Source organism: Pleurodeles waltl, chromosome 8, assembly GCF_031143425.1.
Source record: "Pleurodeles waltl isolate 20211129_DDA chromosome 8, aPleWal1.hap1.20221129, whole genome shotgun sequence".
Taxonomy (NCBI): Eukaryota; Metazoa; Chordata; class Amphibia; order Caudata; family Salamandridae; genus Pleurodeles; species Pleurodeles waltl.
Genome location: NC_090447.1, coordinates 212492905 through 212637083, shown reverse-complemented (window position 1 = coordinate 212637083; position 144179 = coordinate 212492905).

Genomic DNA, 144179 nt, shown 5'->3' with positions numbered 1-144179 from the left:
ATCGAGGTGGGAGCGCAAGACTTAAGTGCATGGATAAGGAAGTGAAACAGACTAATGAAGAACGGTGATAATGAATTGATGCATTATCTGCAAAGTCTTTCTCTCGATGGTAAAGCTTTGGGAACGTTACATCTGGTTAATCTGTTTTGTCTGTTCATTGAAATCATCTTTTGCCCAAGACTCATCAACCAAAACATGATATGAAGACAGGGTCGTGACTTTTTAATGGAAAGCTTCCTCAGTATATTTAGTTATTTGTTTTTATATCTTATAACTCGTGATTACACTGTTTTATGGGGAAGACATAAACAAAATAAATTAAATTCATCAGCAGTTTTTTTTATACAAATGTGTTTTTGCTGTTAGGCAGACTGTTGATGCAGTACTTGGCAGAATATCTTCCGCATACGCCCACTGTTAGTAGATCTCTGGCAAGGAAATTGTCGCTTAAAATTTAGAAGGAAACACACTGAACTACTGTATATCCCTGCTTTCTGAACAATTTGGGAAATATTACCAGGGAGAAATAAAAATACAATGCTTCGAAACTTAAAGTATCGAGACATAATTGTTAATGTGTACTCTTTTTGCACTGATGCACTTCATTCTTTACATTTTGTTAACTTTTGACCACTTATTTTGAAAAAGTAGAATAAAGCGAATTACAAATGGAATGGGAATCGAGTGTCCTAAACAGTATAGAACATGTTGTGAAAAGAGCATCAGTTTTCAGAGTATCAGGCAAAATAGTTTGTTTACTTCTATACCCTGCAAAAAGTCAATTTCTCTGCATCTGTTCGGTAATTTGGTGTTTGTTTGCTTCTTGAGGAGGCTGCCGTTTTACCTCACATTAAGGAAGACATAGCCCAGAGATATATCCAATAAAGTTTTCCATAATAAGGGCCAGATTTACTAAAAAGTGGCGCAGCGCGGGGCTGAGCCAAAATTGGCAGCATCGCACTCCATCACTTCAGAATCACAGGGATGCGCCGTATTTACTAGAATATGGCACACTCCTGAGTTTCCCCCTTTACCGGCGCTAAATTGAGCTGCCTAGCGCCAACATGGGCATCCTTGCACCATCGTGCAAGGATGTCTGCATTGAGGGGTTTGTTTGTGTGCGGGAAGATGTCCCTTCCTGCACATAAACAATCACTTATGGCGATTTGGCACTTCTGTGTGTGCTGCAGAATGCAACACACATAGAAAAAGCAACAAACGAGGAGAAATAAAAATATTCCTCGCTGTTGCGCCTTGCTAACGCCACCCCAGGGGTGGTGTTAGATTTTGGTGCTGCCTCAGGTTTACGAAAACTCGTAAATCTGAGGCAGCGTCAAATATGCCCCTATGTGCCTGCATTGGTAGGGTAAAAACATATTTTGAATGGGAGCATTCATAAAAGGAATTTGTGCATGTTTGGTATACACTGTGGGGCCTTTTCACAAGGGTAAATTCTCAGGTGCAGATTTACTCAAGTGCAAATTTACCCCTCCACCTAGGAGTAACTTTACTACTTTTTGCTACTCACCATTTCTGGGGGTAAATTGTTGCCAAAAACGGATCAAGAAGACCTTTTGGATTAGTTATGTTCCAAAATGCGAACCCAAGGGTGGTTTTAGGGCCAGATGTATCAACCGTTTTTGTCATTCGCAAACGGTGCGAATGTCCGTTTGCGAATGCATAAAATCGTTTTACGATGTATGAAAGGTATTTGCAGTGGGAAAATAAGAAATCGCAAAAATAGCGATTTTTTTGCGAATGAGAGACAAATTAGTGTGTCGCAAACAGCAATAAGATTTACAGAATCTCTTTTTGCGAAACGCTAACTGCAATACAGAATAGTGAATCGCATATAGAGATCTCCTAAATTGTGCCGCTATTTGCAAGATGCAGATTGCGACATGCAAAAACGGATTCGCAATGCGATGTGGCAAAAAATCGCTAATAGCGATTATTCACCGTTTGCACATGCAATTTACCACAAACTGAAACCAGGTGGTAACCAGGTGCAACCTATATAGAGCGGCCCCTAAAGACTCAGCCCCTCTTCCACAATGGCTGCACTCTGCGTCATGGCGAGGAGAATTAGGATCTTGGCAGGTTTGAGGAGAGAGAGGAGGAGACAGGAGCGCATTTTCAGAGTGCACATAACCCTTTTTGAGCAGACTGAGGAGCAAATTTATGATAAGTACAGGTTAAGCTCAGCCATGATACTTGACCTGATAGCTGAGCTACAACCCATGCTGCAGCGCACAACACACAGGACCAATAGCATACCCACACATGTGCAGGTGTTATGCTCTCTGCACCTACTAGCCTCAGGGAGCTATCAAGGGGACATAGCAGCTGCTGGAGGGGTATCACAGTGCCCTCTTTAGATTTTTCAACGCATATCTCAATGCCATACTGAGCAGAATACAACTGTACATAAAATTCTCCAACACCCCACTGGCATTACAACAAACTAAAGTTAATTTTTACCATAGCACAGTTCCCACATGTGCTAGGTGCCATTGATGGGACACATGTAGCAATCTGTCTACCATCGGCCACAGAGTATGTGTATCGCAACTGTAAAAACCATCATTATATGAACATACAGGTGATATGCAATGCCTCCTACATCATTACCGATCTCGTGGCCAGATACCCAGGGAGCACACATGACTCCTACATCTTTCGCCACAGCGGGATACACACAAGACTGCTAGCTAGAGATTTTGGGGAAGGAAATCTACTAGGTAATTTGATAGTTCACAATAATGCATTGATGTAAGCATGACGTCAGACAGCAAATGTACTCATTTTACTCTCTGTGCATTCAGGAGACAGCGCCTATGCAGTGCGCACCTATATGCTAATGCCCTACCTGAGCCCTGCCACTCCAGCAGAGAGGAGGTACAATGCTGCATATAGGGCTACCCGCAATGTGGTGGAGCGCACTTTTTGGTTGCTGAAGAGCCGTTTCAGGTGCATCCATAGGAGCAGAGGTGCACTACAGTACAGCCCTGAGACAACCTGCAAAATTGTGGCCACATGTGCTATCCTGCAGAACATAGCACCCACCAGGGGCATACCAGTGGAACTCACGGAGCCAGACTCAGATGAGGATGATGATCCCTTACCACCCCTTCTACCAGCAGACAGGACCAGTGCAGCAGAAGGCAGGCAAAGATGTGCTGACATCACGCACAGCCATTTTTGATGTAAGTAATTCAAAATCCATTTCAATAATATGTATTTCAGTAGTTAGCATCTTTATTACCTTGACTTCAGGTAAACAATGTGTCATTAGGACTTAGCTATTCACAATGGGCAGACATGATCTATTAACAGTGTCACACTATTAGCATCATAGCATGATGTTATTTCTACATGTTGAGGTGGTCCCCTGTAGCCCTCGACATCACTTCTTCCGTCCACGCACTCCACTTGAGTACTCAGTGCCATTGCTGGCACCTCTAGTAGAAGGTTTACCTGCAGTACTGTGTCTGGCACTGCGACACCTTGGATCAATCACAGGGACTGTTGGACTTCTGAGGCTAGAGGACTCCTCACTGTCACCAACACCCAGTTTGCTGGTTGTGGCACTGCGTGCTGTTTGGATGGCCTCCACTATGTTGGTAATTTGCACCAGTCCTTGTGCAATGTCCGGACTGCAATGTGCCATCTCCACCTGTGTGGTAACGGCATGCCGTGATATCTGGGCTGTTGAACTTGCAAGCCGATTGACTGATCTACAGAAGCTATCAAACTTTCCCAAATATTGGTGATGGTGCCTGCGCTGGCTGACTCGCTCCTGCTGTATCTCAGTGCATAGTTCCCCAATGGCCTGTGTTAACTCCATGGTGTTTTCAGGAACTCTTTGCTGTCCCTTAAACAGGGTCTCCAAGTGCTTGTTTTGTAACCCCATATTGCTATTGTGAGACGCAAACTGTCTGTGCAGTGACTTCAAATGTTTGCATTGCAGGTGCTGCACCTTCAGTATGGAAGCTTCCAGGCCGCCAAAGATTGATCGGCCCACTCCTTCTTCTGTCCCCTGTCTGCCTGCATCGTGGCACCTCCTGAGGGGAGTTGACTGACGCTGGCGTTGGTGCACGGACTGCTGTCTTCCTGTGGGCCTCGCCTCTGGTGGCTGTGTGGGTTCGTGTTCTGGCATCTCATCTGAATCCAGGTTGTACTCAGGCAGTGGTAACACCCTTTCCCTAGTCAGAACAATACTGCAGGACTCACTGGTATTTTAGTCTGACCGTGGCTGTGTTTCTGCTTTCCCCACTTTTTCAGATCCTGCAGCACAAGGGACCGAGTCCTCTGCAAGGACAATGTGCAGCATGTCAGTTCTAGCATTTGTCACAGATTTCTACAGTGTTGCTTTAAATGTACAATTAAACTGTGTCACCCTGAGTCGTTTGTGGTGTTTCTCTATGTGGCTGCCCACTATCTTGCTATTTATGTTGTGTATTCACCTTAGGGTTGTGTACTACCACTCCCACAAGGCACTGTTGTGTTGTATGTAAGATGTGACATGGACTACTTTTCATTGTGCATCAAGCTATGTTCTATTTCCTAAGGGGCATGTGTACATGCACATGTGGGGATACACATAATCACTGGCCTTACCTTTGCTGGTGCTGGGTGTCCCTGAGGTGTCAGTCAGTTACACCACTGACAGCTTCTGGCAGCAATGTGGACTCCACCAGGTCTTCCATAGGGGTGGACGGTGTGTGGGTGGATGGTCCTCCTCCGGTGCTCCTTGCTTCCCTAAGCCTGCTGGCCACCCTCTCCTTGGCACGGGATCGCAAGTCGTACCATCGCTTGCGTATCTCCTACACAGAGCGCTGCGCAAGACCCACTGCGCATATTTTTGTCTGGATGTCAGACCAGAGTTCCCGCTTCACACTCTCAGGTACTTGGAATGAGGTCTTGCCAAAGAGTCTGTCATGGTTCCCAACAACTTCCTCAATGAGCACCTCCAATTCTTTCTCACTGAATTTCAGCTTCCTCTTCCTGTCTCCCTTCTCCTTCCCATTACCAGCATTGGCCATGTTGCAGTTTGATCCTGGCTTCCTCACAATGCTGACTCCCTGGTGCTGGGCTGTGTCTCTCTCACTGCTCCTATGGGTGTGGCATCTGGAAACAGCATGGGCTGACTCACTTCCTGCTTGTGATGTCATCAGGCTGTTCCGGTTTGCCGTTTTCGCCATTTGCGATTTTCAGTTACCGAATCGCAAATTTTTTGGCAATTCGGTATTTGCATCTCGCAAATAGCATTTGTGAATTTTAAGAAATCGCTGTTAGTGTTTTTCAAATTTGATACATCGTGTTTTGCATTTCTTATATTGCGATTTCTTATAATTCACAATTTGGAAATCGCTACCTGGAATCTTGATACATCTGGCCCTTAATCTCTGACAGTCTGCGAGAAACTGACAGAATATGGAATCCCACCACTCAAGCATAAACACCATACAACTTGCATCGGTAACATTCCACAATTAGATCTCAAGAGAATATTACAACATTTTTCCTTACCTTTTTTAATGCAAGCTTTAAGAATGTGACAAATATAAATAACAGGTATAACAGGTATATTTACACAGACCTGAAGACCAAATTAAGAAAAAAACACAAATATAACATTTCATCCCATGAAATCTTGTATATACCTTGGTGTTGTCCTTACTATTTAATTTTCTTTTCCATTCTAGTATAGGAATTCCCACCATCCGAGCTGTCACAAACATTAACATTGTTGTCACCAGAACCAAAATTATACAGAAATGGAACACTTGGGAGAGATATATGAGTGCTTTCCCTTCTGTGTCTACTCACTACTTCTTCATCCAACATAAAACCGTTACACCCTTCATCTCTCTCTTCACTTTTGACACCATTTTTTTTTCCAATTATTTTTATGGAGCAGGTGATACTTACATTACATATATGTAACTTCAACTTACATCGTTGCCGTATACATTGATGTTAAGACATTTCTACCTAACGCATCAAACTTAAATTTTATCCAATTTGCTCGAACTAAAATTGACTAAATAAGTCTGCTTCCTCTACTTCCACTTCCCTCCCCTAATCTTCCACCACATTGCTCATTTTGGCCCAGATCTGACTATATCTTCGCATGGCTCCTATCCGCTTAGAGTACAATTTTTCTCTAACCCTTGTAGACTCCATTTTTGCCTCCCATAATGCATAAGTCGGAGGGATGGCTGATTTCGATGCTTGCAGGATAAGCGATAAAGCTATCACTGAGCCCACGAAAAATCAATTGTCTGGATGTGGTAGTAAGATTTGTGATCTGCGTAATACCCCAAAGTGCCACCACAGGATTGGGGGTGATCACATAGGTGGTCATTCCGACCTAGGCGGGCGGCGGTTGCCGCCCGCCCGTCAGAAGCCGCCTGAATACCGCCCCGCGGTCAATAGACCGCAAGGGGTATTCTGACTTTCCCGCTGGGCCGGCGGGCGATCTGATTCAGATCGCCCGCCGGCCCAGCGGGAAAGCGCCTTCCACAAGGAAGCCGGCTCGGAATCGAGCCGGCGGAGTGGAAGGCGTGCGACGGGTGCAGCAGCACCCGTCGCGCTTTTCAGTGTCTGCATCGCAGACACTGAAAAGCCTAGTTGGGCCCTGTTAGGGGGCCCCTGCCGTTCCCATGCCATGGGCATGGGCACGGCAGGGGCCCCCAGGGGCCCCGCGACCCCCCCTACCGCCATCCTGTTCATGGCGGCTTTCCCGCCATGAACAGGATGGCGGTAGGGGGGGTCAGAATCCCCTCGGCGGCGCAGCGAGCTGCGCCGCCTTGGAGGATTCAAAGGGGCAGTGGAAAACCGGCGGGAGACCGCCGGTTTTCCCGTTCTGACCGCGGCCAAAGCGCCGCGGTCAGAATGACCAAGGGAGCACCGCCGGCCTGTCGGCGGTGCTCCCGCCCCCGTTGGCCCTGGCGGTAGAGAACCGCCAGGGTCAGAATGAGGGCCATAGTCTATCCAAGAGCTTAGCCTCTGAAAAATCTGCTCCCAGTACCTAACCAAAAATATACAAGAAAAACACATATGCATCCAATCTCCCTTAAAGTTTTGGCAGCGTGGACAGGAGCCTGATGACTCAGGATGCATGTCTCGTACAACAGCCACTTAGAAAATAAAGTAATCCTTTTAAAATTGGCCCCTCTAAGTACTTTGTACGACACCTCATTGTGTTTTCTCCACTGCTGTACTTCAATCTTGCATCCTGTCATGTTAGCTATCCGGGCCAAAAGTTGGGTAGTTAACTTGGTTGCCCCTGCATCCTGAAGTACCACTCTCCAATGCCAAAAAGGCCTGGGCAATAAGTTTACTCATACAGTTCGAGGATCTTTGCGCTAGACGCAGGGAGTGTTGATTTTGACAATATGAAAGTTTTAAGCTGTCTGGAGCATCGCTTATACCTACTACACACTGTGCTCATGTTTTAAAACGATCCCCTAAAAATAAATTCTCTGTAGTCGTAAAGCCCAGTGCTTCCCATTGCAGAATATTGCCTTGACATTTCCACTCCTAAACACCCAATATCTCTTAGTCGTAAGAATGAAAAAGCCTCATCAATTTGATATTTACGCTTTAACTGTAATATAATTACTTGAATCATAACCCGTAGTTTATATTTAACCCTTTTTGGTAGACAAGGGAATTAAAAAAAACGCAAAGGATGTACATTACTTTCTAGCATCATCTGATTAAGGTGGAAAATTACATTTTAACTTTAACCCTGCTCTCGACACCCAATCAAATATCGCTGCTTCATTGTAAACTGCATTATTAGGGAGAGGTAATCCTCCATCTTCAACTGCCAAAGACAGCTTAGCCAGTTGGAGTCAAGGCTTCTTATGATTCCAGATGAATTGTCTAAATACTACATCAAGATTCACAAAACGTTTTTTCGGGACTCGCAAAATTACACTTGAAAAAACAAATAGTAGTAGAGGAAGGATTGACATTTGAACCAATGCGGCCCTTCCTATAATAGTCATGGAAGACTCCTGCCATTTGCGTAGCAACCCTTGAATTTTTTAAAATACATTCATGTAATTCAGCTGAAACAAATCTGCCGGACTCGGAGATACATATATATCAAGATATCTAACAGGATGGGAGGCTGAAGATGCAACACGAACACCCTGCAGCAAGACCGAAAGCTCAGCATTGTACAGCAAGGCCTCTGATTTGGACTGATTAATTTTATAGCCCCCTAACTCGGAGAATGCCCTAATCTTTGCAAACGCTCTATCGATATTCTGTTGTTCCGACCTAAGATACAATATCATATCGTCCGCAAAAAGTTTTACTTTGGGCGCTGTTGGTAGAGGAGGTTTAATATTTGAATCTTGTCTAATCGCTGCAGCTAAAGGCTCAATAAACAGTGCAAATAAAACTGGAGAGAGGGGACAGCCCTGTCTCGTGCCTCGTGTAATTTGTACTGATCCTACTACCCGAGCATTAACTAAAATGTTTGCTTGAGCCCCTTTATACAGAGTCTGTATAATCTGAATAAATTTCCTCGGAAAACCAAACTTTCAAGCACCGAAAATAACACTTGCTACTGAACCAGATTGAACGCCTTTTCTGCATCGAGCATCATAATAGCTGCCGGATGAAAGCTATGCGACAGATAATATATGGCCTGTATTAGGAAATTCGTATTGGTGGATAGTAGCCTACCTGGTAGAAATCCACACTGATCCTCGTGTATCAATATTTGGGCTACCTGCGTTACACGAGCTGCCAGAATCTTAGTAAAACATTTATAGTCCTGATTTAACAAGCTGCTTGGACGATATGAGCCAGGATATTCCGGTGGTTTGTCTTTCTTAATAAAACTAACCACCCTTGCACATGAAAATTCGGAAGGAATCTCTGCTCCCTCCAGTAGTGCATAAAATAGCTTTGTTAATATATCTACTATTTGATCTTCCAGAATTGTATAAACTTCTGCCGGAAGGCCATCTTCACCTGACGTTTTACCATTAGAAGCATTCCTTATTGCTTTAATAAGTTTCTGGGAAGTAATAGGGGACAATAATAAATTCTGTGCCTCGACGTCGAGCCTTGGTAGAGAAACTGTATCTAGATAATGATGGATTTGTAACTCATTCGCTTGTGATGACTCTGTATACAATTTATCATAATGTGAAAAGAATACTTTTTCGATCTGTTCTGAGTGTGTAACCATCTTAGCCTGGGCTTTGATTAGACTACTCCTAGCACGCTTTTTAATTGACCAGGCTAAAAATCTTCCGGCATGCTCACTTTCTTCGTATTGACGTTGATAAGTTGTATGGCTATTGACTATTTCCTTAGATATAAAAAAATATTTTAGATTAGCCTGGGCCCTTGCTAATCCTAGTAATGTATCCGGACTAGGAGACAGTTGCTTTTGTCTTAGTGCCTGCTCTAGTTCCTGTTGCAACTTTTCTCACTAACTGGTTTCCTAAATGAGCTTTGAAAGAAATAGCCTCCCCTAGTATGAAGACCTTAGTGGCCCCCCAAATATAAAAAACAGGGACGGATCCCTTATTTATCTTCAACAATTCTACCCTTATAGAGTACTTTCAAATTTGCCTGTTGCACTATACCAGCGGGGGACACCGGGAAAGGAAGTGCCAGTATCCAAACCTTGCCATCTAACAAGAAGATATATTGCTCACTTTTGCAACATTTCAAAAGTTTTAGAGCATTGGTAACAAATGTATCAATTGAAATAATTATAAAAGGCATCCGAGAGTGAGGGGAAGCGACAGAAGAAGAGCGACTGATAGACTGAGGGGTAAGAGCATTGATACAACACAGTTTGTGGGCAGAGGACGAGAGAGGACCACTGTGCCCTCTACCCTAAGCCACTAGTTCTTGTCACTGCTGCTGTTGGAGCTGAGAGCTACGGGTGACCAGGGATTATTATATGAATTACAGAGACTGAGGTGAGACTTTAGGGAGACTACATTGATTATATTAACCTAGGGAAATAAGATTGATTGTTAAAAACATTGTGAGAACTGTCCAACTACACAGTTAATAGATACAACAGAGGCATTCATTCCCCTGTGGAGATTGTATTAGGTGTTATAGAGAGTTGATAAATTGTTTCAGAATAGTATGATAGCTCTAAGCACATGAGACAGAGAATCGTGAGAATCTTGGTTAATGTAACAGATTGAATGTAGAGACAGTATTAAACCAATGTACTACACTTTGTGGAACAGAAACAAATAGATTAGGGACAGATTCAAGACACTCTTCATGTGTGTTTCTGTAACTTGATGCTTTGATTAATAAAACTATATCAATTCCTTTAAAAATATTTTTTCAAAACTATTTAAATCTCTCTCTATTGAGTCTAAGGAAACTGAATTATTGCATCTTGAAATTATTGTTGCAGCTTATAACATTTTCAGCCACTCTCAGATAAAGATCTATATTAAGGGTCTAGCGAAAGTGAGTGAGATATTGGAAGAGGGATAGTGCACCCAGCAATCTTATCCCTCAAAACATTCTGTAAAGTACTGTTAGCACGCCTGGTCCTTAGTAAGTAAACTTACAAGGGGACACGTGCAGGTTGATGAACCTTTTGGATCGCATAGAGTATCCTAGTCCTGTAGTGATTACCGGCATCAATAATCAGCATAAACAGCCATTAATAAAACATCTTCTCATGAATAACCACAACTCTTTGAAGAGTTAAACACATTTTATTCCCTATTGATTACAATTCTAAATCATCTACTAGATCAATCTTTATTCAATCAAATCAATTATTAGCTCATTAATGTATGTATGTATGTATGTATGCCGTATTTGTAAAGCGCATTCCGACTCACGAAGAGCATCGAAGCGCTAATGTAGGAGGAGAGGAGCAGAGGAAAGTGGCAAAAATCCAGAGAACCCAACCCAAAAACGACTAATAATGAAAAAAAGAAAAAAGGGAAATTACTTGAAGATACAAACCGGGGTACTAAGTGGATACTATTGAGGGAAGAGCCATGTTTTAACCAGTTTCCTGAACCTTAGGTAACAAGATTCTTGCCGAATATTCAAGAGGAGCGAGTTCCAACTTTTGGCAGCAGCAGCATAACTTGAAGAAAACATATGTGTGAATACACCTTCATACTCCAAAAGAATACCAGCATTAATAGAAGAGTTCAGCAAATAGCTTGTCAGTCATTTGTCACTGTCACCGTCACCCCTAACAGCCTACCTACCCAATATTAGCATCAGCATGTGGGGCTTCATGCAAAACAATTTAGAAAAAAACTTTAATTTGGAAAAGATCTAAATAAATATTCTATAATCAGCACAGTTGGTACCTAGAAGAAAAGGCACAATTGATCAGTCACATTTTCATAGTTCCCAATCCACTGAATGGATCAGCAACAAAGTCAATCTTCATCTTCAGGTCGTCAATTAGTCAGCCACGCATAAGGCTCTCAGATCATGAGCTCAACGACAGAACCTCGGACAGCGTCTCCTGACGTCATAAATTCTCTGCTCGCATCTCTAGTTTTAGCCCCTTGTCATGACTTTTTATTAGGGTCTCCCAGTCCATCTCCCTAATTCCTAATTGGTCAGTCAGTCAGCAGATATGACTTTCACCCATAGTATTTGTTTACCAAATCTACCATTTTCCATATTAGTCCTTTCACAAGATGTGGATTGGTCCGCTATATGATGTCCTCATCATCTGGCTCTTCAGGTATCGAAATTGTTGCATGTTCCTCTTCAGTTAGTGCCTTCATTGTTCAAGTCCTGGGAAAGTACATTTAGCCTACTCTACACATAATTGTATCAAATTGTCTTCATCATCTCCTGTCTGCTGGTACATTGCAGAAAATTCTAGCTAAGCAACTTTAACATTGGGTGAGTCAAGGACAGGTCGTAGCAGCTTCCTGCAAATGCGGTTATTGTTTCTGCTCTTTGTGTGCGAGGCCTAGGAAGACTAGGTCTTAAGAGACAGCTGTTAACACTATAAATTGAAGTAAAACATAGGTTATACATTTCAATATGACATATTACTACAATTTTCTCTTATATTATTCATTATTTCATACAGTTTCAGTTATATTAGTACAATCTCGTACACATGGCATCATGACCGAGGGCACATTTTCAAACGTGCACATCATATTCTCTACAACTAATTCTTCTATGAGATTTTCATTATTTAGGCACATAAACATCATTAATAATTTTCTAATTAGCATATCTGCTTCAACACTCCCTCCTCTGATGACTAAATATGTCATCACACCTTTCTTTACCAACATCTTTACAATTCCGTCTCTGCTGTATTTTGTCTTATTCTTAAATTTTCCCTATGGATTCTTCCTCTAGGTTGTTCTTCCCTCCTCTGATTATTTTTAGATCTCCTTAATTATATTCTCTGCCATAATTTGCATATGCCCCAAAATCCTAATATACAAGCAATCACAATTAATATTCCCTGTACTGTTTTCAATAATATCCCATTCCAAATTAGACTAAACCAATTGCCCACTGAAGCAAATCCCTTTCCAACTTTCTCCCAAACCCCTGGTTCCCTCAACCCTTCAAATCCTTAATTGAATTAGTCAAATTAGTTAGTAAGTCTCTTATCTTTTTATCATTATTGGGAATATATGAACAGCAATGTCTCGCATTAATCATCCTACAGACTCCACGTCTTTTGGTAAAAGTATGTCCAAAGCAAGTCTATTTTGAAGCGTCATAGCTCTATCCGCAGCTAATTCAGTATCTAACAGGAGTATTGCCCCTGTAAAATTTGCCAGCATGTTATCCACAATAGTAGACAACTTCTGTATCTTAATTGCATTCAAAATAACTCCTACAGAAGGAATTACTGCACCAAAAATATCTCCCACAATTGCAGAAGAGGTTTCCCTCCTCTGTCGCTTATAATGTAATTCAGTCACTTTCAGAAACTTCTTTAGATCATCTATCTGATAAATTTTAGGGAAAACTATCCCCAAATAACATGTCCCATACCATCCTCTAGGAAGACGGTAATAAGCATTAAGTCCACAAATATAGTAAATCCCAGGAATTGCAGGGTCCTGACCATTCAGCATAAAAGTCAATTCACTCTGAAACAAAAACACATGCCTACATTTACTCGTACCTACAAATAAAGTGTCTGTGCATGATTTTGGCCTATATATACAAAGCTTTCCTACATGTAATGCATCCAAAGCTAACTTCCCTTGTGTTTTAATAGCAGTGTAAGCATAATCATTCTTATATATCCTTTTCTCTAGTCCCTTTTCTAACTTCTCTTTCAATGCTTTTCTCCTGTCAGTATGTTCTATAAAGCTTTTCTCTAAAGGTGTAAACAAGCATGTTAAGTTATTCCTGTGCACGTGCGCAGTGCCAAACATTAAGGTTGGTTCAAAGAAGCCTCTAACTAATACTATATCATGTTCTTTAGCTATTTTACTCAAATATCTAATAATAGGAACTAATGAAAACACTAAATCATAATTGGAATAAAAGTATTGTATATACTCTTGGTTATAGAATCTTGTTAGTAGCAAACTGCAGCTTATGCCATATGTTAATGGCAGACTATGGTGCGTAACCCCTTCTTCCACTGAGGAAGGAATTTGCATACACACTAGACAATCCCTTGCATCCATCGTCTCAACATACTCACTCAACAAGCGATAGAATACATAAGAGGAAAGCTCTCCTTGAGCATTAGTAGAATGATGCAAATATTTCTCATCTAACTTGAACCTTTCTAAAGCTGTTAGTGTAGAAGTGTCAGTAACAGAAATTATAGTAGCCTCTTTCATATCATGAATAGACATTCCCACAATTATTATTATAAACATGATTCCGCACATAACTGCCACTCCAACACTCAATGTCTACAATACCTAACATTCTTAACTTGGTTATTTTTACTCAGCCATGATCTGTAAAGAATCAGAAAGTAGAAGCAACGCTTAGATAAAGTGAAACAGAAAAAATAATTCTGAAAGGAAAACAATATTTTTTCTTTTCACAGTTCAGTTTCACATCCAGGAACCCTTTTCCTTTTGTCAGAATCGATTAGCAGCTTGTCACCTCCGGTTTTCAATTGTCATATCAGGTTATCAATGTCTCTTCCAATTTATTTCAACAGTCTTTTCTTAGGTTTTTCTTTAGATGAGCTCAACACCTCAGTCCTTTTGATCGCCTTCAGGTTACATCAAAGTACTGACGCAGAACTTCTCTGTCAAAACAAAAGGACATAAACTCGTGTTGCCATTCATTTGTAGCTGCATGTGCCCACTCAGGACCTGCGTCTCTTTGACTCGCTAGTCTCTTTCTTTTCAACCTACATTCACCGCCCAATTCTCCTTCACTCAATTCTTCCTTTCTCGTAGTATCCACTTCCTCTTCTATTGTTTCATTTATGACCAATTCCTTCTTCTATCCGATATGTGATTCAGGCCAATTATCTCCTTTTCTCTTTCATTCTGTCAATATTCTCCTCAGGATTGGACTTTTTTCCTTTTCTTTCTCTATGGTGTTTTCTCTTTATGGACTTGCAATGGGTTCAGGAGGAGTCAAATCACTTTGGCTTTGATCCGTCTCAAATCTTTCAGCCTCTTGATCTGGCACGCTCTTGTTTGCTTTTCAGCACTGTCTGCTTCTGGGAGAACCTCTGCTGTGCTCGGTTCTCCTGCTGTATCAATTGAGTTAGGCTCTGGCTCACCCTCCTGTAATTTTTCACTCTCGTCTCCTACATGGGTGATAGACCCATCTTCCACAAGTTCAGACTCAACCTCATGTTCAGTATGCTCTTGTTTTGGTTCAAGTGTAACTACTTGTTTCGCTGTTGTTGGTGCTCTCAACAACACTTCTTCATGTTCTTGCAGACTCACCACTCTCTTTGTATGACTTGCATGTATCTAGTTCGGCAGACCTGCACACTTTACAGCTGGCGTAGTTGTTAGCACTACCTGGTAAGGACCTTTCCAACGTGGTTCCAAACAGGTCTTGTGAACATGTTTTTGGATGACGACCCAATCTCCAGCTCTCAGATTGTGACCTGGGTCATGGATGGGTGGCAGGGTAGTGGCCTGCACCTGCTGAGACAAAGAGCGAACCACATCAGCCAGACCTTTGCAGTAGTCCAACACCATATCATCTGTAATATTGACAAGTGCATCAGCTGGAATTGCTGGCAATCTCATTGCTCTCCCAATGAGGATCTCATGGTGCGACAGCCCTGTCTTCCTGTCAGGTATGTTTGGCATTGACATCAACACCAAAGCTAATGCATCTGGACATTTCAGATTTGTAGCAGCACACATCTTGGCAGTTCTTCATTTCAAGGTACCTTTCATTTGTTCCGCTAGTCCTGATGCTTTAGGGCGATAGCTACAATGCAACTTCTGCTCAATATTCAGTGCTGCACATAAGAGTTTAATCACCTCATTATTGAAGTGAGTTCTCCTATCTGATTCTAAAGAGATCGGAAATCCAAAATGTTGTATTAACTCTCTAAGTAACAGCTTTGCTACTGTGAGGCTGTCATTCCTTTGTGTGGGATATGCTTCAATCCAATGACTAAAGACACACGCAATCACCAACACGTACTTCAAACCACCACATGCAGGCATCTCAATGAAATCCAATTGCATTCTGCTGAATGGACCTCTTGCTCTTCCAATATGGCTCAAATTTACCACTGTCCCTTTTCCCACGTTTTGTTGCTGACGAATTATACATCGATGACACACTGCCTCTGCTGCTTGCCTGAATTTAGGATTGAACCAGTCAATTTTAAACAACCTGGCCATGGCATCCCTTCCAATATGTGCCTGCCCATGATAATAGCGGGCCATCTGAGACAATAAACTATTGGGCAACACCATCTGACCCTCCTCAGAAATCCAAATTTCATCAGGTCTTTGGACACACTTTAACTTAACCCAGAGTTGTTTTTCTTCTTTGTCAACATTATCCTGCAATGTTTTCAATTCTTCCAGAGTATCAATTACTTTTAATGCAAAACTTGTGTAAATACTGTCTTCTTCGAGCAGCAGTTACCACTTGTCTTTAAACAATATACAGTTCAATGCGCAAAACCTTGCAACTTGATCTGCATATCCACTTCTCAATGAAATGTAATCCTGCGTCTTTTGGTGTGCACTGCATTTTACCACTGCAATTTCTTCAGGTAACTGTATTGCATACAACAACTCTTTTATCTTGTAGCCATTTCTCACTGGTGTACCAGTAGAGGTTAGAAAACCTCTTTGAGACCACAATTGACCACAATCATGAACAATTCCAAATCCATATTGAGTGTCTGTATAGATTGTGACTCTTAGCCTCGCAGAGGCATGGCATGCCTAGTAAGAGCTACCAACTCTGCCACATGTGCAGAATATACACCTCGAAGCCAAGAAGCTTCTAATGTGCCTGTGATTGTGCATATCGCATATCCTGCTCTCAATGTTCCTGTTCCATCTCTGAGACATGAACCGTCAACAAAGATAATTTGGTCATTTTCCTCCAATTGTGTGTCCCTAATATCAGGCCTTGGTTTTGTACACAGCTCAGTTACCTCAAGACAATCATGCTCAATGACTTCCTCTTTTTCAATTTTGACAGTATCACTTGGAAGTAATGTCGCTGGATTTAACATATTTTCAATATCACATTTGGAGCACCCAATATGCTTGTCTCATACCTTGTCAGTCTTGCACCAGTCAAGTATTTAGTTTTCGTCCTTGTCAGTAAGATTTCAACAGAGTGTGGTACCATTACCGTCAAAGGGTATCCCATGACTACCCCCTCACATTGAGAAAGACTTTGACCAACTGCGGCTACTGCACACAGACAACGCTGCTGCGACTGGGTCCAAGGTAGCTGAAAAAAAGGCTACTGGGTGGTAAGCATCTCCATGGACCTGTGTCAAAACAGAAAAAGAACAAGCATCACGTTCATGGCAAAACAATGTCAATGGCTTTGTGTAATCAGGCATTCCCAAAGCTGGAGCTCTACACAAACTCTCTCTCAGTTCAGTGAATGCTTTCATCTGATCCTCATCTAACGTAATGGGGTCTGTGACATCCTTGTGTGTCAGCTGCTGCAATGGTTTGGCAATCTCAGCAAAATTTGGAATCCACTGTCTACCATGCCCCACCATCCCCAGAAACATTCTGACATCTCTCTGTGAAGTTGGAGGACTTCTCTGTAATATCATAGTAATTCTTTCCCTGGAAATTCTTCTTAACCCCTTCTCAATCTGATGTCCAAGGTATTTCATTGATTTCTGACAATACTGCAGTTTTACAGGTGACACCTTATGTCCAAAATTTCCCAAATGATTCAACAGGGTAATCGAGTCATACTTACACTCGTCCCTTGTTCTGGATGCAAACAGCAAATCATCAATGTATTGCACTAGAGTCGATTGGTATGGTAATTCCACCGACTCCAGATTCTTTTTCAGGATCAGATTAAACAGTGATGGTGACTCCGTATACCCTTGTGGAAGCCTGCACCAGCTGTAGACTCTGTCTAGGAATTTGAAACTATAAAGAAACTGACTATCCTCATGAAGAGGCACAGAAAAGAAAGCTTGTGAACCACTCTGCATCACAAGGAATCTGAAACAGTATTACTGCTGGAATTGGCACCACTGGACAACACTTGACCACCAAATCATTCACTTTTCGCAAGTCCGGCACACGCCTGACTTTCCCACACGGCTTCTTTAAGCCCATTATCGGTGAATTACATGGACTGCTCAATACTTCCTTCAAGACCCCTTGTTTTAGGAAATCTCCAATTATTTGTGCCACTTTCATCAGGACATCCTGTGCCATGTAATACTGTGGAAGTTGCGGAAATACTGCGTTTGGCTTTAAAGTGATCTTAATCAGTTCCACTCCCTTAATCAATCCCACTTCTTTATCTGTCAGATCCCAAACATCTTCCTTCACTATTCCCTGCAAGTCTGCATGCTATTCTCTCACAGTAAACATTGGGAAAAACTCAATCAATAGGTATTCTTCATTAGCATTGTTGATCACCGTTTCAGCCACCTGTTCTTCTTCATCATCACTATTAGTTTATACTTCGATTCCAGTGTCTGAACAGTTAATGGAGCACTTTATCTTACACAGTAAGTCTCTTCCCAGTAGTGACACTGGACTCGAGTCACAGACTACAAACCTATGCAGTCCCTGATAATTACCAATTTCAACCTGCACTAGATCTGTTATTGGATTTCTCAACTGTCTATTTTCCACTCCCACAACTTGAACTGTTCTGCCTGAAAGAGGTAAATTTGGGACTTCCACACTTCTTACTGTTGAGCGTTTAGCTCCTGTGTCCAGTAAAAATGAGACCTTATAACCCATCACTTTCCCCTTCACAAAGGGTCCTCTCTGATCTATTTCTAGGGACGCTGCAAGCATGCATGGTCCTTCATACAAACTGTCACTCATCCATTCTTCGTTTATTTCATCCTCACTATAAAATTGGATTTGGTGTACTGTGTCATTACTCCTGTCTTGTTTCTGACCTGGGGCCTGCTGAGTAAGCATCATCTGTTGCTGTTCCGTCGGGGCTTGAAGTATCTGCATTTGCTGTGTAGGTACCATGAGAACCTGCTGCTGTATTGGTTGCAACTGTGTTAGTTGTGCACGCAGCACTTGCACCTGCTGCATGGGTTGGAAATTCTGCACTCAGTTCTGAACATATGGAATAAATCCTTTCATTCTTGGGACTTTCACAGTTTGAAATGTACTGACATCACCACCTTGCTGAATGACACCCTCCTGCACCATCAACGGACACTCTTGCTTCCAGTGTCCCACGTTTCTGCACAAATGACACAGTAAAATCTTTTTCATCCCCTGCATGTCATTCAGAACCACTACAGTACCCAAATCCGGACCGCCCCTCATGTTGATTCCATGACCTCTACCTCTCATTTGAGGCTGGAACATAATTGTTCCGCTGATGCTGCATTGGTTGCACCAAGGCTCCTTCTACTCCTGTTTGAGCTGCCTTTATCTGCATCACCATTGCTTTCTCCTTCAGCTTTTTATGCTTCAATTCAATCTCATCACTACAGTATTTTGCAAACTGCAACACCTCATCAATCGGCTTTGCCTGCTAGCAAATCAAATGACTCTTAATCAACTGTCTTACTTCTGGTCTCAACCCTTCAACGAACCTGAACACCAAATGCAAAATGTCCTTCAGCTCAATTACTTCCTTACCACTGTACTCTTTAAATGCTTTCAATAATCTCTCATAATAGGTATGTATTGACTCCTTAGTTTCTTGCACTGTTCTGTCAATTCTCTGCCAATCAATATTTTTTGGGGGAAATTCTTGTCTTCAGAAACTCAATCACCTTATAGTAATGTTTCATTACCTCAGGTGAGGGTGCACCCGTTACTCTATCCCTTTCTGGTTCACTTGTTGGCCAATCCACTGCTCTCTTACATTCGACCCACAAATCAGCTGGAACCACTAGCTCCAATAATGTATTTAAGTCTTCCCACAGACATTTAGAGAGTTTGACAAATCTGTCTGTCTGTTGATACCACTCAACTGGTTTCTCTCTCACTTTTGGATAATCATTTGTGAACGACAATATATCGCTTTTATGCCATGGGACATGAACAAACTGCCCTCCTGGAATTTCTCTCATCGGAAGCATCTTTACTGATTCCCTTTCTTTCTGAACATCTTCAGACCCTTCTTGAGAATTTCGTTTTCGCTTATCCTTCTTCTTTGCCCATCTTCCTTTCCACTTCTCTAATGCCCCCCAAATCTGAGCACTCTGCAACAATTCTTTTAAATGAGCCTTCATTCCTGCTGACCTCATGTGCTCAAAATCCTTTGCCTCAAAATCTAACCTATAGCTTTGTTTGAAATGTTTTGTTTTCTCAATCTCAATATCATGTTTCTCCGCCAGCTCTGCCAATTTCTGATGTACTTTACTCACTTCCTTTGTAATTCTTGGGCACAAGTACCTCAGCTCTTCTTCAGTGTAGGATTCTAACCTGTTCACTCCCATTGTTCCCTCAACTAGCTCTGTTGCTTCTGTAGTTAACCTCACACAATTTTTCTGCTCTTTAGCCTTGGATGTATTTTGAGGTGTGTTTAGACTGTCTAACCATTCATTCAATTGCTGGGCTGACAATCCCTGTAATGAGATGTTACTTTCATTCAGCACTGGTATATTTTGCATCGCTGCACCTCGAGTTTGCGGCGTCAAAAGTTTCAACCCTTGACTCGCACTCTGGCCATTTCCTGTATTTGGAGTGCTACAAGTGGACTAATATCCATCAACGGTCTAGAGCCATTAAAAGTCTGACTCACAGATGACACCATCTGTACAGATTCACTCAGTCCCCTCCTCACGAGACCCTACGACATTTCATGCTGATCTCCTGCACTCATTTTCTTTTGTGCAAATAGAAGTACCGCTGGACCAACAGTAATCAGTAGCGATATTGCATCTCGGGCTGCTCTTACACTTGCACCTTGTGACAACTTTACCCCCATAGCCTGATTCATCACTGGTGTGACATTTGATTGTGCACCTGTTATTGGCGTAAACATTGGCAAACCCTGTGGCTGTGCCGGAGGCAATAACATTGGAGTAGGCTCAGTCTGAACTAGCATTGGCCTCAGAAGCACTTGTTCCGTAGGCACCACTTAATTCGAACTTGTCTCAAGAACTGGTATGTCTGGATAAATTCTCTGTATCGAGGGCGGATGCACCTGTGCTTGGACCACAGAAGTAGTCCCTTCATTAGGAGTACTCTGTGCTACCCCTTGTGCCTGTCCATTATCAGTCTGCCCTGGTCCCACTATCCCCGATGCCTGTGCTGGAACAGTTGGGGCAGAACTAGTACTTGGGCCCCCTAGATGGGTCACACATGGTGGAGGTTGGTCCCTCAACAACTGTGTAATAAGGTCCTCGACATCTGAGTCCTCATCATCTACATATGATTTTTTCTTTTTCTTTGTCTCTGCACTCTCACTCCCTTTAGCAGTATCTTCTTTCTCTGTCTCGTCTTCCTCTGTGATTGCAGGAAACAATTTAATTCCCTGTATCGCCTCTGTTCTCCACCTTTTCTGTTCCCAATCCCACCTAGCTTCAGCTAAGGATTTCTCCACTCTCTTTATTCTCCTCTTGAATTTCATCTCTTGTTGCTGTCTAGCCACCAGCTCCCAAACCCCTAAAGCCTCAAACTGTGCTGGTCTTGGTAATGGCTTCATCTCATATAATGTCATCCACAATTCATCCAAAATTCTCAAATTAAATGTTCCATGCTTTGGAAATGCTAAAGCTTCTAACTTCTTTGTTAGCTTGCACCACTGCTTTAACCAAAGACATGGTGCGACACATCGCTCCTCCATCACAATATAAGCCAGAGAATTTCCGTTGGGGTTGGCTCCCCCACTGACGCCTTAATGTAAGTCTCACCCTTCATGGCACTTCAGAATGCCTTAAAAAACTTCCTTTTCTCTACTGTATTTATTTTGATTCAATAATGAAATTACTTTTATCCCCAAGATTCCCTTCACCCACTTACTCAACCAATTGCCTCTTACGGACGGCTGCCAATCCGCTCGCAACTCTTCTTACTGACCAACCTATCCCAGCGCGGCACACTCTGATGTCACACTCATACACTGCGGCTGACAAAGTCTTGAGGCTTGTCCTCCTAAACTCCAATCCACACAAAACTAATGCAAATATTGCGAGCACTTTAACCAAACCCAATAACTAAAACAAACCTGCTGGTCTACTACAGGAAGGGAAACAATTGCTTCAGAGACCTTACGTATTTTCACTAATGGCCCTTTCGCTCATATAGCTATTCCTCTTTCTCAGTCTCCCACATTCGCAAGCAAAATTCGACCTGCGAATTTCACTCTCAATTGATCAATGGGTCTGTCCTGGTGCACATAGGACTCGCCAAATTCCAGTCGAAGAATTCTCTTACTCACTTACCTCACACACCGACTTGTTGGCCACGCCCGATCAACCTACTAAACCAGGCAGATTACAACATATAACCAAGTGGCTCCTACACTTGTCAATATACTCCGGAGTCTTAGACCATGCAGGGTCCGTCCATCACTAACAACCATGTGGATAATTTTTGAGAACAAAGCGCCACACACATGTGAAGTTCGACGACTTCCCTACTCTCATACTGCAAAGTACACACACTCCTACTAACCTTAACTGGAATATGCAAACTCCCTACTTTACCTTACATACATCCCAATTCACCTGCGATTTGCTTAAGCCTTTTGCAAACGCAACCTACCACTTTCACACTATCACAATAATGCCGGGAAAGTCATTCCTGGGCTTAAGGGGGCATCATCTTTGCTACAATTGCCATTTCAGAAAACCAAAATTCAAACCTCATAAAAATACAAGCAACTAACCCTAACTTAAACTACCGCCATAACCAGTATTCACCACATAACTAGTTCTCCAAGGAAACTAACCATCAAGCTGCTACCAAAAACTGTTAGCACGCCTGGTCCTTAGTAAGTAAACTTACAAGGGGGCGCGTACAGGTCAATGAACCTTTTGGACTGCATGGAGTATCCTAGTCCTGTGGTGACTACCAGCATCAATAATCACCATAAACAACCATTAATAAAACATCTTCTCATGAATAACCACAAATCTGTGAAGAGTTAAACAATTTTTATTTCTCTATTGATTACAATTCTAAATCATCTGCTAGATCAATCAAATCAATTATTAGTTTGTTAATGAAAAAGTCATAACATAACTTGAAGAAAACATATGCGTAAATACACCTTCATATGCCAAAAGAATACCAGCATTAATAGCAGAGTTCAGCAATTAGCTCATCAGTCATTTGTCACTGTCAACGTCACCCCTAAAAGCCTACCTACCCAAGATTCGCATCAGCATGTGGGGCTTTATGCAAAACAATTTAGAGAAAAACATGAATTTGGAAAAGATCTATCTAACTGAAAATTTTATAATCAGCACAGTTGGTACCTAGAAGAAAAGGCACACTTAGTCAGTCACATTTTCATAGCTACCTATCCACTGCATGGATCAGAACAAAGTCAGTCTTCGTCTTCAGGTCATCAATTAGACAGCCACGCATTAGGCTCTCAGATCATGAGCCCAACGACAGAACCTCGGACAGCGTCTCCTGGCGTCATTAATTCTCTGCTCGCATCTCTAGTTTTAGCCCTTTGTCATGACTTTTTATTAGGGTCTCCCAGTCCATCTCCCTAATTCCTAATTGGTCAGTCGGTCAGCAGATATGACTTTAACCTATAATATTTGTTTACCAAATCTACCATTTTCCATATTCGTCTTTTCAAAAGATGAGGATTGGTCCGCTATACGATGTCCTCATCGCTCTTCAGGTCGAAATTGTTGCATGTTGCTCTTCAGTTAGGGCCTTCGTTGTTCAAGTCCTGGGAAAGTACATTTAGCCTACTCTACACATAATTGTATCAAATTGTCTTCATCACCTCCTGTCCGCCAGTACATTGCAGAAAATTCTAGCTAAGCAACTTTAACATCGGGGGAGTCAAGGATGGGTCGTGGCAGCTTCTTGCAAACACGGCCATTGTTTCTGCTCTTCGTGTGCGAGGTGTACGAAGACTAGACCTTAAGATTCAGCTAAGTTAACACTAAAAATTGAAGTGAAACATAGGTTACACATTTCAATATGACATATTTACTACAATTTTCTCATATATTTTTCATTATTTCAAACAGTTTCAGTTATATTAGTACAATCTGGTACACATGGCAATCATGCCCGAGGGCATATTTTCAAACGTGCACATCCTTTTCTCTACGACTAATTCTTCTACAGGCTTTCATTATTTAGGCACATAAACATCATTAATAATTTTCTAATTAGCATATCTGCTTCAACAGTACTTATCATAGACCTGGTAGAAGTTTCCAAACAAAAACTTCACCGCTAACGATCTGGAGTGCTAACCTCAACTGCAAATCCCCTTTCACGTTTAACACCAAACATGCCGAGCTGTCGCTGGTGTTGCAGGGTGCTCCTTACTAGAGCTGCTCTCCACCTAAACTTGGGAACTGCCCAGAGTTCTCTATTCTCTTTTTTGCATAATTTATGCGTCACTCTAACCCTGAAAGGGATTTGTTTTGATTTATACTGGGTGCTCCCTTGTGTCTGGACAAAGCTAAACCTCTCTGATGAGCTCTAATGAGAGCGAAACACGTGTCAGGGGTTGCTTTTACTCATTTCAGGTTGGCTTGGATGGTATTTTATCAGTCCAAAGCTGTAATACTGTGCCTGGAGTGGTAAATGGCTTTTGTCATTTTACAGCTCAGCAAGGTTGATACTGTGTCAAACCTACGCTTAAAGACTTTGCTGTATAAATGGCAAAAGACTTTGTCACTATCTAGCTCGGCGTGGATAGCACTGTGCTGATCCAATGCTTAAATACTTTGCTAGATAAACAGACATTTGAGGTGAGCAAATCTAGAGTGTCGCTGGTGTTGCAGGGTGCTCCTTACTAGAGCTGCTCTCCACCTAAACTTGGGAACTACCCAGAGTTCTCTATTCTCTTTTTTGCATAATTTATGCGTCACTCTAACCCTGAAAGGGATTTGTTTTGATTTATACTGGGTGCTCCCTTGTGTCTGGACAAAGCTAAACCTCTCTGATGAGCTCTAATGAGAGCGAAACACGTGTCAGGGGTTGCTTTTACTCATTTTAGGTTGGCTTGGATGGTATTTTATCAGTCCAAAGCTGTAATACTGTGCCTGGAGTGGTAAATGGCTTTTGTCATTTTACAGCTCGGCAAGGTTGATACTGTGTCAAACCTACGCTTAAAGACTTTGCTGTATAAATGGCAAAAGACTTTGTCACTATCTAGCTTGGCGTGGATAGCACTGTGCTGATCCAATGCTTAAATACTTTGCTAGATAAACAGACATTTGAGGTGAGCAAATCTAGAGTGTCGCTGGTGTTGCAGGGTGCTCCTTACTAGAGCTGCTCTCCACCTAAACTTGGGAACTACCCAGAGTTCTCTATTCTCTTTTTTGCATAATTTATGCGTCACTCTAACCCTGAAAGGGATTTGTTTTGATTTATACTGGGTGCTCCCTTGTGTCTGGACAAAGCTAAACCTCTCTGATGAGCTCTAATGAGAGCGAAACACGTGTCAGGGGTTGCTTTTACTCATTTCAGGTTGGCTTGGATGGTATTTTATCAGTCCAAAGCTGTAATACTGTGCCTGGAGTGGTAAATGGCTTTTGTCATTTTACAGCTCGGCAAGGTTGATACTGTGTCAAACCTACGCTTAAAGAGTTTGCTGTATAAATGGCAAAAAACTTTGTCACTATCTAGCTCGGCGTGGATAGCACTGTGCTGATCCAATGCTTAAATACTTTGCTAGATAAACAGACATTTGAGGTGAGCAAATCTAGAGTGTCGCTAGTGTTGCAGGGTGCTCCTTACTAGAGCTGCTCTCCACCTAAACTTGGGAACTACCCAGAGTTCTCTATTCTCTTTTTTGCATAATTTATGCGTCACTCTAACCCTGAAAGGGATTTGTTTTGATTTATACTGGGTGCTCCCTTGTGTCTGGACAAAGCTAAACCTCTCTGATGAGCTCTAATGAGAGCGAAACACGTGTCAGGGGTTGCTTTTACTCATTTCAGGTTGGCTTGGATGGTATTTTATCAGTCCAAAGCTGTAATACTGTGCCTGGAGTGGTAAATGGCTTTTGTCATTTTACAGCTCGGCAAGGTTGATACTGTGTCAAACCTACGCTTAAAGACTTTGCTGTATAAATGGCAAAAGACTTTGTCACTATCTAGCTCGGCGTGGATAGCACTGTGCTGATCCAATGCTTAAATACTTTGCTAGATAAACAGACATTTGAGGTGAGCAAATCTAGAGTGTCGCTGGTGTTGCAGGGTGCTCCTTACTAGAGCTGCTCTCCACCTAAACTTGGGAACTACCCAGAGTTCTCTATTCTCTTTTTTGCATAATTTATGTGTCACTCTAACCCTGAAAGGGATTTGTTTTGACATATATACAGTATATATATATTATATATATATAATAATATATATATATATACATACATATATATATATATATATACATACGAATATATACATATACATATACATATATATATATATATATATATATTCAACAGCAGAGGGCACGTATCTCCTCCAAAGTTTTACTGATGCTCTGGCAATGGCCCACTTTCCTAGGCAGCAATGGACCTAGTCACATGTTATGGACATTTCACACCAGCTATATACCCCATAATCATACCCAATTACCTGACTTTAAGTACTGTAGCAAACTCCATACTTAGCTCAAGCATGCCGAATTACTTCATCCTCCTTTCCATCAGGGAAGTATGTTAGTGCTTCCTCCTGACCTCTCTATAGTCGATTGACCCTTGGCTTTCAAAACCTGTTCACCCACTGAAGGGATGCCAGGCCTACACTTGCAGCCTGCAGGCACTTCATAATTGTTGCTGTACAGATTGTTTAAATTCTATTGATTGCCTGCATTGCACTTACCAATGCAGGAACAGTTAGTCTTGCACAAGGGAAGGAGCTACAGGTGGTCTAAGATTCATGATGCATCCCTTTATGAATGAGGTATGTGCAAGCTTCTGCACATACTACATCCTAAGACCCAATCCAAGACTGCAACTTTTCAACTTAAGCTACAAACGTGGGTGAAACTGAATGTGAGGAGACAGTGGGGCCTGTTCATAAAGTGCACTTTGTACTACATTTAGGCCCGTATTTATACTCCGTTTGCGCCGAATTAGCGTCGTTTTTTTTTACGCAAATTCGGCGCAAAACTAACGCCATATTTATACTTTGGCGTTAGACGCGTCTAGCGCCAAAGTATGGGCAAATAGCGTCATATTTTTGCGTGAACGCCTTCCTTGCGTTAATGAGATGCAAGGAAGGCGTTCCCGTCTAAAAAAATGCGTCGTATTTATACTCCCGGGCAAAAATCACGCCCGGGAGGTGGCGGGTCAAAAAACCCCGCATTTGCGCCACTATATAACGCCTGGGTCAGGGTAGGCGTTAAGGGGCCTGTGGGCTCAAAATGAGCCCACAGGTGCCCTCCCATGCCCCCAGGGACCCCCCTGCCACCCTTGCCCACCCCAGGAGGACACCCAAGGATGGAGGGACCCACCCCAGGGACATTCAGGTAAGTTCAGGTAAGTATAATTTTTAATTTTTTTAAAAAAAAATTGGTGGCATAGGGGGGCCTTATTTGTGCCCCCCTACATGCCACTCTGCCCAATGACCATGCCCAGGGGACATAAGTCCCCTGGGCATGGCCATTGGGCAAGGGGGCATGACTCCTGTCTTTACTAAGACAGGAGTCATTTAAATGGCGTCTGGGCGTCGAAAAAAATGGCGCAAATCGGGTTCAGGCGATTTTTTTGCCTCAACCTGACTTGCCCCATTTTAAGACGCCCTAACGCCATTTTCCCCCTACGCCGGCGCTGCCTGGTCTACGTGGTTTTTTTCCACACACACCAGGCAGCGCCGGTCTGCTAGCGCAGGCTAACGCCATTCCATAAATACGGCGCCCGCATGGCGCTTCAGAATGGCGTTAGACGGCGCTAAATTTTTTGACGCTAAACTGCGTTAGCGCAGTTTAGCGTCAAAAAGTATAAATATGGGCCTTAATATTACTATTCTAGTACTCCTCATGTACTCCTAAATGCTATTCACAATTTTATCTGAGGAGATCTATATGCTGGGTCTCTGGCCTGCTTGTAGATATCTCCACATATGTAGGTTTACATATGGCAGGAACCTTGGGCAGTGGAAAATTAGTATGACTAGCATTTTTCGATCAATCTTTTCTTGACGGTATGACAAGGGACATGTAACTTAGCCATCTTGTAAAGGGCATAGAGAAAAGTGAACACAAGAGGCTAGTGGTGACATGCAAAACAGATACCTTGATAAGTATGGTGTTTTTCATCAAGTGAATTGAGCAGATGTCACCATAATAGGTGATGGCAGCTCTTATCACTTGTAATGTCTATTGTAATGCCCATTTGTATTTGATAACTTTCACTTTTTAAACAATGCCTGTGGAAGTATGATAAGCTGCTTTATTGTTTTTGGATGTGTTGTAATGCCTCAACATTTTATTGTTTTGTATTTTTTGTGTTAAATGTAAATTAAGCTTATTGTGACTGACTGCCATGTCCTATCCCCACTTCTAATTCGTTGTGACATATTTATTATGAAAAACATATGTTTAAGCCAAAGGCCTTTGAGGGGGTATTGATCATACACTTTGTTAAAGCCTGTATGCAGATATTTTGTATCATGAAATATGTATAATCATAGAGCAGTGCATTATGCAAGGATTTTGTTGTTGATTACCCCCTCTGAAAATCCATGGAGTACAATAATTGCACTGTAATAGCCCTTGTTTGCCTCCCTAAGGAGGGGTTCTAAACTGATTTGCCAAATGTAATTTTGTACAAATGTTATTTTATGACTGTATGCATGATGCTACTCAGTAGAATAGGCCTGAGTTGATTACTGTGACAAGCTAATGGTAACAATTATCCGCCTAATTGCTTCACAGGGAAAAGTTGTGACTGATGCCGTAGTCTGATATATATTATTGTGAAAAGTTATAACACATAAAGTAGACCTGACTTATTTATATTGAAAACCAATAAGGTTTAAGGAGTAATGTTTATTTAACTGCATGTACACTATGCACAATACCATTCAAAGATGGCAGCTTGATGCTACATTTACTTTTTTAGTTATTTTTTATTGTATGCATATGGCTGCCACATTTAGGAACAGCATTTATTTTTCTATAATACATTTTAGTGCTTTTAATTCATTTTTTATATACTTCTTGGGTTTGTGTGTTCATGTGTTATTGTGGGTGTCTGAGTGAGTGAATGAAATAATGAGTGAATGAATGCGTGGTTAAATTACAGTGCATGTATAATGACTTACTGAATGCCTAAACTCAACTTAAACTTAACATCAAAGGTTTATTGTAAGAAATTGGGTCATTAGTTGAGGGTGGGCTAGTAGCCTCACTAAAGTAATAAACACAATTTTTTTCAGGGTAAGCTATAACAGTCCCTAAATAAACATGGGCTTAACCCTCTCACAGCTTGGCGCAAAAGCAATCAGGCTTAACTAAACGGTAATGTGTAAAGTATTTATACACCTTTCAAACAGCAATAAAGTGAAAATACACCAGGAAAATACCAAACCGTTTAGCTAAATAGAATAAATGTTAACGTATAAGAAGACACCAATGAAACAAAAATCCAATAAGTAGAACCAGAGTTGTCAATTTGTCAAATTTTAGCTAAAAATAGCTCTAAGAAGCACAAAGATCCGATTGTGGTTATCTGGTCGCATTGGACCTGATTAAAGCCAAAAATGCAGGCTGACTGCGATGATGAGTTTACCTTCTCACTCAGTCCAGTTCCAGCTGGGGATCCTCAGCCAGAGTCTCATGTTTGCAGGGGCTAGGAGATCATTGTTGATGTTAAGAGCACTACACCGTCAGAAACTTGCGTGTGTAGTAGTTGATGATTAGAAGAGCAGGGCACTGTTAGATCTTCACATTGGCAGAAGATTCAGGCATTCCTTGCTAATGCAAAGAGTCCAGACTTTTCAGTTTGCACGTTGGAGGAGTACATTGTAAGGGTCGAAGACCTGGGGAGGCACCTCTCAGAGGTCAGGACTAACACCAGCAGAGTCCAGCAGCAAGGTCCAGGTAGGCCTAGTTGGTGCTGATCAGCTGGGCAGCTGCAGGAAAGGCCTCTGCAAACTTGTTGTGCTCATGTGACTAAAATATTAGGTCAGCCAAGTGAGCCACTTATGGCAGTGGTTCCCAACCTGTGGTCCTAGGACTCCTGGGGGCCTGTGAATCCTCCTCAGGGGTCCGCGACTGCTTAGAAAATTAAATAATATTAACAGAGTAGTCCCCAGCTTTCAGAAATGACTCAGGGTGGGGGGGTGCGGAACGGATTCTAATAATTATTCAGTGAGGGTCCTCAGGTTACAATAATTATAAAGTAGGGGTCCACAGAAGTCAAAAGGTTGGGAACTACTGACTTATAGGATCCTTGGTTCAAGACAAGCCGGTCAGCCTTCCTTCTTCAGAAGAGCAGGTCAAGCAGTGTTATGATTATAGGTTCTGAGGGTGCCATATTTATATCAAGTGCCAACCTGTGTTTGGGGATCACCTCCTGGCCTACTCTGAACTAGTTCTAGACAGTTCTTCCCTCTTCCCTGGGTTTGTCTCCAAACAATCTAGGGGGACAAAAGCAAGGGCAGGCCTAGTGTTAGGTTCCTTGTGTTTGCTGTAGGCAAGTTCCTTTGAAGTGCCATCAGGGCAGGGCACAACTCTTCTCCTGTCAGGAAGACCTGCATACTCTACACACAGGCCCCTTTTTTCCCTTCTTAAGGAATAACCATCACACCGCAGAAGAGCCATTTAGAGTAATGTGACCCTAGATACTAGTACAAAGGCACATTTGGTTTAGGCATAAGAATGCCACCATTCTAAAAGAGGATTTAAAAATACAATTCAAATGAGTGGAAGAAGTATTTCTGAATCTGCTTCCAAACTGAAGTTTTCACTTATTAAGTGTAATAAGGTAACCCAGTGTTAGTCTATGGAGAGCTAGCTTTGCTACAGTGAAAAGACACTTTAGGAGTTTTGCCCGGTCAGACATGTACAACTTAAGTACACATATCCTATTTTTTTTTAAATACCATGCATCTTTACCCTATGAGCTGTTAGGTCCTGCCTTTAGGTGACTTACAAGTATTAAAAAGGAAGGTTTGGGCCTGGAAGAATATTTATTTTGCCAGGTTGAAATGGTAGCTGCAAACTGCACTACAGGCTGTAATAGCAGGCCTGAAGCATGTTTTACAATTCTACGCTAGTGTGTGGTACAATTATTCTTGCAGCCCACTAGTAGCATTTGATTTATAGGCCCTAGGTACAAGTAGTGCCATATGCTGGGGATTTGTAGGTAATTTAAATGTAACAATTAGGTGTATACCAATTTTTACATGTTTGGAAGGGAAAGCAAAATCAATTTAAAACTCGTTATCAAGAGAAAAGTATGCAGTGTCCTAAAAGCCAACAAAAATTGATTCTGTCAAAGGAAGGACAAAACCTGGGATGACCCAGCAGAAAAGGTCAGGTCCAACATTTATGTTTTTTTCAATCATGCCACATGAGATTAAAGAGTGAATAGCAGTCAGAAGCAAAATCAAGGTTCATCTCATTTTGCGCTTGTGAATCCAAATGGATCTCAAGATGAGCCTGGGCCAGGCCCCTGTCTCAAGCTTTCACTGGCTCACCCACTTCTACTGAAGAGGCACTTTCATTTATAGGCATTGCCAATTAATGATACCTTAGTAAATACACACCAAATAATCCAGTTGGGATTGTGACATTACTCTGTTGGAGCATGGCCATGTGTTTTATCCACTGGGATCATAGGGATTACTTATTTGGAAGATGTTTGCCGAGGGGGGACACTGATGTCCTTTCAGGAGCTACAGGACCTTTATTGCCTCTCCCACATGCAATTCTTTTGTTACCTGCAATTATGGCATGCCCTGCTTGTCCACATCTCAGTAGACACCCAAATGCCTGAATATAATCGTATTGAAGCTAAACTACTGACAGGAAGATTGGGCAAGGGAGCCATGTCCATGTGTTACGGTTCCTTGATGATAAATGCACCTGATCACTTCCTCCTCCTGCGACACAGGTGAGAGGTATAGGTGGGAGACTTGAACAATGACGGTTGGTGAGAGAAGTGCTTGGTCCTGAGAGAATTGGCAATTTCCTCTCACCTTTGGATGGTCCAAATCAACTACCTCCGTTTGACATATTTGACCCCGAAACGACTGCAGCGGTTGGACCTTGCTGCCCAGGTTGCGTGTGCAAGGTGCACCCTCCCTGCAGTAGATTTTATATATATGGTCTTGTGTTGTCTGGCATTATCTGACTTTTGGGAGGGTTAGCTTGAGAGATCCCAGAGGTACTTGGCAGCCACATTGACCTTGGTTCTATGACGGCCCTACTGCGTCTCCTGGAATAACTTGGTGGGCAGAGTTTTGAAAGGATATTTTATTGGAGTAGCCATATTGGTGGCCAAAAGGGATATTTCCTGCACATGGAGGCTGACATTACCCCATTCGTTGGCAGTCTGGAAGAAGGGTGACTGGTATGCAGGCCAGGAGAAGCCGATCTCAGAAGCGTGGGGATGCCCCCAAGAGCATGATAAGGTATGGAGTGGGCGTGGGCATATCATGGACTACTGGTGTGATACTGCTGTTGTTTACAGATACTTGTGTTATGTTCTAATATCTGATGCGCACTGTGATGATATACAATTTAGTTATTAAAAAGAATCCCCAGGATGTTAGAAAAAAAGGACACACTTTTGCTGTGGATCCAGCTTGTGGGGAAAAAGTTGTGAAGGTTGAAGAGGGAACATCCCCAAACTTCCAACAAGGGGCTTAGCAAGAGAGGCAAAAGTATCCTAGTGCCCTAGAGTTAAAACCACGTCTGGCAACTGTGAAAGTGTAGGTGAAACAACTCAATAACGGTACACTATGTGATCAGGTGCTATATTGCAATGGGCAGAATATACCACAACTGTGAACATACAAAGTCAAGGTGTTTTTACATGTTCTTTATTGTGATCCATTCTTGTCAGGTGTGATAGATCACCACCACAAATAGAATACTATTTTTATGCTGAAAAGAGTGGAAACTCAAGATAGTAGGACAATTTTATTGGCTAAACATTCCTGAGTGTCTGTCAAAATATGACGTTTAGTTTTTCACTCATACTTTGACATTTCCAAAACATTCTCAGTAGGAAATAAGCAATAGAATTCTTGAACATCCTGAAGTCTAGTCTTCAGAAATGCCACATTTTGGTAGGATTCTCTGGGTACTGGCATATTCTTGGCCCAAATACCTCAGCCACCCCCATGGAAATAGAGAAAATTGACACTGCTTAGACACAATTTTAAATTTACAGGGCATTCTCTGTAAGAAAATATTATGTGATCTCCAGAAGCCATCCCACCCTGGGTTTCGGTGGGTCTCTAGTTTTCTGGAATGCCCACGGTTTGTTGAGTTCCCTGGGTTCTGACTGGCCCTTGGCCCAAATGCCTCAGCCACCCCTATGGAAACTGAAAGGACATTGGATCTTTTTAGGTATGCTTTTTCATTTATGAACATTCTGGGTCTGAAAGCATGTTGTGATCCATGTAAGCCATACCACTCTTGAATCCACTGGGACTTTAGTTTTCAGGAATGTTTAGGCATAGATATGAATTTGAAGGGCATTGTGAGCAACAACATTATTGGGATCTGTAAAATCCACACCACCCTTGATTTCCATGTGTCTCTAGGTTTGGGAAATAGGGAAGGTTAGTAGAATTCCCTAATTGCCAGCCAACTTTGGCCCAAATACTGCAGTCATCCCACATGAGAAATAGGTAAAGAAAAATTGGGCTTGTGTGGGCATAGTTTTGACATTTGTCTGGCATTCTGGGTACGAGAAGGTGTGTGATTCACGTAAGCCATGTCACCCTAGCTATCAAGGTATTTAAAAGGATAGGTAGGGCTACCTGGGTGCCTGTTGATGCTTTTCCCATTTGCCACAACCATTCTCTAAGGAAACTGGAGCAAAGTGGGGATTTTTGAGGCATATATTTGATGTTTGGATAGTATCTTGGGTCAGTAAAGACGCTCAGAGCCATGCAACCAATACCACACCAGATTCCCCAGAGTCTTCAGAAATGCCTAAAGTGGGATAGCATCCAGAACCACATAGCAGCTTCAGAATACCCTCCAAGTGTCACACTCTGTTGACAATGATAGTATTTTCTCACATTATTGTGATTTAATTTGCAGGGAACAGCAAAGGCCAAACAGCATTTCCACACTTCTCCCAAGGTACTTCACATGGGTAGGTGAGCTAATCACCCAGGACAAGAAAGGTAAAACATGTGACATTAGAATAGCCTCAACGTAGCTGTGGAAAAGGCCTTCCTATGGAGTTATCAGTCAATGATGTATTTGGCTCTTGGGTTTTTGCACACCAGCCACATGGTGTAGTTGAGGATGGTATGGCTTACATGGACCCCGTCAATTATTGGAACCCAGAAAGAAATAAAAACCTCAAAGTATATGAGAAAATACATGCATCAGAGCTCCTAGCCAATGTCAAATCCTCTAATTCGTCCTTTTGGATCTATTTGGGCCCACTGATTTGGAGATGCATCCTCATGGCAGGACACGAAGGCCCCCACCCAACTTACATTTCAAAGGGAAAGCCTTTGTGTCTAGTGGGTTTTCCGCTTCACCCTCTGAGAGCAGAAATATTGTGCTGGCCTCAAATTGAAGTGGTGAAGCCTATACCAGGATAGCTAGATCTACTACTCCATTTACGTTCTTCTTGAGAAAGCCAGTGGATGAGGGAGAAACCTTGGCAGTGAGTGGTAGACATCCATCCCTTTTTTGGCACTTTATGAATGCATTTTGCACTCTGATTTGAGCAAAAAACAATAAATCTATCTAGCCATCAATTAATGAACTTGTTTTTGTAGGATAACACTGTTGCTTGATATCATTAAGCTGAGACTCAGCAGGGTACGTTTGCATTTCGGTCATTTACATCTTATACTAAAACTCCTTTGGTGTAGTCGGCTTTCTGGCCCCAGGAATAGCTTGCATACCTACCTCCTTTACAATTAATATAGTGAACCCTATCTATTGTCTAGTGGGTGTCTGCCCCCATAAAATGGGTAAGCCCCCAAAACTTCTCCAGGGTAGAAAGACAGTCTGACCCAAGGGGCACAAGGCTGCAGCCTGATGACACAACAGGCAATCCCACCATCCTATTTACATTTGATGTAGAAATCCTAGCATCCAGTGTGCTTTTGCCCAACCACCTGACAATTTGCAACCACAGGTGAGCAAAAAGACAGTCTGGGCCCAGAAAATGATGCCAGAAGCCCTGGTATCTAGTGGGCTTTCTCCCACTTGCCAATCAGGGTGAGTATATTGAGGCAAAACCACTAATCTACTGGGGGGTAGAAAGATTCTCTAGGTCATGGGATAAGAGTGCAGCTTGATTCCAGAATGGGCTGATCCCCACCCCAGTGTGGGATATATATATTCCAGATGCCTGGTGAGCTTTCTGACCCCAGGAGCAGGCAGAAAGCATATTTGTTGAGTGGTGGGAGCAGCCCTATATCAGGGTTTGTTGCTTTCGCCACCCCAACCATTTTTATCTACTTACACCCTTGTGTCTACTGGGCTGTCTACTCCAGGGGGAATCAGAATGAATGTCTGGGCTTGGTGGTGTCGCGTGCAGCCTGATGCCAGGGCAAACTAGAACCCACACCACCTTGTGATTTTAGTGATTTAATCCCTGCTGTTTATTGGGCTTTCTCCCCTCCTCCGTGGGTACATTTGGTAGAAACTCCTAATATGCCCACCAGGAGGGCATAAGGATTGTGTTGACCCCGGGGACGTGGTGGTGTGTCCCAGTGCTAGAACAGGCCGACCACCCACGTCAATGATTTTATGTTCTTACTCTCTGGTATGTAGTGGGTTTTCTGTTCCTATGGGACCAGAAGATTAAGAGCAAATCCTCCAAATCTGTCCTCCCCAGAATAGGGATTGTAGAAACTCAACCTGAAACCTGGTGTTGTGGATGTACAGTCCAGTGACAGGACAGGCCACCCCCCTCACTTCATTTTGTTTTCTGAATATGTATTGCCTGGTATCTATTAGGCTTTCTGTCTCCTTGATGTAGACAGACTGGGATAAAATCATCATTCTGACTTTCGGAGCAACTGAAAGACTGCATTGGCTCTGGGGTGAGGATTGAAGCCAGGATGGGTCTGCTGGCACACTCCATTGTTTTTTTATGTAAACACTCCCTTATGTCAAGTGAGTTTTCTGCCCTGCTGGGGTGGTTTGATTGGTTGTAAAGTAGCAATAATCAGCCGCACTGGGTGGCAGATAATCTGCCACTGAGGACCCAGTCTGGGACCTGGGGGTTGAGAGGTGTGGCCCGATGTCACCACAGGCTGGCTCACAATTGCATTGTGATTTTTGCATATGTAATCGCTAGTATCCCTACTTCCACTTTCAATAGTGATGACACCAGCATGCCAAGCATGCTGAGCATCATTTGCGAAGAAAGAAAATAGATGCAGATAATTAGAAATTACGAATGTGGTAAATGTAGTAAGCTCTGTTTTATTTTTGAATGTTCACCTGATTGGTTTACAAAACAGCATTAACAATTTCACATTATTTCTTGTAATACTACGCAGCATATTGAGGCTCCTTTGATAACTATATGAGGAATATAATAGTTGAAATATCTGTTTGTGCAATACCAATTACTATGTTTTTAAAGTTGACTAACTAAAGCGTGATTTAAAGAGAGTTAGGAATGGACCTGAAAAAAAGAATAAAGTTCTGAGGAGGGCATTTTTTGGTGAACATAATACCGAACCATGGTTGTGGAAGTCGATGTTTCCCTCATTATTTTTGTTTAGTCAACTGTAGACTTGAGCATCCAGTTGTTTGATTGACCTCCTGTGCCAGTGCCACTTGTGTTAGAGTTGTTTCATGTGTACTGTAAAAACTGTTCATTTATTTACAAAATATTAATAGAAATTAACATTTATGGTATCTCCTTTGTAAATCAAAGTGTTATATGCAATAACCCAATTCGATTATTTATTGATAGGAGTCATTACAGTAACAGATAACTTTGGGTGAAAGTTATCTGTGAATAAAAACAAATAGCCAAACCTTGGACGATAATTGATCCGATAGTGGTGAGACCCTTCATGATGGGGGGCACACATAATTTAAATGTTAGGGCACTGTAACAAGACAATAGGAAAATAATTATTCTTCATTGTCAGTGGAATTACTCCTATTGGAATGGTGTTCTCTTTCATCTTTTCAATCAGACATGGAATGTTTAGGGGTCATGCTTCCAAGACATAGCACTCACAAAATATGGCTAGTTAATGGAATGCGCCAACAATTACATAAATCCCATCAGGTATAGTTCCTCAGGTAGCTTTGTATTTTGATGGAGAGGCCCAGGGTTGCTGTTTTGCCATATTCCTCTGAAGTGGTGACAGACTGAAGCTTGCAACAAAATTAAAATAAATTACCATGAGTGATTATTTCCGTTAATGTGGAGATGCGTGCTGATTCTCTCTGAAACACGTACACGTTCTTGTTAGCTTAAAGCTCCTGGTAAGCGAGAGGGTTTGAAACTGTTGAGAGAGTGAAAGGTTTTTTAATGGTCTCTAACTGAAAAGTATTGTTTGCTGTGGAGAGATGGTCCTACCAGGTAGAGAGGGTCGGGACATCTCAGTGGGCCTGTATGCAATGACAGCCCTAGTCCTCTTTGCTGACTGTACAAAGAAAAATTGTCCACACAGAATATGAGATGGTGCTGTGGGTATATATTTGATGTTTGTGAGCTATGCCCGAGTGTGAACCTGAGAGCTGTTAGAAGTGTGTATGAGAAATATCAATCTGATTTTCATTTTAGGGAAGGTCAAATTACTGTTTTTTTCTTTTACATAATTTTTGAAGGAAGAATGAAATACCGTTACGAGTTTTTTTTTTTTCCCCTCACGAGCAATGATGTACATCTATATTGTTAATGGACTGCACTAATAAAACCCTATTGATTCTGTAAGTGGGCACTATTTGGAGATTTCACGGGCTCTAAATAGACTGTCAATGTGGTTATGTAAGAGAGAAGTGTGTGTGAGGGCAGTCAGGTCCTGCTCTTAGCTTGAGGCTGCAATGTTCTTCCCAGTATCAGGAGTCGTACCTATAACCATTGTGGATTTCCTACAGATCTTCTCTGCTAGGAGCATATATCAGACCATCTTCAAAGGGCTAGGAGGTCCCTCCTTTTTTGACAAATTCATTCTTTCTCCCATCTCCTTACATCAGGTAGTGCCAAACCATCACAGGAAGCTGGAGAATCATTAGCCTACCTAAAGCTGGACTAAAATATGAACGGGTTAAGGAAAGGAAGAAAAATGTCACGTTGAGTTGAAGTGAGCTGCCATTGTCAGGTTTACAGCTGAACAAGTCAATATTGAAGGAGGGAAATCTCACGTGGTGAAGCTGGAAGCTTTAAAATGAAGCAGCTGCACCAGGTGTTAGTCCAACAACAGAGACAATGAAAGCGCACAGGATAACCACAAACCTGTTGTTCCTCTGACAATCTGTACAAATGAATAAATAGGGTATGTTTTGGCCTTTCAGAAGTTACAGCTGTGCAGCTGTTGTGGTTGCTGTTATTCTGATGCAATGTTGAAAATCAAATAAAAACTGAGTGTGGTCACAATCTTCAAAAAGGCACAGATGTGCCCGCATCTGCTCCGAGGAACACAACGAGAAAAGAACAAATAACGAGGTCTGTTCTCTCCCCGCTGGCACAGCTTTTCTAGAGACCTTTCAAAATACCGCTGCACTTGAAAAGTGAGGCAAAATGGGGAAGACAAACGTGGACATTAGGTGGAGAGACTCGGAATTGAATAAAAAAGAAAGTAGTTAGTACAGGTGTAGTCTGTTTTAACTTCTGAATGTCCTCCTTGCCAAGAAGAATCAAATGCTACAATTGCGATGTCATCACCAAAACCGAGCTCACAAAATTGTCACAACTAAAAAGCTGAAGATGGGGCAATAATTTCAAAATCATTTAATCCAAACTTGAAACTTAATACAAACTTGACAAAGCACACAATTATAATATAGTGTACAGCAAATCATGTTTGTCTCTAGAATGACCAGGATGAAAAATGACCCGTGCCCATTGCTGACGTGAAAGGAAGTCTTTGCAGTGGCGAATTAATACCTACTTAATTTTTGATAGTATCAATCTTAAACCACACATTCACCCACCGTTCCATAACTGCTCCAACAGCTTGTTGAAAATACTGCGACTGCCAAAGCTTAATACAACGGAAGAACTAATTTAAGGCATCAGACAAATGCAATAAATGTGCGGTGATCAATTTATTACACCTTTACAACATTCAACTCAATTACAGTGATTTGTTACTGTGGCGCTTGTAAAGTGATACTATCTCCTGACAAATGTGACAATATAGCATCACTTCATGGAAATGGGTCAATTGATCAAATCCAAAATGTTCCTGGTAAGGCCACTTAAAAAATATGCAAAAAATTTGACATTTTATTTCACAATTTAGTCAACACCTGTGCATGTAATATGTTAAATCCATTACTAATTATTGTCACATAATTACCACATTACGGGTATAATCACAAATTCAGGACATGTGTACTCTTAAAAGTTTGTTGGTCAGCTTGTTACATTCTCTTCCTAGTTGCTGCCACACGCCTTTATGGATTTCCTTTTTCCAAAATCTTGGTCCTAGATCTTTGAAACACAATGACCATTGTTGTGATGTTTTGACCTGCACAAGATATATGTTTTATTAGCACATTCTGCTTTATATATTGGTGCAATCCACCTATAAATATCTATCAGCAAGTTGCAAAAATGTGAAGATTTAGATGGGTCATTTAGAGTTTAGAACATAAATCGGCGATGATCCAACCCCACCAAACTGTGGTTGCCCCACTATTTTTAGAGATTTGGGAAGTCCTGGGTCTCGACTGTAGAACCTCAGCTGACTCCACCCATGCAAACCTTTGACTTAGCAGTCCTTAAGCCACTCGTCCTCCACATCAGAGTCACAGTTTTCTGCTGGAAACTCTCACTTGTGTTCTGTACCACGGATCTCCATGTACGACATGATGGTCCCTGTACGGAAACAAGCTTTTTGCAAGTTTCTCCCCACCTTTTGACCCCATTTTGACTATCAGCTGCTGTTTTTTGTCTTTGAGCGTGCACTGAGACCTTTTACAATTGGCAAGTAGTGCCTTACTCCAATTGGCAAGTACTAACTTAGTTATAAGTCCCTAGTATATGATACCCAGGGTAGCAAGGACATGCAGGGCAGAATGTCAACCCAGTGCTGCAGCACTGATTGTGCCACCCTCTGTGTGACAAAGTACAAAATGGTTCCCAGCTTGCATTGCAGTAAGAAAGAGCAGTGGTAACTGCTTGGCTAACTTCTGAATGGGACTGTCTAACTAGGTACTGTAAGATATCAAATTAATAGTGGCATTAAATTCAACCTGATGACCAGATCAGATTTGATATCACTATTAAAGTAATGCAACTTTTAGAATGTTGTCACTCTGTGCCCCATCTGGTCTAGTGGCCTAAAATGGGCACTGGTCAACAGACAGCCTTGTGTCCACCTGGGGAATAGTGTGAATGACTCCCGGGCTTCGAAACAATAGCACCTGCTGCAGAGCAACGAGTTACTTTTCCATTGCAGGAGACCTCTCAGTGTGTTAGCCCAAAAGGCAAACTTTAAAGGGGATATTCCCTTTGGTGGGCAAATGGTGATCACACTCTTGAGGGGCTGCCCTTTGTGCGGGTAGATGGGCAAACCAAAGAGACAAAGAGGGGAAACCAGTGTCCAACCATTTTTCCTCTAGGGTGGGCTACCAAGTTCCTAACATCTAAGGAAGGGTGCCAACATCTTGGGAATGGGCAGAATAGTGCACTCTCTCTGATAGTTAAGTTCCACGCTTTGCTGGAAATTCATCACCAGAAGGGAGGGGAACTGATATCTCATTGGCTAGTGAACATGTGTCCCCCCTTGGGGCACTTTCCTGGGATAAATATGGCACCCATCACACCCTGAACATCAGATCAAATTAGAATTGGAAGAAGGACTGCCTTGCTGACATCTGGACCACACAAAGAGAGGCTGAACATTCTGCTGGACTGCACCTGTTGCACCTTTAGATAGCAGAGTTGAGACTGTGCCTGTGGCTCCTGGTTTGGGGAAACGTTATGCCCCAGACCAAAGCAGTGACTCCAAGGATTAGTTGGTTGGTCCCCTGGACCAGTTCCAGGGAAAAAAGAGCTGAAGAAGCCCTAACTGTCATGTTGGAAGCCACTTCGGAGAACTCGCTGCTAACTACCCCTGGGTGTCCTAAGAGACCGATTCTCGATCGCCAAACGTTACACCGAGTCAGCCAGACCTGGGAGTACCATCAGAGTTTATATTAGTCGCCCAAGAGGGACAGTAGCCTCCACTAAGTGATTTTGCTCTGACTGCTGTGTCCGGATACCAGTAGCCCAGCCGCGGCTGGTCTTCTACAGTCTCGAAGAGGACCTTATGGGACCCCAACCTCTGTGGCCAAAGATGCACCACATTACCTCAGGACCAAGGAATCACCAGAAAGTCACCCTCATCAATTGCATAGCAAAACGAGCATCTATGACCATCTTTTCGTCCTGTATCAATAGCATCAGGACCTCTCAATTATAGTCTATTGTGGTCATGCTGTAAAGTTTGGAACTGGACTGGAAAACATTCTGGTGCATAGGTTATTGTTCAAATCCACCCCATTGGACATCAGACCTTCATCCTGATGGAGTCAGCCACCCAAGTCAGGCCGGAGTAGCTGAACTAACTTTTGAAAACGTTTGTAAAGTTTACGGAGTTTTGATTGACCATTGCTTGTTTGTGGTTGAATTTAAAAGTGATAAAATCTCCAGAACCCTCAGTTGGATTTTGCTCTTTTTGGACTCTAAAAAGTTGTGAAATATATGCTAGTATTATAAATCGGTGTTGTGTTTCTTTCAGGTTGTGTGGCTTTCTTATTTCGTTGTTTGGTACTGCTTTACACTGAGTTCCTTTGTGCAAGTCTTGCTGCTCGAAAGACATAGCTACCCAGGGTTGAGCTTAAGGTTGTTCAAATAGCCTGACTGGACCCAAGACAGTTTTTGCAAGTGTATTTCACCAGAAGGCTGCACAGCTATCCCATATAATACACCCAAATCCTCACAGTTTGTGGTAGGGAAAATGCAAAATGATCCCCACACGCAAGAATAAAACCAGCTGCATGTCAGGTGTTGGTTTTTTTTTTGTTTACTGAAAACGCTCACGCTATAGGAGTTTGACTTCAGAAATCAAAAACTTTGCTGAGTGGGCTTAGGCACCAGTTCTGCATGGTTAAGTGCCTAGAGTGCAGCCACTATACTTGAGGCTCCATTGAAGGCACAGAAATCCCCTGCTGCCTCGCGGGGATCTCCAAAAGTGGTGGGTGACCCTTCGCCCACAGTGGCAGCTGACCTGATGAGCCAGTGGACCACCTGTGCTTAATCTTTATTACTTATCTCACTCATACAGAGATTAATCCATGCACAACAAACATAGAAATGTTGCCATCAATGAGCTGAGTCTGCCAGGAACAAAAAAGGCCTGCATCGGAACTTGTGCAATATTTGGCCACAGATTTTAACCCCAGGTCATATAGAAAAATATAAAAACATATTTTCACCATCTACATGCACTAATGGGTTTATCAGCTGGAGGCAGACTGCCGACGCCCACACAAGCTGGAAAGGAAACCACCTGAAATTGTTGTGATCACATTTTCTGCACATATAATGAAAAATTAAGCTTTGTCTTGCATCATCCTCACAAAGGGGGTTATACTCAATTTAATGGTCAAGCCATATGGTAGGTTTTCAGTTTCTTTTAATTTTGCATTCAGCCATCAGCCTCAGCTGGCATACATACATGAAAAACATAACATATATTGAACTTAATTTGTAAGCCTTTTTCTGCAACAGCTTGTTGACATCAGAGCTGAATTTGTGCAGAATCTAAAAAATATTCTTATGATATCGCTACCAGCAATGCTGAATGCTAGGGTTGCCTAAATCCAACACTGCATAGTTTTTATTCCACTTGAAGCCTCTTTCTTCCACCACCCTGTGCTTCCCCTCTCTTTACCTCACGCCAGCAGGGTTTTCTTCATCTCCACGTTTTCCCTTTGTTTCTATTTTCCTTTATTTCTTCCCCTCGTCCTCCTTTCTCTTTTTAATGACTTACACTCTCTCTTGCTCTAAGATCCTAAGAAATGAGTCCTGAATCCCAAAAATGAATGCCTCTGCACACCACCCTCAACTACAAGAACTCCATTATATAATTCAAAATACGCATCTGAATGAGTCTAAAAGGCAATTTGGAAGCATAGAATTCCTAGGGTGATACATTTTTAGTTGGCGTGAGAAACATGGCATGAATTAGCAGGATAATGCCAGTGGCTACAAGTTGCTGTATACTATTAATTGGTTTTATGTTACCGTCTATTATAGTGAAAACTAGCTACCTATAGATGGACATTGATACTCCCACCTACAGCATCTTTGTGAAAACATGCCTCATTGACGGACTGAATATCACTGTAGTCATAATTTATATAGAACATTTAAACCTACAGAAAGTAGTACACAAAAAACCCTTTGTGAAAAGAAGTGTCTATTGTTATAACTTCAGATTTGCCAATTTACTTTTTTTTTTTTTTTTTTTTGCTTAAATAGTCCAGAGCTTGGCATGACAATAAATGTCACTACTGCCTTGCCAAACTACAAGCAGCACCATTCAGCAACCTTTTTTCAATTGCCTGATTAAGTGGGGTATAATTATAGCTCCAATTTTTCTTGAAATACTTTAGTGTTTGGCTCACATAGCACTGCCAACTTCCATGTTTACTGCTCCCTTGCAATTAGAGTCCAACCATCCAAATCGATAGAAACATGCTCAAAACTAAAATACAGAATTAATACAGAAATGCCTTTTAGGTGCCTATTCAGATAAAACAGCTTAAAATATTCCAAATATATTTCAATAATTAGTTCCATGTCCAAATCAATGCAGGTCTTTCAAATCTACATAGTCATTAATTTATTTATCCATTCCATGTATAAAAAGAAAGAACTATATTGTCATTGTTTTTTGACCGTATTGTTTTAGATCTTATCACAAAAATCTGACAGACCGTTTGCTCTTTTCCCCCTCTCCAGCAACTCCCTCCTGTACATTTTGTTTTAGCTTTTATATTATTTTTTCCCTTTAGGGGAAATTCCCCGCTTCTTACACAGTACTTTTGAAACTAAAAATGTTTTCTCTTGCTTCCACAAGAGAATATTTTCTCTTCAAACTGAGCTCTGCACATAGAAGCTGGACCCGTGGCATTTATTGAGCTCTCAACATGCGCATAAATAAAAAACAGAAAAAAAAAGAAATATAGCTTTGCCATAAGAAACAGCTAAGTATTATCTTCGGTCCGAAAGCTTCCTTCATTTTGATTGGAACATGCATACTTGAGGCAGACTTATCGTGTTGTAACTTCTTGAATGTGTTTAAATGAAAATTGCTTGAACAATATGTTGACTTGCTGCAGAAAGGTTTGTGGGCAGTTACATAAAACAGAAGTGCCTGGCGGTGCCATTGAAACCAATGAGTATCAGTGGCAGTTGCTGAATTTCCAGACTGGTTGACATAAATTCCCTGGCTATATAAAACGTGAACTGGATTATTGAAAGTAATGGAAAAATATGGCTGGGTGTCTGGGTGAGTATTTCCGCTTCCTGGACTTTCAAGCATTACACTCTGGAATGGTACCGTTCCCATTGAGATGCTGGTGATAGAAAATTTGTCAGTGAGATCAGAAGGCCCCTGAAGTGAACAACTTTGTAGATGATGCAGCAAAATTAATAGACACATCCAGGGATCTTTTCATCAACAGGCCTGGGCAAATTGATTCAAGCCGAACCTATAACTTCGTGGTGTCACGGGTGGGCGTGCACAGCCAAGATCTCCGATTAGACGTGCCTCGCTGAAGCTCCCACAGTGAAGGGCACAATCCTGCTGCATCCTGAGTTTTTTAGCTCAAAGGAGCCCCACGACCGAGAGCATATGCTCTCCTGCTCTTCGGGGTGCCCTTGAGAGGCGCCCTGAGCTCCTGCACCACCTGGAAGCGGAGGAAACATTCCTGAGATGGGCTGTTGCTCATGCGTCCTTGATGAACGAAGTACTGCTGGGGGATGGCAAGACCCTGGTGCTATGGCGGCCGCGAAACTAACAGCATGGTAGCGGCAGCGCTGCTGCAGGGGCAGTGCCACATTGAAGTGGTAATCCTCTGTCCCAACCCGCAGGGCAAGGTGGGGGAGACAGGTGGCACCTCACCCCAACAACGCTGGCACCCTGAGAGGGATATAATTGGTAGTTGCAAACACGGAAGCACTCTATAGTCGCCCTTGTTCCTAATAAACTGGTGCCCATCTTCGAGTAATTGGCATGACCAGCTAGGGATTCTGATAAACGGGTGCCTACCTCACTCAGAACCAGGAGATGCCTGCAACTTTTGACCACAGATTGAATGCGGACTGGGTGTGCGACATAGGAGCACGAAGCACTGTTAGAAGATGCCCAGCGTCATGAGAGATATAGGCGGGCAGTGGAGCCCTTAACCCTCAATCCTGCCCCACATCCTAAGACACCAGGTGTGGAAGCCAGCCGTACTGTGAAGGAACCTGGCGCTGCATGCACAATATTGGAGCCCAGGCACATTGAGGTACACTGCGGCTCTCAGCCGGCTGGACAAGTGCTCCTGAGTGCATCCCCTGTGGCGTTCTATATTGCCTGGTGTCAACGGTGGGTGGGATTTGGGGCCCCGGCTGCTCACGGATGGAGATCGCTGGAAAGTGTGGCTGCAGGACCTGCTGGCTCCAACGACATCCTGCTGAACTGTGTGACCGTTGATTGCTGGCAGCCCCAAGGCTGGCCTGTGCACTTCAGGATGCTGAGGACCAGCCTGGCCACTTCCTGCTACCAAGGGACACAGAGGGTGAGCTGTCTTGAGAGACGCAGATGTGAGTTGGTCCTGGAGCCTACGGATACTTGATGATTGAGGTGAGGGGCCGGTGTGGGGACTGCCTCATATCCTTCTACTTCACCCACCCTCAGACTGCCACATGCTCCCTGCACGGAGTGGGACCCAGCAGTGCCTGGACATCACTGCCATAAGCATCGGGGGGAAATGGAGACAAAGGAGACACTGGACAGTGAGCAATCCCTTCTCTGCTGAGTCCTACGTTGCGGGCTGTAGCTGTTCATTTGCGGTGGCCGAGATTTGCAGTCGGGGTCATTGCAGGATCACAGTGCTGGGAAGGCCTTTGGCAGACAACAGAACAATGTACTGTGACTGCGGACAGACTGGTGGTACATCTGCCAGGCTGTGTCCATGTTGGCAGGTTGGGGCACTGGTGGCAGTGGTCCCCAGTGCTGCCTACATGATGAGCAAGGAAAAAGGAGCTAAGACAGCACAAAGTTGCTGAAAGGGTTACCTATGCTGAGGAAGATGTCACCATCCACAAGACAGAAATAATGTCACTTCAGGCCACAATGGCGGGTCTCAAATGTAGTGCAAAGCAAATGGAGGAGCTCATTGAGGACACTGAGGGGCACTCCAGAATGAATTATGTATGCCTCATTGGATGCCCAGAGTGAACAGAGAGGCCTTCTGAAGAACTTTTCTTGAAAGACTGGGTTTTTAGCTTAAGCTTATTAATACACCTAAGCCCAAACACCTCTTTAACTTCTTCATGATTGCATGTGCACACAGCGCTCTGGCAGTGAAGTCCTGCCCAGGTGCACCCCTGAGGGCCCTAATAGCCTGGTTGTTACAATGACCGCAACATGATCCTACAGCATGTGCACTCACACAGTCCCTCATGTTACGAGGACAAACAGATACTCATCTTCCCTAATTATATGAGAAGGGTCCAGGAGGTCCAAAATAATTTTATGCTGATCAAATAGTTGCTGTGTGAACCTAATATTAAATACAGTTTGATGTTCCCTGCAAAACTTTGGGTCCAATACGCCAGCAGGATTCATTTCTACAAATCACCACAAGTGGTGTTGGAGTGGCTAAAGATGCTGGGTCTGTGCCGAGAACAATGTAATCTTGAATGGCGTGGGCCGGGACGGCGAGGTGTGTGCTGCTCCAACAGAAACAGAGTGGCAACGTCAACATTTTCAGGGCATAGAAGGTGAAGGCCACATCCTGGTCTGTCAAGACAGGACCTTTCAAGCACAACCAATGGACTTGGTATCCCAGAACTCCTTCTCTCAGATAGGTATGGCTCCAGATAACCTGAGTGACTGTACTGATGCTGGGTAGTCCAGATATTGCTGTTTGGTTTGTGCTGGGTGGTAAACTTCGACTAAATTGAACGTTGTATGGTCTGGAGGGGGGGAAATTGCTTTGCCTATTATGTGTTCAGGTTCCTTGATGATACATTGTGTGATATTTTGCTAACTACCAACTTCAGAACTGAGAGCGACCGAGGGCATGACCACCTTTGGATGGCTGAGTACCATTTCTGGTCTTGCGGTTCATGGAGGTATTGGCGAATCAGACGGTATCTACATCTAGAATTATTACAATTATTTATTTAGTTGGGTGAGGGAGGGGGTTAAAGATTGGGGTGAGGTTTGGTGCCTCTTGGGTCAGCGGTTAAGTCAGTGGGAGTTTGGTCCGATCTGCCCATGGGATGGTTCGGGGAGGGTCTGCTGAGGTAATGTTGCACTTTGCTGTTTTGATTTTTTGGGGAAGCTTGCAAAGCCTGCTGGTGCAGTATGATAACATGCTGGTCATTGCCACACTCGAGGTGGGTGGATCATCTCCACTTGACTACCATAGCGAACCTCAGGACTAAAGACAAATTCCTAACTTGAAATGTGTGAGGGTTAAATAAAACTGAGAAGCGGCAAAGGATGCATGCATACCTCTGGAGCTATGGAGTTGCTATAGCATTTCTCCAGGAGAAACATTGGTGGGGGCATTGCATTAAGTGCCTTAGGAAAAGGTGGTGGAGACAGATCTACGCCACATCCTACTCTGGCTTTGCCTGAGGGGCCCTGATTTGGGTCGCTCTTGGGGTTCCCTTCAAAAGCATGCACAAACAGATAAATGCTGGCGGGAGGTACTTCATTCTGGTGGGTACATTGGATGCACACAAATTCTGTCTCATTGAAGTTTATGCTCCTAATATTGATGATGGTACATAATTTGGCACAGATCTAGTGGCCTTGCAGAGCTACGTCGGGGCAGAGGTGGTCATGGCAGGAGACTTCTGTGTGGTGGATGGTATGTTAGACAGATCCCCTCCTTGACGGGGTACTAAGCCCAATATGACAGCAGCGCTTGAACAGACCACTGTGTGATAACCGCCATGGTCATAATTCAATTTTTTTTCTGCCAGCCTGTTGGCGGTTATACCGCCACTTCTCTGCCAACCGCCAGGATCATAATGAGAGCCAATATGTTTTTCTGGGGGGTCATGATGCAGGCTCTGGCAGAACCCCTGGAGGATATTGTACCTGAATGATTTCTCTGCATCCTATGAGGTGCAGAATAGGATATGGGGTGTGGCAGAGTGATTAATGGATCTGACTGCAATAATAACCACCCCACATGCAGTTAAGATACCAGTGACCTATAGAGCAACTTGTAAGTTCTCCTCTACCTGCGGACCAGCCGCTGGATGGGAGCTTGGGGGGAGGAAATGGGCAGGGAAGTTTTTTTCATCAAGTTGTTACCTTACCTATTATTCTATTGATAAATTCTGATTGCTAACTTACTGAAATATGTGGCATGCTATGACTGTACTATGAGTGCTTTGGCAGGATTCCAAGTCAGGTGAATAATACCTGTTATTGTTTATGATACACTTTACATACTGTAGTGCTTGTCGAAATGCCAATAACAATATTTAAAAAAATAAACTTTGTTGTGTCATCAAGAGGCCTGGGCAAACTGGTTCAAGACAACTCTAATGATGTATATTTGTTGTAATAGACTTAATTTACCAAACTTTCCTGGCTTCATTGAGATTCGGGTGCAATAGTTTGTGATCATCATTGTAGCCAGTTAAAAATGTTAGTGGTGTGAAAAGGTATTTTTGCCTCCTTCCTCTTATTTTTTCTGACCTCTTGCTGTTAGCTCTAGGACTTTGAGCACTTTATCACTGCTGATCAGTGCTAAAGTGCAGGTGCTCTCCCTTCTAAAGTTGGTATGATTGGCTTTCACCTAATTGGCATATTTAATTTACCTATAAATCCCTTGTACAGTGGTATCTCTATGCCCAGGGCCTGTAAATTGAATGCTACTGGTGGGCCTGCAGCACTGCTTGTGCCACCCACAGAAGTAGCCTTTCAAACCTGTCTCGGGCCTGCTGGCACAGGGCCTTGTGCGCAGTTTTCTGCCACAGGGACCTGGCATCTAAATTTACTTGCCAGGCCTAGATCTCGCCTATTGCTACATGCAAGTCACCCCTAAGGTAGGCCCTAGCTAGCCCTATGGGCAGGGTTCTATATATGTAGAAGGCAGGACATGTGCCTGGTTGCGTGGCTTGTCCTGGTAGTGATAATCTGCCTATTTGGTTTCTCACTGCTGTGAGTGCTGCCTTCTCATAGGATTGCATTGGAAATGCTCTGCCTTATGTCTAGGGGGTATTGTCTGGGGTAGCGTAGGCATGTTTGGTATGGTTGGAATGGTAATGAGAAAATCTGCTTACTGGTGTAGGTGGATTTTTTATTATCATTACAGAAATGCCACTTCTAGAACGTGAGCATTTCTCTGTGTTTCTGACTCAGGTGTTTTTCAGCTTGACTCCAATCTACGTCAGGGGCAGAGTGGCAGTTGGGCTTTGTGCATATTTTTCAGACAGCCTGTACACAGGGAGGGTGGAATTGTCACAGAGGTGCATCTATATTTTGAATTATCTTCCTGGGCTGAGAAAAGGGGAGGCGGGCACACTTGCATCTGTAAAGGCTGTGCCCTGGCCTCACACAAAGGGCTTGTTTTCCCCCCAACTGATGTCTGGAGCCTGTGCTGGAGGAGAGGTGGTACACTGCTGAAACCAGTTGTAACTGGTTGGAACCTCCTCTCCCCCTTTTTGTTAAACCTTTTCAATACTGAGTATAAGTACAGGGGATTTTCCCCCACAATTGGAGACACTCTGGACACTTAACATGCTTGAAACTGGACACAGAATCTTCCTGAATGGCACCACAAAAGCGCATGAGGAGTGCTTCATTTATATTTTAGAGCACTTTGAGAAGCCTTCTCCTCTGCCTTGAGAGCACCAGTTTTTATAGTGCCCCCGCGCCATGAAAGTGCTCCGTTTAATTAACTCTAGTGCCTTAATCTGATTGCTGAAATCACTGCCATGACCCAGGTGTGTGGAAAGCCCGAGCAAGACCAAAATCCTGCCATGTTCTGTGCCCCGGGGCACCTCATAGTGAAGAGTGGAGCGAGTGCGCTCCTATCGGTGCCAATGGGGCGAAGCACGAGCCGAGGAGCGCCCCCAGGGTACCAACAGGCCCTGACTTCGGCCTGACCACTGCTGCAGCCTGGGTGGGCCACAGCTTACTCGTGCACCAGATTGGGTGTGGGCAGATCCCTGCCTGAGGACAGGTGCGGAGGAAGCCTTATCGGAGGCTCCCCGTCACACCAGGCACTTATCGTCGTTCTGAGGAAGGGTGGGGAGGAAGCCTTACTGGAGGCTCCCCTCCCCACCAGGCTCTCACCATCATGCTGTAGATGGGCATTGGAGGCCCCACCGGGCCCTTATTTCTGTCGGAGGTCGCGGGGGAGGAAGCCTCATCAGAGGCCCCCCGTGCCTCTTGACCCCTCTTGCCAGGTGGTTCTGCCCCCCATCGGGAGGGCCCGTTGTGGCCACAGTTGTAGTCATTAGTGTGTATCAGACAATAATGTCTTACATTTAGTAACCTGTAGTTTTACATGTACTGGAAAAAGAGTAGGTTCAAATCCTATCCTGGAAAGTAGTATTAACTATGAAGTTATATAGGGTTTAGTCATTAAAGACTGTGTCTGGTTACAAGTTGTATGTTATTAGTAGGTTGGAAACGTTTGCATCCATACGCGCTGGCAGTGAACTGTGCTATAACACCCTGCCAGTACTGAGTAATTGCAAACATAAACCTCAAAGAATGGAGAACACAGAGTGCTCAACTCCATGTGCATTTTAATTCCCATTTACCACCTGCATAAAACAGATTGTAATTAGAAGCTGGGTCCGGGCAAGGTGGGGAATGTGCAGAATGGGGAGTGTGTTAGGGCCAAGGGAGGCTCCAGCAGTGTCAGAACCCCCAAGGGTTGAGGTTTTGCCTAAACTGCTCAAGGTTCACTCCTTCTTAATGGTGATTTTGGGAGCAGGTTGTCTTCCACACACATTTTAAAACACTTTGTAATGCTCCATGTGTTGAAACACTCAGTGCCATTGCTTCCCACTGAATTCTCCTTAAAACCAGCCCAGGTATTTTGGGGCATATTTATAGGCCCCAGCGCCACCTTAACTGAATTTTTCTTTACGCTAATGTGGTCTAACGTGTCCAAAATCCCTGCGCCATTTTTGCATTGCACCACTCTGTAACCCTTTGCGCTTCATTATGCCTGTGCCAGACATAATGTATGCAAAGGGGGCATTCCCCCGTTAGGGGAGCCAGAAAAATGGTGCAAGGAAATCTATGAGATTTCCTCGTGACATTTTTTATGGCACTTTTAACGCCTGCTCAAGAGCAAGCATGAAAAGGGAGCTTCCATTCTTTAGAAGAGACCCCTATGTATTTTGGCGCTACTCATGCAGAGTATATCAATAGCATCATGAAAAATGACGCTACTGCACCCTACCTGGTCCTTTATTCAGTTATCTCAAGGGACTGAGAACAGCCAAAGTCTCAGGAGATTGCCAGTCATCTATGGCAGTTTTAGGTGCAGCTCTGTATTTAAGTTGCACCCATTAGTGAAGGCTAGCTGTGCATACAAAGACTTTGCCTTAGAGTTCCCAAAGAAGACCTGCCTCAGTAGGTTTCTGAGCATTCTGTGTTGTGCCTAGCAACTCTTGGTGATTTTCTATTTTTCTTGGAACTTGGAGCCCAACATCAGAATAAAATGGGAAGCTCTCTACAACCAACAGCACAGAGAGTCAGAGGTCTGCAGACCGGATTCAAGATACAACCTTTGCTTCAACCAAGCACTGAAAGAGAAATGGAGACAGACTGCTGCCTGGCCAGATACTGTACCAGTAACTAGAACTGGAATTAGAATATCCAGCCAATCCACTTGCCTCGACTGGGCTCCCAGACTCCCACAGTGGCCTGCTTCACCATGTCTACAGTCTTGCAAGTATCTAATGGTAGATATACTCTTTAGAGCTGACTGACTATAATTATGTGGATGGGGGTGAGAAGTTAGGGTGAACTGGGGTAATGTCTAAATCTGTGTCTCTGTGGCTGTTTAGTTGGGGAATATGAGGAGCAACCTGTCTTTTCTTGTTTACTAGGGTGTATGTATGTATCAGTGCCAGCAAAGGTTCTCAGAATAGTGCTGAGTATGTCACGAAAAATGTTAATGTCACATGCTGAGGGCAAGTGGAGAGTCTTATATTTTACAGACATTATGAGGGTGTGATGTGGTAGAATAGTATACATTTAAGTGAAATGGGTGGTGCTGAAGACAGAAGAGACACAGGGTAGCTGACAGCATGGGCTGTAGGTTAGTGTAGAGATTGTGGGAGGACATGTTAGAAGTGAAGTTGAGATAGAAAGTGAGGTTCAATAGTTAAACCCTCTTGGCTTTTGTTAGAAATGGGGTCTTTGGTTGGCAGTCAGGTTACCCCTGTCCAAGCAAGAACCTTCGCTCCTGTCAAGGTAAAGGAGACTCTCCCTCAGTTAACCCCCGATCACTCCCTTGGTAGCTTGGCACAAGCAGGGAGGCTTAATTTCAAAGTCTAGGTGCAAAGTATTTGTACCAACACACACAGTAACTCAGTGAAAACACTGTAAAATGACACAACACAGGTTTTGAAAAATAGGAAATATTTATCTAAACAAAACAAGACCAGAACGACAAAAATCCAACATACACAAGTCAAGTTATTAATTTTAAAAGTAAAAGAGTCGTATCTCCTTGAGAAAACAGTAAAAACACTGTTAGCATTGAAAAGTACCTTGGTAGCTCTAAATAACACGCAGGGGCAAGTGTGCGTTGGAAAAGGTTAGCGATGCGTTGATTTCTCACCCGCAAGCAAGCCTGTGCGTTGTTTTTCCTGCTCCGGTCGGGTCGGCATGTGTCATTTTTCCTCTCCGCAGAGAGCAATGCCTCGATCCGTGCAAGCACTTGGGTCCGGGCAGGCTTTGCTTCTTTTTTCCACACCCAGCAAGGTTTGCGCCAAAAAGCCTGCCGCACAGTATCAGCAAAACCGCACTATGTGGGTTGCGACATTATCAGCCTCCATCAGCGAGTGTAGCGCATCATTTCTCCAGCTGCGTGCGCCGATCTTCCAGCCGCGATGCCGGTGGAGCGCCGATTTCTGCTGCGAAGTCGGTGGCACATTGTTTTTCGGCCTGCGTCTCAGAAGGTGCGTTGACATTTTCCACGGTCTGTGTGTGGATTTTTAATCTTAGTCTGCCAGCTTCACCTGTCAAGGCCCCAGGGAATGGATAGGGCACCACTTGGCAGGGCAGGAGTCTCAGCAGAGAGTCCAGGTGCTGGCAGGAAACGTCTTTGATGGCCCTGAGACTTCAGCAATAGGAAGCAAGCTCAGGACAAGCCCTTGGAGATTTCTTCATAAGCAGGAATGCACAACAAAGTCCAGTCTTGCATAGGCAGAAGAAGCAACTGCAGGATAGCTCCACAGAGCACAGTCACAGGCAGGGCAGCACCTCTCCTCAGCTCTTCAGCTCTTCTCCTGGCCGAGATTCCTCTTGATGTCCAGAAGTAATCTAAAGTCTGTGGTTTTGGGTGCCCTTCTTATAACCATTTTGACCTTTGAAGTAGGCCTATTTCAAAGGAAAGTCTCTCTTGTTTGTGAAATCCTGCCTTGCCCAGGCCAGGCCCGAGACACACACCAGGGGTCAGAGACTGCATTGTGTGAGGGCAGGCACAGCCCTTTCAGGTGTAAGTGACCACTCCTCCCCTCCCTCCTAGCACAGATGGCTCATCAGGATATGCAGGCTACACCCTAGCCCCCTTTGTGTCACTGTCTAAAGCAGGGGTCTTCAAACTGGGGGGGGGCTCAAGTGATCCCAGAGGGGGTGCCAGGCTCTGGCCAAAATAAGCATGACACAGATAACAGTGTTTTTTTTTTAACAAGAATCATGTGATTGTATTTTTTTTTTAAAAGGCAACAGTACTTAACTGCAGTGTTTAAATACATCTAGACATATTTAAACATTGGCAACTTTATTAAAAAATTGTGAAGCATTCTGAGGGGGGCCCCAATTATTTTTATTTTTCAACTGGGGGGGCGCAGCATTAAAAAGTTTGAAGACCACTGGTCTAGAGAGAGGTGCAAACAGCCCAACTGTCAAACTGACCCAGACAGGGAATCCCAAACAGGCAGAGTCACAGAATGGTTTAAGCAAGAAAATGCCCACATTCTAAAAGGGTAAACCCAGCAGCACTGTCAAGTAGGCTTTGACATTCCAGCAGAATTTGATATTGAAATTTCAAAAATTATACTCACCGCCCTACCCTGCACATTCTGTGAGGTTCAACGAGGGCATTGCTACCCATTCAAGTTAGCATATCTTTTACTCCTGGGAAGTATTTCCTACCTGTTCAAATGCTAATTAGTAGCTGCCAGAAGAGGGAGAGCAAATGCAAATGAGCCTCCAATGGCTTTAGGCAGGGAAAATGTAACTTTCTAAACGTACCTTTTCTTAATATTTATCACAAATCCAACTTCACCTTTTAGTTGGATTTTAATTACTATTCAGTAAAAGTAGCATAATTAAACGTAATAATGTAACTAAGTGGTTTCCTAAGGAACAACCGGCCTTGCTACAGTGAAAAGCACTTTTGGAGCTTTTTCACTGTAAGGACATGTTTAACATTAACTTTCTGTATATTCTACTTCTAAATAACATGCACCTTGCCTTATAGACAATAAGGGCTACATTGAAAAGTACAAATTTGACATATCAAAAGGGGTTATGTTGGCAGGTTGAATTTGCAGTTTGAATCTGCAACAGAAAAGGCTACGCTGTCACTGTAGTGGGTGGCAAATTTGGTCCTGCAGTCTACTGGTGACATTTACTCTCCAGACCCTGGCTAATTTTATACTACATGCTAGGGACTTATAGGTAAGTTAAATGTGCCAGTTATGGGTATACCATTTTCATCATGTTGAAAGGGAGGGCACAAGCACTTTACAATTGGTTAGCAGCGGTAAAGTGAACAGAGTTCCAGAGCCAGCAAATATATAGGGTTCAGCAAAAGGCGAAAAATCCAGGTGACCACACAGAAAGTGCAAATTTCATATTAGGGCTATATCTAAGTCAATGCATTTTGGGAGGTCCCAAATGTGAGTTGTGGGTTTGTGTGAAACGAAAGCATTTATTGGTATGCAGGAGAGGGCAAAAGGGGTTGACCGAACCCACTACCAGTGCAGTTTGCTGCCAGCTCCCTTAACATAACATAACTTGTTTGCAAGAAAGCACCTTAATTATTCAACACCATAGTGGCCCACAATCACCGAAACAGGTGGATCCAGTAGAAGCTCACGTTAACAGAAGGCTTGGACAAGGCTACAACAAGGTACGCGTATTACAAATCTGCAAGTGCAAGTGTTTGCTCAAGATACAGGAGAGACAGTGTCCCACTTTGTTTGAGGTAATTCCCCCTTTGTGGAAGGAATACTGTGTCAATAAGATTAGGGGGAGTTAAAGCGACACAATCTGTCTTGAAATTTTCCAAGCCTGTGTCTTCTACACATTGCTCATGAGATCAGGAAGACTGAAACCACACTCACCCCATTAACTAGCTACAAAAGGAAACAACAGGGCAAAGAATTATTAGATTGTCCCTTGTAAGCACATATAAATGGCAAGGACAAAGTCAGTAATAACCCTTCAGCAGCTACTGCCTTGTTAAAGTAATTAAAAAACACCTCTCTCACATTTAAGGAGAGGGACACTCCTCCCACTGAGGGGGACACTAACAAAGCTAACAAAGCTATAAGGGGGAGTGATACTCTGACACCGAACCTACAACCTGATAGTCTGAGGATATGTCACACAAGAGTATAGAAAAAAGCTCTAGAGGGTGCACAAGTTGCAAGTTATTAACTATGCTTCACAACAAGATAAATATTTCACTGACATGTCTTATTGCTGCACGCTGTTTTAGAAGACCCAAGATCTAAAGAAGGTTTAGGTACTGATCAAGTTCAGCAAGATAGGTTAAATGGTAGCAGCCCTCATCAAGATAAAACCTTTCCGTAGGACAAACTTTTAAGTGCACTAGATGCAACATCATAGTCATTAATTCTTCAATCTGACAAAGTGGAACTCCAGATATTTTTTATTGCACACTTTGGCAATGTTTGCTGCTGGAATTGACTCCAAACTAGATTGTTTAAATCAATTAATTCATTGGGCAATAAATGGATGCCTTGCCAGTCATTATGACGTGCTCTTCTATTGTAAACAAGATAGAAACATTACCAAGGGTCCTAGAAACCCTGTCCCAAGAGATAAAAAAGTCACTTGCAAGTTCAAACAAACAACCATGCTATCAAAGGGGGCGGATCAGATGAAGGCACCAAAATCATATGCATAGACTCTAATATTACAGCAATTTCTACAGATACCCCTGTAGCACACTGAGGCCTGTTAGACATGAGGTCTCTAGTTGGCAGTCAGTTTACACAATGTCCAAGTAAGAACCCTTACTCTAGTCAGGGTAAGGGAGTCACACACCTAAGATAACCCCTGCTCACCCCCTTGGTAGCTTGGCACAAGCAGACATTCTTATCTCAGAAGCAATGTGTAAAGATGTTTGCACAAACATACAGTAAAACAGTGAAAACACCACAAAAGGACTGCACACCAGTTCAGAAATATAGCCAATATTTATCTAAATCAAACTAGACCGAAACAACAAATATTCAACATACACCAGTAAAAATAGCACTTTTTAAAGTAAAAAAAGAGCCTTTACACATATGAATCAATGGGTGCATTGTTTTAGCACAAAGTATCTGGTATGCATCAAAAATAAAGCCGCTGGGATGAGGGTGCATCAGAAAAGCAAGTGATGCTTCAATTCCTTACTCACAAGTGAGGCCGTGTGTTGATTCTTTCCCCACCGGGTAAGTGATGTGTCAATTCTTTCCTTGCAGGGAACAGATGTGTTGATTTCCAGACAGGCAGCCTTGGGTAGGTGTGGTGATGTTGAAGTTTTGGCCCCCAGGCCCAGGGTGTGGAAAATCCGGATGCACGGTAACGATGAAGCCACGCTGAGCTGGCGGTGCATCGATTTCTGCAGACGTGAGGCAGGTACTGCATAGATTCTACAGCCGCGAGGTGGGTGCTGCATACATTTATCTGCTGCTCAGCTCGAATGCATGGATTTTCACTCAGGTTTTACCAACTTCTCCTACCAAGGGCCCAGGGACTGGGGTGGCACCACTTGGCAAATCAAGGGTCTCAGCAAGAGAACCAGGTGCTGGGAGATAAAGTCTTTGATGATGTCCCTGAGACTTATAAACAGGAGGCAAGCTCAGTCCAACCCCTGGAGAATCTTCACAAGCAGTATACACTGCAAATTCCAGTCTGTGTCCTCTCAAAGGCAGAAGCAGCAACTGCAGGCCAACCCAGCAAAGCATACACAGCAAAACAGCAAAGGGGCAGTACTCCTCCTCACAACTCTTCAGCTCTTCTCCTTGGAAGAGGTTCCTCTTGATCCAGAAGTGTTCTAAAATTGTGGGGTAAGTGGTCCACTATTTATACTAATTTCTGCCTTTGAAGTAGGCAAACTGCAAAGTAAAGGCGTTGTAGTGTACAAGACCCTGCCTCTTCCTTGCCCTGCCCCAGCCACATTCTAGGGGGTTGGAGACTGTATTTAGTGAGGTCAGGCACAGCTCTTTCAAGTGCAGGTGTCAGCTCCTTCCTCCCACTCTAGCCCAGAAAGACCAATCAGACCGATCAGTATATGCAGAACACACCTCTGCTCCCTTTGTGTTACTTTTTAGAGTGATTTCACAAACAGCCCAACTGTCATTCTGATCCAGACATGGATTCAGAAGCCAAGCAGAGGCACAGAATGGTTAAGCAAGATGATGCCCACTTTCTAAAAGTGGCATTTTCAAACTCAGAATCTAAAAAACAACTTTACCAAAAGATGTATTTTTTAATTGTGAGTTCAGAGACCCCAAACCCCATATCTGCTCCCAATGGGAAACTGCACTTAAAAGACATTTCAAGGCAATACCCATCAGGAGTGGCTCCTGGTGCTTTTTAGGGGAGGGGTGGGGTGGCGCGCGGGGTGGGGAATGAATAAAAAAACAAAACCACTTACTTGGATCGTCACTGCCGCCACTACTGCACCACTTCTCTGGCTTCTCTGCTGCAGGCACAGGCTCCCAGCCTGCCCTGCGGCCAATCCTTGCGTTGCTTAGAGCAGCATTAGGATTGGCTCGGAGCACCAAGCCAGTGAGCTCCCAGGCAGACTGTGAGCCTGTGCATGCTCTCTCCACCCCGGCAACACAGTGCTGGGCTGGAGAGAGCCTACTGCGCATGTGTGTTTGGCCGACCCCAGACGGTCGGACAAACATATATGCACATTGAGGGGAGTGCACAGTGTACTCCCTTCAGAGCTTGTCACAGCCTGTGGCCTACCTCTTTTACTACAAAACGATAATAAACACTGTTCGTTATCATTTTGTAGTGAAAGGTTTGCAGCTGCTGCTGCTGCTGCTGCTGCTGCTGCTGGCGGGGGTGACGCTCCTCTGCCCCAGAGGAGGAGCTGCGCCTGATCCCCATGTTAACCTTTTTGAGAGATAGGTCTTGAAAAACTGAAAAACGAATTTGGTAGTATTTCACTACCAGGACATTAAAACACACCAGTACATGTCCTACCTTTTAAATACACCACAGTCGTGCCTTACGTGTACTAAAAGGGAGGGTTTGGGTCTGGCGAGTGGGTGCACTTGCCTGGTCGACATGGCAATTTAAAACTGCACACACAGACGCTACAGTGGCAGGACTGAGACATGTTTACAGGGTTACTCATGTGGATGGCACAGTCAGTGCTGCAGACCCACTAATAGCATCTGATTTACAGGCCAAGGGCACCTCTAGTGCACTTTACTAGGGACTTACTAGTAAATCAAATATGCTAATCAGGGATAACCAACATAATCACAGCTTGCACTGTGGCACTGGTCAGCAGTGGTAAAGTGCCCAGAGTACTAAAACCAGCAAAAACATATCAGGAAAAAAAATAGGAGGAAGAAGGCAAACGTCTTGGGGATAACCCTGCAAAAAGGGCCATTTCCAACAAGGAGCATGTTCAGAGGAGGTCAGCAAGTACAGCAACCGCACAATTTATGTTTTTCCTTCATAACCCATTTGACATAGAGGATATTACCCACCTACTTCCCTGAAAGACCCCAAGATCAACACTCTCTCAGGATCTGAGAGGCATAGGGAAAATAAATACTTCAAACCACAAGACTCAAGTGGTCATCATAAAACCATTAACCAAAAGGGAAAGACAAAAATAAGGAAAACACATAATAAAAAGCAGACAAGGAGGTAGTAATTAGATCAATGAAGGAGGCACCTGGTAAATTATTTCCGATCTTCAATCCCTTAATAAAGAACTTGCAAACTTTGAATAGTATATAAATTATATGAGATCTGAACTGATCACAAATGTTTCAAATAACAAATGAATCGTCAGTGGAACAATATATTGCCCAAAATAACTCACTGTTAGCATGCGAAAAAAAGTTTAGAAAGAAAGACCTCCAGATAACAGCAGCTCACCCGCTGACATTCAACCGATGGATAAAAACATTTCAATTAGTCAGCAAACACAAATGGAGAACAATTCTACGCTCGGTATTCAAAATTCCTTGGAACACTGTACAGCTCATATATTTAGCAACCAGTCAGCTGAGGAAGGAAACATGATCAATCAAGCAGCATGCTCCAATGCAGTTTTGGAGCCTGAGGATTTGGAAGTCTCACATGATGTTCTAGCGATACACTCAAATAAAAATCATAACCCATGCTACTTTAGAGGACAACAAGACAATTTATAATAACAAACTGCTCTTTAGCCCTAACTGTAAATCCAGGGATAATTTTGACACATTAAACAGAGGAAACATCTTGAAACTAAGGGGTGTTCTAAAGAGTCTTTCTTGCATAACACCTGTCCACACACAGGCCACTAAGGGGCATATTTATACTCTGTTTGCACCGAATTAGCGTCATTTGTATAACTCTAATTCGGTGCAAAACTAACTCCATATTTATACTTTGGCGCTAGACCTGTCTACCACCAAATTTATGGCGTTAAAGTCATTTTTGGGACGTGGAAACCTACCTTGCCTTAATGAGATGCAAACTAGGCATTCCCGTGCAAAAAAGGACTCTATGGCCTTAACGCCATATTTATACTCCCGTGCAAAAATGGTGCTTGCTTTGCCCCATTTTTTAACGCCTGTGTCAGGGCAGGCATTAGGGGACCTGTGGGCCTCTTTCTTTGTTAGAACACAAGGGAATAAGCCCCACAGGTGCCCTCCTCAGGCCCCAGGGACACCCCCACCCACACCAGAGGGACAGTGGAGGATGGGGGACCCCATCCTAGGTAATTACAGGTAAGTACAGGTAGGTATTTAATTGTATTTTTTAAACTGCCAAAGGGGCACTGCCCCCATACATGGCACAGGGTGCAATGGCCATGCCCAGGGGACCCTTGTCCCCTGTGCTGGCCACTGGGGTGATATGCATGACTGAGTCATGTGGCATGGTAAGTTTAGTGCCATAAAATGATGCTTATCTGGTTAGAGTCATTTTTCTTTACTCTAACCAGCCTAGCGTCATTTTTTGGTGCTAAACCCCCATCTCTCATACCCCCACCCCAGCTGCTAACATCAAATTTTTTTACGCTAGCCCACCCTTTGCCCCAGCTAGCGTCATTCCTTAATTATGATGCCCAGGCGGTGTCTAGGAATGGTGCTAGACAGCGCTGTTTTGCAGGTTTGCAGCAAAAAGTATCAATCAAGGCCTCAATTTCAGCCATTCAGGGATCAACAGTGTAAAGAAGCGAACCTAGTTAGATGGTCATCGATTAATGATGCAAACCAAGTACTCTCACAATGAAGTTCACTTACAAACTGGGGAATACGTGCCAAGGAGGTACTAAATGTTCCATGTCCAGGCCTCCTTTTACTGGATATATGTCTTTCGACTTTTACTCACAAAGAATTCAAATTACAGGGAAAAATCACTTCAGCTCAAAGCAATATGGGTGCATTTGGGCCTATATCTCGGAAATACAGTTGTGAACCATGCTGATAATCTTATACAATCAGGAACAGGGTTACTTTGTGAATTCAATTGTGCATCAAATCAACATGAAAAAAAATGGTGCTCACTGCCATCATCTTAACCAAGAATCCCTCGTGTTGAAATTGGGAAAAAATCATATCGCCCCTCCAAATCTCAGCATCTGCTCATAGAGTGTGGGAGTTTGACCAGATAACTCAGGATTCAGACGTCCAAGAATTCTGGCAAAAAAGATACATTTTATTTCTCCAGGAAACAAGGAGAGAAGCAACTTTCACCCTTATAATGTACGTAGAGCATTAGCAAAGTGATATGAGAAATTGATACTGGACTTGGACTCACAATAGACATTGCCTCAAATCTCTCCTTTGAAGTGGTTAGCAACCGGGCTACTTGGCTTAAGAGCAAGTTATTGTTTAATATCCAGCCCTGTGAATTCACTCTTTTTACTAAATATCTATATAAACCCCAAGCTGAACTAAAATAAAATCGGCAAAAAATAATTAGGGGACATTTCAGGAGAATTTTTTTACAACATATTCTTTGGCCTATTGGGAAATTATTGGTGGCTTCAATATGAACTTGCTAAAGGATTCAGAGAAATTAGAGCATGTACTTTTGTGAAATCATCTATGGAGTATTTCCCCACGGGAAACAATCATACAGAAACGGGACAAGACTGGCGAAGAGTTTGCTTCTTTTCTCCTTTCATTGGGATTTTGAATTGTGAACAGGTGTTTTAAATGAGATCTGCCAACAGATCCAACTTGCACTTCGAACACCACTGCACCCGTTCTAAACTACTCACCAACTAGTTTGTCTTTTTTTACAACATAAAGGAGTATGCAACAAGGACGAGGAAGGGAAGTTGTCAGCTCCCTCAAGTTATAACCGCAGAACTGATATGCGATACTGCCCTCAATGATACATGTCTATTGTTTCAACCGAGCATCTTGAATTTAAAGCACTTTGGGCCAGATGAATCAAACATTTTTGTGATTGCAAATGGCCCAACGGGCCGTTTGTGATCGCAAAAATGCATTTTGGTATGAAACAAGTCCAATTTTCGATTCGGTAAATTGTTACCGAATCGCAAATTGGATTTGCGACTACATACCGATTCGGTATTAGGAAGGGGCGTGTCAAGGGCATCCTTCCGAATACCGAATCGCAGAGGTATGTATGATTGTTTTGTGACCGTGAATGCGGTCGCACAACGATTGTAGTTACCACCAATTTCAAATTGGTGGTAACCCATTCGCAAAGGGGAAGGGGTCCTCAAAGGACCCCTCTCCCTTTGTGAATGCATGCAAAAAGGTTTTTTAAGAGCAGGCTTAAAAAATGAAAGAAAACTTTTCATTTTACAATTTTAAACGTATGCCGTTTTCCTTTAAGGAAAACGGGCTGCATTTAAAAAAAAAAAATTGCTTTATTGAAAAGCAATCACAGATATGGTGGTCTGCTGAGCCCAGCAGGCCACCATCCCTGTGATTGTAGCCATTCGCAATGGCTTGCAAATTGCGACCAACCTCATGAATATTAATTAGGTAGGTCTATTTGCAAGCCCTTGCGAATCGCAGTATGAAACTCCTGGAGTATCATACATTCCAATAGCGATTACTTAATAGCGATTCGCAAAACATCGCAATTAGGTAATTGCTATGGTAAAGAGTTATATATCTGGCCCTTTATTTAGAACAACCCTGTGATGGTATACTGAATGAAGCAAAAAAACATTAAAACCATGGCTTTCAGCAATTATTCCTAAAAAAACAGTGCAAATGAGTTAAAACTGCTCGTTTGACCGGGGATGACAGCGCAGCCCATACAAAAAATGTCTGCATCTCTAACTCAAGAGGGTACAAAACTGGCGAGCTTAACAGAGGGAATGAGCAAATACAAGGAACAAAGTAGTTGAACAGAGTAATAAGAAGGCTGAACACACTCAACACGTCATTCAGCACGATTATCAATGATAGAGCATTAAAAAATAATAGAAAGGCTCAGCGTGGAGTGCAACATCAAATTAGAAATCACATTTGTATCACATTTTCCCAAACAGAAACATTAGCGCATTTTGGGATTTTTTCAACAAACTCATTTATGGGCACCGGAGAGCCAACAGTGCCAATATCAATGAACAGACTTCGGTTCACCGCGTTGTTAACCTCCATGGTTACCCCGTGTCAAGATAAATCCAACAGTCGGACAGGTTGAGTCCCGGAGTCTTGATAGCAAAAGTCTATTCAGGATAATAAGACAAAAGATTACACGAAGCTCTTGGTTCAAATGGGCTACCAAATATGTTGTTCACATCTGGTGCTAAATTCTGGTTTCAGAATGCCTTGCAATGTATCAGTTATCAGAATCATGGAGAGGAAGCATTTTGCAGCTGATTTATTAAAAAAAGAGGAGTTGGGGAGAGCCCACTAATTATAGATTGGTAGTACTGCTAGACGTTGAGGCAAAACACTTTGCAAGGCTGTTAAAAGAGCTTACACAATGCGCGAGCGGACTAGGCCTAGTACCACTTAAACAAACTGGCTTTCATCAGGGCACCAGCACCTTGTCTACAGATCTTCACTGAGGAAAGCAAACTGAAGAAACAACCTCTCTATGCCTGCCTACCATATTTGAACATCCACTATTCACAACGTTCAAAAATTAAATTGATGTAATATATACTGTGCTGCTTTGATGCTAAGGACATGGCTCCCAGATGAATAAGGGTTTGGCCCCTCATTAAGTTTCAGCGTTTGTGGTTGCAAGCTACAGAATATACAGCACATCTTATGCACTTGCCCTGTTCTTGTGAATGCTGGGAGGCAGCTGATGAAACCATATTTTATAGCTCTACACATCAGAACTTGCAGAAAAGCTGTGATACAATATTTGGACCAGACACATACTCAACTGACCCGCTACTGTGGTAAATTTATGGATCATGCTAACATTATGTTGGGAAAACCTTCACTTACAATTGTATAATAGGATTTAGTTTGGGCCAATCAAATGTATATTCTACCACCCATAATAGGCGCCTTGACTCAGTTGCTGCAGTTACCTTTGAGGCCGACACATGAAAGAGTACAGACAAATTTAAATTCATTAAACGGCTCAACGGAGTAAACACATAAAATCACTATCACCTTGCTTTAGCTATAGTAGATGTCAACTTAGGTTTTTTTTTTTATTGTAAGGCAATTTGTACAACTTTGATTTAAATATATTGTTAATAGTTAATTACAATTTCATTGATATGCTTTAAAGTTGGAATGCTCTGATTTTTGTAATGATTTTAATTGTTAATAAACTATACAATAAAAGTACTGAAACACTATCGGTGGCTTTCTTCATCTTGGGTACCTCCTCATTACGACCATTATTTTGGTGCATAGCATCCTGGATGAGTCTTGACACACGGATCTATCCTGCCCTAGCAACCAGAAGCATGGGATCCTCTCTTTTTTTCATTTTGTCCTACCCTCAAATACACTGGAAGAATGGATTGGGAGTGTTTCTGAACAGGAGATTCCATATGGTCATAAGTGAGGCAACCTACAGTCCAAACACAGTTTCTGACCAAGGGGCTACAGCAGGAGCTGATGGCAGAAAGTCAGGGAAGCCAGAAAACGAGCAAGATGAATGCAAGGCCAAAGAGGTGGTTGGAGGTCGTGGGACCAAACCCAACTTAAGCTTGCTCCTCCCTAAAATTGATATACATGCTAACAGCCGCAGGCCGTCCCTTAGGGTGGAGGGGCCACACACCCCCACCTTTTGCCCCTCATGAAGAGTGCCTGTCGAGCTGAGCAAAGGTCAGCCTGCAGACACTCTTCATGTTCAGATCAGGCAGCCAGGGTGAGACATGTGTGATTTGCGCAGACTTCTGGCTGTCTGGGCTGAACTTTACTGGGCTGGAGAGGTCAGAGCTCCTATGGGCGTGACCTACTCAGCTCAGCAAAGGTACCTCGAGGCCCTTCTCCTCGGTGACGAGGGGAAGAGTCACCTATTGACTTTGACCTGGGTGCTTCAGGATTAAGCCCTGAAGCAGCCAAGGCGAGTGTCAATCAGTGACACCTCGTCACAGAGTGGGGTGGGGTCAGAAGTCTCACCCCATCCCACTCTGTGACGAAGTTGGGACTGCTGCCTTCCCTTATTGGCTGACTTCAGCCAATGAGGGAGGGCAGCAGTCCCAACCCTCCTAGGATCTCCGAGCCGAAGGTAAGTGCGTATGTGTGCGTGTTTTTTAAATGAATGTTTGCTCTGTGCGTGTATGTTTGAATGTTGCTGAGTGTTGTGAATAGATGTGCGTGTGTGTATGAATGAATGAGTGTGCCGCCCGCTCCCCTCCCTCCTAAAATTGCCAGCCGCCACTGCATGATAATGCTCCTGCCTGCGGCCTGCTATTCCCTTTTGTTTCCAAATTAGAGTCACTTGTAACACATTACATCTGGTCCTTGATGCTAAGGACATGGCTCCCAGATGGATAAGGGTTTGGCCCCTCATTAAGTTTCAGCGTTTTTGGTTGCAAGCTACAGAATATACAGCACATCTTTTGCACTTGCCCTGTTCTTGTGAATGCTGGGAGGCAGCAGATGAAACCATATTTTATAGCTCTACACATCAGAACTTGCAGAAAAGCTGTGATACACTATTTGGACCAGACACATACTCAACTGACCCGCTACTGTGGTAAATTTATGGATCATGCTAACATTATGTTGTGAAAACCTTCACTTACAATTGTATAATAGGATTTAGTTTGGGCCAATCAAACGTATATTCTACCACCCATAATAGGCGCCTTGACTCAGTTGCTGCAGTTACCTTTGAGGCCGACACATGAAAGAGTACAGACAAATTTTAATTCATTAAACGGCTGAACGGAGTAAACACATAAAATTACTATCACCTTGCTTTAGCTATAGTAGATGTCAATTTATGTTTTTTTTTATTGTAAGGCAATTTGTACAACTTTGATTTAAATATATTGTTAATAGTTAATTAAAATTTCATTGATATGCTTTAAAATTGGAATGCTCTGATTTTTGTAATGAAAGCAGGGTCAGAGAGGTGGTTGGAGGTCGTGGGACCAAACCCAACTTAAGATCGCTCCTCTCTAAAATTTATATACATGCTAACAGCCGCAGGCAGTCCTTTAGGGCGGAGGGCTTACTCCCCCCCCCACCTTTTGCCCCTCATGAAGAGTGCCTGTCGAGCTGAGCAAAGGTCAGCCTGCAGACACTCTTCATGTTCAGATCAGGCAGCCAGGGTGAGACATGTGCGATTTGCGCAGACTCCTGGCTGTCTGGGCTGAACTTTGCTGGGCTGAAGAGGTCAGAGCTCCTATGGGCGTGACCTACTCAGCTCAGCAAAGGTACCTCGATGCCCTTCTCCTCGGTGACGAGGGGAAGAGTCACCCATTGACATCGACCTGGGTGCTTCAGGGTTGTCTGCCAGCCGGAGCAGCAGCCATTCACGAGCTTCCTGTACACTGAAATTGAGATAAATTTTACTGCCCTGTAGCTTATGACTCTATTTTTAGTCAACATAATGATGGTGCACTGATTAGGGATGTTAGTAGTCTATTGGCCTTCAAGATGAGGGCACACCAACAATTACTACAAATACATGAAACTGACATCCCTTTAGTGTGGGAAACACCCAGAAGAACGAGTCCTGAACCACGAGGTTGTGAAAAACGAAAGCGAAACAACGCTTTCGTTTTCCACGACTTCCTGGTTTTCGTACCTTAACCATGCATGTCTTAACAACATACATGCGTGGTTAAGGTACAGAAGAAGAGAGTCAGAGTGGACGCAGTGAAGGAGGAGGTAAATTGGGCTGGGACTGGGGCTGTTATTTTGGGGTTGGGGGAGCTCAGGGTGATTAGGGTTTAGGGGGCTGGGTTTAGGTTTAAGGGGTGGGTTGGGGCATTGGGATGTTTAGGTTTTAGGGGCGGGGTGAGGACTCTGGGTATTTTTAGATTTTGGGGTGGGGGGCTGAGGGTGATTAGGATTTAGGGGGAGGGGGGGCAGGGATTAGGTTTAAGGGGTGGGGGGATGGGGTGTTTAGGTTTTGGGACGGGGTGGGGACTCGGGGTATTTTTAGTTTTTGGGGTGGGGTGGGGGGCTGGGGGTGATTAGGGGAGAGAGGGGGTCAGGGTTTGGGTTTAAGGGGTGGGCTGGGGAGCTGGGGTGGAAGCATAGTGGGTCGTGCATGCTGATTGCTAATGCCTTTACCAGGAATGCGTTTACAACGGTAAAATTGTAAACACATTCGTGGTAAAGACATTAGTGGTTAGAATGAGGTCGTTTTTCCGACCTCGTTGCTGAGCCACGGTTGGTTTAGGAACCCATGGTTCAGCGATATAACCCTTTTGTGTTAATTGTCGGCCATGAAGTGTTTCCCCAGTGTAACAAATATCAATTTAAAGAGGCCAAGAAGGATTTACAGTTTGTTTCAAAACGTTTGAACTGAGTCTAGTGATGACGATTACTACTTATATATTATATGCTTCTTCTTCCATAAAAAGTTTCAGGAATCAAAGTCACCCCAATGTGTTCCTCAGTATCCAGGCATTATTGGTCCTACAACCTAGAAAGTTGCAAAAATCGTCAGTGATTACCCTCACTTCAGGAATTTGGCTGGGTTAGCGCCTGTGTGATTATGACCCTTAAATCTTAACAAATATCCCAGTCTGAATATGGAGTACATACCGTAGTTCTAATAATCTTTTCCGTATTCTTAAATGTCTTTGTGGATTAGCACCAACATATCTACAGTGTGAATAAAACGGAACTAATTAGGAAATATTCATCTCCAATTAGTATAAATATGAGGGATTGTTGCCTCTTTGCATATTTACTACTAGAGAGTTATGTTGTCCCATTTGTAAGGGGAAAACTCGGTAGGTGACAATGAGCACACTCCATAAATTCTTAACACTTCAGTGTTAGATTTTATCAGATGTGACAATATCCATTCATCCCGATGCACTCCCAACCAGGCCCTTAAACGTTCTCCACCAGTGGTGCTGAAACAATTTTCAGAGTGGGGGTGTTATCATCAACCTAATGTCAGTAAAGTAATAGCGGTTGTGAAAAATCCAAGTGTTACAGAAAGTCTAGCAAATGACTACTCCTATTGGGCAGGAAAATGATGGCCAGGCAGTGGGTTTCCAGAAATTAATTACGGAAAACATTGTCCTAAAGCATGTACTAAGCAGTTTACAGAGAGCATATTTCCATTGAAATGGCCACTAAATTTGCATGAGTGATGTAGCATTAGTACTAAAACTATTTAGCACACCAACGATAATGTGCGGAAATCGGATTTCTGTGCATATTTATCATTTGTACATCACACAAGTATAGTGTCGGTTTGTGTTGATACTGAAATGTTTGTTTCTATCACACTTCAGAATTGCAAAAAAGTGCTCAATTTGAACTTTCTGCTGCTGAATATTTTGAAATATTTGTAAAATGAATTTATAAGTATTCACCTTTTTTATGTTAGGGAACATTTGACATCCTGTAGCATTTCCTTTCATACCTCCTACTGTCTCCTGTAACACAGCAAGATTGTCGTTTGGTTTGCACTAGAACATTCCCATTCTTTGCAATCAAGGAAAGGAAACAGACCTCTTTATTGCTCAATCCCAGGTCCATAGCCAGATGTATATTTGTTTAGGGGGGGCATGGCCCTCGGCTATGACCAAACATTAAAGCTGCTCTCTAGTTGCACTACTAAATAACAACCCACAGAATATCATGGCACAAAAACATCAAGGACAGAATATTGAAAGGTAAGTTCATATAGGAAAGTATAGATTTACTATCCCTAACTCCACATCTACATACCCTGATGGGGTATGATATATATATTGCATAGATACATATATGTCTTGTTAGGTATAGAAATACTATACTTACTAACTTGTCGATATTTTAGATTCAATTTTCTGTCGTTGGTATTCTGTGCCATTGATATTCTGGTTTTGATATCCTGGTGCACATCATGTGATTCTATGCAAAGGAATATATTGATTATTTAAAGTACATAATGAAGCAGATGCAGTCAACTTTTCACAATCCAACTTTAACCCTATCAATTAGGTAAAGCAGGCTGACTCGCAACTTTGTGTATTTTCTAAAGCGTTCAAGCTTTGTGTAATGCAAAGCTTACCAAGTTCCTTTTTTTGTTTAAATAGGGTGGCCTCAGCTCAGAGCCCTTCCTCCCATATCTCTTACCTCAGGTGGTGAATGTCCAGCTTCCACATTCAAAATTTGTTTATTGAAGGATTTCCTACATGAGACATTCTGCATCAGCAAATATTCACACTAGGAAGGTCTCAAAGGATAATCCTTACCTTACTTAAATTTCAGAAACTTTGTCCTCTTCATAAAGAGTAGAATTTCCTAATTTCAACCAGTTTTGTAAGAGAAGTTTTAATTTAACTCACAACTAACTCAACATAACTTTGCAAAGAGCTTGGAGCAGTCCATCAAGAACATTTTAGGAAATTAGTGGTGAACTGTGTGTGTTCAACATTTTTTTGAGATGCAACAATGGTGTTAACTAAATAGAATTTAAATGTAATTTTACTGGGGAAGTTAAGAGGACTCCACAATGAATTTAACTATATGTCACGTTTTACCTTTGGCTTACCACCCAGATCAGATGGAGATGAAGTGCGGCTTTGGTTCTTACAAGTCCTACTTTGACCGTGGTAGGGGCGACCCCTTCCGGTAGCCACAGTGCTGCTGACAGTAGTACGCCACCACAGTCCGTGTTCTCCAGAAGGAGTCCCAGAGGAAAAACCCCAAAGGCAAAAAACTTCTTAGACAGGAACTCCCTAGAACAGAAAGGAGGACACAAGAGAATCAGAACTTCGATGCCTGGAAAATCACTGTTGCCAGGACGTGTAGTACCTTCAAGACTTGAACTGTGTGGGGGATGGCATAGGGATGGCGGATGTCAGGCATTAGATCTGGCTCCAACTGGGTACAGAGCTCCATGATGATGACACGATTCAGACAGTAGGTCTGGGTGATGTGTGTCTCTTCCTAAGTAGCAAGGTTGATTAGCGGACGGTACATCAGTGCATTTCTCCTCATTACGTGGTATCTAGGATGGAGAGGAGAGATTGTAGATTGTGATTAGCTGTCCACACAAATGTTGTGCCACACACCAAACTATGCATACATGCCTGCACATGTAGCACACACTACATTGTGTATGAAGGAGGGCCATTTCTGCCCTCCGTGCTGGCCACTATTGGCCCTGTACATTGTTTGTGCCACACAACACATGTGTGATGTCCCATGTTGTCTGCACATATGTGTCCTGCATGGGCCATGTACATAGATGTTACAGTGATCTATGGTGCAACACCACCTACGAGGCAGCTAGTAGGTGCTCATGCAGTTCATGTGACCTACACCCATATTACAGCACTGTGTGTAGAATGTGACATGTATGTGCCAATACATGATGGTACAACATTGGCCTGCTCAGCATCCTGGACATATAAGTGCCATGATGCACTTATTTTTTGACAAGCCATTTACTGTACATGAAATTGAAGGCTCCTGTCCTGCAGCACAGGCACCGATATCCGCTGGCATATGCCGTCATGGTGGTAGGCGGTTGACACCTCTGTGCAACTTCTCATTGGTTAACATTGCTGCCAATGGGGGATTGGGGCCAATGTTGATCAACGCCAGTGGTGACGGTCATGTATGCAGCGGCCGTGACTACCATTTTCTACTGCTTAGCTCATTTGACTCCTGACACTCCTGCAAGCAATACCTCCACTTCGTGAGCTTCTGTGTACTGTCTCTGGGAGCCATCATGCCACGTCCTGCAGGTGATAGGGACACGGCCTTCACACAAGAAGTACTGGAGAAGCTGGTAGAAGAGGTCCTACCCCTGTATGGACAGATGTATGGGGCCCAGGAGTAGCAGGTAAGCTCTAAGCCATTCTCATGGCCACTAAGTACATGCATGCTGGGGGCATGGATATTAGGAGTGTGATCTGTTACGATGGATGTGGAATGCGACGTGGTGTGCCTGAGGTATGTAGGCCAATGCTATCTACTTTGTGCCAGTCCCTATAATTTCTCCTCTTATCTGTGTCATCCATCCAGGTCAGCGTCTATCAAAATAAAGAGATTTGGCATGCCATTACCAAGCAAGTGCGGGCCCTGGGGATCCATAGCCGGTAGAGCACCCATTGTCAGAAGCGGTGGGAGGACCTGAGATGCTGGGCCCAGAAGACCGTGGAGGTCCAGCTGGGGATGTCCTCCCAACAAGGGAGGGGTGCCCATCGGACCCTTACCCCCCTAATGGCCTGCATTTTGGCAGTGGCCTATCTTGAGGTGGATGGCCGCTAGAGGGCAGCACAGCAGCCACAAGGGGTGAGTACTGACTGTCACCTGGCCCTTGTCAGGCCTTGAGTGGGATTGGGTGGGCTACTACTGGATTACTATGATTGTGGACAATGGTATAGGCACAATGACAATGGGTCTGACCAGCTTCAACCATCGGCATCTGTGTATCAGAGGTGTAAGTGCAATCCCATCAGTGTTAGTCTCCTACATGAACTGAGAATGTCTTGGTTTTGTACAGTTGCTGCCATGGACTGATTGTGGGTCTGGCTTTACAGTACCAGCACAAAAAGGGCCTCAATGGGACAGGGGTATTGCCCTGATAGGTGACTATGCAAATATATGTTACCTTCAGAGTGTAGGGATGTGTAGAGACACATCAATGGGACTTTGCTAAATGATATTACATGAGGGCAGTTTGTACAGCAATTGCTGTTATTGTAGATATCATGGTGCAGACATGGGCTTACAACTTTTGGTTGGTACTTGATGTGGTAAGTGCCCTGGTAGGTCCTTGACGTACCAACATTGTGTAGTATGTCATTTTAGAGATGTCCATGCAAATTCCTCTGCTGCAATGGCAAGTCACTGCCTTCTTCATGTCCATATCTCTACTTTTGTGCACACCTTATACAAACTGTCCAATACAGCTTTCCACGAGCAATAGGTATTATCAGACCCGGATTGCAATTGCAATGGCATGGCCGGCCTTGAGATGTTAAGTGAGATATGCACATATTCATATGTGTTAATAGAAGTAAGGTGTTGGCCCTTTTCCAGACTTTCTTCTTTCTCCTGCCCTCTCTTTCTCTCCCTTTGTGTGCATCAGCATCATCTGGAGAAGGATAAGGGGCACAGGCAAATGGGAAAGCATCAGTCCATAGAGCCCAGGAGGCTGATTCCAGTGAGGCCGAGGGACCCAGTGGGATGGAGGGCAAGGGGAGTGCCACGGGGGAGACCGGATCGTCTGCATCATGCTCGGAATCCTCCTCCAGTGGACACTCCCTGGTGGACCCATCTGGGACCACCTCAGCACATTATTGTCCACCACACCCCTTACCAGCACTGCCCTCCCCGTAGCTCCCCACCCAGTTGCCTGTGCCTGCTCACCCAGGAGGGTGGGTGTCTCTTTCACTGCAGGTACCTCTGACCCAGCTCCAGTCAGCCCTGCTGCCCCCAGTTAGGTGGCTATTGACCTCCTGAGGTCCATCTCTGTGGGTCAGACCACCATTGTGAATGCCATCCAGGTACTGGTGGCTCAAGTGCAACAGAACAATGCATTCCTGGCTAGGCATTCATGGTGCAATGGCTGCCCTGCAGAGATCCTTTCAGACCCTGGCATCCCGCCTGACGCCAGCCTGTGCTCCTTTGCCTACAGCCCCCCTCCACCTACCTCATCCCAATCCCCTCTCCCCACACCCATCCAGAGCACACCTTCCCACACACATGCATCCACCACAACAGACACGGTTCCACATGACAAACACAAGCACCACATGACCCACCACTGGCATACACACAGACAACACCCACATGAAGACACAACAACATCCACTACCTGCACAGACACAACATCCCCTCGTAAACAGACACTTCACCACTAATACCTGCTGGCACGACATCAACACTCCCTGATCCAGCCAACACTCCCATATTACCTACAGTCACCACAATAGCTGACCTGCAAACATCCACCTCAGTCACCATATCCGCACTCACCACAACCACCAACATCCTCACATGCAGCACATCCACCATTCCTGCAGCCACCACCCCAACACACAGTCACTCATCCATCATGGTAATTCCGAGCACCTCCTCTCTCCCTCCCTCCTCCCATGACACGTAAAGCCCACACTCACCCACCCAGCAGACACCCAGAACACACAAGCATTCCACTCATGCACCTGCACCCATGACACACAAAGACACATCTGACAACCACTCCCACTCCCAAACGGTTTTCCTATGACCACCCTTGTGTCCCTAAGAAATGTTTCATTAATGAGTCTACCTATCTCCCTGACCCTCTCCCACCCAGACAGAACTGGAAATGCCCTGTGTCCCTGTCCAGTTCCAGCCCTTCCACCTCCGCCTCCTCCTGTGCCCCCCTGGTGTTGTCCATGCTCCTCCTGCTGCCAAGAGGTCCACCCCCCAAACCCAAAGTCCCCCTTCCCAAGGCCAAACCTAAAGACCCTCCACCAGAACCCATACCCAAGCCCCCCCACTCAATGATAAACCCAAAGAACCCCCTCACAAGACTAATCCCCTCTTCGAAAACAACCACATCACCCCTGAGCTGCCTGCTTGCCCCCTTGATGCCCCTACCATGTGGAGGTGATTTTGCAGTCAGGTGTCAAGTTGGGGTACTGAGACGTGCCATTTGTGTGATGGCACGCTGACACATGGACTGGCCAATGGCATTTTGACTGTATATAGGTATTTATTTAACTTTTAAGTCTTAATACATCAGGCCCAACCTGCCGTTGGTGTCGATGATGACTAACTTGTCCTGCCTTTCATTCAACATGTCTGGTTTGTGTATGTGGGCTTTGGTTGGTGGCTGTGTGAGAGTTAGGTGTGTTGGCAGTGCTGGCTTTTGTGCCTGGATTGCATGTGTGTGGAGGCCTGCCATTGGTCCAGCTGCTACTGACGTGTTTTGTGTATGTGATATGATTGTGTGGTTCCATGCATGTGTGTAGCTGAGTTGAGCATTGTACATGTTGTGATGTGTTGTGGTGGTGTTGTGTGCCATTGCATGGTTGTTCTGCGTGCGCCCGTGTGTTTGGTCATGCCTATGTCATCTGCATGTGTTCTAATACCTTTCCCTCCAGTGTGTACTGTGTGTGTGTACTTACGGTTGTTGTCCTCTTCGTCATCATCGTTGCTGGTTCCAAAGACACAGAGCAAGCAGGACCATTGGGAAGACGTCAAGTTCTGGTTCCATGGCGGTTCCAGACGTGTTTGTTTTTCCTGACGGTGAGTGTCTCCTTTTATATGGTTAATTTCTGCCAGGGTTTTGGTGGTAGTGCCACCGCAGCGAAAATCCCGGTGATGTGCAGCCTCGTAATACTCTAGGCGGGTACATGTTCCCCACCGGCCTGGAGATGCCTACCGCCATCCAGCGCAGTCCATCTGCACTGGCGGTACTGGCAGTGGATTCGCTATGTTCAGCTCAGTATACCAGCATGGACATAATATGGCGGTCTTCTCCACCGGCCCGGCAGCAGTGCGACTGCCATTGCCACCATGGCGGTCCTCACACCACCAAACTCGTAATGAGGGACTTCTTGCGTACTTTTATACATGGGCTCATGCAAGTATTGCATAAGAGTGTTCTTAATCTAGAACTGTGGGAAGAGGTGGGTGTGCTGCCAGAGTTGAATTGGGTATCATGCTGTCTCCAATAAAACTTGTACATATCATCTTGACTCCTTTCTCCTGGATTTACCACTGGCAGCGAGGGAAAGAAGACATACAGAGATACCTTAAACCAATCTCAGCGTGAGTGGTATCACTTTTTTACTGTTTTCTGAAGTTGGTACAAACTCAGACGAGGAACAGCATGTTAAACTGTTATTTGCCTCTTCCTGATGCTGATATTTCTTATATTGCCGACACTCACTGTTAATGACTACATCGGTCGCTCTGATGAGCATGACAGCTTTTGGAACGAGGACAATAGAAGCCTGTGCCCAAGCCCGTTCTAGTTCTCTTTAGCATGTGTTTCACCAGAGGTGAAAGATGTCAGTGACGTTGAGACGCACACACCCGAAGTGCAGTGACAGCATCACATCCCACATGGTTGCAACGGCCACATCTTTAATTGGGCATTTTTCTTTAACTTTTGTTAACTCCGTCCTTCAGGCTCCTCCATGCTCTTGTGCCTGCTTTCCTGAGACGCCGTTATGCACGGCTTTGCAAAGTAGTATTTACAAAGCTGTGCACATCGGTGTGTCATCTAGGGTTAAGCAAAGTAGCTTAAGGTGGCACGCATGACTGTACATAATTAGTGGGAACATTAGATGAATTGAATTCATGTTTATGACACGCTGATACGCATGGCTGTGTGTGATTTAATTATAAAAGCATCAAATTCCCGGGGATGACACAGATTTGAACAAGGAATGGATTTTAAACAGTAGATGCAAGTTTAAATGGGCTGGGTAGTGTGTTATCACAAATATGTGGTCAAGATAAACAGAATGTGGCATTTGCTTCACATACTTTAAACAACACTGAAAAAAGATATGCTGTTATTGGGAAAGAGCTTTTGGTATGTGTCTGGGCTGTGGAACATTTATGCAATTATGATTGGGGCTATCGTTTCACTTTGAAAACAGACCACAAACCACAAACCACTAGTAGGGTGTTTATTGCCTGGAGGAGGGTGCAATGCTACTGCATGCATTGCGAGATTGATGTCGAGACTACAAGATTATAACATGAAAGTAGAATATGTACCCGGAAAAACAATTGTCACATCAGACTGTCCAGATTACCATGTGCCTATGAAGACGGTATTAACAAGATGACTGATGCTGAAATGATAACTAGCATTACTGATGTTTCAGGAAAGTATGGAAATATTAATGAAGAAATGTGGAAAGATGGTATGGAAGGGGATGCATTACTAAGTGATGTGATGGCGTATGCATAAAAAGGGTGGCCTAAAAGGAAAGAGATTTCAGATGAGTTGTGTCCTTCTTGGAAGTTTGCTGGAGATTTGGAAGTAGATGGTGACATGCAGTTTAAGGAAGGTAAATGCATAAATCCTATGTTTGTGGAATGATTTTTTGTCTGTAGCTCACAAGGGCATCTGGGTATATCATCGATGGAAGGGTTGTTAAGGATGACCTTTTAGTGGCCAGGTCTTGACAGAGTTGTAAGGGAGTGTGAGGTGTGTGCTAAAACTGAAAAATGCTAAGGCTAAGAGCAGTGCTGACAGCTGTGTGTCTTGTGGAATAGCCAGTTTTTTTTTGGCAGAATTTAGGATTTGATGTTTTGGGATCTTTGAATTTATTACTACTATTCCAAGTGGCCTGAAGTGAAGTTTGTGTCCCAAGTTATCACTGATTTAGTTATAGAATTTTTCAAGGAGCTTTTTGCTAGAGAAAGATATCCAGACTTTTTAATCACTGACAATGGCATGCATTTGAAGTCTCATGATAGGGGTAGCTTCCTTACGTTTTGCAGGATTCGTTATGTCACCACTGCAGTGTATGAACCCCAAGGTAATGGAGTGGTGGAGAGATTTACATGTGTATTGAAGGAAAGCATAGGGTTGGCACTGGGTTTTGGAGGGGTTCAGAAAGACAAATTGCGGGAGAAATTATGGTCCTATCGCAGTTCTCCGCATACCACCACATAAGTCAATCTATTTAAATTACTTAAGGGAAGGGACCCTGTGTCTAAATTATGCCTGTGGTCGCTCAGAAAGAAGCAGAAAGGAAAGCAGGAGATTGAAGGTAGAGGTGAAGTAGCTTTAAGGGTGGAAAGGAAATAGGAAAAGATCAAGCATGTTTATGATGCAAAGTGGAAGGTCAGAGAGCCCAGTTTTGATGTAGGACATTGGGTCAGGATTCGCAAAACCGGAGTGTTGGGTAAGAGCAATTCCAAGCTGGTAAGGCTATGCGGGTAGTCAAGGTCAACAAAAATAGTGTGGTCACTGATGACGGCAAATTCTGGAATGTCAGAAGAGTGTTAAGATCGAAAAATGACAACAAAGAAGTGTCACATCCTCATTCTAGCAGAAAAGACCAACATGGTAGTGTGGCATCTAGGGTTAAGCAAAATTTCCTTGACAAAAGGCCTTCTAGAAAATATGTTGATTATGTGTAAAGGTGTACATGATTTTGGCTTGTCGGTTCTGTGTTTTTCCTGTGTTTTCCCTTCGTTTGTCTTTCTTCTTTTTGTCTTCCTTGTTGGTTGTATTATTTTGTGTGTTAAGGGGATAGATGTGTTACATTTTGTGAAACTCACTTTATATACTTCTTGTTTACTTTTATACATGGACTCAAGCAAGTATTGCATGAGAGTGTTCTGAATCTAGAATTGTGAGAGGAGGTGGTTGTGCTGCCGGAGCTGAGATAGGTACTGTGCTGTCTCCAATAAAGCTCTACTTATCATCTTGATTCCTGTCTCCTGGATTTAATACCCTGGCAGGGCTATCTGGATACTAAACAATTTTTTACATTTAGTCTGTTATAGCAGCCCTTTGTAGCATGACAGGCTGTACTGGATCTTCCAGATTCACACTACTGCTGGTTATGGTATTTGCAGCCCTTGGCAGCAGGCACATTAACTTAACAAACTATCTGGCTCCTGCAAACACAATGACGATCTGTAGAGCAGATACATTATCTAACTAGGCTATATTTCACAACAGACCAGTGTATGCTGTAGCAATGCCAGTCAAATGTACGTCATATCTGACTTGTAATAACTCTACTCCAGCACAAGAGGCCAGTAAAAGCCCCATGCTGTATTGGAATCTGGAGTTTCATGATTGAACATTGCATCTGAATGAATTATAGTTTTGGGTAGTGGCAACCACCTATGTAACAGGATAGCAAAGGTTGTAAAATATGCCATCTTAAGAACAACATCGCTCAATGTCCTGTACAGTTGTGCAATTTCTTCACACAGCAATTTCTTGTTTGACATACCATATGTGAAAGGTGAGGAGAGAGTTTAGCTACTGCCCATTGAATTCTTGGCCTATCAACTTTGACAGCGAACTCGTGTTGATACCACTTTTCATTTCAGCTCCTCATACACAACAGAGTTGCGTCCCACAGGGGATCATCATATCCCCTCTCTTATTCAACATCTCCTAACCTTTTTACCAAACCTGACTAAACCATTCCACCTCACCTGTTGCAACTATGTGGATGACACCCAAATCATTTAAAAAATGGATGGTCTGGACCACTACAATTTAAAACTTTATGACTGCCTTCAGGCCATAAACAAATGGATAATGAATAACCATCTAAAGCTAAATTCTACAAAGACAGAGCTTATCACCTGTGGACAATGACAAAAATACCAGCCTACCACCATGGGGCCCTCTTACAATATCAAGTGAAGTCAGAAGCCATGGATTCAGACCTATCTTTGATACTGCTGAAGCGCTCGCAGAGGTCTTCCCCCCTCGGGTTCAGAAACTGTGTGCACTCTGACACAGCATACCTCATCCCACCTACTAGAAGTCGACTGGATCTATGGACTCAGTGAGGAGTGTGGTAAATGGATTCATTCAATTGAAACCAACAACATGAGGTACATAATCATTTTGAACACCATGACCAATTTAACCATAAAAATACTTAATCAAGTTTCAAAGCTTTATTACAACCACAAAGCCAATGTAATGTAAATGGTGCACAAGTTAGAAACGCACATGAAAAACATAGGCTGACCAAAATGTCTAAAGAGTTTAAGCCTACTTAGCATCAATATTGTTCAGCACTCCAAAAGAATAATTAACAAAACTATAATTTGCACATCAAATTCAGACTTCAAAGCAGATGATGATGACATCAGTAATCGTCAAAATTAATGTAATAACATTCAGTTTTCAGAGTGGTTTTCATCTCCAATACGAATTTGGGCTTCCATTGTGGGAACGGGATAACACATGCGATCAAAGCAAAAGAAAAGACAAAATAATTTGGAAAAATCACATAACTAGGGCATCTCACTATAAAACATACACTGGTGTTATTATCTAAGCTGAAAAGGAAACAAGAAACCACATTATGAATTATACCTTTCCTCATGGGATAGCAGACAGGAAAGTTTCATCAAGCAGAGCGTTCACCATTTCAAAACATCAGTAGACAGCAGCATCGGGGCAGTGCAGAAAATGGGATGCACATAGGACAAGTCAGAAGTTCGGAATTTGTTGGGCATATTAATACTGAACAGCATAAACAAGTGGGGCAATTAGAAAAGATAACTTTAATTCTTCATAGGACATCTAAGGATCATAGGGATGAAGGCAAAGAGAGAGCAGAACCACACCTAGAGTCATCAACAAGCTAACATGGCCACGACTCAACTAACTAAAAGTTTCAAAAGTCTCTCCCTAACTAGAAATGTCCAGGGGTTTCCGATTGGTCCTCCAGGTTGGCCCATCTTGCGCACAACAACCAACATCCAATGGTAGCTGCTGACACCATCAAGTTTGCAACTATTCTGGATTTTCTCAGGGAAAATGCATGGTCATCTTGATAAATTCATATAGTTCTGTCAAAATATTACATTTTCTAGTTGATTGTAACTTTGGGATCCTTTCTCACAGTACAAAGGATGAGTTGAACAATTCTCATGTGAAATTAATAAGGCTTCCTGTCTTGTTCAACAGCTATTGCATATATTGTTACTTTGTTAACATCAAAACATGTTCTTGGTTTTTAATACAATAGGACTTCAACAACACGTCAACAACCTAGGAATTAATTCAGGCCAAAGGGAAACAGAATTAAACAAGTAATTTTCCTCTACTGATGCAAAAATGAATCTTCAGGCATAGCTAATTTCACATTAATGGAATTAATATGCATGAATCACATTGTGCACCTTACTATTGGAATCAAACATGCAATTTCTGTTTCAAGTTTTGCCTCTGCTGGCAGGGGGACGACGCTACCCCACTACGCATCATGGCAACAAAACATGGAAAGACAGTTGCACCATCTAGCTCAGTTTTTAGTTCACAATCTACAGATTGAAAAGAACCAAAGCAGCAAAATACTTTCAATGAACAGGTAATAGTTATGTAAGTTCATACATAACATTTCTGGCTCATACTAATACATATTAATACCATAACACTCAGCTGTCAGCAACCATTTGTAATATACACCTCTTACATTCAATTTAAGCACATATTCCACACAACTTGTCCATCTCCAGTATTGTGCAGCCAATAAATCAGCCATCACTAAATGAACAGGCATAGAATAAATGAAGAGATATATACACTGCGGGTCAATTGGAGGACTTTAATCCAGTCCATGATGGCAGGTCCCAAATATGTGTGCATAATGACCGCTTCTGTACATCTCACAATGGCTTTCAGATATGAAATGATAAAAATGCACATTCCAGCAGAACTCTCCACTTCTCCCTCCCTCCAATAATGCCAGCTCTGGCCCAGAACTGTACACTAGGGGGCAAATTTACTAAGATTTTGCTTTAAGGTTGCATCATTTGTCTGGTGCAGCCCCAACGCAGATTCATGTTTGGTATTTACTTAGCCATGCAAAGCCACTTTAATTGGCTTTGCGTAGTTTAGTAAACATAAAGTAATGCAAGGTAGTACATATGTCTGCTTTAAATTAGGAAGGCATTCCAAAGGTGAAGCAGGGCTATTCCCATGCATACATCCATGGAATGTGGTACAGTCCCAGACAGGAATGTCTTTATTTCTCCTTGTTACTTCCTCATTCTATGTGTTCTTTGTGTGCTGCATTCTGCAGAGGAAAGAGGAACATGTCTCTAATGTGTCCCTTCTTGCACAAAATCAATCCTGCCCATAACTCAGGGGCCCCCTTGTACTATTGTTCAATGGTGTCTGTGTTGGTATTAGGCAGCACACAGTGCGAAAGTGCTAGGAGACAGCAGAAATGTGCCATATCTTTGTAAATATGGTGCATTTCTGCTGTCCGCCTTTCACGCAACGCAGAGCAGCAAGTTGCCTTGTTGTGTTGTGTTGCGTGAAATGTAAGTAAATCTGCCCACATATTTCTGATTGGACAAACCCGTTCAGTCTCTTACACCACACTGCTATGCGCTGCAACTCATAATAAGATAACCGCACCTCAGAGGTCACCACGCAGGACTTGAAAACAGTTCCCATGTTGGATCACAAAACAAGGACAACCCATTTCTAACCATACACTACCCTATATGGCCTAGCTTACAGCCCATGTAGGTAAGCGTTTCATTGTCACACATAGGGGTAGTAAGCGCTATACAAATGTGCAATACAATAAAATACAATACAATATTTATCATTTGTGTATCACCAAGAGTTGTTTTGATCCTTTTAAAATCTTTATTTCCATTACACTTCAGAATTATAAAACAAAGGGGCATATTTAAGAGCCCCTAGCGCCACCGGAGCGTCACTGTTTGTGACACTCCTGTGGCGCTATGTTCTGCACCATATTTACAAGGTGGAGTTAAGCCACCTTTTGTGGCTTAACACCACCTTGTAAATATGGCCCCTTCACACGCAGCACTTTGCGTGGAAGGGGCGTGCAATGGGTATTGCTGTGGACGTGCCACAGCAACACCCATTGCATTTTGATGCTGCCCCAGATTTATGAGTTTTCGTAAAACTGAGGTAGCGCCAAAATCTAACTTCACCCAAGGGGTGGCATTTGCAGGGTGCAACAAGGAGAAATACTTATATTTCTCCTCATTTTTTGCTCTTTCTATGTGTGCTGCATTGTGCAGCACACATAGAAAGAGCAAATTGTCATTTAATATTATTTTTCTGTAGAAAGGTGCCCCTTCCTGCACAAAAGCGCTCTCGTCTCAACGCAGCCATCCTTGCCTCATGGGGCAAGGGTGGCTGCGTTGGCGTTTGGCTAAAAATGTAGTGCCGGCACAGTGGACAACACAAGGGTGAGCCGTATTCAATTAAATGCGGTGCATCCCTGCATTGTGAAAATGATGGAATGCAGCACTGGCAATTTTGGCGCAGAGTCACACTCCATCATTTTTTGTTACATATGGGCCAAAACGTGTTTCATTGTTGTTAGACATTTCATCCTTGGTGTGGTCTCCCTTAACTATTTGTCTCTGTTTCTCAGGTTGTTGATGTGTGCTGGACTCTGTTTTTGCTGTTTTTGTTACTCTGGGCACTTTACCACTGCTAACCAGTGCTAAAGTGCAAGTACTCCTTTACAAACTGTGTATATAATTGGTTTATCCATGATTGGCATATTTGATTTATTAGGAAGTCTCTAGTACAGTGCACTAGAGGTGCCCAGGGCCTGCAAATCCAATGCTACTAGTGGCCCTGCTGCACTTGTTGTGTCTCCCACATAAGTAACTCTGTAATCATGTCTCAGACCTGCCACTGCAGTGTCTGTTTGTGCGGTTTTAACTGTAAATTCGACTTGGCAATTGTACCCACTTGCCAAGCCAAAATCTTCCCTTTTCTTACATGTAAGGCACCCCTAAGGTAGGCCCTAGGTAGTTCCAAGGGCAGGGTGCAGTGTATGGTTAAGGTAGGACATGCAGTAATGTGTTTTATATGTCCTGACAGTGAAATATTTCTAAATTCGTTTTTCACTGCTGCAAGGCCTGTCCCTCTCATAGGTTAACATCAGGGCTTCCTTTAAATCTGATTAAAGTTTAGATTCCCTTTGGGAGCGGATGGAAATGTGGACTTTGGGGTCTCTGAGCTCACAATTTAAAAATATATCTTTTAGTAAAGTTGATTTTAAGATTGTGTGTTTGAAAATGCCACTTTTAGAAAGTGAGCATTTTCTTGCATATACCATTTATGTGACCCGGTTTGTGGATTCCATGTCTGGGTCAGTTTGACAGTTGGGCTGGTTGCACCTCACACTAGACAGTGACACAAACGGAGCTGGGGTGTAGCCTGCATATCCTGATGAGCCATCTGTGCTAGGAGGGAGGGGAGGAGTGGTCACTCACACCTGAAAGGGCTGTGCCTGCCCTCACACAATGCAGTCTCCAAACCCCTGGTGAGTGTCTGGGGCCTGGCCTGGGCAAGGCCGGATTTCACATTCAGGAGAGACTTTGCTTTGAAGTAGGCCTACTTCAAAGAAGAAATTGGGTATAAGAAGGGCACCCAAAACCACCGACTTTAGAACACTTCTGGAAACCAAGAGGAACCCCTGCATGGAGAAGAGCTGAAGAGCTGAGGAAGAAGAGCTGCCCTGCCTGTGACTGTGCTTTGTGGAGCTATACTGCAGTTGCTGCTTCTGCCAGATTAAGAGGGCAAAGACTGGACTTTGTGTGCCTTCCATCTTGTGAAGATCTCCAAGGGCTTGATTTAGAGCTTGTCTCCTGTTGTTTGAAGTCTCAGGGACAGCAAAGACTTCTCTCTGCCAGCACCTGGAGTCTCTAGAGAGACTCCTACTCTGCCCTGTGGTGCCCATCCAGTTCCTGGGACCCTGAAAGGAATGGCTGGAAGCCTAGGAGGAAGAAATCCATGCACAGAACGCCGTGCTGGGAAACAATTGACGCAACTCTAATATGCGGCTGAAAAATCAACGCTCCGCCGGATTCGCGGCTGAAAATCGACGCTGGCCTGTAACTCGACCGAAGGATCGGCGCACGGAGCTGGAGAAATGACACGCAGCATCGCTGACAGAGGCTAGGAGATCACAACCCGTGCTGCGTGGTTTTTGGATCATCGTGCGGCTGGATTTCTGACGCAAACACCACTGGGCGTGTAAAAACAACGCAAGGCCTGCCCGGACCAGAGAGTGCTCACTGGATCGACGCATTGCTCTCCTGCAGAGAGAAGAAACCACACGCCCCGACCCGACGAAAGGAGAAACAACGCAAGGTCTCACTTGTGAGTGAAATCGATGCATCGCAAAGCCTTTTTGATGCACACTCGCCCGTGCAGGGTTATTTTTTACGCACCCAAGGTACATTTTCACGCTAACAGTGTTAGTGTGTGTTTAAAACTACATGAAGACTCGTTTTGCTTTTTAATTGATAACTTGACTTGTGTATTGTGGATTTTTGTCGTTTTGGTCTTGTTTTGTTTAGATAAATATTCTCTTTTTTTCTAAACCTGTGTTGTGTCATTTTGTAGTGTTTTCATTTAGCTACTCTGTGTGTTGGTACAAATACTTTACACCTAGCACTCTGAAGTTAAGCCTACTGCTTGTGCCAAGCTACCAAGGGGGTAAGCAGGGGTTAGCTGAGGGTGATTCTCTATTACCCTGACTAGAGTGAGGTCCTTGCTTGGACAGGGGGTAACCTGACGGCTGACCAAAGACCCCATTTCTAACAATTGTGCTTTCATAACTGCTGGAATATGTTAAAATATTTGTATTGTTCATTTACAGGAATTCACATTTTTCATCAACTAGAAACAAATTGACATCCTACACTATCTCTTTTTGGTCTCCCTGTAAGCAAGACTACTAGAATTATGCATTTCTCCGGTCATGGAATTAGTGGATTATGCAATTACGGCATTTTCCACATAATTATGAATTTGCGTTTGCCACAGACTCCCATCTTCTGCTGCATAATCTATAGATTTAACCATAAATAAACACATTTTTGTTCCTAACTCAAACAAATCAAAGGTTAGTAAAAATGCTGCAACACCTGCTGCCCTGCAGAGGAAGGTCCTTCTCAAAGGTTGTCTGGTTACCCCACTGTTTAGTTACTGACAGCTGTATATAGATGTGGACTGTCTGAATGAAGAGAAACCTTTGCCTGGGCAGTTTTAAAAATGATAAAATAACGAAGTGATACAATTACAAAAAGTGCGTCATTAAGCTGCATAATTTGAGTTTTCCTGCCAAATAATATAGTCAACATTGCCACATAATTTAGGCCTCCCTTGTGGGGTAGGTCCAAGGGCCCAGCATCTACCCCAGACAGAATGTCACATTGTTCACTTTACAAAATCCTCTTAGTTTTCAGTCCAAAAAATAAAAGTAAACATCCCTACATTAAAACAATAAGCAGCAATTTGTCAGAAGCCATAGCCTGACTTTTAACCTGCAGCAAATCTGACAAGATAAAAACAAAATGTAAAGGCATTTCTATGTGCTCATTCTCCTTCTGAACTGCTTCAGTCACTGCTGAAGGGGGGCGAAGAATATTATGGGCTGGCCTGGCCCTCACATTCCCTGCCACATAATTTAGGCCTCCCTTGTGGGGTAGGTCCAAGGGCCCAGCATCTACCCCAGACAGAATGTCACATTGTTCACTTTACAAAATCCTCTTAGTTTTCAGTCCAAAAAATAAAAGTAAACATCCCCACATTAAAACAATAAGCAGCAATTTGTCAGAAGCCATAGCCTGACTTTTAACCTGCAGCAAATCTGACAAGATAAAAACAAAATGTAAAGGCATTTCTATGTGCTCATTCTCCTTCTGAACTGCTTCAGTCACTGCTGAAGGGGGCGAAGAATATTATGGGCTGGCCTGGCCCTCACATTCCCTGCACCCCCCCCATGGCTACGGCCCTGCTTGTTTTCCTTCTTAACTCCTGATAGAGCGTTCCGTACTAATAATTTACCTGAACTTGGACGCTCTTTAGGCCGATGAATCTTTTGGCTAAGTGGGACTCTCTCCACCCGAGATCCGTCAGTTTAATCAAATCAATGATCAATAAAGAAAGTAAGCAATGCCCTGATCAACATAACACTTAACAATTAATCCAGAATACATTTCGGCGAACCATGACCTTCCGGTCATGAATAACCACACCAGTTTATTCAAAGTTAATGAATTTTATTTCCCTATATTAACAAAGCTAGCACAATATAGATGTGTCTCAACACCAAATGATAAACGTAAATGAACATTAATAGCTGTCCATAACGACGAAACAGGTGCAATCTATGCAGCATTTGAAGAACAAGGCATTTGATGATAGCAATGCAAATCACTAAAACTATAATCTGTAATGAGCTAATTGCATACATTTAGTCAGCATAACAAGGTCTCAAATTGCATTGTGCAACAAAAGGAATCCTCATCTAACCTCAAATTAGCATCGGCATGTGGGACTTCATGCAAAAACAATTTAGCAACATTAATTTAGAAAAACTCCTAACTAGGGCTCTTATCAAAAATCAGCAGTTGGTTACCTAAAAGAAACACAATGCAATTGTACAATTTCCTTTCATATTTACCAATTACAATCAGCATTCAAGGAAGTCTTCGTCTCACAGGTACCGTTTCTCGATCAGCATGGAACGGGGCAAAGGGGCAGGGGTGGACGGGGCAATTGCCTCACGGCGGCAAGATAAACTACTACTTCATGCAAAGGGACAGATCAAAGTTAAAGTCTCTAGGGTAAGAATCATTTAAAGTCTCTTTCTCTCGATTAGAGAAAGCATCAAAGTCTCTTTCAAAATGGCGTCGCAGCAAGGTGGGCCATAATAGCTGCAAAATGGCGCAATGGGTGGAATGTCGGGTAATAGCTACTTTCTTCTCGTGCACCTGGTTTAAATAGACAACAGTTCAAATCCAGTAGGGTCTTCCATTGGAGGGTTCATAGGTTGGCTTCAAATTGTCCAATCAAAAACAACAGTTCTCAAGCTTTTACTTCAGCATACATTATCCTTGGAGACGGGTACGCAAGTTGCAACATTTTATACCAATTAACTCATTTTCAGAGCTTCCATTGTCCGCACCTGCAGATGGACATTGGAGCAAAGAGAAAAATGCCAGGCTGGCACGAAACCTTAAGATAAGCATGTGAACGATCTCAGTGGAAAAGTCCAGCTTCAAGCAGAAATACACGTTTATTAGCACATTGGAAAAATACGAGCATCTAAATCGTGAGACCAGACAACTAGGCCAAAGCCTCCATTAAAGTAATGTAAGCTAAAACATTTCAAACAAGCAAATCATAGCACACGTTTATGATTATGTCGGATTAGTGCAATTCTAATACATCACGTTACATAAAGCACGCTTATAAATGTTGGCAAACTACTCTGAGGGCACATTTTGTCCCCGTACAATCTTTATTAGTTCGGTTAAAGTCACTCTTGATTATTGCAGCACTACGTTTAAGCGCTAATAAATGTAAAACCTTCATTTCAGCGTCATCAATCCCTCCTCTGATGACTACTTGTCATCACACAAACTATTCCCACAAATTTTATTCCATTAAAATTCTGTCAGTTCTCTTTTCCTTTTAGTTCCCCTAGTTTTCGCTTTATATTCTTCTGCCATTCTTTTCATCATTTTCTCTTCCTTCCTTCTTTTAATTCTTGCCATAATCATTATTATTCCCCTTTTTATTCCCCAAATTCCAAAGATACAAATCAGTACTATTAATATTCCCTGTATTATTTTTAGTAATATTCCATTCCAAATTCCACCAAGCCAACTTCCCACTGACGCAATTCCCTTTCCAACCTTCTCCCACACTCCAGGTTCTTTCAATTCCTTCAAATCTGCACTTTCTTTTGTTAGGTTAGCAAGCATTGTTTTAATCTTCACACTGTTATCTGGAATATACGTGCAACAGTGTCGTGCACCAAGCATTTTGCAAACGCCGCCATCCTTTGCTAAAAGAATGTCTAAGGCAAGCCTGTTTTGAAGAGTCATAGCTCTTTCCGCTGCAAGTTCAGCATCTATCAGGATTATAGCACCTGAAAACTTTGTTAACATGTTATCCACTATAGTAGACAACTTTCTTATTTTGATGGAATTCAACACAACTCCCAATGAAGGAATCATGGCTCCAAATATATCTCCTACCACAGCAGCTGCGGTCTCTCTTTTCTGGATACGATGGGATCCAGATGTCTTTTGAATCATCGATAGGTCATCCAGTTGATAAACTTTTGGGAACACTATACCCAAATAACATCTCCCCCACCATCCTTTCGGAAGACGATAATAGGCATTATACCCACAAATGTAATATACGCCTGGTATGACAGGGTCAAGTCCGTTCATCATGAATGTCCATTTGGCCTTAAAGATAAACGTATGTTTACACTCACTCGCTCCTACGAAAATGTTATCATAATAAGATTCACCTCGATATATACAAAATTTCCCTACATGCCAAGCATCTAAAGCTATTCTCCCTTGTGTTTTTATTGCGGCAAAATCATAATGATCTACTGAAGTCCTCTTACTTAGCTCCTTTTCTAATTTCGCATTCATTTGTGCCCTTCTATCATCTGTGTGATCTAAAAAGCTTATTTCTACTGCAGAGAGCGAGCAGGTAAGGTTTTCCCTATGAGCGTGAGCCGTTTCAAAAGGTTGCATTGGCTTGAAAAATTCCCTCATTATTTTAGCATCCCAATCTTTAGCAATCTGGCTTAGCTGCGCTATTATAGGAACATATGCAAAGGTAACATCATAATTTGAGTAAAAATACTGTATGTTAGTTTGACCATAAAATCTAGAAGTTACTATACTACATGTAATCCCGTATGTAAGAGGCATGTGGTGATAAGTCACCCCTTCCTTTACTGATGTCGGTATCTGTGTACACACATAACAATCTTTCGCATCCATAGTCTCAACATATTCTGTTAGCAAGCAATAGAAAACATTATACGAAAGTTCTTTCTTATCATGCAAGTGTCTCTCATCTAATTCTAGTCTTTTCAATGCGGTTAGTTCAGTGACAGTAACAGGAGCAAAAGTAGAAGCATCAATTTTCTCATTCTCGCCCTTACCATGCATTCCAAGCACGATTGCCGTTATTATTAGTACACATGCAATTACCAAACCTATACACGCATATTTACAATATTTCTTTCTACTGTTTTGTGTAGCCATGATCTGTATAGAATCAGAGAGCTAGAAGCACCTATACAGAAACTATTTAGCAATTCAGTTACAAAGCAATGTTCACACAGTTTTCTTCAAGAGGCCAGTCACTTATCGGTTAGTAGCATTTGTCTCAATTCGGCAATAACTCAGTCTTTATCAGTTCAGCAAATGTCTTATCCGGTTTAGCAATGTCTCAGCTGGTTGTTTGTATCACGTTAGATTGTAGCAAGCAATGTCATTTATCACCCTTTCAATCAACAGCGTCCATAAAACTTTTCTTTTCTATTGGTATCTCTTCTTCTTCGTTCTCGAGGCTAAGAGATACAAATTCGTCAGTCCAATCGTCATTGACTACATATGCCCATTCTGGACCGGAATATCTCCTGTTTGGTATCCTTTTCCTTTTCAATTTTGCTTCTCTTTTCGATTCTGCTTCGCTGGTACTTTCCTCTTTGGCCAAGTCTTTTCTTTCACTTGAGGTTGGTACCACGACAGACACTTCCTTTCTTTTCTCTTTTACTTTTGGCCTTTCTCCGTCGTTAAAATTTTCTCTAGTTCTTAGTTTTATTGGCGATATACTTAGTCTCCTCTTTGCACCGTGTCCACTTGATGGACCTGCGATCTTTTCTGTGGAAGCTTGAACAGTTTCGTTCTGTTCTGCCTTGCCCCCTCCTTCTGGGGAATCAATCACGTTCTCTTTTTCTTTTTCTGTATCGTCTGCTTCTGGGAAAGCCCTCCTCTGATCAGGCTCTCCTGCCTTTTCACCTCTTTCGGGCCCTTCGTCACCGTTACTTTCTTCAGACTCTTTATCACTTTCAGCTGCTTCGGGCTCTTTGTCACCTTCGGCTGCTTCAGGCTCTTTGCTACCCTCAGCTGCTTCAGGTTCTTTGTCACCTTCAGCTGCTTCGTCACTGTCTGAGGTCTCTCCTTGGTCTTCCCCAAGTGAGTCGGTCGTTTCGTCCTCAGAGAATACTTCTCTCTCTTCTGTTCCTGCCTGTTCGCTTTCAGTTCGGTTTGGCTCTGTCTCAGCGCTTAGCACTGTTTTATCAGGCACTGGCAGTTTCAGCGCCTCAACTTCCTCATCTGTGGGACACAACACTTTCTTTGTGTGACTGGCGTGAATCCAGTTGGGAACTCCCGCACACTTCACAGCGGTAGTGGTCGTCAGGATCACTTGGAAAGGGCCTTTCCAACGGGGTTCCAGACACGACTTCCTCACGTGCTTCTTTACCACGACCCAGTCACCTGCTTTCAGTGTGTGTCCTGGACCTTGGATCGGTGGCAAGGTGGTCGCTTCCACCTGGTGAGAGAAAGAGCGAACCACGTCAGCCAGACCTTTGCAGTAGTCTAACACCATATCATCTGTAATATTCAAAAGCGCATTTGCGGGAACTGCAGGAAGTCTCATAGCCCTGCCCATGAGTATTTCGTGCGGAGACAATCCAGTCTTTCTATCAGGGGTGTTTCTCATTGACATTAACACCAAGGGCAATGCGTCAGGCCATTTCAAATTTGTCGATGCACATATTTTCGCCATTCTTGATTTCAGTGTACCATTCATCTGCTCCACCAGTCCTGATGCTTCAGGGCGATAGCTACAATGCAGTTTTTGCTCAATGTTCAGCGCTTCGCAAAGTAACTTTATCACCTCGTTATTGAAGTGACTTCCCCTATCTGATTCTAAAGAGATCGGGAATCCAAAACGTGGTATTAACTCCCTCAACAATAGCTTTGCAACTGTAAGGCTGTCATTTCTACGTGTGGCGTATGCCTCAATCCAGTGACTAAAAATGCACACAATCACCAACACATACTTCAAACCTCCATGCACAGGCATCTCAATGAAGTCCATCTGCATTCTACTAAACGGGCCACTCGCCCTACCAATGTGGCTCGCGTTCACAACCGTTCCCTTCCCTGGGTTCATCTGCTGACAAATGACACATCGATGGCAAACTGCTTCTGCAGCTTGACGGAATCTGGGGTTAAACCAATCATTTTTGAACAATCTTATCATGGCATCTCTCCCTAGGTGAGCCTGCCCATGATAGAACCGCGCAAGCTGCGATAAGAGACCATTTGGCAAAACAAATTTTCCCTCATTTGAAACCCATAACTCATCTGGTCCCTTTATACATTGTGACTTAATCCAGGAATCTCTTTCATCCTCCCTGACGTTATTCTGTAACGCTTTTAGTTCATCCATTGTATCTATGACCTTCAAGGCAAATGCTTCAGCTGGTTCGAGTTCTGGTTCACTTATCGAATTCCATTCATCTCTGAGTAATATACAGTTCAAGGCACAAAATCTTGCGACTTGATCCGCATATGCATTTCCCAGAGAGACATAGTCCTGTCCTTTTGTATGAGCACTACACTTTACCACTGCAACTTCGGCTGGCATTTGAATGGCGTGTAACAATTCCCTTATTCTCTCCCCGTTTTTCACTGGGGATCCTGAAGAAGTCAGGAAACCTCTCTGTGACCATAGTTGTCCAAAGTCGTGCACAATTCCAAACCCGTACTGACTATCAGTGTAAATGGTGACTTTCATCAATGCAGACAGTTGACATGCTCTTGTAAGGGCTACAAGTTCTGCTACTTGTGCAGAATAGACTCCTTGAAGCCAGGACGCTTCCAAGACACCTGTTACAGTACATACAGCATATCCTGCTTTCAAAATTCCCATCCCATCTCTTAGACATGAACCATCAACAAAAACAATTTGGTCATTTTCATCAAGCTTAGTATCCTTAATGTCAGGTCGAGGTTTTGTGCAAAATTCAGTCACCTGAAGGCAGTCATGCTCGCCGTCTTCAGCGTTCTCAACTTCAGCATTTTCACCAGGAAGCAAAGTTGCTGGATTCAACGTAGTGCACCTTTTCAGCTGCACGTTCGGTGAGCCCAGAATTACCGTTTCATACCTTGTGAGTCTTGCTCCAGTCATGTGTTGCGTTCGGGAGCGGGTCAAAAGTATCTCAACTGAGTGAGGGACCATGACTGTTACTGGGTGTCCCATCACTATTCCTTCACTCTGAGTGAGGCTGATACCAACTGCTGCTACGGCGCGCAAACACCCTGGAAGTGCTGCTGCGACCGGATCCAAAGTAGCTGAGAAATATGCTACTGGTCTGTTTATGCCACCATGGGCTTGAGTCAAGACAGACAAAGAACATGCATCACGTTCATGACAAAACAATGTGAAAGGCTTTGTGTAATCAGGCATACCTAAAGCTGGAGCCCTGCACATGCATTCTTTCAATTCGATAAAAGCATCCATCTCATCTCCTTTCAGCTCAATTTGATCCAAGGCATCCTTCTGGGTCAGCTTCAGTAAAGGCTTTTCTAGAGTTGAGAAGTTGGGAATCCACTGACGACAGTAGCTTACCATTCCCAAAAACTTCCTCACCTCCCTCCTTGTCTTTGGTGGACTCATTTGAAGTACACTCGTTATTCTTTCCTTCATTATTCTCCGTGACCCTTTCTCTATCTGGTGACCCAAGTATTTCACTTTCTTCTGACAGAACTGCAATTTGGAAGGAGACACCTTGTGTCCATTCCTTCCCAAATGGTTCAACAGAGCAATGGTATCGGCTGTGCAGCCACTTTCTGTCTTTGATGCAATCAGTAAGTCATCGATGTACTGTACTAGGGTTGACTCGAATGGCAATTCTAATGCTTCCAAGTCTTTCTTTAGAATCTGATTGAATATTGACGGTGACTCAGAAAACCCTTGAGGAATTCAACACCAACTGTACACTCTGTCTAAGAATTTGAAACAAAAGAGAAATTGACTGTCCTCATGAAGAGGCACCGAAAAGAATGCTTGTGACAAGTCGATGACTGAGAACCACTCGGCATCGCAAGGGACTTGAAACATTATCACAGCTGGATTTGGTACGACAGGGCAACATTTAATTATGATGTCATTTATTTTCCTCAAGTCCTGTACAATTCGGACCTTTCCACTCGGCTTTATTAGTCCCATGATTGGTGAATTACATGGACTGCTTAACACTTCTTTCAGTACTCCCTGCTTTACAAATTCGTCAATGAGTTGGGCAACTTTCATGAGGGTGTCTTGTGCCATGTGGTATTGTGGGGTCTGGGGAAAGGTTGCATTGGGCTTTACAGTCACTTTCACTGGTTCCACTCCTTTCATCAATCCCACCTCTTTCCCTGTCATATCCCACACTTCCTTTCCGACTGTTTCCCGTAATTCAGTTGGAATATCTTCTTCAGTTATCATCGGGAAAAGACAAATCAGAGGATACTCTTCATCGACAGTTTCCATCTCATCCCCCTCTACACTGTCCTCTTCTTCCCCATCACTGCTCGTCTGAATTTTGATTCCATCGTTCGAACACATAATCGAACAACCTAATTTGCACAATAGGTCTCTCACTAACAGTGCTATCGGGCTTGAGTCACATACCACAAATTTATGTAACCCTTGATAGTTACCAATGTTGACTGGTACCGGATCTGTAATTGGGTTTGTCAGGTGCATGTTTGCTACTCCCACCACTTGAACTGTTCTCCCTGAGAGTGGCAAATTTGGTACTTCAATGCTCTTAACAGTTGAACGTGTGGCTCCTGTGTCAACCAAGAATGAGACACGATGACCCATTACTCTTCCCTCCACGTACGGACCCTTTTGATCAACTTCCAAGGATGCTGCAAGCACACAATCTCCTTCCTCTCCTGAACTTTCACTCTCCCATACATTGTTTATTCCACTCTCACTGTGTAATGGGAACTGTTGTACTGTGCCATTTGTATTCATTACCTGACCCGAGACCTGTGGAGGAACCATCACTTGCTGCTGACTCATTGGTGCCAAAGGTATTTGCATTTGCTGATTAGGTACCATGGGAAACTGCTGTTGCATTGGCTGCATTTGCGTCATCTGCATACGGGGCATCTGCATTTGCTGCGACTGCATGGGCTGTAATCCCTGCAGCTGATTTATGGTCTGAAAATTTGGGTTTGGACCTCTCATTTTCGGTCCCCTCATTGTCTGAAATGCATTGACATCATTGTTTTGCTGACCAACACCTGCACCTTCCTGCACCACCATCGGGCACTCGCGTTTCCAATGACCGACAATTCCGCACACGTGACACGGCATCACCTTTTTCAATGCCTGCACACCATTCGGAGTCACAACAGTGTTCAAATCCGGACCATTATTCACAAAACCTCCTCTGCCTCTGCCTCTCGCCTGTGGCTGAAACGTCATATTTCCCTGCAACTGCTGCTGCGGTTACGGTACCTGTTGTTGGAACCCTTGCAACCCTTGCAACCCTTGCAGACCTGTCTGAGCTGCTTTAAGCTGCATCATCATCACTTTCTCTTTCAACTTTTTCTGTTTCACTTCAATTTCGTCGCTACAGTATTTCGCATAATTCAACACCTCATCAATAGGTTTCGACTGCCAACAAATCAAATGCGACTTTATCATCTGACTTATCTCTGGTCTCAGCCCTTCCACAAATCTAAACACAAAATGAAGCATGTCCTTCGCCTCTATTGTTTCCGTGCCGCTGTAGTTCTTGAACGCCTTCAACAACCTCTTATAGTAACTATGAATCGACTCTTTAGCCTCTTGGGCGGTTCGATCGATCTTCTGCCAATCCACGTTTTTCGCGGCAACCTTCGTCTTCAAATGCTCAATCACCTTATAGTACAGGCTCATCACCATAGGTGATGGTGCACCCGTATCCCTGTCTCTCTCTGGTTCACTTGTCGGCCAACCTACAGCTCTTTTGCAATCCTCCCACAAATCTGCCGGAACCACAATCTCAAAGAGAGTGTTCAGGTCTTCCCAGAGACATTTTGCAAGCTTCACAAACCTATCAGTCTGTTGATACCATTCAATCGGTTTCTCTCTCAGTTTGGGAAAATCATCCGTAAAAGACTGAATGTCGCTTCTGTGCCATGGTACATGTATTAATTTTCCCCCTGCTGTCTCCCTCATTGGTAACATGGTTACTGCATCACTACTCTGTGGTCTTTTCTCGTTGAGCTCTGGGACACTGTCTTTCCTCTTTTCCTTTCTCTTTACCCATCTGCTTTCCCATTTGTCTAAGCACCTCCACACTTGTGCACTCTGCAACAATTCTCTAAGGTGCGCCTTCATGCCTGCTGACCTCATGTGTTCAAAATCTGTGGTCCCGAAATCCAACCTGTAGCTCCTGCTCAAGTGTTTCGTCTTGTCTATATCAACCCTGTTTTTGTCAGCTATTTCTTGCAAGCTTCTATGTACCTTGTTCACTTCTCTCGTGATCCTGGGACATAGATACCTCAGCTCTTCTTCCGAGTAGGACTCTAACCTATTCACACCCATAGTCCCTTCCACCAATTCTTGTGCTTCCATGTTCAACCTGACCCTATTCAGATAGTCTTCTCCCTTCCCACTGGCTGAGCTTTGTGTGGAATTCAGACTGTTGAACCACTGTGTCAGCTGTTGCGCATTCAACCCCATCAGTGTAGCATTCACATCGACTGCCATTGATGGTTGCGGCAACTTTTCAGTGTTCGATGATAGCGGTATCATCAGTGGGGGACTCGACCTCACCAGTGTTGACTGAGCACATATGGGACTAAACTCCATCAAGGACCTAGATCCAGTTGGCTGAGCCGCTATCGGAGTTATCCCTGGAGTGTTTTCTATGCACCTCCTTTCTGTCCCATTCTGCAGCATTGATCCCTGACCGCTCATACCTAAGTTAGGCTGACTGTACAAAGGTACCGGTGGACCTACAGTAATGGGTAGTGATATCGCATCTGGGTTCTGTCCATTTCCCATGTTCTGAGACATGTTCATTCCCACACTATGGGTCATCATTGCCGGCATGCCCATCTGACTCCCCGTCATCTGAGCATGTGCGTTTCCCCCCTGCATCTGCTTTTGAGGCATCAAAAACTGAGTTGATTCAGCTTGTGCCAGTGTTGGGTTGTGACCATTCTGTCCTCCCATTACGGTTGGATCTAGAATCATTCCCGTACTGTTGTCACTGCTGTAGTACCTTGGGACCTGCGGCTGATAATTTTCTGCTGGTTTCAATATGGGCACATCTGGATATATTCTCCTAACCTGCGGTATCTGCGGGGTGAACAGTAAACTCGGGTCCTTAGATCCCGATGATGCTCCTGAACTCTGAGTTTCACTGTTCTGTACCGGTGCCGGAGGGGCAGAACTGGTACTTGGACCTTGTCCACTCTCTGCATAAGGTGGTGGACGGTCGTTCAGCAATTGCATTATTAACTCCTCATCCTCTAACTCCTCTTCTCTTCTCAACTTTTCCTCGTCCTCTCTATCCTTGGAACACCTCCTGTTTGTCTTACAGGTAGCTTTCTTGCCTGTCGTCTCTTCTTCCTTAGTAATTGCCGGAAACAATTTTATCCCCTGCAATACATCTGACCTCCACACCTTCTGTGCATTATCCCACCTAGCGTCCGCTAGTGTCTTTTCTACCTTTCTTATCCTGGTCTCGAACTTATTTTGCTGTTGCTGTCTAGCCATCAGTTCCCAAATCGCTAGAGCCTCAAACTGTGCTGGCCTTGGAGGTACCTTCATGTCGTACATCGCGAATCTCAAATTCTCTAGGATCCTTATATTGAATGTCCCATGGACCGGGAACGCTACGCTCCCATGTTTCTCTGTCAGCTTGTGCCATTGCTTTAGCCAAAGACACGGAGCTACCCCCTTTTCCTCCATTACAATGTAAGCTGGTGTACCTTCGGGCGGCGTCTCCTCTCCTACGCTCGCTTTAATGTAAGACTCCCCCTTCATCGCACTCTTTAATGCTTTAAAAAATTTCATTTTCTCGTCTTTTATTTCACAAAGTTTGTAATCAATAAGTGACTTTAATTCCCGGAATACTCTTCGCTTGCCTTTCCCCTTCCAATCGAGCCCCACGGACTGCGTCCAATCCGTGCGCGACCCTTCTCACCAACCAACTTATCCCAGCGCGGCTCCTAGTGACGTCACACTCACACACACTGCGGCTGACAAAGCCTTGCGGCTAGTCCTCCTTCACTCAGCTCCTCTCGTAACAACTTCTAGCATGTATCGCGAGCAACCAAAATAATAATAAAACAGATCTGTCGGTTTACTACAGGAAGGGTAACACAATCGCTTCAGGACCTTAGGGATTTTTCACTAGCCTCAGCAGTTATTCCATCTTTCTCGGTCCCCTCTTTCGCAAGCAAATCTGACCCGCAGACTCTGCTCTCAACTTGTCAGTGATCTATTCTAGTGCACTTAGAATTTTGTCAAAGCCCGAAGTCGAAGTTTCTTTCACTCCCTTAACACACGTACCGACTCGTTGACCACGCCCGGTCAACCTACTAAACCGGCCAGACCACAACATAAACAAGTGTCTCATACACTTTTCAACATACTCCGGAGTCTCTTGACCTCGCAGGGCCCGTCTCAACAACAACAACCACGTGGACCTTTTTATGCACGAAGCGCCACATGTACATGAAGTTCGACGACTTCCCTACTCTCACACTCGGAGTCGCACCTCCGCTATTTCTATGAAGTTCGACGACTTCCCTATTTCTACACTCGGAGTCGCACCTCCGCTATTCTCTAAAATCCTCGCAACCTTTTCACACAATCTGCAGCAATAAGCTGTGCAAGCGCAAAATCCTAACTTCACTCATACCATCACTAGTACCGCCAACGCTGATCTCACACCTCCATTCTCTTCATTCGCAAGCTCCGAGATCCCGGGAAAGTCGCGGTGGACTTAGCCCATCATCATTTTCTCAATCTGTTTTACCCAAGAAAATCTAATTCAACTTCTCGAGTGGGATCTCAAAAGTCGAAACCGTTAATTCAACACCATGTATGTTTCGAGTGGGGTCCCAAAAGTCGAAACCGTTAATTCAACACCATGTATGTTTCGAGTGGGGTCCCAAAAGTCGAAACCGTCCTCTGCTACCATCTACTGATAGAGCGTTCCGTACTAATAATTTACCTGAACTTGGACGCTCTTTAGGCCGATAAATCTTTTGGCTAAGTGGGACTCTCTCCACCCGAGATCCGTCAGTTTAATCAAATCAATAATCAATAACGAACGTAAGCAATGCCCTGATCAACATAACACTTAACAATTAATCCAGAATACATTTCGGCGAACCATGACCTTCCGGTCATGAATAACCACACCAGTTTATTCAAAGTTAATGAATTTTATTTCCCTATATTAACAAAGCTAGCACAATATAGATGTGTCTCAACACCAAATGATAAACGTAAATGAACATTAATAGCTGTCCATAACGACGAAACAGGTGCAATCTATGCAGCATTTGAATAACAAGGCATTTGATGATAGCAATGCAAATCACTAAAACTAAAATCTGTAATGAGCTAATTGCATACATTTAGTCAGCATAACAAGGTCTCAAATTGCATCGTGCAACAAAAGGAATCCTCATCTAACCTCAAATTAGCATCGGCATGTGGGACTTCATGCAAAAACAATTTAGCAACATTAATTTAGAAAAACTCCTAACTAGGGCTCTTATCAAAAATCAGCAGTTGGTTACCTAAAAGAAACACAATGCAATTGTACAATTTCCTTTCATATTTACCAATTACAATCAGCATTCAAGGAAGTCTTCGTCTCACAGGTACCGTTTCTCGATCAGCATGGAACGGGGCAAAGGGGCAGGGGTGGACGGGGCAATTGCCTCACGGCGGCAAGATAAACTACTACTTCATGCAAAGGGACAGATCAAAGTTAAAGTCTCTAGGGTAAGAATCATTTAAAGTCTCTTTCTCTCGATTAGAGAAAGCATCAAAGTCTCTTTCAAAATGGCATTGCAGCAAGGTGGGCCATAATAGCTGCAAAATGGCGCAATGGGTGCAATGTCGGGTAATAGCTACTTTCTTCTCGTGCACCTGGTTTAAATAGACAACAGTTCAAATCCAGTAGGGTCTTCCATTGGAGGGTTCATAGGTTGGATTCAAATTGTCCAATCAAAAACAACAGTTCTCAAGCTTTTACTTAAGCATACATTATCCTTGGAGACGGGTACGCAAGTTGCAACATTTTATACCAATTAACTCATTTTCAGAGCTTCCATTGTCCGCACCTGCAGATTGACCTTGGAGCAAAGAGAAAAATGCCAGGCTGGCACGAAACCTTAAGATAAGCATGTGAACGATCTCAGTGGAAAAGTACAGCTTCAAGCAGAAATACACGTTTATTAGCACATTGGAAAAATACGAGCATCTAAATCGTGAGACCAGACAACTAGGCCAAAGCCTCCATTAAAGTAATGCTAAGCTAAAACATTTCAAACAAGCAAATCATAGCACACGTTTATGATTATGTCGGATTAGTGCAATTCTAGTACACCACGTTATATAAAGCACGCTTATAAATGTTGGCAAACTACTCTGAGGGCACATTTTGTCCCCGTACAATCTTTATTAGTTCGGTTAAAGTCGCTCTTGATTATTGCAGCACTACGTTTAAGCGCTAATAAATGTAAAACCTTCATTTCAGCGTCATCACTCCTGCAAGGTTATCTTGAAGGTGCTCCACCAACACCCCAACATCCTGCTCCCCTGTTCTCTACATCAAGTTAGATCGCCCCCTTTTACATCCATGCGTGTCAATGACTGCAATGTCATACAAAACAACCCTTTCCTCCTGAAAATCGTCTTCTTGAAGAAGGCGAAATATATACTCGATAAAAAGTTTAGTATGTTTTGAAACTTGATTGATGAAGCCATATGTTTTTTCTTGAAGCCTGAAGAATGCTTCTTTGCACTACCATCTTTTCTTTCTAAATGCTTTCGGGCACTAAAATGCGTTATTTATGATGTTCTCGGATGTATCGGAGTGCTTCAATATTGCATTTAAACCATAAATATAAAGATAAGACAATCAGTCATCGTAAATCGTCTTTAGGATGTCGAGGTGCTTTGGCATTTTAGGAAAATAAATTCATCTGCATGATACCTACATACACGAGGCATCAAGAGTCATGGGAAGCTCCTTAAGTGTAGAAATGAGTAAATGCATTGTTTTTCCGTTTATAGGGTGAAGGTACACGGTTACTCTCTGTTCATATCTTCTAGGTTAATTGAGACTAACTAGGGTCGTAGCTTGCTCACTAAGATTTGGGAGGGGGTGGGTGGGAGGGTGAGGTTCAGATTTTGCCAACAATGACACTAGCATGTAATGGCAAAATACATTATACGACAAGCAGGGCACGTATGCAAGTGGCTAAATGGGCAGTGCAAAGGGAGACAAATGCGGTTTGGTTGGGGTACTAGGTGAGGGAAAACACAATGGGGCACATTTATGAAAAGTAGTGCTGCACCTAGTGCAGCGCTACTTTTCTTGCGCCCCTTAGCATCCCTATGGTAGTATTTAAAATACGGGGCACCATGGCGGTAGTTAGGGTGACTAGCGTCATCATGTTTTATGCTAGTCCAGTGCTTTGCAGGATTAGCGTCAAGAATTATGACGCTAATGCTGCAAAGCACCCAGAGGCCCATTGTATTCAATGGGAGCCTCTTTTGAATGCCTGCACTTAGCAGGCGTTAAACAATGCCAATAAAAATTGTGAAAAGGAATCTCATATATTCCTTTACTCCATTTTTACGCCTTCCCGCTAGTGACAGAACACCCCCCTTGCATACATTATGCCTGGCGCAGGCATAACGTAGCACAAGTGGTTACAAAGTTTGTAAATATGGTGCAGCATTTTTTCCCCTTCCAACCAACATTACCGTAAAAAAGAAATGACGCTAAATAATTTGTAAAATAGCAAACATTTTTTAAGACTTCCAAAGCAGAAAGGGAAGAGAGTGTGTGTGCGTTTTTGTCTGGGTTTATGTAAAAATTCCTTGTGAAGTCCAACAGACACCTCACCATACCAGAGTGAAAGAACCTGTACCTAACTATTTGCCAGAAAATACATTTGTCTGGGGGGACAGGTACACCTTAAACTCCCTCCCTGAAGCTATGCCCCTGAGGCTAACAAAGAAGGCCCTCTGTTAGAATAATTTATTTCAGGGCGGGGTTGTGCGCATCAGTCTACTTTACATCTGGGGCTATATTTTGTGTAGGGTGCACTGCCCTGGTCTGCACGTTGGCACACCTTTGACTAAGAGCCTTGGGTGCTACAGAAAATAAACTGCCCCGAGGCAGCCATGAACATCTGTCTGCCCTGATGGCAGCACATTAGTGAAAGGCAATCTGGCTGGTAATAGCAGCCAGTCTGTCTTTAACTGTGGAGATAGCAACACAAACTGCATTATAAAAGGGAGAAGACACACCCCTGCTGGCAGGTGCATTGAGTGCCTGCACAGGAAGCGTGTGGGGTCCAATGGACACTTTTTACCCTTTCAAGGCTTGCCCTCTGGGAACACACAAACTTCACCACTTGGGTGACAATCTGGCCTGGAGGCAAATTCTGGACAGGATTGTAAAAAATTCCGGACAAAGGGTCAAAATTCATGGCAAAAATTCAGGTGGAAGCATCAAAATTCAGGACAAAAATTCAATAACCAGTTTTACAGACACACCCAAAAGAGGCCATATCCCATCACGTTAAAATAGCATTACTTTTTTTTTTACATAGCAACGTTTATTCACTGTGGTCTTTTGTGATTGCCTCCTGATATGATACATTCAGGTTCACATTAGGTCCTTGTTCAGTAGTAAATAAATTCCCTTCAGCATTGTATCAAGCTCATAACTCCTACCCAATCTTTCTTGGAATGAAAGTAACAGAAATATTTTGATAATGTTGCTAAACGTATTAAAACCCATTGCAAACAATCTGGGAAACATTAGGTTAAGTAACCTTCTGCTAGTTTAAACAAGTTGAACAAAAACATCTGGCTCACTTCCACCTCCAATAGACTTTCAACCTAAAAAACAAATTAACCAAGCAGAGCCGAAGGTGTGAGCGACAGTCTCACACCAAATGTCAGGATGTGAGGTACCCACAAATTGTCTGGAGTCTTGCAGCGCTAGAGTGTATGTCCAGGACTCTACATTTATCTCAGAGCTGGGAGCCCGGACTACCAATCAAAGAAAATAAAAGAGGAGGATGAAATCGAGATCAGATGGGAGATCCACAGCATCTGATTCAAAGGGTTGTTGCTAGATAAATAAGAAAGAGAAGAACAAGGTGGGACAATTCCTAAAATCAGACAAGATGGGTCCACCAAGAGTATCGGAAGGTATTGCATACCTGGGGAGCTGTCTCTGCAGACAATAGGGAAAGAGAAGAGGCACTGTCAAGTGGTTCAACAAGCAGCACCCACTCACCCTGGCAAACTCTTCTGGTGCAATGGTCCACTGTTCGTGCTTGTGAAGGGTGAGCGGGGACCAGACCCCTTGCAAGGTTGCACAAGGCAATTGCCCACTCTGTCCATGTCTTAAAATGGTTTTGCAGTTGAGCAAAAGCCAAACCAGTGATCTGGCTTATCCTTAAGTGTCAAAGTACACATAGAATCTTCAAAACACTTGTGATGTAAACTGCACAAACAAAATGTGAGAACATGAGAAATATTTTAAAATGTAATTTGTGTTTCATGAACATGTGGCACTGTTTTCCCCTTTATATACAATTAGACCTCAGATTGAACTGGGAACTAGTTACCCTTTGATACCTAAGGATTATTATCTACCATTTCTTCACTGATTTGCAGGATGGTCCCTCCGAGCCCAGTTTGCTTTTTGGTCTTTTCTTCTGCTTTCTGTAGTGGGGCACGTGACACTAGAGAAGAAGATGTGCTACCCCGATTGTTGTTTTATTTTGCAAACCTTCCCCTGCTCATCCCTCATTCCTTCTTCAGACATGCCACACATCAGAACTGGTTGCTTGGGTGCCGCTGGGTAGCTTTTTCCACTATAAAGCTTCCCATGACTGTGGGTGGATTAGACCTTCTGGACTTAGAACACCATTTTTTTGCTGCACAGTTCCAATGTGTGGTTCGCTGGCTGTCAGCCCACCACCTGCATGAGACGGGGTTTATCGGTAAAGATTTTAAGGAGGGCTTACTGAACTACTCATTGTTTCCTACTGACAATTCTACAGCACACCATCAAGGAGTTATCCTACACAGCTTTCTCTTGCCTTGCTAGAACCTGTAAACTCACTGACACGAAGAAACTCTGTGCTTCTGCACTACCTTTGCTGGTCCTTCCAACTCACACAGAATGGCTGGGCTCAGCAACTCCATCAGTGCTATGATGGAGGTGTCTTAAAAATGGGGGATTTGTTTCTGGATGGTGAGCTGCTAGATTTTCAAACCCTTGTGGCAGACTACCATCTTCACTCAGGTCAACTCCTTATTTGCAAACACCTTAAACAATCATTAAATGCCCTATTTCATGTCTGCCACTAGAACTAACCCTACACCTACATGAAGTGTACCAGAAGCTCTACACCATAGCGACTGGTGGCAAACTGATAAGATGGGTGTACAGACCTTTCCTGCAACATAGAGACCACTCCAGGGCTTCTTGTAATACTACCTGGGAGATTGATGGGGCCAAACCTCTGTAAGATACGAACTGGGCTAAAATGCAGGACTTTCCGCACAAAGTATCCTGTGGCTGCCACTTTAAGTACATTCATAGAGCTTCCCTGGGAATGCACTCCGCCCGTTGCTTGCCATTTGCCTTGTGGTCTGTAACTCACATTTTGTTGCTTTCAATTTGCTGGCGTTATTTGTTTTAGGCTGTCCAAATTGAGTTTGTCCTTTCCCTTGTACCAAACCTTATTTACGGTATCCTTCCCAGTGTTCCCTTTCTGTAAACAGGCCTGCAAATCTTGTTCTTATCTCATCACAGTTGATGTGCATTCAAAGAACTAGGAAAATGTCAGGCTCTGTCTTCAGTAGGAGCTTGATGTTTACTTTTCTTTCTCTGACTTCAAAGTGAGAGGATTTCTGTGATACTCTTGTTGGATACTGAGGGTAAGAAAGAGGTTTTTCTAGCACACAACAACATTTAAATGAACTAGTGAAGGATTTCAGAATATATCAGAATTAGGAATATCAATGAAGCACATTTTTGTTAATTCTGAACTTTGCTTGAAACAAATACATTAATATGATTACACTAGGTGATGCAATTTCCACACATTGTCTGTGCACTGTATAGTTTTATTAGAAAAACTGTATGTCTCTGCAAATGTAATGGTCATTTGACTCAAAAACGTGTTGTCTGTAATGGCAGTGTTCTACCACACCATGCATAATCCACTCTGTGCTGCACCACTCCACACCACTGTGCCCTACTCTGCATCGCTCCACTTTACACCACTCAATCCCACTGCCCTTTGGAACACTACACTCTACTCCACTCTATGCCACTTCACGCTACATCTCTCTTCTCTACTCTGTACCACTCTACTCTATGCCAATGCACTTTAGGCCTCTCTACACCACTGGGTTATGTGCCTCTGCCTGCTAATCCACCCCAGTTTAGGCCACACAAATCGACTTCGTAAAACTCAACTCTATGCCACTCTGCAACACTGCACTGTACACCATTGCACTCTATGCCAATACACTCTATACTAATGTACTTTACTCTGTAACTCTAGATCATGTTCTCTAGATCAGTGGTTCCCAACCTGTGGTCCGGGGACCCCTGGGGGTCGGCGAAGCCTTCTCAGGGGGTCCACGACTGCTTAGAAAATGAAAAAATATTAACAAATATTGACAAATTAGGTTCCCAGCTTCCAGTAATGACTCAGGCGGGGGTCCCCGGATTCCAATGATGATTCAGTGGGGGTCCCTGGGTTTCATTAATGTTAAAATGGGGGTCCACATAAACCAAAAGGTTGGGAACTACTGCTCTAGATCATGCCCTATCTGCCAGGCCAGTAGCAAATTAGGAGGGAAGCACAAGACTCCCCTGCAGCCATTCTTTGTCATTTGCACTTCCTTTGAATGGATGAGCATCAACATTGTCAGGTCTCTTGACCCCAAGACACTCCTTGGCAACAGTTTCATCCTGGTCTTGGTGAACCATGCCGCCTGGTACACAGAGGCTATACCTCTGAGATCAGTGACTGCACCTGCAGAGGTCAGGGTACTGATGTGGATCCTAATACGTGTAGGGTTCCCCAAGTAGGTGGTATGTGACGCGGTACCAACCAACTTTATGTCTGCGTACATGAAGTCCATGTGGAAGTGTTGGGTAATGAACAAGTTCTCCACTCCTTACCATCCCCAAACTAATGGGCTTGTTCCAAGGTTCAATAAAACCCTGAAAGGCATGATCATGGGACTGTCAGAGACCTTGAGGCGAAAGTGAAATGCCCTCCTGCCATGCCTTTAGTTTACCTACAGGGATGTACCACAGAAAAGGGTTGACTTTAGCCTCTTTGTACTTCTGTACAGGCACTCTGTGAGAGGATCTCACAGTCTGTTGAAGGAGGGCTGGGAACAAGCTTCCGGGAAGGCCTCCCAGAATGTGCTCAGCTACAAGCTCTCACTCCATATGCAGATAAAGCGCTTCTGAAAGGAGGCCAAAGAGAATCTAATACCGAGCCAGGGGGTCATAAAACAGGGGTATGACCAGATGGCCACTCTAGTTGAGTTTCAGCCTGGCCAAAAAGTGTGAGTGATGGTGCCTGTGGAGTCCAGGTACCTGCAAGACTGCTGGTCTGGATACTATGATGTGAAAGAGCACTAGAGTGCGTCACCTACATGGTGGACCTAAAGATTCCCAGGAACCCTTCAAGGGTTTTGCACATCAATTGCCCCCAGGCCTACCTTGAGAGGTCTGAGGAAACAATGCTTCTGGTCACGGATGATGTAGTAGACAGCTGAATGAAGGGGGCCTGTATCAACCCTTAGTCTTCATTAGAGGTGGAGTTCAATAGAGCGGGGAGCCTTTGCAGTGGTCTAAGCACAGAAACTGAGACCATACCTGTTTGGTGCTCACTTCTGAGCTCAGGCAGACCACAGACTCCCTCAGGTGTTTAATGCAGATGATGGGTGAGAACCCTAAAGTATTGTGGTGGTCCATCTTCCTAAGGAAATGTACTTTGCAATGGAACACTGTCCTGGAGGAGACCAGGACAATGTTGAAGGTGTTTCAGGTTCTTCTGCTTTAGTGACGAGAACTCTCAAAGGGTTGGGTAGTTCTCCCCACTTTCAGATGTGTTAGACCTGGCATCCGTGGCATGTTTTCCCTTTAACTTTGTGCCTTCAACTTTCCTGTTTTTTGCATTGTTTTTGCTGGCTTTAGGACTCTGCACAATTAACCACTGCTAACCAGTATTAAAGTGCTTGTGTTTTCTCCTTAAACATGGTAAGATTGGCTTATACCCAATTGGCATATTTATTTACTTGTGAGTCTCTAGTAAGGTGGAACTACATATGCCCAGGGCATGTAAATTAAACACTACTAGGGGGCCTGAAGCACTCATTGTGCCACCCACTTAAGTTGCACGTTAAACATGCCTCAGGCCTGCCATTGCAGCCTGTGTAAGCAGTTTTAAACTGCCATATCGGACTGGCAAAACAAACCTTTTGCCAGGACTAAACCTTACTTTTTAATACATGTAAGTCACCCGTAGGAGAGGCCCCTGACAGCCCAGAGGGCAGGGGGTAGTGTATTTAAAAAGTCAGACATGTACTTCTTAGTTTTACATATCTTGATAATAAAAAACTCTTAAATTCATTTTTCAGTATTGCAAGGCCTACCTCTCCCAGAGCACAACGTTGGGGCTACCTTATTATTTTTAATGAGCTGTAATTTCTAAATGGGAGCAGGTAAAACGTTTAAGTTTGGTGTCTTTGGAAGTGTAAGAAAATATCCTAACTTATGGTAATATCTGATTTTAAATTAAAATTGTGAAAATACACCTGATGGAAAGTTGACATTTTCCTACCTTAGCCATTTGATGCCTGCAGCCTGTGTCTGGGTCACATGACTGGGTGTAGTTGACAGTAGGTTTTGTATATTCCCCTAGCGTGCCACTAGCGTGCCACACAAAATGTAAAGCTCAGATGTGCCTAGATAGGCTATCCCTGATAGGATGGGAGGAAGCAGATGGGCACAGCTCCACTTCAATAGGGTGTGTCCTGCCTTCCGACTAAGGGCTGTATACCCCCTGTAGTTAGTATGAAGCCGGGACAGGGAAGGCAGGGCACCTGTCCACTTCAAAGGCAAACCTCTATAAGCTTCTCCCCACTTCGAAGGCACAATTGCGTATAAATATTGGACCTCAGGTGCCAACTCTTCAGTACTCTTCTGGACCTGTGGATACTCTGGGCCTGATTACAACTTTGGAGGAGGTGTTAATCCGTCCCAAAAGTGGCGGTAAAGTGACAGATATACCACCAGCCGTATTACGAGTCCATTATATCCTATGGAACTCGTAATACGGCTGGTGGTATATCCGTCACATTTGGGACGGATTAACACCTCCTCCAAAGTTGTAATCAGGCCCTCTGTCTGCTGTGCTACTGAAAGGACTGCCACTGCTGGACTGCTGCCCTGCTGTACTGATCTACTTCCTGCTGCCCTCTTGTCTGGGAGAGAAGGACTGGATCTGCATCTGTTGAACCCAGGACCCTAAAGTGAGTTGGCTGGCATCCTGACTTGAGTCTCAGGGACAGAAGGCTCCAACAACCTCATCCCCAGCACCTTGACACTGCCATATGTGAGTCTACCCTTCCAAATGGTGCCCCCTGTCCTGAACACTTGGAAGTGGCCTAAGGTGCTCTGCCAGCCTCGGTGGATCAAGCAGAACTGCCCCCTGTCTTCTGCTGTGCTACACAACCCCAAGCAGAACCAATGCATCACTGCTGCTGCGTAGATTGGACCCATTGCAAAGAATTGCATCCCCTTCACAGTCTGCCGTCTCTTCAGAATGGCATGTGCACGACGCATCCTTGGCACAGGTGATGCATCCCTCATCTATGGCAGCCCTAACAATGACTACGAACCCCAATTCACAGCCTCACAGCTCTTCGTAACAAACGCATTGCCCTGAATGCACACAGGATCCTTGATGCCAGACTTCACATCACAAGCCCTCATCAACAGGATCCTCAGTGATGATGCAGGGCCCCACATTGCATCCTTGCTGCATCTCAGAAGCAACGCATGGCTTCGGCTGTACTACACATCTTCGACGTGGATCCTTGCAATGTTCTGGAAACAGAATTTAAGGTACTTTCTTCAGCTGGCCTTATTGGGTCCTGTAGCTGGCCAGGGCTCTATTGGTTTCATACTGAACTTGTGAATATTAACATCACTGAAATATTTAAATAACTATAACTCGCTGTGTATGGATGTAGTAAGTGTAGAAATGTTTTGATGTGTGCATAATATTTTAAAATGTTACTGTTTTTCATTAATATTATTTAAATGCCTTTTTTATGTTGTAAATAGTAGATAAATGTAGGTGAGTTATAGTTATTTAAATGTTTTGCGTATGTTAATACATTATATGCTCATATAAAGCATAAACTATGTTATGTAATGCATTTTGTTATGTAATGCCTTAAACTATGCATAAACTAAAACATAAACAGTGTTATGTAATGCACTATGTAATGTAAGGCCTTTTCCAGCCAAGATTCTGGAGAAGGCTTTGAACATCGAACTCACGGCCTTAATTGACACCAACAATGTATTGGATTGCACTACATGGGTTTAGAAGGTCACATAGCACAGAGCCAAGCTGATTGTTGCATCTAAGGAACTAAGGTCTACACTAGATGAAGGTGTCAAGGTTGCACTAATATTACTCGACCTCTTAGCAGCCTTTGAGGCAGTCAGTCATACCATCCTGATCTATTGGCTTGCTGAGATGGGAATCGATGGTCTTACTCTTAATCTGATCAAATCCTTCCTTACTCAAAAAGTCCAACAGGAGGCTCTGGGAGAGTTCTCCTTGGAGCCATTTTGCTGCCATGTCAAGTGCCATAGGGCTCATCATTGAGCCCCATGCTATTCAATCTTCATATTATTCCCTTGGTGACACAAATCAAGTCCTTTGGTTTTTCGGTAGTGTCAGTTGCCGATGATACTTAGACTGTGGTATCAGTATCCTCCAATTCAGCTTACACCGCCCTGAGATTTAGCTCTTGCATGTCTCAATTTGATAACTGGATGAGGCAGAATTGTTTAAAGCTCAACCCTGGAAAAACTGAGGTTCTTCTTCTGGGTATCGACAAGTCCTTCTGGGCTTTCAGGTCACCTAATTGGTGGCCTCAGGAATTGGGGTCTACCTCCTCACCAGTTGATAAAGTGAAAAATGTGGGGATTATTTTTTATGTAAGGTTTAAGTATGAAAATCATTTCAATTCTCTAGCCTCCTCATTATTGTTTACATTAAAATTAACCAGAAAAATCAACCTTTTTGTTCCACTAGATCTTCAAAAAATTGTGATTGCCACTCTTGCCTTATCCAAGTTGGATTATTGTAATGCCCTGTTTCTCGGCATCCAAAAAAGTCTCTTAAATAGACTCCAGATGTTGCAGAATGCGGCAACTCTGCTTTTGTTACTCATACCAAAATCTCAATCTGTGTCGCAGGCATTGATTAAGCAGCACTGGCTTCCAGTGGCCAAGAGCTTACAGTTTAAAGCTCCTTGTACTGTGTTTAAGTCTTTTCACAACATTGGTCCAGGCTATTTCAGGGATAGATTTGTGTTGTATACTCCATCCCAGACACTTGGATCCTCGTCAGCCAAGTACGTTAGTCTGACCTAAAGCTAAGCGAGTAACTTGGGGGCGGGGGGGCAGGAGTTTCTTTCTGAGGATGACTAAACTTCAGAATCGGCTTGCTCTGAACCTAAAGACCTGTTCTGATTTCCTCTTTCGAGAAGCTTCTCAAGACCTGGCTTTTTGGCCACTAAAGTCTTTGGAAATACAGCAATAAAAAGTTTGAAGACCGCTGCTCTAAGGCAACAACAGATAAGGTTTAACTTCATAGCAACTTCCTTCATTGTTTACAGCTAGAAGCCAATTTGTATATGCATGGTAAGCGTTGTGGTTTGTGTTTAGATGTACGTTCTTTATATATAGTTGCATCTTTGGGGTCATTTTGTATATACACAATCATATTCTGAGGGTAAACTCTATTTTTACCTTCCAAACATTTGATATTAGTCTTACCATTCTTTTTACATCAACCACTTTGTCCTTTTGAAGGTGGACTACCTTTTCTCTCATACCTTGCCAGTATTTTTCAATTTCTTTTTTTTCAGGCAATGTTTGGAAGGCATTGTGGTAACTTTGGACCTACCTGTACCAAAATAAGGAATAGAAGAAACAATGGTACTACTAATAATTAAAATTAAGTGTAATGTAAAAACTTCATTTAGAAGTGCCATTGGTTTAATAATTAATATAATCATGTCTGTTTCTTCTAATTCACCTTAGATGCAAGTAAACTGTAGTGGTATTTCCCTAACAATAGAACACTTAGGAACAAACAAGTCTATCTGCAGTCTTCTATCCAGGTACAGCTGTAATACAGCTAAAGAGCACCTTAGTACTATTGTTGTATGTTAATAGCCTGGCGGTAAATATAATGCAATAGGTAGTAGTGTTACATCTAAATGTTAATAACAAGAAACCATATAACAATATTTTTCTCATGTGACTAAAGTTAGTTTACTTGTAGGATAATTCTGAACAAATCATAAAGTACATCTCAATTAATTATTGTGCTACATTAGTAATACTATATTCTATCGGTTAATATAATCATATGATCCTATTTCCTAGTGAAATAGATGTATGTACTCTGTAGTATGATGAAAGTTAACAGTCTAGTTTTTCTAGGAACGACTGGGCTTCAGTTCTATTGTTCAGGCTATGTTAGCAGTCCAATGTTAGATTAAACCACTCAGCATGCTTATTTCACAACTATAATATGTTACAAATACGATCATTGGACACTGTTGCAGGCTATTAGATAGAACTTTCATTTTACTACATTAACTAATTGCTTATTGAAGGTATTTGGTTGTGCTGAAAGAAGATGGTTTGTGTGTAGATAATTGGACACAGTTATTTTTTTGGGCTAGAGGGTACGCCAAAAGAAGAGTAATGGAGCCTACTTTAGTTATAGCAAATGTTGAAACCACATGGATGACTAAAAGAAGTTTAAGGTTGACTAACATCCTATGCCTAATTTCATCACTTACTAATTGTGAGCATCATCATTTTATGATTATTCATTGTCGAGGCAATGATATGGGTCACCTCACAGGTGTAAAAATAGCAATTGAGATGAAAGCAACTTTTACATATTTAATGCGTTTATTTCCTCACACTCATTTTGTATAGTCAAATGCTTGCCAAAGGATATAATGGGTATAGTCTGTGAAAAATGCCGCTGTGTATGAGAAACCACACATATATATCAACCAAACAGTGTCTGCATTCCTAAAAGATCACAGCATGTCTTGCATGTATCACCTGAACATTATGGAGCATCTTTAATAAAAGTGGCACTGCACAGAGTGCAGCGCCACTTTTCTTGCATCCCTAGCCACACCTGTAACGCCACCATGTGTGCCCCGTATTTAAAATGCGGCGCACCATGGCGGTATTTGGGGACTAGCATCAGAATTTTTTACACTAATCCTGCAAAGCACCAGGAGGCCCTTTGTAAGCAGTGGAAGCCTCCTTTTAATGCCTGCTCTGAGCGGGCGTTAAAAGTGCGGGAAAAAATGACGCAAATAAATGTCTTAGATTTCTTTACACTATTTTTTTGGCCCCCCTAGTGGGGGAACACCCCCTTTGCATACATTATACCTGGTGCAGGCATAATGTAGTGCAAAGGGTTACACAGTGGCACAATGCAGGCATTGTCCACTTTGTAAATATGGCGCAGCGTTTTTTGGTCTTCTAACGCCACATTAGCATCACAAAATTACACTAATGTGGCGTTAAACTGGCCTTAGAGGCTCTTAAATATTCCCCTATGTTTTCAAATACTTCCCTTCATCGCGCTGATGGTGTCCATTTCACTACAACTAGCAATGACATCTTTATTAATAACATGAGCCAACTCCTACTACAACATATATAAATTCTAATTAATGACTTATAGTAAAATGCTCTTTTACGAGCCAGTCTAACTGAAGCACCCATATTTTTTTTTTAAATAAAACCGCAATTACAGTACCGCAGTACTCTTTAGAGTCCCACGCGGCCATACCACAGTACTCCATAAATTTCATAAAACACATGAATACATTTCCCAACATTTTACTGTACATATGCCAACTACACTAAACTCAGTACAATTACAATTAAAAGGCTAAACCATTTAATAACACTCACTTTTACCATGTACTCCAAAACACAGTACAAGTGGTGTATAAATCAACATGTCTGCCATGAAGGTTTTGAAAAGTCCTCATGAGCCAATCAGATTATCCCTTGAAATCACAATACACCAAGGTTGTACCGCAGTACCACCATGGCCACAGGTATTGCTAAAAATACCTTATAACTTAACTTTTACGTGATGTGTTTGCAGCCAGTAGCCAAAAGAACATTCTACACCCCTACTATGTAATACTACCAAATTTGACAAAAATTCACCAACCCTTTAGTCTCATGCGAATTACAAGTGTATGGAAAATGCATTGAAATTTAAACCTGTTTCGGAACACCCCTTTTATCTTTGCACCCCCTTGACCAAACACTACAAAATTTTCAGTACTCCCAAAATGAAACAGAGCAGCACATCTAGAAAATGTCCTAGACATACATCAAATAGGTGCAAAGTTAGTAAGGGACAAAAATGCAAAAAAGAAGCCCTATCTCTGGTCACCCTAACTATAACTACAACGTAGAGTTATTATAGTTAGTTCAGTTCATGAGAGATAGTAAATATATATATATATATAAATATATATATATTTATATATATATATATATATATATATAGTATGTGTGTAACACCAAAAATGAATCAGGTTTCATAAAATACTCAAACAACATCGACAGCATAAATGTCTTGCTCACCAAGGGTCATACTTATATAATACACTATTTAAGAACACTTACATCTAATTGTCACATAGAGATCATAACACTTTTGGCTGGCAAGGAAAATAGTTAACATGTAGCCACACCTCTCTAATCATGCATTACATTGTGCCCAAGTGGGCAAACGTATTTCAATTAGCTCTAGATGAGGAGTAAAATCATCAGTTATCTACATCGTTATAATTGTGTACCATTCTTATCATCGCGCCCAAGTGGACTGACTCATCTCATTAAGCTCTCACCAAGATAAATTCATATTTTACAAAAACTACTAACCATCAAACTCTTATCATATTTTAAGGCATTTTAATGTCTAAGCAGTCACAATGAACATTCTCTCTTCATAGTAATTATGATGGCATCGCATGTTTTTAAAGGCCAGCAAATCTATTACCTGACTAGGCAACCAAGAATTGCATACATAAGTGGTATAACATGGTACAAAATAAAACCCTCCAGATTCATATTCCGAATAGGGTCTGGCTTATTTCTATTGACTACATATATGAAAAAGATTTGTGATTACTAAAGTCATAATTAAAAGTCTAATTTGGCCCTAGTGGGCATGGGTCATTATTAACGTGTGTCAACTTTATTATTAGTCAACCCTTAGTGAGTATCTTCATTCTCATGTCCCAGTAACCTTATAAAAAGAGAGGTCCAGTCCATCCAAAAATATTCCCCAAAATAAAACCATTTGTGAGAGTGATTAATTACAAGTGCCTGTACATGTCTTCCTCAATATTTAATCTTGTCAGACTCTATGGGGGTTATTACAACTTTGGAGGAGGTGTTAATCCGTCCCAAATGTGACGGAAATACCACCAGCCGTATTACGAGTTCCATAGGATATAATGGACTCGTAATACGGCTGGTGGTATATCCGTCACTTTACCGTCACTTTTGGGACGGATTAACACCTCCTCCAAAGTTGTAATAACCCCCATGTCTTTAACTCTATGATATATTTCAATTCTAGTCTCCTCAAAGCTTTCTCCCTGTTCCCATCTCTAATACTAAGTGGGATTGCATCAATTACAAAATACACCAATCCATTGACATCACTTTGGTGCTGCTCTTCAAATTGCCTAGCCACTGGATAAGTGATTTTATTATTCTTAATGGTTTACAAATTCTGTAGTACTCTTTGTGTACTGGGAGTGGGTTATTCCTACAAAGAGTAGTCCACAAGGACATTTTAAAATATACAGCATTACATTGTCTTGCAATGAAAATTGATCCTGATGCATTTTTTCCTCTTGGTAAGGGGTATTCAAACTCTTTGGTATTTCTGCTATGTCTGCAGGTTTTACATTTACCATACTTCTTGAATCTTGAAATGTGATCTACAGAAGTATTATTTTTCGATGTGAAGATTTCAGGACTGCTTTTGGCTAAGCCTTCTCTCATTGATCTTGCCCTTCTAAATGTTATTCCAGGTCTCCTAGGGGCTACCTTCCCCACCAAAGGGTAGTTTTTTATAAGATGCCAAGGCTTGTGCAATATTGACTGCACCAAACCTTCCTGATTACTAATTGCTCTCTGGGCTTAGATTTCATTTTCTCTTGTGCTGTTTCTACAAGAAGCTTCTGCAATACCCTCTGGCCAAAACTCTCTTAGACAGATTTTCAAGAGCCTTGGCTTCTTCCCAAATCTCACTACAGATGTGTTTGACTCTTAAACTCTTCCTGTAGAGGATATTGTTAATTAACTGATGTGGATGGAATTTGCATGCATGTAACAAGATGTTCCCTGCAATGGGTTTTCTGTATAATTTTGTTTCCAACTTTTTGTTCTTAACATAGACAGCGAGGTCCAAAGAATTAACCTCCTCTGCATGTATGGTGCTCGTAAAGCATAAATTGAGGTAATAATTTTTAATTTTATTATGGAAACTCTTGGGACTTTCTGTTGTGCCTTTCCAAACAACAAAAAGGTTGTCTATAAACCTGTTCCAATGGACTACATGGTTACACCAATCTTGGTAGTGCTCTATTTGGATCACCTGTTCCTTCCACAAGCACAAGTGGGGTTGAAGCCGGTGCCGATTGCTGCTCCGCGAACCTGGAACAATTCCTTGTTGAAAAGAAACATGTTACTCTCTAAGCAACTCGAGGTCATTCTTAGTAGCATCTGAGTGTGTTTCCAAAGATTGACAGGTCTAGCCCCAAGAAATGTTGTACAGCCCTCAACCTGTCAGCATGTTGTATGCTTGTGTACAGTGTTGTTACATCAATAGTCATTAGGAGGTAATCTTCCTCCCATGCTAAGTTGTACATTTTCCTGAGAAAGTTCGCGTGTCATGAATGTCGGAAGGCTAAGTTTTGACAAAATCCTGCAAGAAAAAATCAACATATTTAGATGTATTTTCAAATGCACTTTCACAGGCTGATATAACAGGGCTTCCTGTGAATTATTTCTGTCCTTGTGCACTTTGGGTTTTAAATATAGGACAGGAGTATGTGGATGGTCAATTTTCAGGAACTGGTATTCATCATGTGAAATCAGGCCTTGGTCTAGCCAATCGATCAGAAATGGTATTCATCATGTGAAATCAGGCCTTGGTCTAGCCAATCGATCAGTTCTTGATTGTACTCAGCATGTGTTTGTTTCAATGCTGCCACAGTGACTCTCACATAACATTGCTGGTTGTTCAACTGCTTGTAAGCTTCTGCTTGTATTGATCTTTAGGCCACAAAGACTAGATTTCCACATTAATTAGAGTTTCTGATTATACAATTGGTTGGAGACTCAAGTTTGCTCATCAGTCTATAGTAGCTTTCCTGGCTATAGTTGCTAGTTCACCTCTTATTCATATTAATGAAGCATTGTTTAAATCCTGAGTCACCAGATCATTGAAGATATCAATTGCATCTCTGGGCATGTATGGTACAAATTTGGATTTTGGTTTAAAGTCTGTGGGTGCGTTGCCATAGATGTCAATACCCTACTCCATGTTTATTGAGTCTTTGGTGACTATTGTATTAATGCTCACTCATAGGCCATACTTATATAATGCATTATTTCTGAATACTTACATGTAATTGTCATGTGGAGACCATAATAATTTTGGCTGGCAAAGAACATAGTTTACAATTGGGCACACCACTCTCACACTCTCTCTCTCGCTCTCTCTCTCTCTCTCTTTGTATATATATATATATATATATATACAGTATATATTTTGCAACCAAACAGGCTCCACTTCAGAGACAAAAAGGAGCACTCTATGGATTCTCAGTCAGTGCTTCTTTTTGGCTCTGAAGTGGAGCCTGTTTGGTTGTTATATTTCACATGCATGCCACTCACTTGCACAAAGGAAGCATCCATCCCAAAGTATTCAGCAATATTAGTGGCATTTGTAAAATGATTTAATTGTCATTGCCAGAACTGCCGCAGCCCTGGAAACTCTAAAATGCCTGCTTTTTGTTCAGGACATGACTACATGTAATTGCGCTAGTCACAAGACTACCGCTTTCAGGTATGGAGATATGAAATGTGGGCAAAAGACAGCTGGATGAAAAGGCTAAGCTTATTTATTGTGCTAATAGACATTTGCTTGTTTTAATAACAACATGTAAAATTAAGTCTTACAGCTAAAAGCGCGCCAGTTATAATGTGAACAGTGAGGTGGCCAGAACCATTTGGGCATTTACATCTATTAAAGAAAAGTTATAACTGGGACTAAGGAACATCTGAAAGTACATGTGGTCATGGCGGCGCTGCTAGCTGTGTGATTTATGGAGACATTTGAGTCCTTTTTTACTTACAAGTATAATGAAATAAGAATGAATGAAAACAATTTAAAGCACCTGTGAGTAAATGCCTATTTTTTACCGGCATTTGAGAAAGGCAATCAGCTGAAACGCGTCATGCTGGGTGAAATGAATGTGACTGGAAATCCGTAGAGTGCTCCTTTTTGGCTCTGAAGTGGAGTCTGTTTGGTTGCTATATTTCACGTGCATGCCACTTGCACAAAGGAAGCACCCATCTCAAAGTGTTCGGCAATATTGGTGGCAACTGTGAAAGAATATATATATATATATATATATATATATATATATATATATATATATATATATATATATATACTGTATATCAAAATCTGATATTTTGTATATACTAAGTCACCCCACAAAAATAGAAATTAATTAAAAAACTAAACATTACAATATCTTATAAAAACTTCCAGTCTAAACGCTATAAATAAGCAAATAAAAAACAATTCAAATATGCTTCTCAAGCTAGAATTCAGCCACAACACACTGTGGGAAATACATACATGATGGAGGGGGGCACATTTATTATAATCTCTCCAGTCCAGGAAATATTTGGGAAATGCATGCATTGGGTGAGAGGCTGAATTACTGTTCTAATTCCAGTTTAACAAATAGAACTATTCTATCTCCAATTTAATTAACATTGGAGAAAGTACATATATCTGAAGGACGAAAAGTTAGATTTAGTATTATAATTCTTGTCAAACAAACATTGGGTAAAGTATGGGGCAACTAGATTTATTATTCTAACTCCAGTTGAACCAAAAATGGAGAAAGAGCACAGATTAGGAGATTTCAATTTCCTATTCTAACTCTAGTCTAACAAACACTAGACAAAATGCATGCATTTGGTGGGTCAGAATCACTACATCCATATAGTTATCCACTAAAATTGTATAAGAAATTCAATAAAAAAATTGAAAAAAAAGCCTACAAACGATTAAAATTTCACATAATCCAAGCAATTTATATATATAGTTTTAATTTTACAATTTTATTTTTTTTAAGTACTGATAAAGTCTTATTTTATTTAAAACAAAACGACCCACTTGTTTCCCACAGTGTATCCCGCAACCTGTTAAAAACATTTCTAAAATGCCTTTACAAAACGTATAAACAAATAATTTTTTATATTGATGGTACAATTAAGTAATTTCCTTTTGAAAAAAATGTATTCCTTAATACATTATTCAATTGACAGCTATACATATACATATTCTGGGTAGTTATAGTTAGGATAATGTTTCCATAGGAAATACCTTGTTATGTTGCTAATAACTTTGGTGCCGTGTGATGTATCTCCACAGAACTTTCCAAAAAAGTGCTACTTTTTTACTAGTTTGTGCAAAGTGTGGGGGCGATCAGTCAAGTGGATGCCAAAAATAATGGGGGAGGGTAGTTTCTTAATTTTTCCATAGGAACTTTAGACACCTTTATAGCCAAAGCAGTGAACATATTTACACCAAATTTGGGGAAAAAGCGAGATCTTGGGTCAGAAAGAGAGCTTTCTGTGATTTGGTGTAAATCTGTTCAGTAATTTGCGAGCAATTAATTCTAAAAAATGTATATATCTAGGGATGCAGACCCCTTGCGGGTCCAACAGATCTCCTGCTGAGATCTGAATGTCTGCCTCCACATCAACCAGGAAGTTGTTGCAGCCATTTTAGGACTCAGGAATCGGTCCTGAGTCTTAAACAAAAATGCAAAAAAAAAAAATTAATGGGCAGGGTTAGGATACACTGACCCCCTAGGCGTGGTGGTAGGGTCCCAGTAAGCCCCAAAACATTCTTTATTGAAAGAATGTGGCCACAGATTCGCAAAGGGTGCAGCAAAACTAAAATACAAAAAAAGCCAGGGCTCCCACACTATTTAAAAAAATACCCCTGGGGTGGGTCAGGGTCCCTGGGGTATGGTGGTAGGGTCCCAGTAAGCCCCAAAACATTATTTATTGAAAGAATGTGGCCACAGATTCGCAAAGGGTGCAGCAAAACTAAAATTTAAAAAAAGCCAGGTCTCCCACACTATTTCAAAAAATACCCCTGGGGTGGCTCAGGGTCCCTGGGGAATGGTACAGATAGTAGTTAAGTTGGAGGTTGGCCCCCTGCCCAGCCTAAAAAGGCCCCAGGAACACCATCCCCGGTATCCAAGTAATTCATGAAGGGAGGGGCACACAAACACCCCTCCATGAGCATAACTAACCCCCAGGGACCCCATTCCCTGAGTCCCAAATGTGAATAAAAGGGGAGGGTTGCTGTGTGGTCCCCCTCCTGACCCTTGAAAATGTCCCTGGGCCCGCATCATTTGGGGCCTCCATTTTAATAAACAGGAGGGGGCGCATTGCCCCATTCCCAAGTCTAATAATGCCCCGGGGATCCCATTCCCTGGGGTTGAAATGCTTTAAAAAGGTGAAGGGGCCATGCGACCCCCCTCTCCGAGCCTAAAAATAGGCCCCTGGAACCCCATCCCTCATGACTGAGTAATTAATCAAGGGAGGGGGGCTCGTGCTCACCTCCAAAAGCCTAACTAATGTGAATAAAAAGGGAGGGTTGCTGCGAAGCCCCCTCCGCAAGCCTTAAAAAGGCCCCGGGAACCACATCCATACATCCATTGCTCTAATTTAAAGAGAAGGGGACACACATTCCTCTCCCTGACACTTTAAAGACTCAAGGGACCCCATGGCCCGGGGCCGGTTAAGTGACTGTATCCCAGAGAGCCCAACCCCAGGGCACAGTGGCTAGTGCAGGCAGGGAAACATATGTTTGCTCCCGCCAAACGGGAGCAAACATGTAAATCTACTTGCAGTGGGAGGGAGATTTAAAAATGCTGCAGTTGGCTGGGGGCATCTTTGTTTTCTGCTTTCCTGTCCGCACTGATGCAGGCAGGCAAATAGAACACATATTGCTCCCGCCCAGAGGGACCAACTAAAAAACAGCTGCTCCCTCTGGGTGGGAGCAATGCCCACTCTTTTGCTATGCAGGAAGCTGGCTGGGGCTGAGAAGGCCCTGGGACTCCCCCCGGAGCCCCAATGTGGTACTTGATGAGGCCCCTGGGTTGGCACTGGGGCACCTACCTGTATACCGACATTTAAGGCAGGCCCTGGGGATGTGAGGTCCCCGAGGCCATAGAGGCTCAGGGAGGAGATGCATTTGCCCCCTTCCCATTTGCAATGACTTTTGGCCTCAGGGGATCGGGCCCCTGGGGCCTATGAAGGCATGGGGAGGGTAGCTGCATGGCCCTATCCCCTTTTTAATAAAATACAGCCCCAGTGGATGGAGTCCCCAGGGCCTAATGGGCTCAAGGTGGGGGACCGTGCAGCCTCCCCTTAATAGTGTCACGTGGTCCAAGGGAATGGGGTCCCCAGAGGCTAATAATGCTCCCTCTTTTCATTGGCTTTGGTCCCAGATGATGGGGTCCACAGTATTTTTAGACACAATATTTTGAACATAATATTATAGTCGGACAATATTTGTGAGCCACTGGTCTGTTTTGCAACACATAAGGAAAATAAGACTGGAAGAGCTGGAAATATTTATATAAATAAAGAAATGACCAAAATTAATTGATAGACAGTAGAGCTGAAGAATATAAGGTATTAAAAGCATTGAGAGTGCTAGATTTAAAGATAGCAACTGCCTCCTCCCTATCACCATCACAGTCGCACGGGTCCAGCTCACTAAAACACATGGTAGCCTTGGGGCACCATGGTCCAAATCACAGAAGTGCTCCTGTGGTACAACAGGTTTGTGAGAGGATTGTTTTTGTGTCCAGAGCTCTTCTACATTACCAAAGAGGTCACAGATACCTTTGCCCCTTTCTGTAAAGTACAATTCCGTGGTGCCTATTTTGTGGCCGTGGGATGTCATTAGGACATTCTCTCATTTCCACTCAAGAGATGCCTCAGCAAATGATTGAATAATTTTGCCCCTACACCTGTGCTATATTACCAACATTGGTGCAGGGGAAATCAAACTTTGTGTTGCACATTAACAATTCTTGGAACCTGAGAACTGGTGCATCTGCAGTAGGAGACTTTTTAAGACATGAGCAAAGTGGGCAATTGCCTAGGGTTACCATCTTCAAAGGGGCCCCTCTGTGAAAGTGAATTTTCTCTCTATATCACAGCTATCCGTCTATCTTAACCTATTCTATCATTTAAAGGATATTGGAGCCCCAGCCAAGATATTTTCAACTCTTTTCTGACAATATGTCATATAATTCAGTATTGTTTGCCATTGTGCATGCATGCATTCGCAAACATTGGCAACAATTTTAAAAGTAATTAAAAAAGTGGTCCCTGAAAATGCCTTGTCGAGGGCCCCAAAATCCCATAAGATGACACTGCCTGTACTGAAAGATGGACCAGCAGTTTGAAACTCTGATCCGTAGTTCACTACTGCTGTGATACCCTTCCAAAGTACTGGTGTGTGCTTGGCTCACCAAATAACAGTAAGCCCCACTGCACAACAGGACAGTGATCTCTTTTACAAGCTACAGCATCCATAAGTCCAAGTTTAGGATAGAAGCAGACGTAAGTTTCAGCCACACACAGTCATGCTAAGTTCAGTGTAGTGGAGGACACTATGATGCAGCTGTGAGGCATTTTTACCAGCAGTATTGTTTTTACTCAGAACATACTAGCAATGAACAGTAAACACATTGTAAACATTAAACGCAACTACAATCTGTGTGTTACTAGAGCTGTTGCCCTTATAAAATACACTTTTGTTAGCTCTCATGGTAGCATTTCAGAATATGACTGGCATTACGCAGCACCAATATAACACTGACTAAAGTACCCTAACAAGCATGTATCTGGCAGTTACCAAATACCATTAAAGAATGGTCCAGAAATTAACTGAAAGGCACCACTGTTTGCTCCGACCTTTCTATGGGATGGACAGACCACAACAAGATGGAAGCTTTGTGGTCTGCAAGATTAGGAATGCAATCACCAGCCCTTTAGCAACAATTGTGGCATAGCAAGATGCAAGCTCACTGGCAAGGGCATCAGCACTGGAGGCAGCAAGACTGCTCTGGACCCAATTTGAATATATGCCAGCATGCATTGTGGTCACGTGCTTCATTGTAGGAGTGCATACAAGACAAGGGCCTGAATTTATACTTTTTGGTGCAAAACTGCAGGAACTCAGTTTTGCACCAAAAAGTATAGTGCCGGCTTGAGCCATTCCTGAGCGCCAGCCGGGTGCCAAATTAATGGAATGGCGCAAGCTGGCGCACAGCTTGGGCTAGTGTCAACTAAAATGATGCAAGCCAGGGGGTTGACGCTTTCATAACATTTAACATAAATACTAAGTAAAGAATAGCTCTGCATGCCAAGAAAATGGAGCTTGTCTATTTCAGAGAGAAAGTGTGCATATGGACTGCTGATTGTTCAACAAAGGCATAATGAAAATGTTGAATTGCGGTCCTTTTGGAAAAAGGGAAGGGAGGGCAGTGCTTTCAATAGTCGACATAGGCTTGGCAGAAAACTGCACACTGCATTCTCATTCTTCTGCATATTTCTTCCATTATAAATAGCATGCTTAATCAACCTGGAGTTATACAGGTTTTGCACTGGACCATAGAATGGGGTCTGTTTTCATTGGTACCCTGGACTGTCTCACATAATGCTTTGGAAAATGAAACAGACGTTTAAATGTGGCCCTTTGGCAACTAAGATCTTTCAGGGCCATTTTCATATAATGAACTTCACTTCCTGAGATTAAAGCAGAATTTTGGTGCTTTAATCTGAATCCTTCTAGTTTCTGAACATCTTTCTGGCATACCATCTGCGAAAGTGTAATCAGAACTATATGAGAGATCTGGTCAGTTCCACTTACTTTCTCAGCCGCAAACAAAATGTTCTCTTTCCAGCTGCTGCTATTTACCATAATCTCCACCTTGGATTTATTGAGGCACAGATATATTTCCCTCGTCCAGAATAAAATCTTCTTTTGACACTGCAAATCTGGTGCCAGAGTTTGTTGGCTCAGATGCCTATGGTAATACTAGAGTTTTTTAGCAATGTGGTGAACGTTGCATTGGGTAAATCCAGAGTCAGTTGTCAACCTCACAAGTGGTCTGGATAGCCCGATTGCTGACAGAGTGGTTGACCGGCTGGGAATTAGTGTACTTTTGATAAGGTAGACCCAGGGACAGCAAATACTCATTCTACTGCCCAATACATGACCTACATGTGAGATTAAAACAAAATAATATACTATCCGACTGCATACCACAGTGCTACATGCTACATATCTCTGCAAAGGGCTCTCTGACCATAATCCTCTTATGCTGACCTTTGAGTTGAGTAATACTGACTAGTTCCAAGGCAGTGCTCTAAAAAAATGCTGTCTTTAGAAGTACAATTCGCAATGCTATGAAAATAAATATTTTACAAAGAATTACGATACTGCATTGGATGTGTTAGTTGAGTTGAGGCCAGTCCTTTTATCCAGTACCTAGTTCTGATAGTTGGATACCATACTGTTAACCTTGATATGGTATACAAATGGACCAAGGTTAGCGTTGAGTAAATTGAGATCGCCAATGTCTGAATGTGTTGCACTGAAATATACAAAAAAGTGATGGGTGAAATGCTTGAATTAATCTCAGCCACCGTTACCCGGGCCACAGTCATATCAGTGCATCGTTATTTTCCACACCATGCCACCTCAGTTTGGACCAAGCCATAGGCAAAGCAGTCTTGACCATGCTCTAATCAGAACAGTCCAGTCTGAACTGCCAGGCTAAGTCCTCCCTGAACCAGAACACAAGCAACCTCCCTGAACCAGAACACAAGCAACCTAGAGCTGGTTTCCCTCTGACTGGGGCTCTTCAGTCAAATGTAGCTTGGTTTGAGTGGCTCAGTGAGCACGGAACACAAGACTGTGAATTCAGGTACCACCTTGGGTGTCTTGGCAAGATATGTGAAAGCTTATTCTGATGTGTAATTTTGGGTGACTAATTATTTATGTGAACTGGTGATTTTAATGATGCATATGGTCGTAACCAATGAGCTAATGATTTTGCTCTTAAAACAATATGGGGGTTATTCTAACTTTGGAGGAGGTGTTAATCCGTCCCAAAAGTGACGGAAAAGTGACGGATTTACCACCAGCCGTATTACGAGTCCATTATATCCTATGGAACTCGTAATACGGCTGGTGGTATATCCGTCACTTTACCGTCACTTTTGGGACGGATTAACACTCCTCCAAAGTTAGAATAACCCCCTATGTGTCTCATTTAGAAGTGTGATTAATAGTATAGTATAGTTATGCCACATTTTCGTATGAGACACCATTATTTTAAAATGGATGAAGATTCTGATCTTCTACTCATCTTGCTCCTGCTCAATCACTCTCCCTATCAGCTGTGTTCTACAAGCCTTCTTCTCTCCCCACAGTTTCCGTGGAACACAGAGCGCTATGATGCGGTGTTAGAAAGTATGTATGGTGAATTAAACTTTCTATCATGTACCTGATGTATAATTTGAAGGATTTCCGCTGCTAGTTCTATGGCAGGCATGCAGGAGAACATAATTCTAGGGGCTATTGTTAAGAAAATGTTTCATATTGTGCTGTACATCTCTTACTTGCAGTTGCTCAGGAAGCAAGCAGAAGACTTCTCTTAAACTTAAGAAATGAGTTAGGAGTAAGAACCTTTCAGATTTACGAACATGTTTTTATTTTGCCAATGTGACCTACCCATGATTGTGCCATGCTGAATTTGCTGTTTTATTAATTAATAAATGCATACCTTGTATATCAAAAGCCTTGATTTTGAAAGATCAGGAGTCTGTGCATTTAGAACATTTCTATATCCTGGCTGCCTGACCTGAACAAGAAGAGTCTCTGTCAGGCTGACCTTTGTTCAGCCTGACAGAGACTCTTCTTGCTGGAAAAAAGATAAAGGGGGGTCCCTCAGACCCTAGTGATGGCCCAATGCTGCCCATCCCCCTCCTACCATACCCGACAAAGAGCTTAGAGAAACAAATCAACTGTTGCCTCACCGACCACCTCAGCACCCACCATCTCCTTGATGCCATGCAGTGTGGATTCTGGTCCAACCATAGTACACAAACAGCACTCATTGTCACCACAGATGACATCTGCATGATCCTTGACAGGGAAGACATGGCGCCCATCATTCTCCCTTACCACTCTGCAGCATTTGACACAGTCTAATACCCCATCTTAATCAGCTGCTTACACGAGATTGACATCCAGTGACCCCATCTCTGCTTGATATGCTCCTTATTAACACATAGAATACAAGCTATCAGCCTGGCATCTTACTTCTTGGAAGCCTGCAAACTCGTCTGTGGAGTCCCTCAAGGTTCATCGCTCAGCCTCTTCAATGTAACATGACATCAACATCCTCTCTGATGCAAACATGACCCATCTTGGACTTGACCCCCTACACAAGAAACAAGTTCACTGCCTGCATGACCGAAGTACCTTATAGGCTGAAAGCCAACTGTCTCAAGCTCAATACAGACAAGATAGAGGTAGTGATCTTCGGCATGAATACCTCACTATTAGACTCCAACTGGTGGCTGGCCAAACTCAGACCTGCACCTCCACCCGAACCCATACCAGGACCTTCAGAACAATCATCAACTGCAAACTGGACATGACTGCACAAGTCAATGTTGTCAACATATAATGCTTACAGACCCTGAAGATACTGAAGAAGATCTTCAAATGGCTCCCAAGAAACAAAAGGAAAACTGTCACTCATGCCCTAGCCACCAGCAAGGCGGACTGTGGGAGCACCCTCTATGCTGGGATCACTAAGCAACTCACTAGAAGCCTACAGACAATAAAGAACTTGGCAACCAGACTAATCCTCAACCTCCCACACAGAATTCACATTACACCACACCTATGGAAATACACTGGCTTCCAATGCCCATCATGCTCAATTCAAACTCATCACACACTCATTTGAGGCACTCCACAACTCAGGCATCATGGCACTCCCAACCATCCAGATACCTCTGCTGCACAGGACTCCTACTTGCAACCATTCCACACATACACAGAACCAGATCAGGAGGAAAAGTGTTAGCTTACTTTGGCCCTAAAATATGGAACAACCTCTCCCCACATCAGAGCCTCCTCCCCTCTTCTTGAATTCCACGAGAAGCTGAAGACCTGGCTTTTCAATTAACCAACCTACCTTAGGCAGGGCTAGGCACATACATATACTCAGCGCCAGGATACTCTCATGGGTGATAGTCCACATAGCCTGACAAATCTGTTTGTATATGTAAAATCAAGTGCGTATTTTCCCTTTCCTCATTGTTAATAATGAATAAATATATAAATCCAGAAAATTTAATTTGGAATTTATTCTTTTGAGCTATGTCCAGCATAACTGGTTGACATTTTTTGGGTAATAAAGTGTGCAGATATATATTGGAAAAAAAGCATCACATTTTCACCAATTGATCTGCCTTCGGGACATCATTACCTTATCTAAGGAAACGAAAACATTTTCGGGGTAAAACAACTCATAAGGGGTGGGAGACACTTCAAAGGCAATACTTATTTCATCTAAGAAATCAGTGCTTAATTTGTGCTTGTTGTTTCCGGTGGGGGGCACCAGCACTTATTTTGGAGGGCCGGCGCTTATTCTTCTGCCTCAAGCATTTGCTGCGAGCAAAAGACACATTTTGACGGAGTAAGAGGAAAAACTAAAAAGCGTCACAAAGGGAGAAAGCAGAAAGCTGCAAACGTGAGGTGAAGGGTCAAGGAGTGGATCTAAATGGACTGAAGAGGCTCGAGACGGCTTCAGAATTATGCTGCCTCAGTATTCCGTGTTTGCACATTTAATTGCCGCAGCCGCGTGTTTAAGAGAAGGGCTTTGGGCACTGGCACGTTTTTTTTTAAAACAAATTAAGCACTGTTAAGAAATGTATGTTCTCATGCAACAACTTAAATTGCTTTCTAATCTATTTTACCATGAAAAAAATATGGATGCTGCATTTTTTAATTAGTATGATTACAAAACTCTTCATCTGTACGTGTGTAAGAAATAAGCACTTATTTCATGATAGATTCTCAACAAATGCGAAAGATCCTTATTAGCTCACAAATGTATCTAGATATAATGACTTGGTAATAAAAAGCGCCTCACATACATGCCAAAATCGGAAAACATTTATCACCACGGGTCTACATTGTTAGTCTTAATCCTGTGTTTACCAATAGTTCAAGTATTTTCATTAGCAACCAATAAGGAATTTTAAGTGGTGGGAACTTCCATACAAAACCCATTAGTAGGTAAAAAGTCATAATGATTGTGTGGACACGCAGTAATGGAAGTGAAAGTGCGTCACAAAAGAAGGATTATAATGATGGCTTTTGGTCTGGCATTCCTGTTCTATGACTCAGACTCCTGCGTCAAACTACTTCTTACACAAGAAAGAGTTGCTCAAGGTACTTAATCATACCATTAATGTACACGAATTACACTGTAAAGACTGACAAACAAAAAAGGAACTACTGGGAAGAACAAAGGAAGTATGTGGTGTGGGAGAAAGTTTCATGTAAAGTACACAATTGTTCTCCACATTTAGAGAAAAACTTTGAAGAAATCTTACAAAAAGGTGACATTTGTGCTTTGGGTAATTCTATCACAATAGATCATAAAGGAGCTACGCTATAATATCCAAATAGGTATTTAGCACCTCATTGGTGATACATGCCAAATACACACAGGCTTGTGTAACGGTGCCTAAAAGAGAATGGAACAGAGGTGTTAAAGTAGTTTAGCGCAACATGGAGTTAGCAATCAGCCACTGCTCAAGGCGACCTGGCAATCCATCTCATAGTGGAACACACAGGAACAAGCCCTACGAAAACAGACAATATAGCATAAGGAATTAACGTTTTCAAGAATACAAATGCACGAAGCAATTTCAGCTGATACACTGCAAGAGAATAAATAGGCTCTAAGAGCGGTCAACGTCTACCACCACGCAGAGAAGTGTTAAGTACAACAGTTGATCATACAATAACAACTCTTTAAAATGTATGCACTTTTGAAGGTTTTTAACATCAAAATCACAAACTAGAGGATCTCTATAAGAATACACTTATGTCATACCACACAGAACTGGGGTCCTAGCATCAATTGGTATGTCAGGGGCCTCATTACAAGTGCTCCAGATGTAGGTATGAGGATTCCAGAAACCAGACGACTTCCTGATTATGGTATCCACGCACTAGTTTCATGTATCAGAAGTTATTTCCCCTGGCATGGAGAACAAAACGCTGACCCTCTGGGGGAAATAGCCGAACCAAATTCACCGACACCTACTACTTACCAGGAGCAGAAGTTGAAATTGTGCAGGTCTTTTCTTTCAGCTTTGGTGGAAGGAGCAGTTAGTGGCAGGAGGGAGAGGTACAGCAGTGGTTCACAGACCCGCAGCTCCATTGTTGAGAATAGGCTCAAAATTATTTGCCAGGAATCAGTGACGTAAAAAGGCCCCTGCAGCCCATGTGGTGAGGGGCCCCCCAGGAACCAGGGGCCCCCTAGGCACAGTGCTTTAGCCAGAGAGCTCCTCAGTGAGTCCAGAGGGGGCCCCTTCATGTAGTTTTTTAGGGGGCACCCTCAAGTTATGTTATGCCACTGTCAGGAATTATCAAGTCCACAGTTTATGGAACTGGCAAAGGCCTGCCCCAAAGGGGGCCTCGAGGGCCAGCACCTTAACGTCCTCCGGGGGACCTGCAAGGGCTGGTTTAACTGGTTTGGGGCCGCCAGGGCAGCCTCATCGAAGGGGGTCTATCCCCTCCACACCCTCCACCCCCAGCAAGAGCAGCGAGCCCACCAAGGTTGGTGCGAAGGGGAGGGCAAAGGGGGCACAGGTATCATTTGAATCTCCAACAGGATAAGTAGGCGCCGGCGCTTTAACGTCTGCGGGGACCTGTAAGGACCAGTTCAACCGGTTTTGGTGCTGCCGAGGTGGCCTCATCAAAGGGGGTCTACCCCTTCATATCCCCTCCAGCATGAGCAGCGAGCGCTCTAAGGTTGGTGTGAAGGGGAGGGCCAATGGGGGCACAGGTATCATTTGAACCCCTCAATAGGATAAGCAGGTAGGCAACTTGCAAGGTTAGGTTGGGGGGCATATAAGGCCATGCGTGCTGCCCCTCCTTTTCCATGACACACAGGTGGAGGCATGGACAGCGCAGTGGTCAGAAAGGACATCAAGATCAGGGGTTATCCAGGCGACGTGACGTGGCCTGCCAGGTTTGGAACGGCTATAGTTCACCGGGAGGTGCGTGATCCCAAAAATCTTAACCGCTGACAGGGGGGCTGGAGGACATAAGACCATCCAGGTGAGGCAGCGCGCCCAGCTGCTGCAGGTGTCCACAGGCATCGCAGAGGTGATTGGATCTGTCAAATCGTCAAGAGCAGAGGACCACCTGGTCGAGGCAATGAGACTCTGCCCTTTCTCTGGACACTAGGATGCTACAAGCTCCAATTCGTCGAAGCCAGGTGTGTCTGTGGTCATTTCCCTGCTTTGAAGTTTAACAAAACCAGGAAGATACTGCACTTGCCCATTTTTGCGAATTTAGAAGGGCAGTCGACTGCCCAGTCAGGGCAACGGGATTCTTCCCTCAAAAAAGCAAGAAGACCTTACAAGCACCCACATCCACGAGTTGAGGGGGCTGAGAACTGCCCAGTTGGGGTGATGGGACTCTGCCCCAGCTCAACACACTGCACGCGATCACTCATCGAAGGGCAGGAGGGCAGAGGACCGTCTGGTCGGGGTGACGCAACTCTGCCCCCTCTCAATAGCTCCACACACCCATATCTCAAAGGGCGGGAGGGCAGAGGACAGCTCGGTTGGAGCGAAGTGACTCTGCCCCCACTAGGGCTTTAAGTTGGCAATCCAGCCCAACACATTAATCAAACACAGTGGTGACAACCACTGGGGCCTACCTGGGCACCGCAATTCCAGCGGCATCACCACCAGGAGATCCGAGGGCCAATGACTGCACCGGTCAGTTGTGACACAACTCTCTTGTCCATGCATCATCGGTGGTTCTCAAAGGCCCGCCCCTCCTGTGTGGTGCACGTCATGCTGGGTGGAACAAATCCTTAAAGGGGAGTAGCTCTTAAAGGTGTGGTACATTTGTTCTTCGCCCAAATAGCATTTAAGGGGATGGTTGACTGGTTTATCTCAAGCACCAAGAGCAATAATAAAGGGGAAACAGAGTGGACTCTTGGATAGCCTTAATAAATGTTATAAGACTCAACCAGGCATTACCATTGTGGTTGATATCAAACCTTATTGGTGGACTAAGCACCCAAGCATAAATTCAAGTCATGGACCAGCAGGGTCAGAATGAAGACCTGGATGAGATGGAGGAAATATTACGGAGGCTACAGCTGGCAGCAGAAAAGCATGGTAAAGATGAAGAGTGATCATGCTGCAATCTGGAAGAGGAGTCGCATGAGGAGCATGGCGATCAACAGGACGAAGCGCCCACAGACACAGTGGGAGATGCTGACTGGTCCCCCACCAATGTAGATGAGCTCCCAGGCCAAGGAAGCATCAAAGGTGAGAGAAGGGACTGAAAAAGGTGACCAGCAAAGCCAGCCCTGCAACGGAGGGTCCCACAGATGAAGCTGGTAGAGAGACAACAGAGGGTTAGCTTATCAGTGAAATTGTGAAAGAATGTTGGAAGTCATTTGCATCCCTATTGTTCAGTGCCAGTAGCTCAGAACAGGGGAAAGGGCTAACGGGTGGGGGGCACTTCAGCACACAAGCCACCACCGGGGGGAAACAGAGGATCCCATACATGGCAATATAGCATCTCCATCTGCAGCATGGGATGACATCAATCAATCAATCACATTTATTAAGCGCGCTACTCACCAGGTAGGGTCTCAAGGCGCAGGGGGGAGGGGGTTTACTGCTCAAAAAGCCAAGTTTTGAGGTGCTTTCTGAAAGTTAGGAGGTCCTTGGTCTTGCGTAGGTTGGTGGGGAGGGTGTTCCAGGTCTTGGCGGCGAGGGGGGAGAAGGATCTGCCGCCGGAGGTGGTGCGTTGGATGCAGGGGACTGTTGCAAGGGCGAGGTCGGCAGAGCGGAGCTGTCTAGTTGGGTTGTGGAAGTTGATTCGTTTGTTGAGGTAGGCCGGTCTGGTGTCGTGGAGAGCCTTGTGAGAGTGGATTAGGATCTTGAAGATGATCCTTTTGTTGATGGGCAGCCAGTGTAGGGATCTGAGGTGGGCGGAGATGTGTTCGTGGCGAGGGAGGTTGAGGATGAGACGAGCGGCTGCGTTCTGGATGCGCTGGAGTTTTCTCTGAAGTTTGGCTGTGGTCCCTGCGTAGAGGGCGTTTCCGTAGTCAAATCTGCTGCTTATGAGGGCGTGAGTGACCGTTCTTCTTGTTTCTAGGAGAATCCATTTGAAACTCTTGCGTAGCATGTGGAGAGTGTTGAAGCAGGAGGATGATATGGCGTTGATTTGCTGAGTCATGGAGCGAGAGGAGGGAGTATGATGCTGAGGTTGCGTGCGTGGGTGGTGGGTGTTGGGGGTGGTCCTAGGATGGTGCTCCTCAGATGCCCCCAAGCGCCACTACTCTTCCACAGAGCTCCTTGCTCTCAACCACGGCCGGCACATCACCTGCACCCAGACCAACCCCAGACACACGAGCCAACCTTTCACATGCCACTTCTCATGCACTCACTCCAACAAGCACCACAACAACACCAAACACCCCAATCACCTCAACTGCATCCTCCTAAACACCCACTCCATCCACAAGCATGCCATCGAGCTCTAGGACCTACTCACGACAAACACTCCTGACATCACCTTCCTCACTGAAACATGGATGAACTCCTCATCGGAACCCGGCATCGCCATAGCCATCCCAGAAGGATGCACAATCACCCATAGAGACCGTGTCAACAAACCCAGAGGTGGAGTTGCCATAATACACAAAAACGCCATCAAAATCTCCACCAACGACACCCTAAACACCTCAGAACAACGAAGACGTGTCGGGTTACATACACAAAATGATGATAGCCAAGGAAGTCAAAGCATGGGCAGGGAAGGACGAGCAGCCCTTTTGTTCATCCCAAGTTAAGAGCAAGCATGACAAGAACAGATAAAGGCATAGGCACAAGCCTTTTCAGGGCTGGAAACAACCCTTCGACAAAGGCCCATCAGCAATTTGCTGGAAATATGAGACCGACTACTATTCTTGGGAGTGGCTTGCAAATTACGCCATGTCTCCTTGGTCTGTGGATGTGACCATCCGGCCGCAGGATGCAGATGCAAGAAGCACAATTCCGAGAAGAGAGAAAAGAAAAAGAAGCGCTCACAGAGGCAGGAGCCATGGGGGCACTTTAGAGAATGGAACCATCCACGGCTAGTGAAGCCCCCCATAAATACACATGTTTTGAGAGGGCAGGCTAATGATTACACCAATAAGAAAGACGCCACATTGTTAGTGAAGGGTATTGAGGAAGGATTTACAATCCCTGTCGAGGGCTTCATCACAGGGGATGGCGGGAAGAACTTGAGATTGGCCCTAGAGCATCTGAAGATAGTCCAAGCAAAAATTGAGAAAGAAAGAAGGCTGGTCACATAGAGGGCCCCATTTCCCAAGGGCCTGGTAATTTCACCCCTAGGAGTAGTACCAAAATGAAATAGGCCATTTAAGACTCATACACCACCTCTCTTACCCAGATGGAGCATCAGTCAATGACAGGTTTAGCCCTGAGGCTTGCTCAGTAGGCTACTCTACAGTTGAAGATGCTATAGATATTGTTAAGGCAGCAGGGAGGAGGTCTCTCATGGCAAAGGCCGAAATTGAGTTCGTGTTGAGACTTCTACCTGTGCACCCAGACATTTTCCACTTACTGGGTTTTCAACACAATGGCCAGATTTATGTGGACAAAGCAATGCCAATGGATTGTTCATTATCCTGTGCTTATTTCAAGAAGTTCAGCCCTTTCCTGGAATGTCACTACATCAACAGCAACCAGCAGAGGGTAGACTCCAGAACCTGGATGATTTCCTATTTGCAGGGATGGCAGGAATGCAGGAGTGTAAGGACACACTGAAGGCTTTCCAGGAGCTTGCTGCTCAGATGGGGGTCCCCTTATCTGAGGACAAAACAGTGGGTCCTACTTCTAATTTGGTTTTTCTTGGGATTGAGCTGGACTTGGTAGCCAGCACATCCAGACTGTCAAAGACAAAAGTCCATGAAATAAGTGAGAAGACTGGGTCCATGTGCAAGAAAGACAAAGCCACTTTACGAGAGCTGCAGCGGCTAATAGAGAAACTCAATTTAGCGTCTAGGATCATACCAGCGGGCCATGTGCTTGCCAGATGCTTAACTAGACTAACAGCAGGCCTGCGGGAAAACCACACTACACCCCACTGGGAGGTGTAAAGAGTGACCTGGCTATGTGGGATGCATTCCTAGCCCAATTCAATGGTCTCCTTATATGGAGCGAAGGTTGGGTGACATCAAAACAGGTAGCCCTTTTCACTGATGCAGCAGGCAGTCAAGGTTTCAGGGCAATACTCAGGACTGAATGGCGTGCGGGGCAGAGGCACACAAGATGGCACAAGATGGGCATAACACAGAACATGACCTTCCTCTAGTTGTTCCCCATAGTGGTTGCACTGACAGTTTGGAGTAACAGGTTAAAAAACAAGAAAATTTCCCTGTGGTCTGACAAGAACAGTGCGGTGCAGGCATTAGACAAAGGAACAGCTAGCTGTCCAGAGATGCTAAGATTGCTGAGGGGGCTCATGAGTTTACTGTTTATGGGGAACCTTGACATCAGGGCACATCATGTCCAAGGGGAGAGGAACTAATTGGAAGATGCACTCTCTCGTTCCCAGATATCCAGGTTCAGGAGGCCAGCGCCACACTCACATCAGGGGATGACACCTTTTCCAGAGGATCTGTGGGACCTGGTGGAACAGACTTGTCATTTCTGATCGAACGAGCCCTTGCCCCTGGGACATTGAAGCAGTACAGGTAATATGCAGAAACAGTCATGTAGGTGGAGCATTTGCAGTCATTCGAGGACCAGGGGGCACAGCGAAGGGGGTGGAGCGATTTAATGAATGGGCTTTCAAACAAAAGAATTCTAAATCTGTCAGCAGTTGAGTATTTTTCTAAGTTGCAGGCAGGCAGAGACCCTACTACTTCACACTACAAAAAGACAGCCATGAAGGGGTGGAAGCATTTAAAGGAGAAGAAACGGGATGCAAGGCACGAGATTGATTTTGAAAAAGAGACCAAAATAGTTGAGGTTCTAAGGGGTCTCGTGAATAACGCGTTCAAGTTCACCCAATTTAGAGCAGCTTTCACATTGGCCTTTTTCGGGGCATTCAGGGTAAGCAAACTGATGCCTCTGGCCGAAAGGGTTACAGGCACCCCATGTATACGAAGGGCGGATGTCATAACAGGTGGGAAAAGTATGGAACTGCTGCTTAGGAGTTCCAAAACAGGCCAATTGGGAAAGGGAACCTGGATGAAACTGCAATGAATAGAAGACCAAAGATATTGTCCCGGGTGCTGCCTGAACATTTATTTGGATGCGCACCCCACGGGCCCAGGCCCACGCTCATACACACTAATGGAGAATTCCTGAATAGGTTTCAATTTACAGCAATCATGAGCCAGGCTCTGGGTCGGGCAAGCCTCCCCCACTCCACATTTGGGTCCCACTCTTTCAGGATAGGAGCAGCCACAATGGCAGCACAACATGGTTTACCTGTGGTAAAAATAAAGGAAGGTGGGCAGATGGTGTTTCAGTGCTTATAGGACTTATGTGAGGCCCAGCTACGGCAGTTTTTAACTTGAGGCAGAGTACGGACGATGCTGACAGTTGTGCATGGTTTTTGGCAAGCTAATTTGACAAGGTCCCGGCATAGGACAGTCTGGGCAGTCAGGCATTCATTTATCTGCAGGATGGAGTCATGGTGGACACAGGACTGCAGCAAACTTGCTGGAGGGCCAGCTGACACGAGCATCAGATGGTGGGTGTACCAGGGCATGAGATAGAATCAGCTGTTAACGGCTTAGGACAGGTTGAGAGTATCCACTTCCTGACCTCCAGATGTTTTAATAATATACTTGGGGGGCAATGATCTGGCGCAACATGGGAGGAAAGACCTTTTGCAGGACATTCGACTAGGGCTGACCGAGACAGCAAGGGTATTCAGCACTACCACCTTAATCTGGTCAGAGATCATCCCCAGGATCAAGTGGCGTGGCACGGTGTGTAATGGAGCAGTAGACAATTCCAGGTGGCAGTTGAATATAGCAGTGGCCAAGTTCCACAAGGCAAGCAGCCTGGAAAGTATCAGGCACAGCTTGGTACATTCTCGCCATCCAGAATTGTTCACCCCAGATGGGGTACACTTGTCAGAAAATGGAATGGCTGTGTTTTGGGCAAATCTATGGACAGCCATGGCAATGGCAGGCTGCATATAAAAAAAAAAAAGAAGGGGAAGCCGCTGGGAGACATGAGCCTCTCAGGCGGTGTGGCAGTTGAGAAGGAGATATCTGTTGGTTAAGGAGGCTCATGACAAGGTTGTATGCCAAGAAAGAAGGCCACTCACCTGGGGATGCCTTACGGCAGGATGAGCCAGCCCAATAGGGGGAGTAAGCGGAGCACAGCACTCGCACTTCAGACCCCCTGGTTGGACGGCTGGACACAAAACATACGGACAAGCTAGCGAGCTAAGCCTAAGCACCAAAAAAAGCTGCCCCACCCCCACAAAAAATGGAAACAAACCAACAAAGAACCCCCAAACAGCAGCATGTATGATTGCACAGACAACATTCAGGTGTTATAAATGGACGTATGATAACTATGATTTATGACTTGCCTGACATGTCTAATATGACCAGACAATGGCAGATGATTTATGGTCCTGTCACAATGATTAATGGCATGTCTGGATGATGATTTATCAACAATAAGTTGAATTGTGATCATGCATGCAAAAAAAAAATGGGGCCATGTTTTTCCACAAGATAACATGTCTCAAGAGTATATTTGCTGGAAGTAATTCAAGGTCTGGAGTGGTCCAGGTGCAGGGGCTATGAAAATTGCATGCCACAGTCCACCACGAAACTCATAGTTTCTCAGAGGAAGTACACTCCGGGAAACTCAAAATGAGGCCCTTTCAGCATAACGTTTAAGTCACTTTTAGCTTAGAGCAGTAAATAGTACCTTTTTACATAATATCTTGAATGGTAGATAACATGTAATGTTAAATTAAATTACATTATTTTAAATGCTTTCAAATATTAATAAATCCAATTCGATGTTAAAACAAATATATAACAATAGTACATATGTTTTTAATTATAAAATATTTTAGTACAATTTTTGCATTTCAAAGATAATTCAAGTTTATTAAAATAAAATCAATTCAGTTTTATTTAATACTATACATTTCTGCATTATTAATGCATAGTATAACACCTTTTTTACTTTACGTGGGAATTTATGGTTTCATGTACACTTTGGAAAAATAGTTTTAATTTAAATTAATATATTTCAAATAATTTAACTCTAGATTCAAATTGAAGTTTATGTTGCTGTAGCATTTGTCTTTTTTGTTATACTTTTAAAATAAAAGTTTCAGATTAATTTACATTAATACTTAGCATACAAATATTCGTACAAACTGTTTTCAAGTTTAATAAACTTTTTTACTTTTTCCTATACTTTACCATGCGGAGATCTTTGCCGCAGTTTGGAGATCTCCTTTTTGAAAAGTAAAAAGATTTAACATTAAATTATGTATTGTTGTATTTCAATTATTTTAAATAATTTAATGTAACATTATTTTCTATGGAGTTTTATTTTGAGCCCATAACTCCATTGTTTTCTATGAGAAGGTACTGCAGTGCCTCTGTTTGGCCACGTGTTATGCAGGACTTACTCCAGCTCTGAGCTAGGGTAATTCACTACTGTTTTGAGTCAATTTTTACCTGTATTAACTTTAGAAGTGCAGTTTGTGAATAGTAACAGGATTACTCTTTTGTGGGTGGGTGCATGACCCTCCCTAAGCACCTCCCTATCGCACTTCATAACCCTTTTTACTCATACCTAAACCCCTCCCATTTAGTAGGAAGAATGCCCCTTTTTCCAGCCACCCCCCCTGGTCTTGCCCACATTTACTACTAAGTAGTAAACATATCTGTGTGATGATCTTCCCATTGAAAAGATATGAGAGATGGAGGTAGAAATTAACACTCAAACATTCACCTGTTTGTGAATATCATTTGCAGTTTGGGAATAGGCCCCTACGTATTGCAAGGCAGGTGGCAGCGCACCAAAAACATGACAGGGGCAAGAGGAACATCACTTTTATATTCACACTTGTCTAACATGTTAGACTTCATACACACATCAACGTGATCAAGAGTGCGCCATGATCAATGCATGCTTAGTTTATGTTGTTCAAGACACTCTCAGGTGATCTTGATGAGTTTCCACAATGAATTTGCACACTAAAAGGCATCTTTTGAACCTACCATTAATAGACAAGAACACAGTCAGCCTCATTCTCCTACCCAACCAAGTGGGTGAGCAATGTATTTTTAAATCAGTTGTAAATAAGACTTAATATTTAAGTAAATTCTCATCCTATTCCGCCCCCTTACAAAAGGTTCACTAGTAGTTTATGACCAAAACTAATGATGAAAGAAAGCACTGAAAGCCCCTACACATTTCTTTTAAAGTGCTCCATGGCCCATGAACAAGTCAATGCTTTTCACACAATAATTGAATACATTATTTCTGTCTTTCTTAGGCTTCTTTTCCATGAATAGGCTAGGATAGGAACGCACCTAATCCACTTCTAGTGCACATTCTGCCTATTTAACAAAAGGAAAAAGGCTTGTACATTTAGAATGACTTTCTTCACCTTCCTAAATCCCTCCTTAAAACAGCTGGCTTCACAGTAACACTGTGACAGACTGGCAAAATTGAAAAAACCTGGAACAAACCATGATTCATCATTGCACAACTTATCACGCTCATCCAGGTGCAGGCTTCCATGAATCCCAACTCACAGCCGCAATGACATACTACAATGAGGCAAGAGGCTCAAAGTGGACCAGTGGAGGAAGGACTTTATGGGAGATCTATAAAATAAGAGCAAAGAATACTGTAATACAACTGACAGTTCTTATCAGATACCACTATGCTTTATTTGTTTGCACCCACTAACTTATGTTAGTTTTCCTGAACTCACAAGCTTCCTTTCTGCAATGGATGACAACTGTGCATGCACAAGAAGGGTAAGATTAGCAAGACTATTCAACACAACATGACTGCTGAATTCTTTAGTCAAGTCTATTCTTGCTTGCTTGTAAGTGGTGCATAAAGATTTCTTTCAGAAAAAGGCACCTTCTGGGTATTCTACTGTTACATTAACATTTAGTTTCTTCACAACACTCAAGTACACTAACAAGAAAAGGCAGTCAAAAATACAGTGCGACAGCAGAGCACAATCTGCATGCGCAGTTTCACGGTGGACTATCTGTGAAAAGATGGGTACAAAAAGACCCAGTAATTTGCCTGCAGACCATGAGAATCTGTTGTAGGTCCTGCTAGAGCAGAAGTTTTTAATGACTTTATTAATGAATATTCATGTATTCTGAAGTGTTGAATTTGCGTAGAAAATATAATAACGTAGGCAAAATAATGCACACATTTGTAAGTATGACGACGTGAGTGGCCGTCAATATTCCCAAAGTGTACTTATTAATGGCTTATTAATATGAAATGATGAGCATTTGTTTTATTAATGATGTAATATGCCATATTTAGAGTTATGTATTATGTATTAGCTTTATTAATTGAAAGTCTTAATTTAGCAGAGTTCTTGGCCTAGTTGCCAAGCTGTATTTCTTGAGCGTTTAATAAAATGGCTGTTTGGAGAATTAAATTGTGATTTTCCACTGTGCTGACCTAATGTGCTCATAACTAAAGTATTTCTCATGAGAACTGCTTGGTAGAAGTTGCTGTTCCTGCTAAATGCAACAATGTAAATGTAATATGTGTAAGATTGACTTTCTCAGGAGAGCACAATGACCATAGTGACTGGAGTATAAGCTCTAACAATATTGTTACCTGACGAGCCGGATGGATGAGAACAGTAAGAAAGGAGCCAATCATAGACATGTGAACAGTGTACCAGTAGAAATGTAGATTTGATGTTTTAGTTTTATTGGACAAAGTGTGAACATGCAATCCCTTGACCAATAGGGACTTGGGGAGTAGTTTTAGGAAATCTAACTTAATGGGACAGCACCGAGAAGAGAGAGCCCCATTCTCCCTATTCTTTTAGGGAGTTTAGTCCATTATTTTCTTGAGCGTCTTGAGAAGAGACATGCTTAACTTTACTGCTTAAAGACTTTGCCTTTTCTGAACTTTGATGCTGAATCCTGATGCCATGCTGACCAGACTGATGTCCTGAGGACGAAGTCTGACACTGCTTGCTGATCCATACGGAGGATAGGTATATTGACTATGATGTTGTTTGCTATGTCTATTTGCTTTTGTTTCTATGTACCAACCACACTATTTTGATAGAGCCATAGTTAGATGTTTTTCCAAATTTGTGTTGACTAAATAATTTTGCATGAAGCCCAAACATGCTAATTCCAATCTGGTGTTAGTTAAGGTTCTCACTAATGAAGGTCAATATAGGGAATAACAACTCACATGTTTCCTTTGCTGAATCTAAATGTATGTAATATTGTTTGCGCAGTTATTCTTGCTATTTATTTGCACTGTAACTTTGGAATGTGTAGTAGCTCAAGCCTTGATTAGATTGCGTTGTTTCTGTATGTTTTTCATTTGATTTTGAGAGTAATTTACGTGACATTAGCTTTGTTAATATAGGAAAATACATATTCTAACTTTTACATAAAGGTGTGGATATTCATGACTGCAAGGTCATGGTGTGTCAATTACTGACTCCTATTGATTACTAATGTTATTGATTATTGTTGATAATTGATGTTAAAGACTAACAATTGGTTAATGATTAGTGTTAGTACGGTGCCTCTGCAGTGGCAACATCTCAAGCGTTGGTCAAAAGATTCATCAACCTATTCACGCCCCCTTGTAAGTTTACTTAGTAAGGTCAGACGCGCCAACAGTCCCAATTGGCATCAATGTTGTTGAAGTCCTTTACATATCACAAGTGTGCCAGAAAAATGTCGGAGTCTGCGTCTGAAACACAGGAGTCTCAGAGCCTTCTGTTCTTTTGCTGCTGCCAGAAGACTGCAGGACAGGCAGGCCTGGGCTTAGCTAATTTTTATACCCAGGCCTGGATCCTAGACGGTCTCTGCCTAAGAATTCTGGGACAGCTGGATCTTTCAGGACATGAGCACCAATTGATCATAGAGCACAACCATTGAGCCGCAAAACTGTGCGCCAAGCTACAGCACCACAACCAGGGACAAGATTCTGCTTTTACATGAGGACCAGTATGTGCTGGGAGGGCGTGTTGGGTCAGAATATGCTGGCAGGGACATCCAGCAGAATACAAGGAACAAAACCTATGGCCTCTATTATCATGATGTGGTACATCTTCAATGGCCTTAACCAAACAGCCCATTAGTTATACACCATCCTTGTCAACCTAAATCTAAAAAATCCAAACAACTCAGCTAGGCATTCACATTTGCATTTAGTTTGTTTTACATTTGTTGAATCTCAATGTCACTCCCCTCTCTCTCAAAATGCTTTGCACCTTCTTCAGACTGCTGTTATGTGCAGTGCTTGTGTTCACAAAACTTAACATTGACTATTAGTACTTTAATTCCCTTAAAAGGGGCACGTATGCATTTTTTGTTAATTCAGTCTGACTGCGCACTGGTAGACAAACTACCATGGAGAAGGATTTGGCTGCCATAATTTTGGCCAAACTGCCCCAATTTGAAAACATGAGGCACTTAATCAGCTTCCTAATTCACTAATGAGGGGGGCACTTTTATTTTGGCGCCTGGACATATTTTCTTTCCCTGTCTTTCCCTGATGATTTCCAAAACTGATTGAACTAAATTAATTGGTACATACAAGTAATATGCACGTGGGCTAAGAGTTGGAATACAATTTGGCGTAAAAGTAGTTCTTAAATTGGCTATATAATTTAATGCAGTATGTTATTGACAGCTGGCTGAAATACTGGTGATTCACGTACACTTTCATTCATATTGCACATATCAAGGTTTCTCAAGTCTCATTCTTGAATCATATTCATATTTTGTCTGCTATTTACTTTCCTGTTGACTTTTTTGCAAGCTTTGGCAAAACATATTTTGCTACTAGCAGAATAACATTTCAAACAACAGCTATAACCTCGATTGAACCAACTGGCATGCAATTCAGGATGCTCCTTGGGTTGCACTGACTCTGTCAAAATGCTCTGTTCAGGTATAACATTATGCACAGCATTTGCATTGCCATTTATGTACTTCTCTTTGTTCAGTTCTTATAGATTATAATGATAATTCTACACTTTAGGCAATCTGTACTGTATAAATGATTGCTAAAACATTTTGTCTATCTATTAGCCTAGAAATAATCAAACATCCACCAATACTCAACTGTATTATTGATTAGAAATGCTTTATGCCAATATCAGACAATGGGCCTGATTTAAATCTCGGCAAAGGGTCTACTCACTCGCAACGGTGACGAATATCCCATCTGCAGGAATCTAAATACCATTGTTTTCTATTGTATTTAGATTTCGGCGGATGGGATATCTGTCACCGTTGCGAGGGAGTAACCCCTCTGCCCAGATCCAAATCAGACCTAATGGCATGTTTCTATTCCATACAGCCTAATCAGAATGGATTTAAACTCGTAATACCTATTAAAAAGCCCTAGCACAAGACCAAAACGTCTTATTCAAAAACACAATAAATGCATATGTCATAGCTCTCTTCAGTTCTCAAGGACACTGTTAGAAATTGGGTCTCTAGTTGGCAGAGGTATGCACCCTGTCCAAGTAGGGACCACAGTCCTAGTCAGGGTAAATCACAACACAACGTAAATATTCCTGTGCTCACCCTCCAGCACCTTCGTACAGAGCACAGCTTTAACTTAGATGGCAATGAGTAAAGTATTTGTGCAATAACTCATACAGTAACCACAAATGTACTCCACACCAGTTTAGAAACATAGTCAATATTTATCTGAATAAAATAAGAACAAAACGGTAAAAATACACCATTCACAAGAGAAGATAAACATTTTTAAAGATTAAGGGGGTCATTACGACCCTGGCGGAACAAGTCCGCCAGGGCCGTGGGACGCGGTGGCACCGCCGACAGGCCGGCGGTGCCCCGCGGGGCATTCTGACCGCGGCGGCTCAGCCGCGGTCAGAGAAGGGAAACCGGCGGTCTCCCGCCGGTTTCCCGCTGCCCCAAAGGAATCCTCCAAGCCGGCGCAGCATGCTGCGCCGGCATGGGGATTCCGACTCCCCCTCCCGCCATCCAGTTCCTGGCGGTTCTCCCGCCGGGAACCGGATGGCGGGAGGGGGAGTCGCGGGGCCCCTGGGGGCCCCTGCCGTGCCCATGCCTATGGCATGGGCAAGGCAGGGGCCCCCGTAAGAGGGCCCCTAAAAGTATTTCAGTGTCTGCAAAGCAGACACTGAAATACGCGACGGGTGCAACTGCACCCGTCGCACCTTCCCACTCCGCCGGCTCTATTACGAGCCGGCGTCATCGTGGGAAGGGAGTTTTCCCCTGGGCTGGCGGGCGGTCTTGTGAAGACCGCCCGCCAGCCCAGGGGAAAACTCGGAATACCCTCCGCGGTCTTACGACCGCGGAGCGGTATTTCGGAGGGGGGAAGCCTGGCGGGCGGCCTCCGCCGCCCGCCAGGCTCGGAATGAGGGCCTAAATGTAGTATAGTGCTTAGACACACAGTAGATCCGACTGGGACTATCACAACCCAATGATGGAGTCACTCCCAACAGTCTGCCGCCACTGGCAGGGGAGTGCAGGCCAGGTAGGGAGTTGCATTGACCTCAGGTACAGTACCTTGGAAACGATGAGGAAACAAAGACGTTGCATGGATTTGAGGAGGTGAGGCATCGCTGGAGCTGGTTGCAAGGTCTCAGTTTCTTGTGACACAGCAAGGTCAATGGATCCAGCAGGCCAAGATACAAGGTGCCACTTTAGCGGGGTCACAATCACACCATGGGCCATAGATGCCATGGACAAGGTGCCATGGACAAGGTGCCATGGACACTGGCGACACAACACCGTGGACTCACGCTGTGGCAGGACTTCAAAGGCACAGTGGTGGCCTCGGGCCTGTGTCAGAGGTTGCAGTCTGTGAGGAACACAGCTCCGGTGTAGGCGGGGAGACAGCATCCGAGTAAGGTTCCAGTCCTGAAGTCGTTCTGGGCATCAGCACACTGGTTTCTTCTTTGTTTCGCCAGAACTCACTTCCAAGGGCCCAGGAATTGGGTGTGACACCCCTTGACAAGTTAGAACCCTCAGCAAGAGAGCCCAGGTGCTGGCTGATGAAATCTTTGGTGTCACTGAGACTTCACAACAGGAGGCAAGCTCAGTCCAAGCCCTTGGAGATCACTTGTGGGGAAGGCAAAGTCCTTCCGGCGGAGTCAGGGAGCAGCAGGCAGCAGAGCAACAAGCAGAAGAGCAGTCCTTCCAGAAAAGCAGTCCAGTTGAGTCCTTTGAGCAGCACTTCAGTTCTTCTGACAGAGTCCGGTTGCAGGTCCAGAAGTATCTGATTTGAGGAGGTCACAGACCCAGTATATATACTCAAATGTGCCTTTGAAGTGGGGGAAACTTCAAAGATTGGTTTTGAAATGCACTATTCCCCCTTTCAATACAGACCTGTCTGCCAGGAGATCTGTGGGGGTTTATCAGTCCTGTGTGTGGCTTTAGGTCACTAGCCTTTAAAGAGTGGGAGCCCTGCCCAGGAAGACAAATCAGTATGCAGATG